Source organism: Akebia trifoliata, chromosome 8 (genome assembly GCF_017979445.1).
Source record: "Akebia trifoliata isolate Shusen 1 chromosome 8, ASM1797944v1, whole genome shotgun sequence".
Taxonomy (NCBI): Eukaryota; Viridiplantae; Streptophyta; class Magnoliopsida; order Ranunculales; family Lardizabalaceae; genus Akebia; species Akebia trifoliata.
In genome coordinates this window covers 42,648,260-42,791,570 of record NC_141382.1, presented here as the reverse complement: position 1 = coordinate 42,791,570, position 143,311 = coordinate 42,648,260, and the positions used below count along the sequence as shown (strand labels likewise).

The 143,311-nt window shown below is 34.2% G+C and overlaps 9 protein-coding genes and 2 long non-coding RNA genes across 26 annotated transcripts; 7 read left to right on the top strand and 4 right to left on the bottom strand.

Annotated features, from left to right (window-relative positions):
- Nucleotides 1-5,480: 5,480 nt before the first annotated feature.
- LOC147396954 (calmodulin binding protein PICBP-like) lies at nt 5,481-12,470 on the bottom strand. Of its 4 annotated transcripts, none has more exons than XR_015181119.1 (4): nt 12,376-12,462; nt 12,211-12,282; nt 5,911-6,838; nt 5,481-5,822 (listed from the first exon to the last, which is right to left on the bottom strand). XR_015181119.1 is itself a non-coding variant. In XM_086452295.1 (4 exons), the coding sequence occupies exon 3, from the start codon at nt 6,402-6,404 to the stop codon at nt 5,925-5,927; it is 480 nt and encodes a 159-aa protein (XP_086308421.1). In that variant the 5' UTR covers nt 6,405-6,838; nt 12,211-12,306; nt 12,376-12,470; the 3' UTR covers nt 5,481-5,822; nt 5,911-5,924. The 4 variants fall into 4 exon arrangements, 3 of the variants coding, with proteins under 3 accessions (XP_086308421.1, XP_086308422.1, XP_086308420.1); XM_086452295.1 differs by having other exon boundaries at nt 12,211-12,306; nt 12,376-12,470; XM_086452296.1 differs by having other exon boundaries at nt 12,211-12,306; nt 12,381-12,464.
- Nucleotides 12,471-12,850: 380 nt separating this feature from the next.
- On the top strand, nt 12,851-19,826 carry LOC147396953 (uncharacterized). Its single transcript, XR_015181118.1, has 3 exons — nt 12,851-13,796; nt 14,766-14,863; nt 15,043-19,826. It is a non-coding gene; the product is annotated as an uncharacterized LOC147396953 (long non-coding RNA).
- A 17,950-nt stretch (nt 19,827-37,776) lies between these two features.
- Nucleotides 37,777-41,028, top strand: LOC147396952 (uncharacterized). The gene is made up of 2 exons (XM_086452293.1): nt 37,777-38,486; nt 40,678-41,028. Exons 1-2 carry the CDS (start codon nt 37,958-37,960, stop codon nt 40,851-40,853), a joined length of 705 nt encoding a protein of 234 aa, XP_086308419.1. The 5' UTR covers nt 37,777-37,957; the 3' UTR covers nt 40,854-41,028.
- Nucleotides 41,029-50,484: 9,456 nt separating this feature from the next.
- ALB1 (ALBINA 1) lies at nt 50,485-66,980 on the top strand. 2 transcript variants are annotated; one of them, XM_086452289.1, is made up of 15 exons: nt 50,485-50,768; nt 54,864-55,042; nt 57,474-57,558; nt 57,641-57,957; nt 58,139-58,262; nt 59,511-59,603; nt 60,046-60,141; nt 62,713-62,850; nt 63,465-63,665; nt 64,358-64,513; nt 65,124-65,231; nt 65,569-65,703; nt 65,788-65,949; nt 66,520-66,640; nt 66,737-66,980. In XM_086452289.1, exons 1-15 carry the CDS (start codon nt 50,535-50,537, stop codon nt 66,820-66,822), a joined length of 2,235 nt encoding a protein of 744 aa, XP_086308415.1. In that variant the 5' UTR covers nt 50,485-50,534; the 3' UTR covers nt 66,823-66,980. The 2 variants fall into 2 exon arrangements, with proteins under 2 accessions (XP_086308415.1, XP_086308416.1); XM_086452290.1 differs by lacking the exons at nt 50,485-50,768; nt 54,864-55,042; nt 57,474-57,558 and having other exon boundaries at nt 57,818-57,957; nt 58,144-58,262.
- Nucleotides 66,981-74,793: 7,813 nt separating this feature from the next.
- Nucleotides 74,794-86,608, top strand: LOC147396950 (protein EARLY RESPONSIVE TO DEHYDRATION 15-like). Its single transcript, XM_086452288.1, has 3 exons — nt 74,794-74,950; nt 84,140-84,539; nt 84,671-86,608. Exons 2-3 carry the CDS (start codon nt 84,182-84,184, stop codon nt 84,835-84,837), a joined length of 525 nt encoding a protein of 174 aa, XP_086308414.1. The 5' UTR covers nt 74,794-74,950; nt 84,140-84,181; the 3' UTR covers nt 84,838-86,608.
- Nucleotides 86,609-87,882: 1,274 nt separating this feature from the next.
- On the bottom strand, nt 87,883-91,032 carry LOC147396949 (uncharacterized). 5 transcript variants are annotated; one of them, XR_015181105.1, is made up of 4 exons: nt 90,759-91,032; nt 89,066-89,315; nt 88,458-88,962; nt 87,883-88,342 (listed from the first exon to the last, which is right to left on the bottom strand). It is a non-coding gene; the product is annotated as an uncharacterized LOC147396949 (long non-coding RNA). The 5 variants fall into 5 exon arrangements; XR_015181106.1 differs by having other exon boundaries at nt 90,797-91,032; XR_015181103.1 differs by having other exon boundaries at nt 89,066-89,338; nt 90,759-91,031.
- Nucleotides 91,033-94,396: 3,364 nt separating this feature from the next.
- On the top strand, nt 94,397-100,760 carry LOC147396948 (ribosomal protein L7/L12 domain-containing protein). Of its 2 annotated transcripts, none has more exons than XM_086452283.1 (2): nt 94,397-95,146; nt 96,912-100,760. In XM_086452283.1, exon 1 carries the CDS (start codon nt 94,476-94,478, stop codon nt 95,127-95,129), a length of 654 nt encoding a protein of 217 aa, XP_086308409.1. In that variant the 5' UTR covers nt 94,397-94,475; the 3' UTR covers nt 95,130-95,146; nt 96,912-100,760. The 2 variants fall into 2 exon arrangements, with proteins under 2 accessions (XP_086308409.1, XP_086308410.1); XM_086452284.1 differs by lacking the exon at nt 96,912-100,760 and adding an exon at nt 95,873-96,053.
- A 3,134-nt stretch (nt 100,761-103,894) lies between these two features.
- LOC147396947 (ubiquitin-conjugating enzyme E2 20-like) lies at nt 103,895-106,260 on the top strand. The gene is made up of 6 exons (XM_086452285.1): nt 103,895-104,294; nt 105,020-105,047; nt 105,150-105,377; nt 105,724-105,787; nt 105,890-105,949; nt 106,048-106,260. Exons 1-6 carry the CDS (start codon nt 104,164-104,166, stop codon nt 106,092-106,094), a joined length of 558 nt encoding a protein of 185 aa, XP_086308411.1. The 5' UTR covers nt 103,895-104,163; the 3' UTR covers nt 106,095-106,260.
- Nucleotides 106,261-110,302: 4,042 nt separating this feature from the next.
- LOC147396946 (N-acetyltransferase) lies at nt 110,303-119,567 on the top strand. 4 transcript variants are annotated; one of them, XM_086452276.1, is made up of 14 exons: nt 110,303-110,460; nt 110,573-110,677; nt 110,776-110,847; nt 110,957-111,048; nt 112,394-112,491; nt 112,715-112,766; nt 113,802-113,894; nt 114,562-114,672; nt 115,073-115,424; nt 115,552-116,114; nt 117,235-117,344; nt 117,733-117,791; nt 117,866-118,053; nt 119,104-119,567. In XM_086452276.1, the coding sequence occupies exons 1-14, from the start codon at nt 110,415-110,417 to the stop codon at nt 119,290-119,292; spliced, it is 2,130 nt and encodes a 709-aa protein (XP_086308402.1). In that variant the 5' UTR covers nt 110,303-110,414; the 3' UTR covers nt 119,293-119,567. The 4 variants fall into 4 exon arrangements, with proteins under 4 accessions (XP_086308402.1, XP_086308403.1, XP_086308404.1 ...); XM_086452277.1 differs by having other exon boundaries at nt 115,552-116,051; nt 119,104-119,565; XM_086452278.1 differs by lacking the exon at nt 110,776-110,847.
- On the bottom strand, nt 119,158-130,297 carry LOC147396945 (hexokinase-3-like). 3 transcript variants are annotated; one of them, XM_086452280.1, is made up of 11 exons: nt 129,790-130,297; nt 127,772-127,922; nt 127,443-127,625; nt 125,254-125,328; nt 122,867-123,022; nt 122,356-122,454; nt 122,138-122,265; nt 121,032-121,113; nt 120,568-120,945; nt 120,106-120,499; nt 119,158-119,296 (listed from the first exon to the last, which is right to left on the bottom strand). In XM_086452280.1, exons 1-10 carry the CDS (start codon nt 130,059-130,061, stop codon nt 120,395-120,397), a joined length of 1,629 nt encoding a protein of 542 aa, XP_086308406.1. In that variant the 5' UTR covers nt 130,062-130,297; the 3' UTR covers nt 119,158-119,296; nt 120,106-120,394. The 3 variants fall into 3 exon arrangements, with proteins under 3 accessions (XP_086308406.1, XP_086308407.1, XP_086308408.1); XM_086452281.1 differs by having other exon boundaries at nt 120,106-120,494; XM_086452282.1 differs by having other exon boundaries at nt 120,106-120,476.
- A 7,639-nt stretch (nt 130,298-137,936) lies between these two features.
- Nucleotides 137,937-142,570, bottom strand: LOC147396944 (ubiquitin carboxyl-terminal hydrolase 24-like). 2 transcript variants are annotated; one of them, XM_086452272.1, is made up of 7 exons: nt 142,257-142,570; nt 140,513-141,220; nt 140,206-140,393; nt 139,711-139,958; nt 139,354-139,499; nt 138,948-139,124; nt 137,937-138,424 (listed from the first exon to the last, which is right to left on the bottom strand). In XM_086452272.1, the coding sequence occupies exons 1-7, from the start codon at nt 142,269-142,271 to the stop codon at nt 138,227-138,229; spliced, it is 1,680 nt and encodes a 559-aa protein (XP_086308398.1). In that variant the 5' UTR covers nt 142,272-142,570; the 3' UTR covers nt 137,937-138,226. The 2 variants fall into 2 exon arrangements, with proteins under 2 accessions (XP_086308398.1, XP_086308400.1); XM_086452274.1 differs by having other exon boundaries at nt 140,513-141,217; nt 142,257-142,569.
- Between the last annotated feature and the right edge of the window lie 741 nt (nt 142,571-143,311).

Here is a 143,311-nt window from a genome sequence, read left to right as displayed (position 1 = left end):
CTCTACCTCCTTTTCAATAATACTCCTCTAATTTCACTATCTTTCATGTTTTACCCTCTTAACTCCCAAAGATGATGTCTCTGCCATAGGCATAAGCAAACCCTAGTATGTATATTTATTGTCCCACTCAGTTATAATTTTGTGAGGTATAAACGTTTCATGCAAGTATAGTGGAATAGATTCCATTTTCTCTTCACTCCCTTCACATTTATTATCTTTTCTTTCCTCCCCCTCTCTTTCCATAGCATCCGTCCAATGTAGTTACTTTACCCCATTTTTCAATAAAACCCCTCTAATTCTAAGGAGGATGCTCGCATTGTAGGCATGGGCAAACTCTAGTTATTAAATAGAAGATGAACCTACTTTAAATGTTTCGGAGATGGGATCAGACATGTGACTTGGAAGTTTTTCCAAGTTTGTCAAACCAAGCAAACTTCATCATCAAGATTGAGAATAATTGTAACGAAAGGTAAATGACTTCTATTATTCGATCACATGTGATGAATTTTATTTTATTTTTTGACAAGAAATTGGGGGTTAAGGTAGATCCCCAGACAAGAATATATAGATAAGAAAAAAGTGAGTTACAATCTCACATAAGGGAGGTCCCATTGGCATCTTCCCTTACAATGGACATCAATTCAGTTGGAAGATCAGAAGTGAAAATAATCCTAGTGTCTTGAGTAGTTAGTACGGAAGCGAGTCTGTCTGCAAGCTTGTTGGTTTCTTTGAAAGTGAATTGAAATGAAAGTTGACATATGTAGAGCATAGGGCCCAGATTTTGTTTGCTAAAGGCTTGACTCGCCATGGACATGATTTCCTTATTAAGGATTTGAATAGCTAATAGTGAATTGACTTTCACAATGAGCAATCACCGCAGGTCCAATGACTGAGCTAATCGAATACCTTCCACATTAACCTTAACATACACATCATATCAACAATGTGTATGATGTCAGCTCTGAAATAGAAATTTTGTTCCAAACTATTCCTCCACTCACCCACAAAACAAAAATCAAAAAGGGAAAAAGATTGGAGTTTTGATCCAAAACCCTTCAAAAACGATTGTGATATTAGCATAAGATGATCAATATATTTATATGAGAGGCGATATAAACTGTCTTTTAACATATGTTCATACATGGCATGCATACAGGATGTCGAATATGCCTACACATGGCACACATGCCAGGTGTCAATGACTAGAATCGAATGAGCTCCAATTCGAAATTACACCCCAATGTTTTAAATTACTTATCACACCCAATTAAAGATTTGAACTCACAATTCAAACATTACAAAGATTGGGGTCAAGTTATTAATCAAGATTACGTAACATTATAACACCCTTTCAAACAATTTCAGTAGTTTACAATTAGGATTAAGCTCATATAAAATCCTAAACCCTAAAAACAAAAATCTTACGGAGAAATCTAATGGGTTTTTTTTATCTCATAATCAATTTTTGACGGAAATTCTACTTCCCGCATAAACAATAAGTAGAAACAGTTTTCCCCTACTTTTATTTTAAATTAATTTTTCTCACAAAAAATTTACATAAGTATTTTTTAAAATGGCCTGTAATTAAGAGACTATCTTGCCACACCAACTTTTACTAATGCCGTCCCCAATTAATATGTAAATCACTAAAGAATTAGCACAAATCAATTTAAATTTTATGAATGTGGTGCGTCACTATGAAGAAGGCGATCGAGGTATCTCCCTTGGAACCAAATGTGTTGAAAGTAAGAAATAAGAAACAATTTATTTTATTTAGTTCTATGTAAAGGGGGCCAATATTGGATCCAACTCAAAATTAGATTTGATCTAGGTCCTAGCGTAAACTAACACCATATTGGCGGAGTTACCCTAATCATATAACCTCAATCCTTAAATGAAAAAACTACCCCTAAACCTTGTAACCTATGACCTAAACCCTAAAACTTAATGTCTAAAACAAACCTCTTAATCCATAAATCCTATGACCTATAATCACAACCATTTATCTGGGTTTGGGACACAAGCAAGAAGTTACCCTAACCTAATCGTAATTATATAATGTCAATGCTTCATTAAACCCTAGAATAGGACTTGTAATTAATTACCTAAACCTTATAAACTATAGCCTCAACCCTTTAATATCATAGTTCTGACTGGCAATCACACAGATGAAGTAACCCTAATTTAAATTTAATCATGTCGCCTCAACCCTAAATTTAACTCTATAGTCTAAAATAAAATTTACCCTAACCTAACCGTGATAGTATAATCTCAGCCCTTAATAAAACCCTAAATTCTAAAATAAATCTTAATCCCTAAAGCAGTTAAGTATCGTAATATATGTAGAGATTAGAGAACGAAACAAAGGTTTTGAATATACTTACATATAATTCGATCAATCGGTGTCTTTCTTCTTATTAGCGTGAATTAGTGTAATAAACTTCGTATATTTCACAGATTTCATACTAACATTGATGAACATCTATCTATCAAATTTAAGTATGAAACCGGTGGAATAGATGAAGTATACAAACACTTTCCTCTTACCTCTCGCAGTCGCAGGAGAAAGAAACATAGAGAAAGATGGGAAGGCCTGCTTACATACATACATACATACCTTATTTATAGAAGAGAATTGATGGATTCTTGGTCAGGTTCGGGATAGGTGGTGGGCCCCGCTAACTGATTCAATACGACAAACCCTTTATTTTTGGTGCTTTAATGGCCCGGCCCCACTTAAAATTCTTTTACATATTATAAAAGTAAATAAACTTTTTTAAGTTATTTAAGTCATGTGGACATGTGGTGCCCTTAAAAAATACGACAAAAGAGAGATTTACATCTGTTACGATTTTATTACAAAAACTCCCTTACTTCATCAAGTTTGTTACTGAACAAACCTTATTTTATGGAATCAGGCTACTACGATTAACTTAGTAAGATTTCAAATCTTACTAAGGGTCTTTGAGCCCCATGGATTATAAAATTGGCAATCCAACACTACAGTCTTTTAGATTTCATGGAAAAACTCATATTCAAAAGAACAGTTGTAGTTCTGACAACTCCAAAGGAATCTTAATTTATGAAGTTTGATACCTATCAAATCTTACTTTATTAAATTTGTTAAGGATCAAACCTTGGAGTGGAGATCCATGTCATAAAATTCAAATTTGTTAATTTGAATTAACCCCTGAGGGTTGGCATAGTGGCGAGTGAGCCTTGAAAAACTCCTCAAAAAGGGTAGGTCAAGTGTTTGAAACTCCACGAAGCAATGACTTCCTTGGGGTTCAGATTGACCCTCAACTCAATTAGTTGCATGTAGAAGTTGGACTGAGTGTTTGGTTTATTGTAGGAAATCAATCAATGAATTGTTCGCATTTGACTCAGATTCGATATGACTTTTCTATTACTTGAAAATATTATCATGGTTGTGAAAATTCAACCGAGGAAATTGAGTTTTATATATTTTGATAAAATAATTAATTTATGATAATTTAAATATTTATTATTTTAAACAAATATGATTTTGTGATGAAACATATTCTAATCTAGGACTTAAAATAAGTTGGCTTCAGACTGGATATAATAATATCCATATCCAATTTTTTTATCTGAATCTTTATTCGACTCGGATCTTATTAGCTAAAATCATATCCAAATCATTGATTACACTAAATCCAGATTCAGATCCGTTCGACCGAATTAATTAATTTGGGTCGGATAATTTTGGGCTGTTCAACATTTTTTTGATTATATTTCTTTCTTATATGTTATATTCTTCTATTTTATTATTATAATTTATCTATTTTATAAGAATTCATCTTATATTAAAGTAGTCGATAAAAGATATTTAAAATAATATTTTTTTTTCAAGCACTATATCTTTTATATCTAGGCGAATATAAGGATGGATCCGTATCTGATCCCAGATCCAACTTCAGTTAAGGAACATCAACCCATATTTTTATTTGGATCTACTCCAAGAGTCCAAACTTGTTAAATTTGGATTCACATTACAAATTTCAGAGAAAATTCAACTCATTTTATACAATATTCTAATCATCTTATTTTATTAAAAAATTATAATTTTTTAAATATAAATTTAGATTATAAATAATGTAAAGTGAGTTAAATGATTTATATTGTAGATGCCTTTGGTGAGTCAACTCAATTTTTATAATTAAAAATTTGTGTGTGGAAATGTAAATTCCTGCTGCATAGGTTGGAGTTGTAACTCCTTTAAAAATGAGAGTTGACTACCTTCTTGGAATTGCAACTCCATAGAATCGATGAACTGAATAATAAAATAGAATTTTAAAAATGCAAGGGGTAATACTTGAGACCTGGGATCAGAACTTCAGCTTCACTTGCTTACCTATCCAACTTTTTCCCCCTTTAACAAAGAGACAGAACCTCTATATGCATAAACTAGTTGAAATCTAAAGGGTGAGGGACTTCAGCTTCAAATGTCATCTCAATGATTGGGAATTGAGGAACATCAAGCATTTACTAGAGGCAGTTGATATGGAGACTGTTTCTTTATAGTGCGGTCTATGTATTTGGTTTGCCTACCACTACTATCTCTGTTTTTTGCTTGAAAAACCAAGAGATGGCTGATTATCTCCTTTTACATTGTCCCATTTCCTTACTATGCATTTGGATAGAACTTCTTGACGACTTCTGCTCCTGTGGGGAGCTAGCAAACGTTTGGATAGGTTTTTGCTCTTGAGCGGAGATGTTTTTACTCTTGCGAGGAGAGATTTTTTGCTTTTTGTTAAGAAGTTCCAAGAACCTGCTCTTCCACGAATAGGTTTTTTGCTCTTGCAATGAGAGATTGAGCTTTTGCTCTTGTGCGGAGAGGTGTATCCACATAGGACCTTGGTCTCTTTGGGATGGTTGGTTGTTTTCCAAGTTCTACTGGGGACTTATTTGACTTGTGACTTTTGGGGCTTACCTCCAAGGATGTCGAAGCGAATTCTGTGGAGTCTTCTTCCTTTTGCTATCTGTTGGGGCTTATGGAAGGACGGGAATCATCAGATCTTTCAAATTAAGGAAAGAATTCCAAACTTATGATCTGATTCTCTCGGTATTGGGGCTGATGTTCATTTGGGCAAAAATGTTTAAGGGGTGTTTCTTTGAGGATTTTGTAGTAAGATGAGCTCATTTGTAACTTGGAGATTTGTCTTTTTTTTTTTTTTTTTTTTTTAATTTAAATTCTGGAGTTACCTCGAGCCTTTTTCCTTTTTATAATAAAATTTTAACTTAAAAAAAAAAAAAAATGTCTAAAGGTTAAAATCTCTTTTCATTGTTACTACTACTAACTTATTACTCCTAACAGCCATGTTAGATACCAATTTCATATTAATGTGTAGGCCAAGGGAGAACTGAAGGCATTCATGAAAAATAGCCAACCAGGCCATGATATCAGCAATTGCTATTGCCCTGAAGTATACTTTGCTCTAATGCCTACACAGAGAGAATTATAAAAGAAACAGACACTATTATAAATTACTAATATTCAGATGGATTAAGATACTAAACAACACACTCAGCCCTTTTTAGTACAAGAACCATCAAACAAATAGTCCTAATTCATTCAACCATCAAATAACTTAAGTTTAACATAATTTTGGACTGAACACATTTTACTGTACCTATATCTAGCTGCCATGTCTCCACCAGTCCTGATTGATGATGAACAACAAGTTAGTTGCTCTCCAGAGCCAGTAGTTTACTCCAAACACACAACCTTCAGGCTAACGCAACAGTCCAGTTATTTAATGATGGCGTTAATACACTTAGCTGCTTCATATGGTCATTCTCTGCATGTTGACAGTGAGAAAAGATTAGATTATACTCATATGCATAAAACCATGCAAATGTTTACCAACAAAGGTGTCGATGTCTTGCCTGGATTATCTCCATTAACTACAAGCTTGAATGGGTCTTGCATGAGCAAAAGCATTGGTGGTTTGTTGCAGATGGCTTTCATATTTGGGTATCGGCATGACCGTTTCAAAAGCTTCAACAAGCAATGCCATCTTCCTTTTATGAGCAGGAGCAAGTTTTGTCACAGCCCGTCGGAGTGCATAATCAGGCATCCACTCGTCTGCATTTTTCCTATCATCCATCATTTGATGCCTGAGATCAACCTCTTCTGCTTCTGGATTGGACTCTACAGGCAGAAATCGTGGCTTCCGTGGGTTGAACTTCAATTCTTCTGAGTCCTCAGTAGGCCTCTTGCATCTGATTGGTTTTCTCATATTGTTGCAAATCTTGGGCGGTTGTTGGTTGTCATGACTTCCTGAATCGATGATTGTGTTTTCTTCTTCAGCACTTGTAGCAGCGTTGCCTGTGAAGCATGTTTCTGTTGCATCTATTGCTGCCTCATCTTCTATTTGCATTTTCTAACATCTTCCACTGCTCTCTTCTGAAGATTTTGAATTTTTTCTTTCGGAATTATTACATGCTTCAGAATATGTGGAACCCCTCTTGATGATCCTCGTTACCTGTACCAGAGATTTGAATTCCGAGCAATTCGTTGGCATCTTCAATTTGTTCTCTCTCTTCTGCTCCATCTCCAACAATTGCACTGGGGAATACAAATTCAGATGTTTGGGCTTTGTACTGCAATCCCTCATCTTTTGGCTCATGTATTTGGCATCCAACCTCTATGTCAATATCCTCAGGAACTGCACTCAATTCATCTTCAAGGGGTTTGTTTTCATCAGCACTGCATATCTGCTTGTCATCTCCGAGTAGACCATGCCCTTGGAGGAAATCATTTTCTAGTCCAGAAACTCCGTAGTTCTCACCATTATCTGCTGTTGGAACAAGACTAACCCAAAGATACTGAAAATTGATGAGTTTTGTTAACTATAAGAGGTTAGATCAACTTGGATATTTTAAAAATGATAATATTGTATCTCTGACACTATATCTTGAGTATGTAACAATGTCATTATGGTTAGACACTTAGACAACAAAACAAAACCTACCAAGTCCACCATCCCTAGATTAATCCACCATGTAACTAAAAGCATGACCAAAAGCATAATCTAAATAGAACATCGTACCATAGGGAAAGATCAAGTGTGAAGGTTTGAGAGCCTCCCAATCTCTAATGGGATTGATCTTGACATGTTGTTCTGAAAAAGCCTGCAAGAACTCCAATAGTAACTCTAAAAACCTAAATAAAAAAAAATTTCAAGCAAAACCCAATGATTTAAACATTTAGAATCTTTAAACACACTACGTCAAATGGGTATCTCAAATATTCACCAAAACTTGGAAGGGTATACTTAAATCACCCAAAAAAAATTCTATAACACTGGCGATGGTCCACGGATGACCTCACACACTATTCAACTCTCACATAACATAGAGCTTACTGAAAGAGAGAAATGGCATTCCTTTACATTAGTTACTTGGCCATGGCTGTCCTACGGATGTTTGTGACTGAGCTCGTGCAAGGCTGTGAATGTAATATTGAGGACCTAATACGGCAATAATAGAACGTTGTTCTAAAACCCAAGCTAAAGAGTCGCACGAGGAAGGTTTATTCCAACATCATTAAGAATGCGGATGCAACTTATGAAGAAGGCGATGGACGCATCTCCCATGGAACCAAATGTGTTGAAAGTAAGAAATAAGAAACAATTTATTTTATTTGGTTCTGTGTGCGTGCGTTGGGGGGGGTGGCAATGTAGGGGATCCAACTCAAAATTAGATTTGATCTAGGTCCTAGTGTAAACTAATACTATATTGGCGGAATTACCCTAACCTAACCCTAATCATATAACCTCAATCCTTAAATGAAAAAACTACCCCAAAACTTGTAACCTATGACCTAAACCCTAAAACTTAATGTCTAAAGCAAACCTCTTAATCCCTAAATCGTATGACCTATAATCACAACCATTTATCTAGGTTTGGGACACAAGCAAAGTTACCCTAACGTAATTATATAATTTAAATTTAATCATGTCGCCTCAACCCTAAAACTCTATGGTTCAAAACCTAACCGTGATCGTATAAACTCAACCCTTAATTAAACCATAGATTTTAAAATAAATCTTAATCCCCAAATCAGTTAAGTATCGTAATTTATGTAGAGATTAGAGAACGAAACAAAGGTTTTGAATATACTTACAAATAATTCGATCAATCAATCGATGTCTTTCTTGTTGTTACCGTGAATTAGTGTAATAAACTTCGTGTATTTCACAGATTTCATACTAATATTGATAAACATCTATCTATCTATCAATTTAAGTATGAAACCGGTGGAATAGATGAAGTATACAAACACTTTCGTCTACCTCTCGCAGTCGCAGGAGAAAGAAACATAGAGAAAGATGGGAAGGCCGAAGACTTACTACGTACACACGTATTTATAGCAGAGAATTGATGGATTCTTTCTTGATCAAGTTACAGGTTTGGGATCGGTGGTGGGCCCCGCTAACTGATTCAATACGACAAACCCTTTATTTTTGGTGATTTAATGGCCCGGCCCCACTTAAAATTCTTTTATTACAAAAATAAATAAAAAATTAAGTTATTTTAGACATACGGTGCACTTCAAAAATACAAATAACCCTAATAAAAGGAAAATAAAAAATACATACCAAGAGTTGCCATTGAATTGTGAGCAAATCCAAAATTATGCAAAACAAAAAAAACAAAAACAAAAAAAGATAATGTTAAATGCATCCCAATTATGATTAAGAGCACTCCATATCATAGCTAATTTCTTTTGTATTATACAGGTTAAAAGTTTTGGAATGGACTGATTTTTGGTGAAGATGATCTCTGTGGTGAGGAGATCATCCTTGCAAAAAATCAGTCAAACTTCTAACCCCATCAACAGTGATTTATAAAAAAAAAATAGACGATGAACGATTCTTCAACTTATTTTGATAGGGTTAAAATTTTTGGAATGGACTGATTTTTTACCGTTTATAACTTCCCAATATTTTTAATTGATGGGAGTTAAACTTGTGCCATGCTGCACGAACTTGAGAAATGCAGCTCAATATCTTGGTATATGCCATATAAATTTGAGTTGTGCGCTTCAGTTGGTTGTCACATGTTAATCCTAACTCTTTCAATTTTGGGCTTCGTGATTTGATTTTTTCGATCCACATGACTTGATCTTATTGATTGATTTTTCAATGCACAACACCAAACTTAGTTGAAACCCGATCCATTGCCATCCCTAATCCTTGCTGTGTGATTTGAAGTATCTGAAATATTAGTTTGCACTAAATTTCAACTTATTTCATACCCAAGCATGGATTTGCCAAATATATAGAATAAAAATCAATTAACAAACGTTAAATTTATTGATGAAAGAAATAAAATAGTAAGTTTACTAAATAACCCTAGAAATCACCATGTCAATTAAAGGAAAGAAAATTATTGCAATTATTTAAAAATTCTAATATTTCATTCATATCTTTTCCAAGGATCCAAACCCATTTCCGATGGGCAAACTCTCTCTCTCTCTCTCTCTCTCTCTCTCTCTCTCTCTCTCTATATATATATATATATATATATATGGATTCGAATAGATGCAGCGATCACTCCATATTTTACCTTGATCCAAGACGTATCAAGGACATCAAACCATATGCAACCCCTTTTTTATTTGGATATTTTTCGAGGATCCAAATCAATTTTTATATATCAATAATATGCATGATTACACCTTTGAAATAGAATTTTTTTTTTCTTTTTTTTTCGAACTATAGCACCTCTCGCCCACAAAAAATGAAACTTAAATTAGTTTACCCAAAAATTGAAGAAAACAATTTGGATTCCCAATCCAAGGCCCTTTGAAAGTGATTGTAATAGTAGTTTAATATTAACATATTTATAACAAGGGGTGATACAAATTATGTCATTTTGGTCCGTTCAACACCAAACATTTTGGCCAACATTTTAACTAACCATTTTTGTCCTACATGAGTTAAAAGTTTTGGAATGGGCTGATTTTTGGTGAGGATGATCTCTACAGTGAGGAGATCATCCTCATCAAAAATCAACCCATTCCAAAACTTCTAGTCTCATGTTTATAAGTTGAAAAATCGTGGACCGTCCATTTTTTGTAAATCATTTTTTATGGAGTTAGAAGTTTTGGAATGAGCTGATTTTCGGTAAGGATGACCAAAAATCAGTCAATTCCAAAACTTCTAACCCATGTTTTGAAAAATGTTTTGTCAAAATGTTTGGTGCTGAACATTTCCCATGTCATTTACTCTAAAATATGTTCACAAATGGCACTCATGCAGGACATTGAATATGCTGACATGTGGCACACAATAAGCTCCAACCTGGAATTCACTAGTCAATTAATTTTTTATGGAGGTTATTTCGGTCTTTTTCAACCCATTTAAGGAGGACAATTTCATTACTTGAGCGTCACATGACTATCATGTAAGGCTGTCAATGAATTAGGCCCGGTTTGGTACAATAAATATCGGATCGAACCTTATCAAATCGAGTTTTATTGGATCTTAATATTAAGATCCATATTAAGATCCAGATCCAATTAATTAACAATGAGATTTGGATCGGTCATCACAATTTTATCTACAAAATCTAAATAAGCTTTATATATATATATATTATATATATATATATATGTATCCCGTTCGGCACCCAACCATTTACCCAATAATTTGCCCAACCATTTTTGTCCTACATGGGTTAGAAGTTTTGGAACGGACTAATTTTTTGTGAGGATGATCTCTATGGTGAGAGGATCATCCTCACTAAAAATCAGTTCATTCCAATACTTCTAACCCCATGTTTACAAGTTGAAAAATTGTGGACCGTCCATTTTTTGTAAAGCATTTGTGATGGGATTAGAAGTTTTGGAATGAACTGATTTTTGGTGAGGAAGATCTCCTCGTCATAGAGATCATCCTCACCAAAAATCAACTCATTCCAAAACTTCTAACTCATGTAAGACAAAAATGATTGGGTGCTGAACATTTCCCTATATATAGGAAAATGTTCTTTAGTAAGGATGATCTCTACGGTTAGAAGATCATCATCACCAAAAATCAGTCCATTCCAAAATTTCTTACCCCATGTTTATAAGTTGAAAAATCGTGAACCGTCCATTTTTTGTAAACCATTTGTGATGGAATTAAAAGTTTTGGAATGAGCTGATTTTTGGTGAGGATGATCTTCTCACCATAGAGATCATCCTCACCAAATCAGCCTATTCCAAAACTTATAACCTATGTAAGACAAAACATGTTGGGCAAATGGTTGGGTGCCGATCGGGACCCATATATATATATATCAACAAATTTACATTATAATTTTTATACTTTTTAACATATTATCGGCTTGGGACATGGTTGATCCATATCTGATCCAATAAGATATCAGTTCGAAACCTTATTGAAATTCAAAACATTGATTCAGAGTCAAAATTATACGGGTATGATCAGATCCATTGACAATCCTACTTGCAGTTCTTTAGCCCAAGGAAGTATGCCACATGTCATAATATTATTCTAATAAATTTTAGAAAAAATTAATCCATTGAAAAGGATCTTTTCTGATTAGATGACTTTGTATTTTGGTGAAGGATTTGAATTCTGATACGTTAACAAGTCTCAGATATCATTGATTTGAAAAGTTCTATGAAGAACAAGGTAGAGAGAAGGTACTTTGGAAGGATACCTCATGATAGCTGTGTCCATAAAAGATACATCATTGGAGTCCAGAAACAGTGGCTTCCCAGAAGCATAGAAATCCATGATTGTAGCGAAAATTTCAGTTTTGGAAAGTCCTAAGAAAGCTTATTTTTGACTTGGTAAAATTAATTCTAAAGCCCGAAACTATTATCTGATTTAGAGTGTTTTGAATATTAGTTTGTACAAAAGTAAGTTTATCAAACATAACAAACAATTATATAATCAGGTCAAGATCTAAGCTTGATTCAACTCATTCCTTACCAATTTATAAATTTTCCATTTATGTAAATAAGAATCAATTAATAAATATTCATTGTCGCTGACAATAATCCAGAGGAGGAGCATCGAGAATGTGAGAATAAAGCTATTGGTCTTGCTAGAGCCATTGATCTCTGAATTTGATGTTGTTTGCTAAAAACACCATTCAATGTGTAAACTTGTATGGATTTATATTTTCTAGATCAAGCAAACGTATTGTTCTGAAAAATAATCTTACCATTTAATATTTTGGGAGATGGGATCAGACATGTGACCTTATGCCTTTTCAATCTTGTGTCAACCAATTGAGCTTTAAGATCGAGATGGAGGATAACTGTAAGGAAAGGTGAATGTCTTCCATCATTGGATCAACTAAGAAAAACATTAGCTTTAGAATACATACCTTACCAATAATGTGCATGATTCCACCTTTGAAATAGAAATGTTATTTTGAACTATTTCACCTCTCGCCCAAAAAAAATAAGAAAATAAGTTCCCCCCCCCAAAATCCAAGACCCTTCAAAAGTGATTGTGATATATTACAAGATCAACATATTTATTACGACGGACGATATAAACTATGCTATTTAATCTGAAATATGATCACAAATGGCATACATGCAGGATGTCGAATATGAGAACACATGGCACACATACAGCTGGGTGTCGGTGCCCTTCAAAAATACAATAAACCCAAAAGGAAAATAATAAAAACAAACCATATCAAGAGTTGTAATTGAATTTGATGGCAACCCAAAAGTAGGGCTGGCAACGGATCGGTTTGATACTGGATCAGTACCACTCCAATACCAATCCAAATTATTCTTACACATGTACCCAATCTTAGAGGATCAATAAATATGTGAACCAAATCCGATTCATTCCATTTCATCCTTAATCCGAAATCAATCCAATCCAATCCAAATTTGATTTACACTTCGGATCATAGGTTTTTTTTTTTTCTAACAAAGTACAATGGATCTTCCACCACTCTTCATGTTTTTGCTCACTTTTATCTTGCCTCAATTTCCCAATGAGAATATTCAGTTGGATCACTTTCCCAAGTACAACCATTCTCCTATTTACCCAGAAAATTTAAAGTAATATGGTGGGATAACTTAAATTTTAATCATGCTGACACCAGATAAAATAGAATTTTGGTTACAGTCCCATCTTTATTTATCAAAAATCCAGTTTCCCAGTCCAACAAAATTCCCTTTAGGAATGAGTATAAACAACAGTTATTAGGAGCCCTCTCTCAAGTTTCAGGAGAAGAAGAATGCTACAATAAGATTTTTTTCTCAGATACAACAGTTCTGCTACATTGCGTACTCACTACAGTATTTTTACGATACCGTTGTCCATCCAGTCAGCAATCCAGTCGACATTATGCCAAAGACCCACGTCGGATAATCACAAGACAGACACACGCCCTCACGTGTCATATGCCAGCTCAGCAAAATAATTACAATTATTATTCATCTACAGTTAAAAGTAGATTTGATGTAATTTTTTATTTTATTTTCCTACTCAGTTAAAGCAGATCCCTTCTCTCTTTACTCTAGAGTTGATAGGACACCTATCTTCTACAGTGATCGTGGATAAACCTCTCAAACTGTGTCTCATGTGTCGGTCCAATAGCGAGATGACAGCATCTATCATTACTATTCGGATTTTAAAATTTTATTTTCAATTCTACTTCTATAAATTCAGAAACCTTTCCCTCACGAGGTCTCAGGAATTTCACTTACAAACTCCCATGTCTCTTTCTCTACCCAACCAGTATCCTACGGTCACCTTCTCCAACATCCAGCAACTATTCTGGTAATAATACTTTTTATCTTAGAATGTTAGATTTTCTTATATTTTCAAAGATTCAGTTATGTATTACTTTACTTCTTCTGACGTAAAAATGGTATCAGAGCCATGTTCCTACTTACAAAATTATTTAAATAGTTCAGTTTTTGTTGAGTTGAATTCTCTAATAGTGGTGGATTCCAAAACTTCTAACCTCATCAACAGTGATTTACAAAAAAAAATAGACGATGAACGATTCTTCAACTTATTTTGATGGAGTTAAAAGTTTTGGAATGGACTGATTTTTTACCGTTTATAACTTTCCAATATTTTTAATTGATGGGAGTTAAACTTGTGCCATGCTGCACGAATTTGAGTAACGCAGCTCAATCTCTTGGTATATGTCATACGAGTTTGAGTCGTGCGCTTCAATTGGTTGTCACATGTTAATTCTAACTCTTTCAATTCTGGTCTTCATGATTTGATTTTTTGGATCCACATGACTTGATCTTATTGGTTGAATTTTCAATGCACAACACCAAACCTAGTCAAAACCCGATCCATTGCCATACCTAACCCTTGCTGTGTGATTTGAAGTCTTTAAAATATTAGTTTGCACTAAATTCAACTTATTCCAGACTCAAGTATGGATTTGTCAAATATATAATAATAATAACTTTAAATATTCTTGTCTGATTTCATATAATCTTTGATAATTGTCCTCATATTCCTCATCTTTGGGTTTGTTTTCTCTTATATAGGACATATGGATATTGTATAATTCTTGATAATACATTCTTAGAATTTCTAACCTTTCTTTTTTGTTAAAATTATAACGAGGCATAGTAAAACTGATAAAGAGAAATAAGATAATTTATACTTAAACAAACTTGTTTACGAAACTAAATGAAAGTAAATAACAAGAAAACAGGACAGGAAATATTTGATAAAAGATTACCTAAAATAGTTTCTTCTCTGGATTGTTGTTGGTAAAAGGTTGTTGGTGAAAAGTGATTGGCTCAAAGAGAGATACTTTGAGTATTTGGTTTGGAAGGCTGGGATTTTCAAAGGTTTCTTTTCTCAGAAGCTTTCAGGTAATTTTCGGATACTTGAAACTGAAGTTTTCTTTTCTTTTTATAGACCACGGACTTGAAACAAATTATTTTAAGTTCGAATAGTCTTTGATTTGGATTTTGACACTTGGCTCCTTCTTTTGGTTTGATAAGGATTGTCTTTTTTAAAAGTAAGATAATGGGGTTTTCTTTTTTGACAGGATAAGCTTATGGGATCAACTTTCGAGGGACATAAAGTTTGATAGGATTAGGATGGATGGATAGGTTAATAGGTGTGTTTAGAATAGGTGGCTTGTTTTCCTCCAGGGAAGATACTATTTAAATATTTCTTTTTATCAAATATTGCTTCTTATCTCTAACAGCACATGGGCGGTTGCCTTTGGGCGATTTCCCACTAGAGATAATTATTTTGACAAACTTGACTTTCGACTTTCTTGAAGGTTCTTGAAGGAAACTCAATTATTGTTGATTACTTGACTTGACTTCTTGACTTTCTTGAAGGTTCTTGAAGGAAACTCAATTATTGTTGATTGCTTGACTTGACTTCTTGACTGGTCTTCTTGACTTTCTTATTTTCTTTACAATTCTGGAAAATGACATGGAGGAAGGATGCCTTCACAATCATCTTCATTGAGAGGGGTAAAGTCTTCATACGGATCTTCATCTTCATCTACCTGAGATAATACTTCAAGCAGATGTTTGCGCATCTCAGCCTTTGATGAAGCTCCTGCTAACTTGGATTGTAGCTGTGACTTGGATAGTGGGAAGTCTGATGAACTTGGTGCAGTTATTCTTGATTGTTGGGGATGACTGTGTAACCAAGCTGTCACCCCTGCTTTAGTGGCTTTGTCAAATTGTAAATTTACCCACCATTTGACTTTAAATTTTCTTGAGAATGCTGGTATTGGATGGAATTGAGATATTGAACCTATGCAGTATTCCCAGCAGCAAATCCATGCTAGGAAAAATTGAGCAAAGAAGGTTAACAGATTGGGAGTCTGGCTTAGATGATCTGGGGCCATGAAATTTTGGATGAAATATTGGAATCCTTCCTGTACTGGTGCCGGGAGGATAGCTGGAATGGGTCCATATTGGTTCCACCATTCCGCGAACCAATTTGGGAATTGGATTTTGATTTGATTGTTGAATAGGAAAAATCAGGAATGGTTATACTGATCATTTTGGAAGGTAAAGGTATTGAACCAGGCTTTTTGGTAATCCCAGTAATTGTAATATTGTGGATTGAAAGGTTGAGATAATTTTTTCATGGTATTGGGGTTCTGTCCCCAAGTGGTGAGAGTAAGGATTTTTAGAATCTGGCATTTAGAGTGGGAGATTCTATTTGGGTCATTTTTGTCTGGAGTATGGGTGATGAGAGCAGAGTCTAAGTCTACGAGGATAAACTCATAAAAATTTTGGGTCTTGGTATGGACAGAAGAAATAAAATGGTTTGGTTTAACAAAGATTGATTGAGCAAGTGTTTTTGGGCATGATTTCTTTAATTCCGGTTCTATTGTCATTATTGGGCTTAAATTGGGTTTGTAGATGTATTGAGGCCTTAGGGAAAAAGGAGATGTTGGTTCTGGTTCTTGGTTTGAAGAAGTTGTCATGGATCCTGAGTAGGATTTTATTGGACTTGTGGTACCTAAGACTTGAAACTTGTTGGACGGGTTACTTGGTGATCCAAATTGGAGGGGATTTACTGGAGTTATTTTCGCTGGAGTGGCTGTTGCCATTGCATAAGAGCTCTTGGATTTAGGTTTTAATGGATTTTCACTCATCTTGTTTGCCTTGTAAAAATTCTCTGGTAAGAAAATCTGGTATAGAATTAGCTTCTCCTTTTATGTATTCTATTTTGAAATCAAAAATAGATAATATAGTTTGCCATCTGGCAAAAATATGTTTTGAAGTAATATTTTTGACATCTTTTTCTAAAATAAATTTTGCAGATTTACAATCTATTCTTAAAACAAATTCTTGATTGAGCAAATCATCTTGAAATTTGGAAATACATAAAACGATGGATAAAATCTCCTTCTTGACCGTAGAATACTTTTGTTGTGTGGGGTTCCAAATTCCTGAGGTGTATCTTACTAATTGTTCTTGTTTTTTATCCATTTCTTGCTTTAGTATTCCTCCATATCCTATATCATTTGCATCAGTTTCCACTATCTTTAATGATTGAGGATTTGGGATATTTAAACAGGGTATTTCTTTTAATCTTAATTTTAACTGTTTGACAGCTTCTGTATGTTCTTTGGTCAATTCTGGAGTTTTCTTTCTTAATCTTTGAAATAAAGGTTTTGCTATGATGTGGAGATTGTGGTAAAAGTCTCTTATATAATTTAGACTTCCTAAAAATCTTTGTAGCTATTTTTTGTCCTTAATCTCATTAGGAAATTTGTCTGCAAACTGTAATGACCTTTCTATTGGGATTATTGTTCCATCTTTGATATTATGTCCTAAGAATTTTATTTGGGTCTGGAATAGAACTATTTTTGGAGCTGAAATGACTAATCCATTAAGTTTAATGGTATTGACAAAGGCTTCTAAGTGTTTCCAATGTTGGTCTATTGATTTTGAGTATATAAGGACATCATCAATGTATACTATGATAAATTTTGAAAATTGATTGAAAATGTCATTCATGATTTTTTGGAATTCACTGGGGGCATTTTTTAAATCAAATGGCATTACATTCCATTCATAATGTCCAAATGGTACTGTGAATGTTGTCTTATATCTATCCTTATCTATTATTTTTATCTGCCAAAACTCTGATTTCATGTCGAATTTAGAGAAAATAGTGGCTTCATATAGTCTGTTTAATAAATCCTTTTTATTGGGTATTGGGTATCTTATCCATCTAAGGGCTTCGTTTAGGAGTTTGTAATTAATTACTAATCTGGGTGCTCCTCTTTCTATTTTTGAATGTTTTCTAAGATAAAAGGCAGGGCAGCTCCAAGGGGAATTACTTGGTCGGATAAGTTTCTTGTTTAATAAATCTTGTATCTCTTTCTTGCAGTACTCTAAATCTTCTTTTTTCATTTGAATAGGTCTTGCTTTTGTCTTGATTTCCTTTTCTATGAAGTTTGGTTCATATGGTAAATGGACCTCATGTTGTTTCCTATGCCAGAAGGCATTGGGTAGATTAGAACATACTTCCTTTTCAAGATTTTGTTTAAATTTTTGTATTTTTGTTTGCAATCCGGGATCTCGTAGCTGTTCTTCAATTCTTAATGAATTTATTTCTTGCTTCAGAAACTTTATCTGCTTCTTCTTTTTGTTTATTAGGTTAATTGTCTTTGTTATGGTTCTGTTTTTTATTATATCTAGTTCATTTTCTTGGGGTTCTTGTATAAATTCAAACTGTACATCTTGTTCTAATAATTTGCATTTTATTCCTTTCGAGTCTACTATGAAGGGTTGTATTAATGCTAAAAATGGTGTGCCTAAAATTACAAACTGGGTCAAATTTTTTACTAGGATGAAATGAGTATTTATGCAAATTCCTTGGTTACAAATATGGACATTGGTAAGCTTGTATTTTATTTTTAAGCTTGAGCCATTTGCGGTTGATATTCCTTCTGTAGTTTTCTCAAAGTATTTTGTTGGTATTATCCCTTCTTGTATGCAATTTAAATCTGCTCCTGAATCTACTAAAGCAACAATTGTGATTGTGAATTCTTTGTTTATTACTAATTCTATATTAACAAACCATTTCTGGAATTGTATTTTGTTAATTATTTGGATAAAGTGTTCTTCTGTTTGTTCCTCTTCTTGTATTACTTCTTTTTGCTTTAGCTTATTAAAATTCAAGAGATCTATCTGTTCTTGTTGTCCTTTATTTATGATGTGTAATCTTTTTATTTCTTCTTTGATCTGGTTTACTTCTCTTTGCAAGTCTTGAATTGTTATTTCTTTTCCGGTGTTTTAATCCTTTTGAATATTTCTTGGAGATTATATCCTTGCAAGTTTAGAGGTTTTGTGTCTTCTTTCTTTATTGTTTCTCTTAATTGTAGTAAGTATCCCTTTTGTAATTCTGGGTCTTGTATCTTGTCTATGTAGTCGAATAATACTCTTTGTTCTCTGGTTAAAGTGTTTATTGACTTACATTTACAGGTTGTGTTACAAAATTGTAATGATTGTTGCTTTTCATTTTGTTCACTAGAGCTCGATGTTATATCTTCAATTATATTTTCTTCTTGGCTCCTGCTAGTGCTGTTGTAATCAGAATTTATCATCAGATTTTCTAATTGTTCTTTCAAATCTTCATCTAGTTCTAGATCATTTATTTTTTGTTTTACTTTACATTGGTTTTTATAGTGTCCTGTCTTTCCACATTTGAAACATATGGGTATTTTTCTTTTTTGCTTTGTTTGTTTCGAACGTTCAAAACGTTCAAAAGGTCTTTTCTTTTGTTGTTTTGGAGTACTTTTATAATAGAAGGATGATTGTTTTGGTTTATAGACTTTGTTTTTACCTCCATGTCATTTTCCAGAATTGTAAAGAAAACAAGAAAGTCAAGAAGACCAGTCAAGAAGTCAAGTCAAGCAATCAACAATAATTGAGTTTCCTTCAAGAACCTTCAAGAAAGTCAAGAAGTCAAGTCAAGTAATCAACAATAATTGAGTTTCCTTCAAGAACCTTCAAGAAAGTCGAAAGTCAAGTTTGTCAAAATAATTATCTCTAGTGGGAAACCGTCCAAAGGCAGCCGCCCATGTGCTGTTAGAGATAAGAAGCAATATTTGATAAAAAGAAATATTTAAATAGTATCTTCCCTGGAGGAAAACAAGCCACCTGTTCTAAACACACCTATTAACCTATCTATCCATCATAATCCTATCAAACTTTATGTCCCTCGAAAGTTGATCCCATAAGCTTATCCTGTCAAAAAAGAAAATCCCATTATCTTACTTTCAAAAAAGACAATCCTTATCAAACCAAAAGAAGGAGCCAAGTGTCAAAATCCAAATCAAAGACTATTCGAACTTAAAATAATTTGTTTCAAGTCCGTGGTCTATAAAAAGAAAAGAAAACTTCAGTTTCAAGTATCCGAAAATTACCTGAAAGCTTCTGAGAAAAGAAACCTTTGAAAATCCCAACCTTCCAAACCAAACACTCAAAGTATCTCTCTTTGAGCCAATCACTTTGCACCAACAACCTTTTACCAACAACAATCCAGAGAAGAAACTATTTTAGGTAATCTTTTATCAAATATTTCCTGTCCTGTTTTCTTGTTATTTACTTTCATTTAGTTTTGTAAACAAGTTTGTTTAAGTATAAATTATCTTATTTCTCTTTTATCAGTTTTACTATGCCTCGTTATAATTTTAACAAAAAAGAAAGGCTAGAAATTCTAAGAATGTATTATCAAGAATTATATAATATCCATATGTCCTATATAAGAGAAAACAAACCCAGAGATGAGGAATATGAGGACAATTATCAAAGACTATATGAAATCAGACAAGAATATTTAAAGTTATTATTATTATAAATTTGTTTCAAAAATTTGAAGTAGAACTCACTTCTAGTTAAGATCATCAAAGACTATATGAAATCAGACAAGAATATTTAAGTTATTATTATTATAAATTTGTTTCAAAAATTTGAAGTAGAACTCACTTCTAGTTAAGATCCTGTGTAGAATGGTACCAGAGCCAAGCTCTTACAGGAAGATAGTTTGACAAAGTAATTCTTAGTAAACTCATTTGAAAATTTTCGTCTGACCTAAGTCGCGTATCCCTCTTTTGGTCAGTTGACCTGTTCTCGGGAATAAATCGTTGACAGTCCGAAAAATTTATCCTTTGAAATTTACCATGAATTCCTTAGTCAAATTTATTTCTGGAAAGCATAGTTCAGATCCAGAAAACCCAGATGTCTTAAATATGGAAGAAAATTCTATTACAGATATTGAAACAAGTTTACATAATTGGAATATACCAAAGGTCCCAATTAAAAACATATATCTTCATACGGATCTTCATTTTCATATACCTGAGATAATGCTTCAAGCAGATGTTTGCGCATCTCAGCCTTTGATGAAGCTCCTACCAACTTGGATTGTAGCTGTGACTTGGATAGTGGGAAGTCTGACGAACTTGGTGCAGTTATTCTTGATTGTTGGGGATGACTGTGTAACCAAGCTGTCACCCCTACTTTAGTGGCTTTGTCAAATTGTAAATTTACCCACCATTTGACTTTAAATTTTCTTGAGAATGCTGGTATTGGGTGGAATTGAGATATTGAACCTATGCAGTATTCCCAGCAGCAAATCCATGCTAGGAAAAATTGAGCAAAGAAGGTTAACAGATTGGGAGTCTGGCTTAGATGATCTGGGGCCATGAAATTTTGGATGAAATATTGGAATCCTTCCTGTACTGGTGCCGGGAGGATAGCTGGAATGGGTCCATATTGGTTCCACCATTCCGCGAACCAATTTGGGAATTGGATTTTGATTTGATTGTTGAATAGGAAAAACCAGGAATGGTTATACTGATCATTTTGGAAGGTAAAGGTATTGAACCAGGCTTTTTGGTAATCCCAGTAATTGTAATATTGTGGATTGAAAGGTTGAGATAATTTTTTCATGGTATTGGGGTTCTGTCCCCAAGTGGTGAGAGTAAGGATTTTTAGAATCTGGCATTTAGAGTGGGAGATTCTATTTGGGTCATTTTTGTCTGGAGTATGGGTGATGAGAGCAGAGTCTAAGTCTACGAGGATAAACTCATAAAATTTTTGGGTCTTGGTATGGACAGAAGAAATAAAATGGTTTGGTTTAACAAAGATTGATTGAGCAAGTGTTTTTGGGCATGATTTCTTTAATTCCGGTTCTATTGTCATTATTGGGCTTAAATTGGGTTTGTAGATGTATTGAGGCCTTAGGGAAAAAGGAGATGTTGGTTCTGGTTCTTGGTTTGAAGAAGTTGTCATGGATCCTGAGTAGGATTTTATTGGACTTGTGGTACCTAAGACTTGAAACTTGTTGGACGGTTACTTGGTGATCCAAATTGGAGGGGATTTACTGGAGTTATTTTCGCTGGAGTGGCTGTTGCCATTGCATAAGAGCTCTTGGATTTAGGTTTTAATGGATTTTCACTCATCTTGTTTGCCTTGTAAAAATTCTCTGGTAAGAAAATCTGGTATAGAATTAGCTTCTTCATCTTCATCTACCTGAGATAATGCTTCAAGCAGATGTTTGCGCATCTCAGCCTTTGATGAAGCTCCTGCCAACTTGGATTGTAGCTGTGGCAGGTCATCATTCATTTGTGACTGGGTAGGTGAAGTATTGGGAGATTGAGTATTTAATTTTCTAGGATCATGATAATATGCTATTGGGATTGTTTCATCTTTGATTCCTTTGAACTTTAAATCTTTACTTGTTGAGGCTCTACTTAAGGATGACCTTGTTGGGATTAAATTTTCTGTTAGTGGTATTGTGGTTACAGAGCTTGTTTCATCTGTGAGTATAATTGATCTTTTGAATGAGGAAAAGTTTATTTCTATGTTTCCATTTGGATATTGGATTATTGTCTCTGGCTCTTTATTTTCTGGTATTTGTGATTGACCTTCTCCTGTCAGATTCCACGTTGATGGTAGTTGGACATCATTCCAAGAGATCTTTTTGGGGACTAATTTATTTGACTTATATATATTGCTTTGTAATAACAAAGTTTCTCCTTTTAAAGATGGTTTTGACAGGGCTCCTGGGTTTATTGTTGTAGTCATTGTTTTGTATACTATCCTAAATACTAAGGCTAATGGTTGGGATCCAGGTATCATATTATATCCTGAGGTTTGTATATTAAGGCTTAAGACTTTCATTATTCCTGGATCAGATAAGGCTACTGTAAAATTGGGAAACTGTCAAAATATATTGGTCCATCACAAAAACTTGATTCTACTAATCCTAATAGAGAATCCGTAAAATTGAGATGTCTTTTGTCTCTAAGACATAATAATACTGAGGCTTTTAGTCCTATTCTTGTTAAGGGTTTTATCCCTACTTGAATTAATCCAATATGTAAGAACTTGTGTTTTCGTTGATGTCTTAAAATTGATTCTTTGGAAAATAATTCTATTGTTTGATGATCTGTTAATAAAGGTATTGTTTGTTCACATGTCTTTATTGTATAGTCTATTTTTGTGAGAAAGTTTCCTTTCGTATATATATTTTTAATTGGGACCTTTGGTATATTCCAATTATGTAAACTTGTTTCAATATCTGTAATAGAATTTTCTTCCATATTTAAGACATCTGGATTTTCTGGATCTGAACTATGCTTTCCAGAAATAAATTTGACTAAGGAATTCATGGTAAATTTCAAAGGATAAATTTTCTGGACTGTCAACGATTTATTCCCGAGAACAGGTCAACTGACCAAAAGAGGGATACGCGACTTAGGTCAGACGAAAATTTTCAAATGAGTTTACTAGGAATTACTTTGTCAAACTATCTTCCTGTAAGAGCTTGGCTCTGGTACCATTTTACACAGGATCTTAACTAGAAGTGAGTTCTACTTCAAATTTTTGAAACAAATTTATAATAATAATAACTTTAAATATTCTTGTCTGATTTCATATAGTCTTTGATGATCTTAACTAGAAGTGAGTTCTACTTCAAATTTTTGAAACAAATTTATAATAATAATAACTTTAAATATTCTTGTCTGATTTCATATAGTCTTTGATAATTGTCCTCATATTCCTCATCTCTGGGTTTGTTTTCTCTTATATAGGACATATGGATATTGTATAATTCTTGATAATACATTCTTAGAATTTCTAGCCTTTCTTTTTTGTTAAAATTATAACGAGGCATAGTAAAACTGATAAAAGAGAAATAAGATAATTTATACTTAAACAAACTTGTTTACAAAACTAAATGAAAGTAAATAACAAGAAAACAGGACAGGAAATATTTGATAAATGGATTTGCCAAATATATAGAACAAAAATCAATTAACAAACGTTAAATTTGTTGATGAAAGAAATAAAATAGTAAGTTTGCTAAATAATCCTAGAAATCACCATGTCAATTAAAGGAAAGAAAATTATTGCAATTATTTAAAAATTCTAATATTTCATTCATATCTTTTCCAAGGATCCAAACCCATTTCCGATGGGCAAACTCTATATATATATATATATGGATTCGAATAGATGCAGCGATCACTCCATATTTTACCTTGATCCGAGATGTGTCAAGGACATCAAACCATATTCAACCCCTTTTTTATTTGGATATTTTTCGAGGATCCAAATCGATTTCAGGTCCGTCCGAAGTTGGATAAAGTTTGGCCTATTTTATGATCTATTATTCAATTAAAAAAAGAAAAAGAAAACAAGAATAAACAAATTGAAGATTTCAAGAAATGGGTATCTATGAATATATTTGTTTAAGCTCTTTCTCTATCTTGGAGTTCTACATTTTTTTTTTAAATCTCTTATGAGAAGAAAGGGAAACCTAAATTTTTACCTCATTTTTTATGCATGAAACTTTTCCTTTTAACTTCTGAATCACATTCAAGTTGTTTATATGAGAAAATAAAACTCAAGATGTTAAAAAGACTATATAAAATTGCATAGAAAATAATTATTGTAAATACCATAACAAAATAATTATAACTCGAGAATCCAATTTTAAATCCTTTAGCCATTTGCCCAAAATCAGGGGCGGAGCTACATAAGGCCGAGTGGGGGCTATAACCCCCATTGGACTTGGGAAAATAAAAATACTGGAGTTAAGCTGCGTGGAAAAACAAGCTTTATAGTGGTGGATTTTTTCGCCTCCATATGGACCTCTACACAATTCCGAAACATACATTTATCGTTGGCCTTTGCTTGTTAAATATTTTTAATTTTTTTTTTAAATAGGGCTATAGAAGTGGATTTTTCCATCAATATAGACTTTATATATTCTCATTTATTATTATTATTATTATTATTTGATAAAATCTATAAAAGTGTAGATATAACATAAATATTAAAAAAAAAAAAAAAAGTAGAATAGAATTATAGAAATTTGTATTAAACATTCATGTTTCTCCTTGAACCACCTCCATATTGGAATTTTGGTGTTTTTTAAAAGACTGATTCTTCATATTTTAAGGTTCAACTTATCATTAGAAATCTATGGTTCCTTCAAGTTGTTGAAGGCAAACTTTAGGAAAATCTAAAAGTCTTTTATTAACTTACACAATCGACATTATTATCCATTATTCAATCATTATTTACAATGACTAGATCAACATTGGCATAGAAGGAAATTCAGATTATCGGCCAACCATAATCATTACTTAGCAATCCCACTAACAGAAATCCTTGCTCCGCCCCTACATAAAATGCATGTTGAATGGGAGTTTTAGGGTCCTTTTTTGAAAAAAATTGAAAATTTGGTTCTTTCTATTTAATATTGTTAACTTTTTTTAGAAAAAAAAAACTTCCCCTCTATCCATTGTGCCAACTTTCAAGCAAGTACTTTGTATTTTTACAATAAAATTTATTTTTTGTTGGTAACTTTCAAATGAAGATTTAATAGATAAGTGAAATTAATTTGAAATCCTCCTTCCAATGTATATATTTTTAAAAGGAAATTAATATAATGTTATACTTTATTATGATTTTTATATATCAATAATGGGTCCCATTCAGCAACAAATATTTTGGCAAAACATTTTTCAAAACATGGGTTAGAGGTTTTGGAATGAGCTGATTTTTGGTGAGGATGATTTTTACGGTGAGGAGATCATCCTCACCAAAAAATCAGCTCATTCCAAAACTTCTAGTCCCATGTTTACCAGTTGAAAAATGGTGGACCATCCATTTTTTGTAAATCATTTTTGATGGGTTAGAAGTTTTGGAATGAGCTGATTTTTGGTGATGATGATCTCCTCATCATAGAGATCATCCTCACCAAAAATCAGCCCATTCCAAAACCTCTAACCTATGTTTTGAAAAATGTTTTGCTAAAATGTTTGTTGCTGAACATTTCCCATCAATAATATATATGATTCCACCTTTGAAGTAGAAATTTTTTTTTTCTTTTTTTTTTTTTCGAACTATAGCACCTCTCACCCACAAAAAATGAAACTTAAATCAATTTACCCAAAAATTGAAGAAAACAATTTGGATTCCCAATCGAAGGCCCTTTGAAAGTGATTGTAATAGTAGTTTAATATTAACATATTTATAACGAGGGGTGATATAAATTATGTCATTCGGGTGCCGTTCAACACCAACACATTTTGGCCAACATTTTAACTAATCATTTTTGTCCTATATGGGTTAGAAGTTTTGGAATGGATTGATTTTTGGTGAGGATGATCTCTACTCAGGATCTATCTCTATATGGATCTAGGTCTCCTATAAAATGTTTTGCTATGGCATGTATGAGTGTATTGACTGCGTCTCATATATCTTGATCTTGTTTATTTTTTATGAGCTGTCCATTTTTAGTAGTTTTGTTTTTTGTAAGAATGAACTTTCTTTGGTCAGATGTGACATAATGATCGCACCATCCTTTAAGTTGTCCTGTGAATCCTGAGACTAGTCTTTGGGCTATCTGGTGATTAGAGGCGTAGGGTTGTGCTGCTGTAGACACCATGGTCATTTCTTGTAATAATGCTAAAATGTTGTATTCTGTTAATCTATCTATATTCCATTCATAGAGGGATTTTTCATCATAGACTGCTTGGGTCATCATGCTTCTTTCTTCATACTGTATATCAATTGGAGTGGGTCTACTATAGTAATTATGCATAGTTGGTTTTAAGCCTTGCTTTTTGTATTGTGGTAGCCATATTAATTTCTTCTTGAAATTGGGTAGAGATTTTGTGTAGATCTTCATTGGTATAGTCTTCGTCTTCTTCTGTATAACTTGTTTCTGATTCTGTGGTATTTGGTTCGTCTATTTTGTTTACTACTATGATTTCTTTTCATTTTCCTAAGCTTAACTTGACTAATTTTTTATTTATTTCATTTAACATTTCTTGTTTATCTGGGATAGTTATTCTTAACTTTTCAGGTATTTCATAAGGAGTGAAAATTTGAGTTTTATTTTCTTGGTAGAGTTTGGTTTTTACCTTTTTCTTTTCTTCTGATCTTGAATAATGACTGTCTTCTATCCTTGTTAATTGTTCTCCGATAGAATTCAGGTATCTATTAGTGTAATTATTTTGTTTCATTATATTATTTATGTCTCTACTTGTTGGTAATTTTTCTTGTTCTGCTTCTCTTAGTTCTAATGATTTATAAGGTGATCCTATCACTGTGTTTTTGTTTACTAGTATTATTATTTCATTTATTGGTGGAGGATGGACAGATTCTATTTTGGCCAATTCTTGGTACATCCCAAAGATTTGATTTAATTACATCGATTTCTTTTTGTATAGGGATTTTAAAATACTTGTTATACCAGTTAAAGAAGGAGATTTGTTTCTTAAGTTTTTCTAGATGTTCATAATAAAACCTCCAAACTTGTTTTTGGTAATTTTCTAATTTTTCTTCAAACTCTTCTCTTTCCTTGGAAAGGACATATTTTAACTTTATCAGAGGAATGTTTGGTTTAAACTCTATCTTTTCTATTACATGTATCTGGGGTAAGTCATCCTACATTTGTGATTGGGTTGGTGAAGAGTTAGGAGATTGATGTATATTTAATTTTCTGGGGTCATGGTAATATAGAGCCGGGATTGTCTCATCTTTAATTCCTTTGAGTTTCTATTCTCTACTTGTACAAGCTCTACTTATGGATGTTCTTCCTAGGATTAAATTTTCTGTTAATGGTATAGTAGTTACAGAACTTGTTTCATCAGTAAGTATGATTGATCTTTTGAATGAGGAAAAATTTATTTCTATGTTTTTATCTGGATATTGGATTATTGATTCTGGTTCCTTATTTTCTGGTATTTGTGATTGACCTTCTCCTGTTAAATTCCATGTTGCTGGTAATTGGACATCGTTCAAGGAAATCCTCTTGGGTACTAATTTGTTTGACTTATATATATTACTTTGTAACAAAAGAGTTTCTCCTTTTAAAGATGGTTTTGACAAAGCTCCTGGGTGTATTGTAGTATTCATTGTTTTGTATACTATTCTAAATACTAGTGGTAAGGGTTGCGACCCTGGTATCATATTATATCCTGAAGTTTGTATGTTAAGACTTAAAACTTTCATTATTCCCGGATCTGTTAGAGCAACTGTGAAATTTGGAAAACTATCAAAATATATTGGTCCATCACAAAGACTTGATTTTACTAATCCTAATAAAGAATCTGTAAAATTGAGGTGTCTTTTGTCTCTTAGGCATAACAGTACTGAAGCTTTTAATCTTATTCTTGTTAGGGGTTTTACTCTTACTTGTTTTAATCTAATATGTAGAAACTTGTGTTTTTGTTGATGTCTTAATATGGATTCTTTTGAGAATAATTCTATTGTTTGATGTTCTGCTAACAAGGGTACTGTTTGTTCACATATTTTTATAGTATAATCTATTTTTGTAAGAAAATTTATTTTTGTATAAATATTTTTAATTGGGACTTTTGGTATATTCCAATTATGTAAACTGGTTTCAATATCTGTAATAGAATTTTCTTCCATATTTAAGACGTCTGTGTTTTCTGGATCTGAACTGTGTTTTCCAGAAATAAATTTGACTAAAGAATTCATAGTAATCTCAGAAGGTAAATTTTCTGGACTGTCAACGATTTATTCCCGAAAAAAGGCGGTTCAACTGGCCTATGAGAGGGATACGCGACTTAGGTCAGACGAAAATTTTCAAAAGAGTTTACTGGAAATTCTTTATTCAAACTAATTTCTCGAAAGAACATTGCTCTGATACCATTCTATTCAGGATCTAAAATGAGGAAGAGGAAGATCTTTACAATAAATTGAACTAGTTCTAAGGATAATTGTGTGGTCCAATAAATTTGAAACCTACACGGTCTTATGCTGGTATAAACCTAATCCAAGGATTTCTTTGTTCAAATCTTAATCTGGAGATATTAAAAAACACTTTTCTTATTTCTGTTAGTTTTTGGTGATTTTGTCAATATTCATCATCTCTAGGTTTATTTTCTCTTGAATAAGATAGTTATTTTAAAACTAGTTCTTCAAAATACATTCTTAATAATTCATACCTTTCTTCAACATTAAAATCATAACGAGACATAATAAAGAGGTGTAACAAAATATTGAAGCAAACTTTGATTATCTTATAGAACAGAATAAAAATATAATACACAACTTTAAAAGAAAATAGAACTTCAACTTAATCTTAAAAGGATTACCTAAATAATTTCTTTTTTGGATTTTGAGGCCTGGAAAGGGGACTAAGGTTTGGAAGGAGGACTGAGATTTTTTGGTTTTCAGAGGATGCAGTTAGGTAAAGGATTTCCGAGATGCTTCATTGTGAAGCTACTTGCTCTTTTTAAAGGAGACATACTTGAAATTGAATATTTGGAATCCGAACAGTTCTGGGACAGGTGAAAATTTTCCTTTTTGGGTTTTGAATTGAATTTTGACACTTGTCTTCAATTATTGATCTTTGGAGGATAAGCATGACTCAACTTGCTTTTCCTTTTTATAGCTTTGGTTAAGGGATAAGGATAAGTTAAATGGGCCGGTTGATGGTCAAGGATGGATAGGTGATGGACAGGTGGTCATTAGAATCCAAAATAGAAATTATTTAAATAATGAAAATAGTCTCTAACAACTCATGGACGGCTGCGTTTGCGTGGCTTCCCACTAGAGATATTTTAAAGATTTTTTCTTTTGACTCTTCTTGACTTTCTTGAACATTCTGGGCTTCTTGACTTTTCTTGACTGGACTTCTTGACTTTGCTTGACCCTTCTTGATTGCTTTTAGTTGATTAGAAAATGACAGGGAGGAAGGATTCCTTCACAGTCATCTTCGTTAAGAGGCGTAAAGTCTTCGAAAGGGTCTTCTTCCTCATCCACTTGGGACAGTGCTTCAAGTAGATGTTTGCGCATTTCTGCTTTGGATGATGCTCCTGTTAACTTGGATTGAAGTTGAGACTTTGATAGTGGAAACTCTGAGGAGCTTGGTGTGGTTATTCTTGACTGTTGAGGGTGACTATGTAACTATGAGGTAACTCCTGCCTTGGTAGCTTTTTCAAATCGTAAATTTGCCCACCACTTGACTTTAAATTTTCTTGAGAATGCTGGAATTGGATGGAATTGGGAGATTAAACCTATGCAGTATTCCCAGCAGCAGATCCATGCCAGGGAAAATTGTGGAAAAAAGGTTAAAAGGTTTGGAGTTTGACTCAGGTGATCTGGAGCTATGAAATTCTGGATGAAATATTGAAATCCTTCTTGTACTGGTTCAGGAAGGATGGCTGGTATTGGTCCATATTGGTTTCACCATTCTGCAAACCAATTTGGAAACTGGATCTTGACTTGGTTATTGAATAGGAAGAACCAAGAATGGTTATACTGATCATTTTGAAAAGTGAAAGTGTTGAACCAGGCCTTTTGGTAGTCCCAGTAATTGTAATATTGAGGATTGAAAGGTTGGGATAATCTTTTCATGGTATTGGGGTTCTGGCCCCAGGTGGTGAGGGTAAGAATTTTTAGGATTTGGCATTTAGAATAGGAGATCCTATTAAGGTCATTCTTGTCTGGGGTATGGGTGATAAGTGCAGAATCTGAATCTACGAGGATAAATTTATAGAATTTTTGGGTTTTTGTGTAGATTGATGAGATAAAATGATTTGGCTTGATAAAAATTGACTGGGCAATTATTTTTGGACAGGATTTTTCTAGTTCAGGTTTTATTGTCATGATCGGGGTTAGGTTAGACTTGTAAATGTATTGTGGTCTTAAGGAGAAAGGAGATATTGGTTCTTGATCTTGACTTGATAATGAAGAGGCCGTCACTGTTTGGGAATAAGACTTTATTGGACTTGTAGTTCCTAAGACTTGGAATTTGTTGGACAGGTTACTTGGGGAGCCAAATTGAAGGGGGTTTACTGGAACTATTTTTGGTGCTGTTGTTGCCATGGCATAGGAACTTTTGGATTTAGGTTTTAATGGATTTTCACTCATCTTTTTTCCCTATAAAAACTCTCTGGTAAGAAAATCTGGTATAGAGTTAGTTTCTCCTTTTATATATTCTATCTTGAAATCAAAAATAGATAATATAGCCTGCCATCGGGCAAAAATATGTTTTGAAGCAATATTCTTGACGTCTTTTTCCAAAAGTATTTGTTTTTTGTTACTTTGTAATCTAGTTTCAAAAAATTTCACCCCCGTAGTGGACATACTGGAAAAAACCTCAGTCCTCTTTCCAGGCCTCAAAATCCAAAAAAGAAATTATTTAGGTAATCCTTTTAAGATTAAGTTAAAGTTCTATTTTCTTTTAAAGTTGTGTATTATATTTTTGTTCTGTTCTGTAAGATAATCAAAGTTTGCTTCAATATTTTGTTACACCTTTTTATTATGCCTCGTTATGATTTTAATATTAAAGAAATGTATGAATTATTAAGAATATATTTTGAAGAATTAGTTTTAAAAGAACTATCTTATTCAAGAGAAAATAAACCTAGAGATGATAAATATTGGCAAAATCACCAAAAACTAACAGAAATAAGAAAAGAGTTTTTTAATATCTCCAGATTAAGAGTTGAACAAAGAAATCCTTGGATTATGTTTATACCAACACAAGACCGTGTAGGTTTCAAATTTATTGAACCACACAATTATCCTTAGAACTAGTTCAATTTATTGTAAAGATCTTCCTTTTCCTCTTTTTAGATCCTGAGTAGAATGGTATCAGAGCCATGTTCTTTCAAGAAATTAGTTTGAATAAAGAATTTCCAGTAAACTCTTTTGAAAATTTTCGTGTGACCTAAGTCGCGTATTCCTCTTATAAGCCAGTTGAGCCGTCTTTTTTCGGAAATAAATTGTTGACAGTCCGGAAAATTTACCTTCTGAGATTACTATGAATTCTTTAGTCAAATTTATTTCTGGAAAACACAGTTCAGATCCAGAAAATCCAAACGTCTTAAATATGGAAGAAAATTCTATTACAGATATTGAAACCAGTTTACATAATTGGAATATACCAAAAGTCCCAATTAAAAATATTTATACAAAAGGAAATTTTCTTACAAAAATAGATTATACTATAAAAATATGTGAACAAACAGTACCCTTGTTAGTAGAACATTAAACAATAGAATTATTCTCAAAAGAATCCATATTAAGACATCAACAAAAACACAAGTTTCTACATATTGGATTAATACAAGTAGGAGTAAAACCCCTAATAAGTATAGGATTAAAAGCTTTAGTACTGTCATGCCTAAGAGACAAAAGACACCTCAATTTTACAGATTCTTTCTTAGGATTTGAGGAAATCATCCTCACCAAAAATCAGCCCATTTCAAAACTTCTAACCCATGTTTTGAAAAATGTTTTGTCAAAATGTTTTGGGCTGATTTTTGGTGATGATGATCTCCTCACCGTAGAGATCATCCTCAGAAAAAATCAGCCCATTCCAAAACTTCTAACCCATGTTTTGAAAAATGTTTTGCCAAAATGTTTGATGCGGAACATTTCCCATGTCATTTACTCTAAAATATGTTTACAAATGGCACTCATGCAGGACATTGAATATGCTGACATGTAGCACACAATAAGCTCCAACTTGGAATTCACTAGTCAATTAATTTTTTATGGAGGTTATTTTGGTCTTTTTCAACCAATTTAAGGAGGACAATTTCATTACTTGAGTGTCACATGACTAGCATGTAACGTAAGGCTGTCAATGAATTAGGTCAGGTTTGGTACAGTAAATATCGGATCAGAGCCTTATCAAATCAAGTTTTATTGGATCTTAATATTAAGATCCAGATCCAATTAATTAACAATGAGATTTGGATCCGTCATCACAATTTTATCTGCAAAATCTAAATAAGCTTTATATATATATACATATATATATATATGGGGGCGTTGAATGGCCAACTTTTTAGCAAAACATTTTTCAAAACATGAGTTAGAGGTTTTGGAATGGGTTGATTTTGGTGAGGATGATCTCTACGATGAGGAGATCATCTTCACCAAAAATCATTCCATTCCAAAACTTCTAACCCCATCAAAAATAGTTTATAAAAAATGGACGGTCCACGATTTTTCAGCTTGTAAACATGGGTTAGAAGTTTTGGAATGGGCTGATTTTTGGTGAGGATGATCTCCTCACCGTAGAGATCATCCTCACCAAAAATCAGCCGATTCCAAAACCTCTAACCTATGTTTTGAAAAATGTTTTGCAAAAAAGTTTGCTAAAAAGTTTGCCCTTGAACGCTACCCATATATATATATATGGGTCCCGTTCGGCACCCAACCATTTACCCAACAATTTGCCCAATCATTTTTGTCTTACATGGGTTAGAAGTTTTGGAATGGACTGATTTTTGGTGAGGATGATCTCCTCACAATCATTTTTGTCTTACATGGGTTAGAAGTTTTGGAATGGACTGATTTTTTGTGAGGAGGATCTCTATGGTGAGGAGATCATCCTCACCAAAAATCAGTCCATTCCAATACTTCTAACCCCATATTTACAAGTTGAAAAATCGTGGACCGTCCACTTTTTATAAAGCATTTGTGATGGGGTTAGAAGTTTTGAAATGGGCTGATTTTTGGTGAGGAAGATCTCCTCACCATAGAGATCATCCTCACCAAAAATAAGCTCATTCCAAAACTTCTAACCCATGTAAGACAAAAATGGTTGGGCAAATGATTGGGTGCTGAATATTTCCCTATATATAGGAAAATGTTCTTTGGTAAGGATGATCTCTACGGTTAGAAGATCATCCTCACCAAAAATCAATCCATTCCAAAATTTCTTACCCCATGTTTATAAGTTGAAAAATCGTGAATCGTCCATTTTTTGTAAATCATTTGTGATGGGGTTAAAAGTTTTGGAATGAGCTGATTTTTGGTGATGATGATCTTCTCACCACAGAGATCATCCTCACCAAAAATCAGCCTATTCCAAAACTTCTAACCCATGTAGGACAAAATATGTTGGGCAAATGGTTGGGTGCTGAACAGGACCATAAAATATATATATATATATATTATATATATATATATATATATTATATATATATATATATATATATATATATATATATATGGGGGCGTTGAATGGCCAACTTTTTAGCAAAACATTTTTCAAAACATGAGTTAGAGGTTTTGGAATGGGTTGATTTTGGTGAGGATGATCTCTACGATGAGGAGATCATCTTCACCAAAAATCATTCCATTCCAAAACTTCTAACCCCATCAAAAATAGTTTATAAAAAATGGACGGTCCACGATTTTTCAGCTTGTAAACATGGGTTAGAAGTTTTGGAATGGGCTGATTTTTGGTGAGGATGATCTCCTCACCGTAGAGATCATCCTCACCAAAAATCAGCCGATTCCAAAACCTCTAACCTATGTTTTGAAAAATGTTTTGCAAAAAAGTTTGCTAAAAAGTTTGCCCTTGAACGCTACCCATATATATATATATGGGTCCCGTTCGGCACCCAACCATTTACCCAACAATTTGCCCAATCATTTTTGTCTTACATGGGTTAGAAGTTTTGGAATGGACTGATTTTTGGTGAGGATGATCTCCTCACAATCATTTTTGTCTTACATGGGTTAGAAGTTTTGGAATGGACTGATTTTTTGTGAGGAGGATCTCTATGGTGAGGAGATCATCCTCACCAAAAATCAGTCCATTCCAATACTTCTAACCCCATATTTACAAGTTGAAAAATCGTGGACCGTCCACTTTTTATAAAGCATTTGTGATGGGGTTAGAAGTTTTGAAATGGGCTGATTTTTGTGAGGAAGATCTCCTCACCATAGAGATCATCCTCACCAAAAATAAGCTCATTCCAAAACTTCTAACCCATGTAAGACAAAAATGGTTGGGCAAATGATTGGGTGCTGAATATTTCCCTATATATAGGAAAATGTTCTTTGGTAAGGATGATCTCTACGGTAGAAGATCATCCTCACCAAAAATCAATCCATTCCAAAATTTCTTACCCCATGTTTATAAGTTGAAAAATCGTGAATCGTCCATTTTTTGTAAATCATTTGTGATGGGGTTAAAAGTTTTGGAATGAGCTGATTTTTGGTGAGGATGATCTCCTCACCGTAGAGATCATCCTCACCAAAAATCAGCCTATTCCAAAACTTCTAACCCATGTAGGACAAAATATGTTGGGCAAATGGTTGGGTGCTGAACAGGACCATAAAATATATATATATATATATATCTATATATATATATATATATATATATATATATATATGGGTCCCGTTCGGCACCCTAAGTTTTACCACACACTTTAACAAATGCGTTTTGTCTTACATGGGTTAGAAGTTTCGGAATGAGCTGATTTTTGGTGAGGATGATCTCTATGGTGAGGAGATCATCCTCACCAAAAATCAGCCCATTCCAAAACTTCTAACCCCATAAAAATTGATTTACAAAAAATGGACGGTTCACGATTTTTCAAAGTGTAAACATGGGGCTAAACATTTCGGAATGGGCTGATTTTTGGGGAGGATGATCTTCTAATCATAGAGATCATCCTCACCAAAAATCAGCTCATTCCAAAACTTCTAACCCATGTAGGACAAAAAACGTTTGTTAAAGTGTGTGGTAAAACTTAGGGTGCTGAACATTTCCCTATATATATATATCAACAAATTTACAATATAATTTTTATACTTTTTAACATATTATAGGCTTGGGACATGGTTGATTCATATTTGATCCAATAAGATATCAGTTCGAAATCTTATTGAAATTCAAAACATTGATTCAGAGTCAAAGTTATGCGGGTATGATCGGATCCATTGACAATCCTACTTGCAGTTCTTTAGCCCAAGGAAGTATGCCACATGTCATAATATTATTCTAATAAATTTAGAAAAAATTAATCCATTGAAAAGGATCTTTTCTAAATTTAATCTTTTCTGATTAGATGACTTTGTATTTTGATGAAGGATTTGAATTCTGATACGGTAACAAGTCTCAGATATCATTGATTTGAGAAGTTCTATGAAGAACATGGTAGAGAGAAGGTACTTTGGAAGGATACCTCATGGATAGCTGTGTCCATGAAAGATACATCATTGTAGTCCAGAAACAGTGGCTGCCCAGAAGCATAGAAATCCATGATTGTAGCGAAAATTTCAGTTTTGGAAAGTCCCAGGAACCTTATTTTTGACTTGGTATAATTAATTCTTAAGCCCGAAAACTTTTATCTGATTTAGAGTGTTTTGAATATTAGTTTGTACAAAAGTAAGTTTATCAAACATAACAAACAATTATATAATCAGGTCAACTTATTCCTTACCAAATTATGAATTTTCCATATATGTAAATAAGAATCAATTAATAAATATTCATTGTAGCTGACAATAATCCACAGGAGGAGGAGCATCGAGAATGTGAGAATAAAGCTATTGGTCTTGCTAGAGCCATTGATCTCTGAATTTGATGTTGTTTGCTAAAAACACCATGCAATGCAAACTTGTATGGATTTATATTTTCTAGATCAAGCAAACCTATAGGTCTGAAAAATAATTTTACCATTTAATATTTTGGGAGATGGGATCAGACATGCGACCTTATGCCTTTTCAATCTTGTGTCAACCAATTGAGCTTTAAGATCAAGATGGAGGATAACTGTAAGGAAAGGTGAATGTCTTCCATCATTGGATCAACTAAGAAAAACATTAGCTTTAGATGACATACCTTACCAATAATGTGCATGATTCCACCTTTGAAATAGAAATGTTATTTTGAACTATTTCACCTCTCGCCCACAAAAAAATAAAACTTGAATCAGATTTCAAAAAAAAAAAAAAAAGAGGAAAAAAATTAACTCTCAATCCAAGACCCTTCGAAAGTGATTGTGATATATTATAAGATCAACATATTTATAACGACGGGCGATATAAACTATGCCATTTACTCTGAAATATGATCACAAATGGCATACATGCAGGATGTCAAATATGCGAACACATGGCACACATACTGGATGTCGGTGCCCTTCAAAAATACAATAAACCTAAAAAGGAAAAAAAAAAAACATACCAAGAGTTTTAATTGTATTTGATGCCAAACCCAAAAGTAGGCCTCGCAACGGATCGGTTTGGTACTGGATCAGTACCACTCCAATACCAATCCAAATTTTTCTTACACATGTACCCAATCTTAGAGGATCAATAAATATGTGAATCAAATCTGATTCGTTCCATTTCATCCTTAATCCGAAATCAATCCATTCCAATCCAAATTTGATTTATACTTAGTATCATAGTTTTTTTTTTTTTTTCTAATAAAGTACAATGGATCTTCCACCACTCTTCAAGTTTTTGCTCACTTTTATCTTGCCTCAATTTCCCAATGAGAATATTCAGTTGGAGCACTATCCCAAGAAGAAGAATGCTACAATAAGATTTTTTTTCTCAGATACAACAGTTCTGCTACATTGCGTACCCACTACAATATTTCTACAGTACCGTTGTCCATCCAGTCAGCAATCCAGTCGACATTCAGCCAAAGATCCACGTCAGATAATCTCAAGACAGACACACGCCCTCACGAGTCGTATGCCAGCTCAGCAAAATAATTACATTTACTATTCATCTACAGTTTAAAGTAGAGATTTGATGTAATTTTTTATTTTATTTTCCTACTCAGTTAAAAGCAGATCCCTTCTCTCTTTACTCTAGAGTTGATAGGACGCCTATCTTCTACAGTGATCGTGGATAAACCTCTCATGTGTCGGTCCAATAGCGAGATGACAGCATCTATCATTATTATTCGGATTTTAAAATTTTATTTTCAATTCTAGTTCTATAAATTCAGAAACCTTTCCCTCACGAGGCCTCAGGAATTTCACTTACAAACTCCATGTCTCTTTCTCTACCCAACCAGTATCCTCCGGTCACCTTCTCCGACCACCAGTAATCCCTCCGGTCACCTTCTCCAACATCCAGCAACTATTCTGGTAATAATACTTTTTTTTTATCTAAACTAACCAAAATCTATTGCAGGTAGGCATGTTCCAAAATAACAGAGGTCGTGGCCGAGGAAGAAGAACGAAATCTTCCCTAGCCACTACAGAGACAAGATCTTCAGGATCGATATCTGAAGAAGAAGCAGATGAGCTCAGACAACGCATGAGAGACATGATGAGTCTATCTTTTGTTACTAGAACCGAAGCAGAGACTTCTGGAATTTCTAGTCAAAAGCCTCCAATGGAGCGAAGAGGAAAGGCGGCTGTCACACCCTCTTCAGAAGAACTAGACCATTTCCTAAATACAAAAAAGAAGCCAAAGGCTGAACAAGAAAGACCTGATGTCTTTCATCTCGAAGACATTAACCAGATATTATACCCGCCAGGGTTTAATAAGCACACTAAAGACAAATACCGAGTTTTCGGACAAGTATACATTAGACAACATTATGCCAGAGAACAGTTCCCAATTCCAAAGGGCATTCGAGGCCATTTCTCTGAAGGAGAACTAGCAGCCGCAGACACCGTGTGGAATGCCGCCGCTAATGGGCTAAGTATTGAATTTAGCCAAGGTATCTTTTCAATGCTCCAAGCCATGAGACAATATAGAGGGCAAATCCAAGCCCTTAATGAACAGCTAAAAATCCAAAAAATTGGATTTTCATATGCAGACATGACAAAAGACATAAAAGAAATAATCTTTGAAAAAATCAAATTCGAAGTAGTTTATGAAGTTCCTGTATGCATACCAGACAATAAAATAGATGAGGCATATCTAGAAATTTGTCAAAACCTGAACCAAGGTAGGAGCCTACTAGAAGGGGACTTGGTGGAAGGATATATCCCACAAATTCCTAAGATAGCAAAAGACACCCTTAAAAAGAAATTGACTGAGCCAAAATTAGCCAAAGTCTTGATTAATTTAGGCTTATTAGACAGCATCAAAATTTGTGATGACAGTCTTCTAGACCTTTTTGTTCCTGAAATACGAAAAATCCTTAGGGTCGTACTAAGGGGTCGATATCCAGTTTGGATAACAGTCTTGACCGTCATGAATGAGAAACCTTTCACTCTCGTTCGAATAAGTGATGAAAAAATATTCAATTATGATGTGACAGTTAGAAAAGTCAAAATTGATCACCATGACTATCAGGCTCACCAAGCTGGTCTGGTTAGTGATCTTGTTAAAGCACTAATCAGCTCTCATGACAACTGGTGGACCGTCCACCATTCTAAGACATGTATCATTCAGACCCAGGTAATTTATGGTCAAGGTGTGACTGTAAAGAAGTACAGGCATGAAGACAAACCTAGAGAAGTTAATATTCTAGCCACCATTCCACAAATAGCAGCAATCTACCTATCCGACGGAAAACCAGCTACAGAAGCAATAAGGATGCTGACTCTTGACAACCTTACCGCCCTTGCCAAATTGATTGAGGACAACATCACATACCAGACCTTTCGTGGAGATCATGGAAGCGAAGAAGATGAAAAGGAAGTTCACTTGCAGAGTCAGAACAAGAAATGAAGACTCAATGATGATTTGAACGAGTTGTCTCAACAGTCAAAAACTACAATAGTATAAATTACTATCTATAAATAGTAATCGGAAAAAAAAAGACAAAATACTATTCATAATATAAAAAAATGAATAGTTTTGAGAGCTTTCTCGAATTAAAGACAATTGTAATGTGGGTAAAGATGTAGTCTTTATATAAGGCTTCCTTATTCACTCTTGTAAGACCCAGAATTCTCCCTTTTTAGTTTTAAGACTTGCTGTAAGAAGATCAGAGTCTCCTAAGTTCGAGATCAGAGGAGATCAAGGTATAGGTATGGTAGGTTAAGTCTAGGAATAGTTCTAAGCTGAAGTAGTAGTAATATGTTTATGTATTCCCCTTATAAATAAAAATGCAGTATATAATGTTCTATTTTGGTTCATAGTTGGCACTATTAAAGTTCCTCTATTTTATAATCATCTCTTTTGGACACCTGAGATGGCACATTCTGATTTATGGAAAATTTCCTCAGATCTGGACAAAATTCAAAGGATATACTGTAGTGAGATGAAAGGATTATTTGCCTGGACAAATGTTAACTAATAGTCGTTAAGCCGTTAAACAAGAGTGCGTTAGGCTTTAGGATTTTTTGGTTAAGTCCGAAAGTATGATCAAGTAATCGAAGACGAGATCTCCTTTAAAATTACATAAACCTAAGTTGAAGAAATGATCTAATAAAATGATGTTTAAAATTTTTCAAAAAATACAAAATATTACATCTAAAGGTAGCTCAAAGGCAGTTAGTTTCTGTCCTGACTTTAAGGGTGGTTCCTTGAGAAAGAAATTGTATCAGGAACCTAAGAATTCACCTTCATACCAGATGTAATATCCGTATTAGAAGATAATAAATAAAAAGTAATAAAGACGAAAGCAAAGTGAATCATAACCCACTGTTCAAAATATTGTGATTACATCTTAGGGATTACAAAAACTTATTATTATGAGCTGATTTAAAGGATTATCCCATTTTTTTTCTCTACTCTTAATTTTACCTTTACTATTTTCTTAATTTAGTTTTAATTGTTGTACTTGCTTTAAACAACCTGATCAGGGTTTAGAAAGTGATTTTTAGAACTTTAATTACATAGACTTTATCGGTAAATTATATACTAGACTCTCTAATTTGAAATAGTTCATTGTTAGTCGATTATAATTCTTGTTTTTAATTCAATTATGTATTTCGGAACTAATTACTATTATTCAGGTGTAACGGGAAAAAGTTGCAAATTTCTGGGAACAATTCAGAAAATCCAAATATACCACTACGATCAAGAACCTAAGAGAAGTCAATTGAACAAGACTCAAGTTATTTTGGCCCACTTGGAATGCGGCGCCTTGGTCAACATGGGCGGCATGGTTGAGTCAGTGAGTCCAACCTAGAGATTCATACCAAAGTTTTACGACTGAAGATTGTTCGCATTGAATTAAGGTTTTGTAATTTTTATGTTTAAATAATGGTCTCGAAACCCTAGAAACCATAATCTGATCTCTATACATAGGAGACCAAACTAAATGGTATCTCATATCATTTTCCTTGAGATCAACTTCTCTTCTTCTATTATTTTAGTTTTAAGTTTTTATATTTTATATTTTTTATTTCTTAGTTTGAAGTTTGTAAGAAGACTCTACTAGTTTTAGAATCAATAAGCAATAAAGAATTCATTTTCTCTCATCTCTACTATCTCTTTCTTGTTCTTTTTGTTTTATTTTTTACTTTATTGTTCTTGCGATGACTATTGGCTAAACTCTCCGTTAGATCAGTCGAGGAAACTAAAACAAATTTTATTAATCTCTTTATTGTTCTCATAATAATGACTTATTGTTTTATTATGATAATCTTAAGTAAATATTATTGGATTTAATATTACTTGTTTTTCACTTTTGATAGTTTATTATTAGATAAGTTCAAGCTAAACCATGCTTCACTGAGAACACTTAATATTTATCCTATAATCTTGTTTTTATAAATTAATCACATACTTTTAATTTTTTTTCTAAATATCACCGCTAAATATTCCAATCTACAAACATTAACTTTATTTAGTGGATCGAGATAAATAGAGGACATTCAAAGATTGTTAATAGAACTTGTGAAGGTAGATCTGACTAATCTACACTTCTTCATCGTATTCTAAAAAATTTCTTTAATAGTTTATTTTAGATAATTTCATCTTGAAAACTGTTTTTAAATCATTTGTTAAAATTGGATTGGATTTAAAGTAGAAAGATTTCTGGATTAACGTTGTCTCTGTGGTTCGACTCTTACTTGCCAAGGTTTTACTTTGTTCTTATTTTATCATCATGTACAACTCGAATACAACCTTCTTATTTGGTATCAAAGCCTGGATCGATAATCTATGACAGACAAACCTTCTAATCTAGTAATAGATCCTCCATAGAGTACAATAGACCATCATCTGTATCCAATGAGTCAAAACAGACTAGACTCGAATGAATCTATAGACCCAAAGTAGAGTTACCTACTACAAGTACTTGTATGCAATTTCATCTTGATGATACTACACTTAGACAGTACTAGTACCAACTGGTTAAAAATACCTTGACCAATTAACAAAATATAGATATTACTTAGAAACAGTAGACGAAATCCTTTTATCTCAAACACGAGGTAGGATATTAGACATAATAAAATATGGGCAACAACACTTCTTAGGAGATGAAGAAAGAAAGAGACTAAATCTGGGATGGAATAATTTTGTTATTTTTCACTTTAGAATGGCTATTCTAAATGAAAGAATGCATAAACAATTTTATAAGGAATATCATCCTTTTAGGTATCGTTTCTTATTTGATACGGACCTTGACAAAGATTATGATAAAGCATATTTGAATACAGAAAATATGTTTAATATACATATAAAGGCAATCAAGTCCTTAGTCAACAAAATCAGAGTTCAGATATGTCTGAATCTAATACATCTAAATTTGGACCTATTCCAAGAATCTACCACTAGTTCTTAGGGACAAGAAAACTAGAGACCATAAAAACCTACCTACTTTTTGTTGACCCAGACACCCGTATAGAAACAAAATTTATACCCCAAATATAAAGGTGCTTAGTCAACAGGAATACCATATCTCAAATAGACTAAGATAGATTTTTGAAATATTAATACAATCCTTCAATGACCTTAGCTATGTGCTTTACAAGGAAGAAAAAAAAATGAAGCCCTCTATCATTTGACTTTAACCCATGTTGACACCATAGGAAATAATATCGAAAGAAGACTCATAGAAACTAACTCTAAACTTGAACATGGCTTTCTTGACAACCTAATAGAGGGCATAGCTCACGTAATAGAGTTTTAGCCAGATGTCAGTAGACTAGAAAATAAGTTATTTACTAGACTTGAAGAATTAGACAATAAACATTGTGTAGAAATTATGTTTTTAGACAAATAAACTAAATACTATTGATTAGGGTCTAGAAAGTGTTCTAGAACCCTAATTACATAGACTTTATTAGTAAATCATACATTAAACATTTTAATTGCATATAATTCATTGTTAGTCCATAATAATTCTTGTTTTTAATGTAATTATATTTTCAGAACTAATTACTGTTATTTACGTGTAACAAAAAATATTCACAAAGTTTTAAGGCGAATTAGAAAAATCTAAAGTTACCACTGTGATTCAGGATGCAAAACAAAATCGTGGATCAAAATTCAAGTCAATTGAGTAAAATTATATTGCGATGCCATGGTCAACGGCGACGGCACGATCAATACAAAAAGTCAAGCCTCGAAATTCGTACTAAAACTTAGCGGCTGAAAGACATTCGTATTAAAGTAGGACTTTGATATTTTTGTAATAACGGAATGCTTTCGAAACCCTAATTATCCTAGAAATCATAATCTGGTCTCTATAAATAAAATATTAGACTAAAAGACATCTTATTTCTCATCTCCCTAGAGATCAATTTCTCTTTTTCTTATTATTTTAATTTTAGATTTTTATATTTTCTTTCTTTCTTAGTTTTACGACAGTTGTAAGGAGGTTATACTCGTTTTAGAATCGAGAAGCAATAAAGAGTACATTTCTCTCATCTCTAATATTTCTTTCCATGTTTTCTTTAATTTATTTGCACATTATTGTTATTGCGATGATTGTTGATTAAATCTTTGTTAGGTCGGTTGAGGAAGCCGAAGCAAGATTTGTTATTGTTTTTATTGTTCTTGCAATGGCTTCATAATTTTATTGTGATAGTGTTAGGTATTTATTATTAGGTTAAATATTGAATGTTTCTCAAAGTTTTGAAGGTTCATTATTTGATTAGTTCAAGAAGAACCATTTTTAAAGAGAACAATTAATGTTTATCTAATAATCTCGACTTAATTTATTGCATACTTATGATCTCGTTTCTATTATAATTGTTTGATTTCCGACCTACAAACATTAGCTTTGTTTAGTGGATTGAGATAAATAGATAACCATAATTCACTAATAAAGCTTGTAAATGTGGATCCAATTGATCTATACTTCTGTATCTGAAAGCGCCCTCGATCCGCGGGGTGCGCGGATCCGCTTTTGACCCTTGAGGTTTGGGAGTCGCCACCTAGTTATTGTGGTCTAGGAACCAAATTGACCCTACAATGGATAAAAATAACTAATCTACTATAGAAATCTGAATCCGGGGATCATGTTACGGGGTTGAAAGGTGTTAGGCACCAACCCCGCCCGGCCAATGCCGGTCTCTACTTATCCCAAATAGATCTACATTGCTAATGATAAAACCTAGATTAAAAAAATAATAAAAAAACCTTACCTTCGATCTGCAAAAGTGTTATTCCCTCAGATCTGGTTAGAATGGCTCTTTGTACCGTACTCCTTACTTTGTTCTGTCTCCGGATCTGATTTCTGATCTCCGAGGCAAGGTATCTCCTTCTTGGATCTGGATGCTTTGAATTTGTTGTGGATTTTTGGGGTATTTTTGAAAGGTTTCTAGGTGTTTTTTAGGCTAAAATCGGAGTAGGGGTGTTAGGGAAGGAGTTGGGGCTCCAAAATTAGGGTTTTGGGGAGGTTGTGGAGGCTTCTTCACCTACTTTTTCTAGGATTTTTTCTTTGATACGAAAATAGGGTGTGGAAGCTCTTATTTATAAAGTTTTTAGAAGCATTAGGGTTTGATTAGGGTTTCTTTTAGGGTTTCAATTAGGGTTTTGACTTAGTCTTTAGGGTTTTATTTAGAGTTTTGACTTTAGTCTTATGAGATTGATTTGATTAGTTTAGATTAGGGTTTTGATTTAGGTTTTTGACCTTAGTCTTATGAGATTGACTCGATTAGTTTAGATTAGGATTTTGACTTCAGTCTTGCTTGATTGACTTTAATTTTGACTTCAGTCTCACTTGATTGACCTTGACTTCAGTCTTGCTTGATTTACTTTTATTTTGACTTTGGTCTTATTTGATTGACTTTAATATCTTGACTTTAGTCTTGCTTGATTGATTTTAAATTTTTGGAGAACCCCTTTCTATTATATCTTTAATTCTTTGGACCCCCAAATGGAGGGGTCCTTAAAGAAATATCCCATGAACCCTCAACAATTTTGCCTAAGAGTCCAATTAATCGATTTTTTAGGTTCAACTTTTTAAATTAATTTCATTAATGTTTCACTTTAATTATTTAATATTTTATTTATTAATTTCGAATTTTTTAATTATGAAAATTGTGAAATTACCGTTTTGCCCTCGGAGAGGATTTTTTACGTTTTAAGTCGTTTTTCAATGTTCCAGGATGTTTTGGAATCAGTTTTTCGTAAGGAATTCAATGGGAATGTTGTTTTTGTCATTTATGAAGTTTTTTATATGAAATGATCGTGAACTTTATGAGGGGTATTTTCGTAATTTTGTCAAATTTTGTGAAAATTGGCGAAGTGGTTTACTTGGTTTCGATTTGTTGTTTTATGTGTTTGAACGGATTTTCCTAAGCGTAATGTAGGCTCTAAGGTTGTTTTGAGGTTAGGGGTAATTTAATCATTTTTTGTGATTTTTATCGTGAAGCTTCTTTTTGGTTTGCAAGATGATGATTTCTATGTTTCTGGGGTCGTATTTTCCTAGCGTAGCGTGGTTTCTAAGTTTTGTCAGTTCGAGATACCTCATCCGGATTTCTGAAACATATCTGGTAACAAAATAAAGCATTGGAATAGACATCCATCATTGGGAACCTTTGCGATCGGGTTGACGACTTGATTAATCAGGCGGATGCAAAAATGGGGTGTCTACAGTATCGTATTTTTAAGTCTTTATTTTAGTAGTTTATTTCAAATAAATCTCTCTCGAAAACTATTTTTAATTGGTTACATAAACTTGAATTGAATTAGAAGTAAAAATACTTTGGATTAACGTTGTCTCTGTAGTTTGACCATTATTTATCAATGTTTTCTTTTGTTCTTTATTTTATCATCATCTACAACTCAAACAACTATACTTAAGAGGCTTAAGAGCTCGCGAAGACATCGACAACCCTTTAAACAGTCAACTAGGTGTTAGTCATGTCTGAACACTTAATGGAAGTTTTCGGTCTATGAGCCAATCACTTCGACAAACTTAAGTTGTAGAAATGATCTAATAAAATGATGTTTAAAATTTTCCAAAGAATAGCAAGTTAAATTGGCAGATAAAATATAGAGACAAGACCATTATTGCCTATATAGCGGAAATTGTAACTCGTCTTATAAATTTGAGAAAATAGAAAAAAAAAACTCAACCAAAATAAGTTGAAAATAAGGTTTTAAAAATCCTAAAAGACAATGTAAACATGGATCCTACTACTAAGTGAGATATAGAAAAGCAAATATGTACCATGGTTTTAAAGGATCCAGAAAAGACAATAAAAGGAAAAAAGTTTTAATGCCAATCCTGATAAGAGAAAAGAATTGACTAGACTAGTTAGTAAACCCCTAGAGTTAAAATTAGTAAGATAATCAATTTCTAGACATAACTCTACAAACTTCCAAGTTAATAATTATTCTAAACAAGTCAGAGAACCCAGAATGGTAATAGACTATAGATTGTTAAATAACAATACTATAGATGAGAATTACCAACTTCCTTCAAAGGACAATCTAATCCAATTAATTATGGATAGAAAATGATTCAGTAAGTTTGATTGTAAATTACGCTTCTAACAGTTTGCTATAGCTCAAGAGTCAATACCTTGGACTACCTTTACCATACCCCAAGGTAATTAAGTATGAATGGTTAAGTCATGCCATTTGGTCAAATGAATACCCCACAAATCTTCAGGGAATTTCAAGACTTTTGTTTGGTTTCTATTGATGATATTCTAGTTGCATCTAGAACAATCGAAGAGCATCAAGAACACCTTTACAAAATAATTGGCCAAATTAACAAATACGGTTTAGTCATATCTCCTAGTAAGATATAAATAGCCAAACAAGAAATAAAATTCTTAGGGGTAAAAATCAGTCAAGGAAATATAATCTTACAGGATCATATAGCCACTAAGATCCTTGATTTCCCAGAAGAACTTAAGAATAGAAAGCAATTACAATCCTTTCTATGACTTCTTAACTGTGCTTCTTGTTATATTTAAAGGCATCTCAACCTATAGAGGAAGTTTATCTACTAAGTTGCAGAAATCTAAAATAATTATACAAATCAAATGCTACAAATCATAGGAGAACAATTAAATAGAATAGAAAATACAAAAGAAGATGTTTCCGAGTCTTCAATATTAAAAATAGAATTAAAAATAAAAGGCAACCAATTATGACAGATAAACAACCTATATTTATTCCATATGAAATACCTAATAATCTAAGAATTAAGTGTCTTGTAGAAACAGATCTATTAGAAGAGGTAAACACTAGATTAAACAAATTGAATCTACCAAAAGATAAAGAAATTACAGTTTAGATCAAAACTCTAATACAGACAGGCAGATTTACGGTGGGAGCAATGAGGGCAGTTGCCCCTACAAGACTTTATAAAATCTTAAGGAGTAATTAGTAATTTATAATGAAAAATTGGTTTCCTAGGAGTTTACCCCCAAAAAAGTTTCTAAAATCTCTTATTGCCCCACAAGAATTTTAAAAATCTTAATAGGTTAGTAATAAGAGAGTTGCTATTGCCACTTTACTAACACCACACCAACCATGTGAATTCTTTGGTCATTTATATAGGAATTGGTGTGGTATTATTAAAAGTTGGTGTGGCAATAGTAGCTCTCCATTAATAATTTAAAATAAGTTTTTCAGAGTTCGTCCACACACAAATTTCTAAAATTTAGGACTTTTGAATAATTTAAATTTTTTTTTGAAGAGAGCTTTACTGGGCAAACCTATCTGCTGCAATTTTATTACAAAAACTCCCTTATTTTATCAAGTTTGTCTGTGAACAAACCATCCTTTCTAAATTAGGCTAGCATGACTAATTTAGTAAGATTTGAAATCTTACTAAGGGTCGTTGGGCCAATATGGATTATCAAATTTTCAATCCAACATCACAATCTTCTAGATTTCATGGAAAACATTGATTCAAAAAGGAAGAAAAAAAATTAGCCTAATCAAATGTGTTAAAAATAGATGATTACCGAACTCCCAAGTATAAACTAAAATTCAGCAATAAAAATTAACATTTTTTCTCAAAGTTTTAGAATTTTTTCCTTTATAACCCGTGGCACCAAATCATGTTTTTGGATGCCACAAATTGATGTGGTTAGGATCCACTCCACGGTATGTTATTAACACGTAGCATTTATACAAAATGTTAACATTGTTTCCACAAAAAAATCAATCACTAATCTATATGCATAAGTTTTCACAATTGTTTCTGACGAATTCTCATATTTTGATCACAAGCTAGTGGTAACCAAACCTTGGAGTGGGGATCTATGTCATAAAATTATTGCAGATACATATAGTACAAGTTGATTTTAGTAGATTTTATCAAATAAAATTTAATATTATTAATAAGTTCTTAGTTGCTCCCATGTAGACAAAATCTTGGTTCCGCTCCTGGATACAGAAAACAATAGATGACAATCAATTAGATCAAATGAATTAAATCAAGTCATTTTATAATAAACTTTATATAATTACTATCACAGACCAAGTCCAGTCGGTGTAGGATATGAAGAAAGACAAATGTAGATATCTGTTAATTATAGTGGTGGAGGTATTCAGGAATGGAACATAGATGGTTGTATAGAATATAATATTCTCACAACTTTACAAAGAAATGACCATGGTCTCTACTGCTATGCAAGACCATGCTAGTGATCATCAACTAGCCCAAAGATTATTTGCAGGATTTATAGGTCAATTAAAAGGATGGTGGGATCATTATTTAACAACTACCCAACAACAAATTATTTTAATTAATATTAAAAGAGATGCAAATAATTGTCCAATAATAACAGAAACTAATCAACAAATATGAGATGCTGTATCAACTCAATTATATGCGTTAATCAAACATTTCATAGGAGATCCAAGTCAATACAGACATAAAACTTCTGAAATTCTAACAAATCTCAAATGCCCCAAGTTACACAATTTCAGATGGTATAAAGATACATTTTTAACTAGTTTAGTAGTATATAATTATTCGTGTTAGATTTTACGCATTCAAATTCCTAAAACATAACTTTAATACACTTTGATTTTACCCAATAGGATTTAATCTATCACATACCTCAAGCATACTATTCATTCAATGTAAATTGAGTTAATGGTAGTACCTTGTGCCATTATAAAGTCATTGATTCAAAACGTTGGAGATGTACATTTCGATCCACATGTTCCTCGAAGCTTTCAAAACTCCAATCAAACTGATCATTTCTTCTAGACTCAGATTCTCTTTTCTCTCTATGTGGATCAACTATGTATTAGTGATTGATGGATATCACTTTATTAGAACTCTTTTCTATGTTCGTTTTTCACAATTAGTTTGTTCTATATTCCTTGTCAATATGGGGTTGCTGATCTTCTTTTATAGATGAAGGTTGAGGGTCTAGAGTTATTCTGTAAGTTTCCTATCCATCAAGGTCTCTTACTAACCTTAAAGAATATTAACTATTCTAAAGATGTTAAGATTCTTAAATATTGATATCTTTTATATATAGAATCCTCATGTAATTAAACCATAAAATAGTGAGGTCAATGGGCCACACAAAATGGAGTTCTAACAATTCTAAATTGACTCCTTACAATATTACGCTCAACACTCAGTTGACATGGCAGTGTACAAAATCATAGATTTATTTTCTCAAGATACAAGGAAAAAAAAAATCAATGTTTATGTGCACACTGCCAAGTCATCTAAGTGTCGAGCACAGTGTCGTAAGGAGTCAATTCAACATTTTGCATATAAAGTCATGCTAGAGTAACATTGAAATTGTCATCGTTTCACACATTGGTGTGCACAGAACCATAGATGCTTATCACTTGTATCTCGATGAAAAGCATCTATGATTCTATATATACATCCATGTCAGCAACGGGTGAAATGATTTCAATTTCAACGTTACTTCAACATTTTCCTTTCATATATGTAGCATGTGTAATGATTTTCTAATGCCCTCCTCTAACACACACCTCCTTTCATATTACGCATAATTATAAATCTTTTGTTGTGTATCCCAAGGCGAATGATCTACCATTCTATGATGGAGGCGTGTGTCAAAGGAGGGCATCATATTATCACAACTCATATAACATTTTCGATAACTTTCACTATTTATATCAGTAATAAATGTGACCGCAATTTTATTTTTAAATTTCTAACAAATCACCTCGCATTCTGATCATTTTTTCAAAATCCATTGATTGTGATCTATATTTTATCAAACAATAATTTTTCATTCACAGCTTCTCCCATTGCAAAAGCCTTGTTTTTTCAGTTGCAAAAGCTCTCAGTAGATGTTCGATTCCACCTACCGAGTTGACTCAAACGAGTCGACTCGACCCACTTGTCTCAGACGAATTCTAAATCCATGCCCCTAACACTATATAAAGGGGTTATGAAAGAGAGAGTATCTAAGAGATAAGGCAACCGTTATCAGTTACAGTCTCTCTAATGGCTCTCTCTCACCTCCAATTCTCCATCTCGCCTTCCTTCAAATCAAACCCTTTTCTTCCCTCCTCAAGACCTAATTTCTTCCATCATCGCCTGCAAGTGCGAACCCCTCTCTTTCGTCCTCGTGCCACCGCCATTGTCGAATCTACGAATGGCGCTGTTGTTGCGCCAAAGAAACCAGAGGGCACTAGTTATGGAAGGCATTATTTCCCATTAGCTGCTGTAGTTGGTCAGGTGAGAAATTCTACTTTATTCCTGATGAATTTGTACCTAATTTTGCGTTTATAGCTGTTTGTATGGTTTGATTTTAGAGATTTAATGGTAGAATTTTTTTGGTTGTGGGTTGTTTGTTATGGTTTAATTGAAATGGGTTCTGATGGAGAAAAGAATGGGGTTAAATAATTTTGAGGAAGTATCAATTTTGTCAGATCTTTTGATATAGCTTTCAATGCAAATTCTTATTCAATTTAATTCTAAAGCATTGCAAGCGACTTACTTGAGAGAGACAATGAGTATAGAATGATCGTCGAAGAACTCAATGAATCTGCTTCTATGAACAACCCTTTCATGGTTTTTCTTTAGAATGGATTTTGTACCCCTCAAAATCTCTAGTCCGTCCTTGTTACATATGCTCCAAAAATATCTAGGCGTCAATGGAGTAGAAAACTTAAGTTTTAACTTAAAGATCGTAACAGCATACCTGAGAGAGATGATGAGTATAGAATGATCGTTGAAGAACTCAATGAATCTGCTTCTCATTGATGAACAACCCTTTCATGGTTTTTCTCTAGAATGGATTTTGTACCCCTCAAAATCTTTAGTCCATCCTTGTTACATGCCTAAGTGGATCAGAGCTTAAATTGGATGCATTCCAACATATCTAGACCTTTTGGTGTATTGGTTTAGGTTCTTGACATTTGGTATAAGAGCCAAACCCATGTCTCGAGTTTGAGTCACGGAAAAGGCTACTTGGGAGGGCTTCAGAAAAACCTTGAGAAATGTCCCAACAAGTGCTTGTGGGCTATGGGCTACAGGAAGAAAAGCCCCGAAAAGTGGCCTGCCTAGAGTGAAAGCCACCGTGGACATCGGCTGCAGAGTGTGGTGCTTTGTTATGTGCCTAAGTGGATAAGGGCTTAAATTTGATGCATTCCAACAGGTCTAGGACATTTGGTGAATTGGTCTAGGTTATTAACAGTCCTCTCCATTGTGTATACTTTTGGAGGGCAAAAAATTTATTTGCTCTTTTGAAAACGTTGAAGCCATCCCTCTCTGTTGAGGCCTTTATATATCTTAATATATCTTAAGATTTGAAATCCTAAATGACAAATCAGGATCCTTAGAGATCTTGCTTTCCTATCTTGAAACATTTTTTTTCTTCTTCTTCTATACCAATCCTTGAACCCCTGACCTTGGGTATGCCTATAAAGTATATCAAGATAGGATCCTATCTTGAAAGATATCTCTTAGATTTAGTCGGGTTCTCATATCAAATTCAAATTACCATCTAAATACAGATGGGATGATCCATATGAATCCTATCTAATAAGATTTTATTCTTATTTAGTGAAGAGGAGTCCTTTTTTATAAATTTCCTAAGCTTTTAAAACCTAATTTTTAGGTTTTAAACTTATCCAAATAAAATACCATTAAAGGCCAAAGTACCCTTTTGCTTATGGGCTTAAAAAACCTTACTTTGAAATTGGGCTTTGGGCCTTTCAAGTTTATACACATAATTGGGATGAATGATAATTCATATTGATATGAGCACATACTCAAATTGCTCAGGGATACCTTACTCTAGGCTACCTTGGACCAATTAATTGACCATGAAATCCATTGGTTCAAGAATTTCAAGTGACACGGGATATGTATATTTCAATTTGATCCAAAAAATAGATATTTAACACCTACAAACCTATTTATTAAATAACTCCTACGTTAATCAATATCCCATACAGAAACCCAGGAGAATTTTATCTATTATCTAATCCTTTGTCTCTGTGAATGTCATTGGAACTCCTGGATGGTTAAATAGATGATGAGAAAAACATCTTTCTATGAAAAACTCTTTTTCTATATATCTTTTCAATTCATCAACAATAAAAATACACTTAATTGGGATTTGGAATCTTATAATCATCATTTTTCTAGTTTGGATATCCCCTAAATTAATGGTTGTTGATTTTTTGTTGAATACTTATCATTACCCAAGGAGTTTAGTAGTTACCCGGTTAATGTCATAAGTAATCCGTCATTGTGAACTAATACTAACAAAATCAAAGCAGACAGATTCCTACTCAATGATCAATAAGATCATTAGGTCTAGGGTATACTAATCTCGGTTTGTGTTATGAAGTTAGTTTCTCTCTAATAGTAGGTTTCAACAGAAGCTAACCCATGTGTAAGTTGAAAACTACGATAAAAGGAGATTATATTGATTAAAGTCAAGGGGAAGAAGTGTAGAAAAGTAGAGAAGAAGAATAGGAAGAATGGAGATCATTGAGAGAGTTCTCATGAGTCATGACTCCAGAAACTTTTATTTATAATATAATTATTCAAAGGGACAAAACTACCCCTAAACAATTAATAAAAGTACTTGCATATAGATTAGAATAGTAAAATGACTATTCTATCCTCTCAACACTCCCCCTCAAGTTGGTGCATAAATGTTTACCATGCCTAACTTGCCTAAACAGTTATGAAGTTGAATACCACTAACTCCTTTGATGAGAATATCTGCAAGTTGATCTTTTGTCTTCATGAAAGGCGTGCATATGATCTTAGATAAAATTTTATCCCTAATAAAATGTTGATCAACCTCTATATGTTTGGTTTTATCATGTTGGATTGGGTTATGAGCAATATTGATAGCTGTTTTGTTATCACAATGTAATCTCATTGGGTCTTCCATAGGAAAGCCAAGCTCTTGAAGAAGTGTCCTTAACCATAACATTTCACATACTCCATGAGCCATAGACCTGAATTCTGCTTCTGCACTTGACCTGTTTACTACATGTTTCTTGTTTCTCCATGTTACTAGGTTTTTACCTACAAATGTACAATATCCTGACATAGACCTCCTATCATCTAGAGATCCTACCCAATCGGCATCAATGAAAGATTGTACTCTCATGTGCCCATTCTTCTTAAATAATAGACCCCTACTAGGAGAAGATTTGAGATATCTCAGTATGCGATATGCAGCTTCTAGATGTTGAGTGTGTGGAGAGTGCATGTACCGACTTATAACACTTAACTGCATATGCAATATCTGGGCGAGTGAGGGAAAGATATATCAAATGCCCAACTAGGCGTTAAAACATACCAATATCCTGTAGAGGCTCACCACTTTGATTACTAAGCTTGTGGTTGAGCTTGATAGGAGTATCTACTAGTTTAGCCCCCAACTTCCCTGTCTCATGAAGAAGATCTAACACATTTTCTCTGAGAAATGAATATTCCCTCACAAGATCTAGCCACTTCCATGCCCAAAATGTACTTCAATTGTCTCAGGTCCTTGATTTCAAACTCACTAGCCAAGTGCTTCTTCAGCCGTTCAATTTCTTCTTCATTATTCCCTGTCACAACAATATTATCTACATAAACAATAAGAACAATAGTGATGTCCCCTTTGTGTCTAATAAATAAAGTATGGTCTGCTTGACTTTGAGATTGAATTTTTAACATATTTATTAAATGTTTATTATTCTAGGTATAGGGATGTTATATATATCACCAGTAGCTCAGCTTGGTATTTCCCTTTGTTGGGGAACCTTTTTAGTTTCTCTGGAAAAATATAAGTGCTTATGAGTTTAGTTTATAAGTTAATTGTTTACTTCTTTTAGTAACAAATATTTCCTGAAATAGATCTTAGTTTTTACTGGTACTGTCTCACAAGGGTCTCAAAATAAAATTTAACCTGAACTCCAGAAAGTCCCCAACACATGGAGTGCTCTAATAGACATGACAGAAAGTGTTTGGCCTATTTGGACAATGTTTTAATATAAAGTGTTGTTCATATGATCAGCTGAGGCTTGGATAAAAAATTTCTATTAGAATTCTAAGGTTCTAACTACCCATTATTGAGGGGTTCAGCTCTCTTAATGGAGCTTAGTATATTTTTCAATCTTCAGATTGGAATTCTTAAACTTCGTACTTTTTTTTTCTCTCTATTTGGGGATTTGCATTCATTGCACTAACACATGTACAGATGTTGTTCTAAGGTTTAACTCTCAGAACATTTCTACCAAAAAGACATACTGCTGATCAGCACATGCTTGTAAATAGTTGCATTAATTACCTTTTATTATGGAAACCAACTTGTTGTAGGATGCAATTAAAACAGCCTTATTGCTTGGGGCTGTTGATCGTGAGATTGGAGGTATTGCTATCTCTGGAAAGCGAGGAACAGCCAAGACAGTCATGGCACGTGGGTTACATGCGGTTCTTCCACCAATTGAAGTGGTTGTAGGTTCCATAGCAAATGCTGATCCATCATGCCCTGAAGAGTAAGATTAACAGATGATTTCTAGTTATTTTCCAGTATAGTTTTCTTCTTGATGTTTCTGGTTTACATTAACGGCATTCTGGTATCGTGAATCGATTGCTCACCCATGACTGGATATGCATTGCTTATTAGTATCACTGTGATGGACATTGTAAATAGGCTGATTCATGTAGCTAACAGATACACTTTTGTTATGTTCAAGACAAAATTCATCAATTCCAAGAGTTCATACTAGAATACTTAAAAAAGATGTCCTGAATAGAGTAACCTCCAAGAAAGTACCAGAACTGACGGCTTAAAGTAACATCTCAGTGACCTCATAAAATCTGTCTTCCACTTTAAAAACGGAACCCTTTAAGCAGAATGTAATGACACCTTTCATTTCCTTTACTTTTGGTAGCCCCCAAATAGCAAATGAACTGCTTATACACAGAGGCTTCAATTAAAAACACCATCACCATTAACAGTAATAGAGCCTTATCCCAAATACATGGAGGTGGCTAAGCAGATCTCCTTCTACATTCCAGTCTATCTAGAGCCGTAAGCTGACTCAATCAATCAAACTTGAATTTGTAAATTTTCATATGGTATTTCAAATATTATGCGAACTTATTTTTATTTTTATTTCTGATCAAGGCAAAAGTGGAGGTCCTTTAAAAAGATGTAACATCCAAAGATGAAGTATAATCTTTGAAATGTGCAAACAAAGAATGATGTTTAATAGAAAAATGACAAGAAATTTACATATAAGACAAGGAGAAATTGTGGAATGCAATATTTCAACACTCATTGTGGGATGAAAGTCATCCATGGATAGATTCCCATGAATGATTTCTGCTATCTCAATCCATGACCTCCTATTCTTTTTCCTAAAAAGGTCCATGTGTATAAATCAATACAATATACAAAAAAATAAATAATATTATATTGCTCTAAGATTTGCTATCTTAGCAACTTGAGAATTAACTTCCCTTTGAATAAAAGTAGCATGAAAAATTACAAGATTGGAAAGATGATCGCTCCATTTCATGGAGAAATGGAAGGAAATGCGATGTCACCATCACTTTCTTCACATGGTCAGATGAGAGTCTTTTTTGTTCACATTATAAAACAAGATTATGTGGATTTTAATTAGTGTTGAGTGAAACTAGTTCTCAAGGTTGAAAAACTAAGGAATACTTTGCCCAATCATCGAAGATAATTAAGCTAACCAAGGAGTCTCTAGTACATAATGGGACCAATCAACGGATCACAATGTGCATCAATAGGGTGATTCCACTTTAGGGAATGCACTTGTCTCTAAACAACCAATCTCAAGCGAGATTTGAAACATACTTCTCTTGTGTGACGAATTTTCTAGTTGCCCACTCCTTGAGATACTTTTCACCAGAAGATGCCCTATTTTCCCGCAAAACCTTCAAGCTTTGCACTCCATTTTGACCAATATTCCTCTCCAATAAAGTTGCTATGTTGGGATATCGGTATGGTGCCTGTCAAGGACTCTCCGACGATCAAGTTAGTTGAGGAAGATGGAACGACAGGTTGAGGAAGTGAGTTGGGTAGTTTACTCGGTCTCATAGTGGAAACCCGAATGAGCCAAAAGGATACTTAGGTCCTTGTTTTCTTCCTTATAGGGAGAGAAGAGGAACAAGGATTGGGAAAAGCGGACTGTCAGTTGACTAAAAAGCGACCAACAACTTGTTAGAAGTGGTTTGTTTTGTTTTTGTTTTTTATTATTGAATGTGATACCCTTGGGGATTATTTGGTTCATTTGTGAACTTTTGGGTTTGCCTAGATAAGCTCCTTGCAAGTTGCAGGAGATTTTTCTTCTTGGCTTCACTGGTAGCAAAGCTTTACCTCATACTTTAGTCTTACCATTCTTTTGGCTATCTACCTCACATAGAATTTGAATATGTGAGGATTTGAGATGAAGTGAAATTCCTAGATTATATCGATCTCCGGTGAGATTCATTTAAATAGAGAATGTGGTTACAAGTTAGTTAGATAACTATCATAACTACATCAACTCGATTCGGTGCATCTTGATACATCTTAAGAAAATACAACCTAACTACCCTAACTACATTATTCTATACACTTGATACATGTAGAAAAATGAATATAGACAGAATATAAGCCGGATAATGCCTATAAGATACAAATTGTCTAATTGGGTGTAGACTTACGCATCCCATGGTCAATGAGTAAATCATCATTAGGAAGTGTTGAGAATTAACTTTTGCCAATAGGAATGGAGGAGCTGCTCAACGTTTCTGAAACAGTAGCAGTGACTAATGGAAGAATTGTGAGCTTAGCATACTTGCTTTTCCTCTATGCTAGATATAATTAAACAACTATGGCTCACTCTGAAAATCAATATGATCAACTCCTAGTTTCCAGATATTTATGGGCTTTTTGTTTAATTCTTGAAGGTGGGAATATGGACTAGCTGATCGAGTGGCATATGATGCTGCTGGAAATGTTAAAATTGAGATTGTGCGGTCCCCTTTTGTTCAGGTACAGTTCATGAAATTGGCCTTTGATATTGAATCTAGTTTCATGGGTTTTCTTACTTATCATAGTTACATTTTTGCTGCAGATTCCGCTTGGTGTCACAGAAGATAGACTAATTGGATCTGTTGATGTTGAAGAATCAGTTAAGACAGGAACAACTGTGTTCCAACCAGGACTTCTCGCAGAAGCTCATAGAGGCGTCTTATATGTTGATGAGATAAACCTTTTAGATGAGGGTATCAGCAATTTGCTTCTTAATGTTTTGACCGAGGGAGTTAATACTGTAGAAAGAGAGGGAATCAGCTTTCGCCACCCTTGCAAGCCCCTTCTCATTGCCACGTATAACCCAGAGGAAGGTTCGGTACGAGAACATCTGTTGGATCGTATAGCAATCAATTTAAGGTAAAGAAGATGCTGTAATTAGAATTTATTTACACATTTAGTAAGTTGCCTTTGAAACGAAAACATTATTTGCTCTTAAAGAGACAAGCTTAAAGGTGTGATGATGAATTGGTCTACTTTCAGATAGTATGGAAGTTTGACTTTTCTTAATCTTACTGCTAAGGACAAAACTCTTCTACAGCGCAGATCTTCCAATGAGTTTTGACGACCGTGTTGCAGCAGTTGGCATTGCAACACAGTTTCAGGAGCGTAGCAATGAAGTCTTTAAAATGGTTGAGGAGGAAACAGATTTGGCAAAGACTCAGGTAATTTTGCAGCAAGTTTTTATTTTTTTGATCGGTAATTTTGCAGCAAGTTGAGTGGTGTTTCTTAGTATTTTGGATTTTAATGCTTACAGTTTCCATTGGATGTGATTATATCTTTAGGTTTAATCATTTGTTCACCTCCAACCCAATTTTTTTTTGGTAATTTTAAATATTATTTGAACAAGAAAAGGAGTTCGAGATGGCACAACCAGAGTACAAGATAAAGAAACCAACTCAGTTTCTTGGACTTGGTTATCATATTAGGATCCAATTGTAATAAGATGATTTTCAGAATCATAATAATTTTCATTAAATATAATTGTAGTGTTCAAGTTATTAGATTGATTGGATGTGACATATTTATAATAAGATGCTTGCAAGGTTAAAATCTACTTAAGAAACAAAGTGGAAAAAAAAAAAAAACTCAATAACAAGACTGTAGTATGCTCCATAAAATACTTTTTTTCTTTAATTAATGCTCCATAAAATACTAGTTTGAAAAATAAGACAAAAAGGGAAAAATCTTTAATGCCTCTACTTCAAAATTCAGATATATGTTCCAACAGTCCCCAGCAAGCTGGAGCATCAACCTTGAGCATGTCCAACTTGGTACTTAGCCCACTGATTGTCTCTAAAACAATGACAATCCATGTTGGCAAACTTACACATTCAAATCAGTTTACGTCGACATAAAAACTTCTTAGAACAGGGAAAGTATAAATTTACCCTGAGATTCTTTGAAGCCCATTATATATGAAAAACTAACTAACTAAATAAAAGACACATTAAAACCATAATAGTGTATTTTTCATGTCTTGGTTTTGATGAGTTACCCATTTCGATAGACTGTCCAGGCCGAGGTAGGTTTAAATAGTAATAAGCATGGAAATAAAGAATCTCTGATAATAATGCATACAAATTACAGATCAAATAGTAATAATAATAATAATAATCCCACAAATATCCCAAAATGACAACTGTAACCAGAATTTTAGGTGAATATGCTAATTGAGTTTTACCCTCTAATAGACAAACAATTTGATACTAGTATAACTAGGTTCAAATGCACAAGTAGTCTTGGACATAAAGTAGTCCATGACTTTGATTGATGGAATTGCCCAAGCTTTCCTTTTGCACTGTTTAATGTAATTATTCTCCTCCTAGGTGTTCCATACAGTTCGAGATGAAGATTTCTTGATTCTTTGTGTATATAACAGCTGAATTTTTGTAAAACTTTTAGCGGTGCAGATCATTTTGGCAAGGGAGTATTTGAAAGATGTCAGTATTAGCAGGGAGCAATTGAAATACTTGGTTATGGAAGCCCTACGAGGTGGTTGCGAGGTTCATATTGCGAAACTTTTCATTATCTCTGTTTTAGATTTCTAAATCATTTTTTCAACTATCATATGATTTCTTGACTGTTATTTAAGTCTAATAGTAAAATATTTCCAACTGTGTTATTGATATAGTAGAAATACCCTCGACTGCATCGTTGACAAGTGAAAACTTTGTCAGCACTCATGTGGCAATCTAGACTGTGGGATGAGAATACAACTAAAAGAATGGACAGCAAATGGGATATGGGATATACTTATTGAATTTTTTTATATTTATTATTGCATGATGTACTTTACAATAATAAATTTATTGCATTCTTGTAGTGTAACTGTATGTGTAAGATAAGATATGGGATACACTTAGCCAAACAGTATCTGCTAAAGTTCTTGTAAGTAGTATCTGTGCTGCAAGTAAAAATCTATTAAGTATTTATTGTGATTTACAGGGACACAGAGCCGAGCTTTATGCTGCTCGTGTTGCGAAATGCTTAGCTGCTTTGGATGGACGTGAAAAAGCAAATGTGGATGACCTCAAGAAAGCTGTTAAGTATCTGATACATGAAGATCACATATCTAAATGCTTTGCTTTCAAGAACTATCAATCCAACCATGATAGATGGTAGATGAAAATTCATGTGCATTGCCTTTTCCATAAAATGTTAATGCTTATCCTATTCAAGGTTTAAAATGTTGTTCCGGTGCATTGTTTTGGTTAGGAGAAAACAGAAACAGTCTCGACTGAACATTCATTCCGAAGCATTCCGGAAATATTCAATGTTTCATTCCGGTTTTGACCGGAATGTTCTTCAGAAATATTCTAAAAAGGCACGAAACTTTGGACCATGAAGCAATAATCACATATTATTCCAGCTGCAGCCACTGATTTTGAAATTATTACAGACTTTAAGTTTGAAGTAATTCTATTACTGAGAAAGATGAGACCCCCCTTTGAATTCCTCCAAACAATCTAAAGAGGCACCTGTTTTTTATTCCCCCTAGCACCCGTCATGGAAACAAAGCTATTACTGTGGATTGGTGGTCAATAGACATTTTTTTCTGCGCCAATTGCTCATCTTCTTCTAAGATGATAAGTACAAAGTGCAAGGGGATTTTGAAAAGAATTTATAAACTCTTTCCATGGTAGAAAAATATAGGTGTTAGTTAAATTTCTATACTCGTAGTCAGATTCTGTTTTTAATTTTGGACCATTGAAAAGTATGAAGATACTATTTGGTGCTGTGTTGCCAAAATGATGCCGTTTTATACCAGCTTACGCCAAGGGAACGGAAAAATTAAGAATATACTAGGGAATTAATTAGCAGTTGTACTTGTGAGTAATTTTGTCCTGGCTTGGGGATTGTCTTTGTTTGAATGAAGAATTTGCCTTTTGGTTGTTAGTTTCATCATAACTATTGAAATTTTTTGGAATATCATTCTGCGAGAATGGATTATTTGTGTTTAATAACTGTGTTTGGCAACTAACAAAAGAAATAATCAACTCTGTTGAAATTGACTCAAGCTGATACATGTATATATATATATATATATTGTGTATAGAAAGAAAATAGAAAAGCGAGTTGTGTTGTTTGGTAGCATTTCTTGAAGAAATGTTTTTGCCAGAATGGTTTTTTGCAGAATCAGTTCTGGAACGAAAAATTGATTTTGACGGAACTTAGCAGAATCCATTTTTAATTTCTCTAACTTCATTGCCACCAAAATTTAAACCGATGCAATTGTTTATCTCAGCTTCCCCGAGTTACTGACTATGTACCATCATCATCGTCGTCGTTGTGTACTATCCCAATTACTGGGGTTGGCTATGAATCCTATTTCACCATTCAACTCTATTTTAAGCAATATCTTTTTTTTTTAGGGAACTGAGGTATCCAGGCCTCTTAGAGCACCTGACTAATCCTCTAGGGAGCCCCCCCCCCCCCCCTTCTGGGATAAATCCCTGAGGGTGGCCGCTAAGGGGGGATTTGAACTGAAGACCTCCACTTCCTGAGGCATGGTCTAGGCTATCTCACCAACCCTTGGGGGTTTGAGCCATATCTTCAGTCAAGGCATGCGCTCAATATATTTTTCTTTCGGCCTACATCCACATAACCCATTTCCTTTTAGAGTCATCAACTTCCACCGAAGTTTTCTTTTTCACTATTATTGTTATTGGCCTTCTTTGTACATGCCCAAATCATTTCAAATGGCATTCTTAGTTTTATCTTCTTTTGGAGCTATTCTTAAATTTCCTTAAATGTACTCAATTCTAATCTAATTCTGTCTTGTCTAGTATCACGACTCATATATCTCAACATCCTTATCTCTGCTATGCTCCAGACTTAATACTCTTTTAATAATGTTTTAACGGAATTTTCCATATATTTCTCATAAGGAACACATTTCTAATAGAAGCGCATTACCTTGTACACCTACTTTAGCCTGCAATTGTTGCTCATGTTGATTCTTGAATTGAGATGTCATTCTAATTTGTTTGTTGTATTTAGTTTATTCACTAGGAGATTCTCTCTGCCTTAGTTTCTTTGCTATAGAAAGCTGGATTTGTTAATTAAAACCGATGTTTCTGCATATGCTTCTGTGTTTAGGACTAATAATGACAAGGCAGTTCTAGGATTTTTTTTTTTTCCATGTTGGACACACATGGCACCCAAACACACCCCAACATGCATCCTAACAAGGTAGCCTCGTCCTGTATGTTAGAGATTTTCTGTATGAAAAAGGTTCACTTCTGGAATGGTTGGTATTAATCCATCCTCCATATACTTATTTTTATTAGGTTATTAAACACAATTATTGTTTGATGATTACAAATCTACTTATCGAAAAACAAATTTAGAAATTTACTTTTTTTTCTAAGTTATGCTGTACAACAATGTTTTCTTTTACTTTTCATATATTTGTTTTCTTCTGTGCTTATTTAAAAAATTCTCTGAGTGTCTCTAGATATTATATCATACATGTGTTCTTACGTATCAGCTTTTCAAGCTTCTCAAAGGCACCTTGTCAGATCATACTGATTTCAGACACAATTTACACAAATGAATTTGTTTTTGAGATCCACACACTTCATTTCTTTTCTGATATATTTTTTTATGCAGGTAGAGCTGGTCATTCTTCCTCGTTCAATCATCAATGAGAACCCACAGGAACCGCAAAACCAACCACCTCCACCTCCTCCACCACCCCCTCAGAATCAAGATTCTGCAGAGGAACAAAAGGAGGAGGAAGATCAAGAGGTTTACTGCAGTTTATCAAGCTCCAATTTCCATGTTGTGTTCTTTTAGTGATCATTAGTTGAAATCAACGTTTAAGTTGGACCGTAATAATGATGAATCAGATGAGAAATATATCATTATAAAATAACGGAATGATATTACATAACAGTAATATGGAAAAGAATGTTTCAAAATGAAAAAAAATTGGGAAAAAAAAAGTTTGAAATTTGAGTTTTGAACTTAAATAATGGTAAATAGTGGGTCACTGTTTTTGGAAGAAGGCTAATAATGAAATTTAATTTTCAAATGTGCTTTTCTTTTTCGTTTAAAAAAAATGCCCAAAATAATGCTGTAACAGGTTGGTCACTGTTATTTCTATAAATAATGGCCATTATAAATAGCAGTACTTTCTTGGAACGATATATCTCTCTTTTCCCAAAATGAAACCTGTTCGAGGTATCCCTTTCCTGACGGCCATTTTTTCGTTCTATTGATATTATTTTAGACCATGGTTGGAATTATTTGGTTTTTGCCATGATCCTTGGTTGGCGTCTTAGCTGTCGTCTTTCTCGTGGATAAAGTTTTGAATTCAAATATGAGTTTTCTTAAAATATGAAGGTTATTTTTATTACCAGGAGGAGAACGACGAAGAGAATGAACAACAAGAAGAACAAATACCTGAGGAGTTCATCTTCGATGCTGAAGGTGGTTTAGTTGATGAAAAGCTTCTCTTCTTTGCACAACAAGCACAGAGACGCCGAGGAAAAGCTGGGCGAGCCAAGAATGTTATATTTTCAGAAGATAGGGGCCGATACATTAAGCCAATGCTTCCAAAGGTCAGATTTTATTTCCTACCCTCCTCCCTTCTTTTTGGGTAATGCATTTTTCACCACTTGTAGAGCTCATGCTCTCTCCTGACACACTGAGATTTTCATAACCAGAAACATGTGTAATGGTTAAATTTTTTCCTACATGTTATCCAAATCCTTATAAATCCTCGAGCGACTGAGTCATAACTATGCACTTATTCTTATGGGTTCCATGCCAGATATGGCTTAGTCATGTATAAATATCACTGTTAGGCTTTATACAAAATTATAAATTTTTAGAAAGTAAATGAAAATGAGAAGAATATAATTATAACATTAGATATATAGTCGTGCCCCATTATCCTGACAAGGTTGGAGCAAGCCTGGCACATGGACCTGAACCCAGACCCAATGCACATACTATATCATGGAAATTTAATAATGCATTAGGTTCTTAATTGGTTATTATTGGAATAGTGAAAAAAACTGTACTTGGTTAAGATAGCTTCAATCACTATATCAGAAAACATTTTTTTAATTGGTTGCATGTACCGACTCAATGTTTCTGAACCTTCCGCGGTTCAGAAAACTAAGTTTTATTTTATTTTGATAGATTCAGGAAACTGAATTTGTTGAAAACGTTTTGTTTATTTTTTCTATGGAAACTTTCTTTTTCTTTCATTGGTTTTTTAAATAACATGGTTCATGCTCTTATGCAGGGACCTGTAAAGAGACTAGCCGTTGATGCAACACTCAGAGCAGCTGCACCATACCAAAAGTTGAGGAGGGAGAAGGATACTCAGAAGACTAAGAAAGTGTTTGTTGAGAAAACGGATATGAGAGCTAAAAGAATGGCACGGAAAGCGGGAGCTTTGGTAATGTTGATATTCTTTGCTTCAGTTGTTCTTAGGCAGCAGTTCTAGTTTGATGCTAATGGATTCTAATTCCAAGACTCACCTTGTTTGTGGATGCTTATTTGGTTCTAACTCGCATACCCCAATATTGTGGAATTTGTGATGGAGTTGGATCAACCATGGAAGTAAATTCCTATGCTTTAGTATTATAATCCCACTTTTTGAATCAATCTTAACCGAAAAAGTTGAATCTTTTGCCTGAATCATTCAGGTAAAAATCATATGATTTCCAGTGTAAAACTAGTGCATTTCATGATTCAAATTGTGTGATTTTCTCAAATACGACATATTGGTTAAAACATGGGTTATATAGAAAAATCATTATTTTTTAGATATTTGTTCAAAATCTTGTTACTCTCAATTGGATGGAGCTTTTTGACCCAACCCTGGGATGCAGTTCAATCACATCATTCCTACAAAAGAGAAAGGGCAATAATTTTATTTTTTTTAACACTCCAGACGCAACCGAAAAGCCTATCTCAGGAAAGAGCTGCCATAACCTCCAATTCCTTTCTATACAGGTCCAAACGGTATAATCCATATAGTTATCTAATTGTATGGTTCATGGCAGGTAATATTTGTGGTTGATGCTAGTGGGAGCATGGCATTGAATCGAATGCAGAACGCTAAAGGTGCAGCACTTCAGCTACTGTCCGAGAGTTATACAAGCAGAGATCAGGTGATTTTAAGGCATGGATCTTCCAAAAAAATGCATGTTTTTTATTTCTAGCCAACCCAGCTTGTTGCAATTAAAATTTCTTCCACAATAGTAGCATTATACCCTTTCACTGCTACTTATTCATTAAATTTTCTCAACTTCTATTCATGGGAAACTTTTGAAAAAGATAACTATTGTTCATGTTATTTGGCAAATCTGAAATTGTTCTGCACTGGGTACTGTCTATCAACCACAGTTCTAAGTAAAATAACTTAGTTTATATCTCATTTATTTGTGTATTTTGCACTTTCACTTACCTTTCAAACTCGTGAATCGCGATATTGGTAATAATGTACAGGTTTCTATTATCCCCTTCCGTGGAGATTCTGCAGAGGTTCTCCTGCCTCCTTCTAGGTCAATTGCAATGGCAAGAAAACGTCTTGAAAGACTCCCATGTGGTGGAGGTTCTCCCTTAGCGCACGGTCTTACCACGGTATCTGATTCAAGGAAAAACTTTCTTTTTCATTATAATATTTCGAGAATGTACTTTGTTTAATCTTACCTTAAAACTGTTTAGGCTGTTCGGGTTGGACTAAATGCAGAGAAGAGTGGTGATGTTGGACGTGTAATGATAGTTGCAATAACCGATGGAAGAGCCAACATATCATTGAAACGATCTACGGACCCTGAAGCCGCTGCTGCTAAAGATGCTCCCAGACCTGCTGCACAAGAGTTAAAGGTAAACCCCTTCATCTCTCAACTTCAAATTATTAAGGTTGCATTTGCTGCAACCTTTGGGGTGTGCTTTTAGCTTCCTGTGCCCATCAAAATCACTTTTTCAGATTTAAAAGAATACTTGGTTGATGCTCAACATAGGGATTACCTCAAAAGCAAGAAGCGGCCAAAAGTCAAAGCTGCCCAAACTTGCTATTAGCTTCGCACTTTTGCAGGAAGCTAGGCAAGGCAAAAAAAATAATGGAATTTTGTGACAAAAATGTCCCAATTTTTAGTAAATGATAAAAGTGCCCCAAAGAATTTCTGGGGTTCTCTTTCTTCATGCATGCAGAAGCTGCTGCTTGGTTTATTTCACAAGCGCTTTTAGACTAGATCCCTAGAAACACTTGCCAAACCTTGTCACTAAACAATCTATGTAACAGTCGCAATTCTTATATAAGTTATTCAAAGAGAAGCGATTCCATAGAAGCACTTGGGTTGAAATCAAATCTGCACTGAAGTCTACATTTTCCTTGCTAGGCAATAATTAAATTGACTTATTTGGAAACTTATATTTATTTTTTGCTCATTGAAGGATGAGATTTTAGAAGTAGCTGGAAAAATATACAAGTCAGGGATGTCTCTTCTTGTTATAGACACAGAAAATAAATTTGTTTCGACGGGGTTCGCTAAGGAGATTGCTAGAGTTGCACAAGGTTTGTTGAATTGGTTAAGCATCCATTTATTTATTATCCAATCTATGAGATGTCTTTTTTATTAAGCCATCTCCTTTCAACAATTTAATTTTGCAGGAAAATATTATTATTTGCCAAATGCTTCAGATGCTGTTATCTCAGCCACGACGAAGGAAGCCCTATCAGTCTTAAAAAGCTCATGATTTTAAGTTTCAATTGACAAAAATCTTGGAAGAGTGGGGGCTCTCTCTGTATCAGAAACCCAGTTGTTGCCTCAAAATCATTTTGATGTATAAACAACTGTTTTGATCTTTAAAATATATACTATCTATTATGAAAGGGCTTAAGCCAGCTTTTCTCATTCATTGTGATGTAAGCATTCATGTTTTCTAGAGATGTTATAGTGCCACACCAATGTTTTATATCATTGATTCATTAAATTATAACACACCAAAAGGAAGAAGCTCAAAGCTGCTATGGCAATCCAACAGCAACCAATGTTCGATTTATTCCTCTCTTGCTCTCATAATCAGACTCCTTAGAGTTTGAAATTTTGAAAACTTTTTTTTAAAATGAGGCATAAATCCAAATCGAGGAACGAAGAAATGGAATGCAATGTGGTGAGCTCATTAAAAAATAATATTGATATCCACACCCCAATCACCGTATAATTTCATTATCAGTCAAATTGAAGCCCGGTTATGTTAATTATGATGTCTAGTGGAGTAAGAGATGGATTTTAATAAAAGATATAGCTCTAAATGGAGTTGAATCTTGAATGGTTGTTCTTAATTTGTTGGGAAAAAACATTTTTTATGACACTGATGACTCAAGGCGCTGTGCCATTTAATATGATCTTCAAGTCAAAAACCAACACAATTGGGTGTTCCAAACCATCCAATTTGTGTGTGTGCATGGGGAAGTTGTTACATCGTTCTTTGATGATATTGATATGTTTGGGTCCCCATATTCCCCTTCATAAGTGGGGTGGTCAATGGGTAAAATTTTACCCAATTACCCGACCCATATGAATCGGATTATTCAGGTTTAGATTCACTTCGTACTCATAGAAAATGATTTCTTACCATCAAAATAATTATTTATCTTTCTACCCAACCAACCGTTAAATTCGGCTTAGCTCCATAACTCAATTGGAAGATATGAGCATTTGACCCACCACTTGATGGGCATATACACCAAAAAGCAGCTTGATTGTCAATTTGTATCCATTCGATCCTATTACCTTGAAAGAGGCATATCCAACAACTAAATATCTCCCCCATAAAAATAAAAAAACATTTTAAAAAAGGCTTAATAGTTTCTATGGATTTCATCATCACCAGTTTGAAATTTTGAATCTTATCACAAACATTGGGTTAAATGATATAAATAATATTTGAGTCCAACTAACATTTCTAAGCTAGTAAGAATTTTCACACTTACTTGTGACATCAAAAAACATGATCCGATGCTTCAGGGTTATAAAGGACAAAATTCTATCAACTTCAACAAGAAAAAAAAAAAAAGTTATTTTTCACCGTTGAATTTTAATTATTAATTTTGGGGTTAGGTGGAAACTCGGTAACCATCCATTTTCAAAACCTTGAATCAAGTTCAAAAAAAAAAAAAAAAAAATTGAATATATATATTATCTACCTTTTTCGATTAAATTTTGAGGATTGTGATGTTGAATTGCTAATGAAGTAATCCATTTGAGCAAAATGTCCCTTAGGAAGGCTTATAATCTTACTAAGGAAATTGTTTTTCATAATATTTCTCTGAATCCTATTGTCAATTAGGATATTTTTACCCATCGGGGGTTAGTTGAGATGGTAAGACGCGAATGAGTTTGCTCCTTAGGTCATGTCTTCGAATCTCTACACGCCCCTCCACAAAAATGTGAATATTTAAATGCCGTAACATGAGACAAGGTGTTGGATGGTGCCTGTGGCCCTAGGTAAATTAGTCTTATCAAAGGTGGGGATACTCCTTGGACTATCAAAAAATAATAATTTGACTTTTTCCATATCTTTATTGGGACATGTTGATTGTACTAAAGATCATAGGTTCGATCTGTAATTGTTATTTGTCTTATTGAAGAGAGATGAGGATCACTCGCCTATCTCCTTGGTTTTGAACATTGTTAAGTGCCACCTCTGTATTGCGAATTGATCTCCATCAAACAGGTGGAGATTAAGAATCACAATACCTAGTGGATTGTGGATGGGAAGGCCAGCATTTCATGTGTCCTTCCTCACCCAAGTAAAGCATGATAAAGAGATATAGCCTTCACTTGAGAACTTTGTTGTTAGAGTTTTTGGTTCTCTTTGTGATCTGCTCAAATCAGTCTAAGTAAAATATTTGTCCTAGTTATTGTATATCAATCAAATTTGCATAGATAACTATGATTCTTGGGGTTAGAATCTTAACAAATCCTACTGGGACAATTCAGGAAAGACTTATCTCGATCTCTCTATTCAAGTATCTTGAGATGTCATGTGTTAGTTGTTAGTAAATAAACACTCGCACAGATACTTCTACCGTAAAATTAGTGACAGGAGTTTGCGTTTTATGTGATCAAAACGGACGACTTCTCTTAACTTATTTTATTATATGTTGTAAAACTGAGACATGAGATGTAAGGACTTGTCCTCTTACAATGTGTGTGGGATACATGTGATATCAAAAGAGTCATGTTGGAGTGACCTCAAGATTGACTTCATATCACACATCTTAATGTGAAATCGGATGGGAATCATAATGCTTTTTTACTCATATCTCGAGTGAAGTATTTATGATTTCTATCCACTTTCACATTTTGCTTGAGATGTGAGGTCCAATCTTAAGGTCACTACAGCATTATTCATATAAAAAAAATATAAATAAATAAATAAAGAATCATTTTTTATTCTTATAATATTATTTACTAATCATAATTGATCTAATTACTATCAATTAATTTTTTTCAGTTTAATTAGGTGTGCATATTGGATGGTTTGGCAGTTACCCAACTTCATTATTATGGTTTTTTCAGAAATTTTGAAAAGTGGACGAAGAAGAGACAGCGAGTTGTGTAATTAACAAACTACGTGGAGTACAGAATATTGTCACTTTCGAGTAGACCGTAATAGACGGCGAAAAACGACACTTTAAAGCAGGACCTACAAATTACTGGCTACCAAACCACGTGAGGTTGTCTCCCGAAGCTGAGGCTAGGACTCATAACGGAACGTGTCGAACGTGGACAGATGACGACATTGTCATTACGGACAACAAAACTTAGTGGAGAATTATTAGAGAAAACATGCTGTTCTCCTGAGGATGATGTTCTCCTCAGGTTCCTAATTGTTGGATGGTCCTCGAGTTCAAAAATGGGTTCGGGTATGGGTCAGTCAAAAATCCATATTTAGATTCTTAAAGTATTAAAGTATTTATATCATGAAATAGTAAGAACTATTTTATATCTATGGAATTTTTTACATGTTTAAGAGAATATTTTTCAGAATTCCCACTTGTTTTTTAGCCAAATTGTGTGGGTGATCATTATTAGGTTTAATTTATTTCACAAGTGATATGTGGATCATTTGGGGATCCATTTCAATACCCATAAGCTCCAATCCAATACCTCCATTCTTTAGGATATTATTATTATCATTTTATCTATTTTATTGATTAATTATTTTTAAAATTTCTCATTTTTATAATAAATAAAAAAAATCTAATCTTCCTACTCATCCATCTCAACATAAAGGAAGTATAAAGTGAATCTATTATTTTGAACTCAAATCATGTATCCAGGGGAATGAGTGCTTTCCCATGAAGAATCTTGGAACGAACCTATTAGGACTCATATCTCCTAGATACATTGAAATTAGAAGATATAGAGATACGTTGAGATTAAAAGATATGTTGAGATTCTCCTAAAATCCTCCACTCTCTTACAAATTCTCGATTACATTGAAAACTCCAACAAATCCTCCTTTAGTTGAAGTAACACATTTTTTAATTATTATTTCTTTATTGTAAATCTTTATTTTTAATTAAAAATATAGGATTAGTTATTTAATATTTTTATTTTATGTATCTAGAATATTTATTCAAATCTTGTTAAATTTGTAATCTATATATACAATATACGATTCATTCATCTTTCACAAGAGAAAATAAACAAAACGTGTGTATTCCAATTTTACAGAGCCTTACTGGCTGTTGAATATTCATGATCAATCTACCATGAATCAAAATCACTCACCAATAGGTATAAGTGTAGTCACCTAAGAGTCATGCTTGTAGCCACAAGATCTATTTTTGTGCAAGTAACACATTCTAGCCAATTGAAAGGATCTTCTGGTTATTCCAGAGATCATTTCGATTACATTATTAATAAAGATTCAGAATATCACACATTAATAAATCAAAGAAATGTTCAAAAACAAATTTTAAAATAAAATAATATCTCTATTTCTTTTGCTTCCAAATTAGTTATACAATAATCCAACTATCTCAAGGAAAGAAATAATTAAATGAAGGAAGGATGAGGAAAAACAAGACAATGAAGGTTTAAATTTCCTTTCTCGTTCGATTTCCTCATTGAAAATGGAGTTTGATGAGTTGTGAGAAATAGATAGAATAGAGAATGGGGACCATCATTCAGTTAATTAGACATAGATGTCTCAAAAATGAAGTGCTCATTATGGAGCAAACGAGCGACACTTCAAAAGTTGAAAAGGTAGTCCAAAAGGTTAAAGTTTTGCGAAGGAACATGTGCATTGAGAGATTTCAAGATCCCACGATAATTGACCTAAGAACCATATATGAAAATGTCCAAGGAGATGTGAACAACATGTTGATGCCATAATAGAGTTGAGGTGAATACAAAAAAAAATCGTCGCAAGGTATGTCACCAAACCACAAATCCATAAGCAAATGTAGAAAAAAGTCTAGTTAAACTCATATTAGTCTAAATAAAGAAAGATTGTCAATTTAAAACTCAAAGAAAACAAAAATAACGAAAAATGAAGCATAATCAATAAAATTCTATCTCAATGATGACTTTTCATAAAGATCAACAACAAAGAGTTTATAATAAATAAATAAAAAAGATGAATGCATGATGTTAAGCATTCAATTCTTATTCAAAATAATTTGTTATACATTTTTCCTAACATAAGGGTTGAAGTGCCTTTAATAGAAAGCCATGGACTAAGAAATTGAGGGCACAAAAGAGGATAAAAATATAGACAACTCATGGCATGGATCTCGAAACCTGTGTATTCCCAGAGAATAAAACAAAGCAAAAGGGCAAAAATCCACATCAAGGTAACTAAGGCACACCATTGTTAATTTTTAATGCAGCACCAAGAAATAAAATAATATATATAGGGTCTTGTTAACGTGTGCCCCTAGGGTACACGTTAAAGTGCAATAAGTACACTTTGAAATTTGGATTTTGTACAGAAAATATTCTTTGTAGACACCCCAATTTGAACGGGTCCCCATTCAAAAGGACAAAAAAAATCGTTTTTCTAACAAAATTCGTCAATGGGCCTAAAAGCTCAAATTCCTGAAAATCGACATTTTGATCAAACATAAAGGTCTCATGGACTCACAATAAGGCCTTAATAAGCCCACCACCTTCTCAATCGTTCACCCCTCTAACCTCAAACTCGGACATGTTCTAAGCCCATATAAAGGCCTACCAATCTTCAATCCACTAAATCTCATTTTAGCCTCATCCTAAAACAAGCCTAACCCTAACCAATATCATAACCTAACCCAAGTTAATGCAACCCAACTTTAACCACAACCCTAAACTCAAGCCAATCCTAAAATCTAAGCCCTCACCAAGTCAAAAGTCTATTCAAATCAAATCTAATCAAGCCCAAACTCAAATCCATATCCTTATCCATACCCATACCCATGAGCATAGTCAATCAAGGTTCATGCAACCTTTGATTATCAAAGGGAACACTTATCATCACCACCACTTACCTCTCAAATTCTTATATTCAATCTCATCCTCATTCTCAAATAGCTAACTAACCCTTACTCATGTCATAACCTACCCCCATATTTCTTTCAAAAATAATCCAACCCACATCCTTTCTCCTTAATCAACTCACCTAATACACACCCCATACCCCTTTGGACATTTGCCATCATCTTCTCCACCATCACAAAATATTCACAACTACCTCTCTTACACAACTATTCTTTTAACTAAAACTCACACCCATTAACCCCACCTAACACTCAATCTATATAGGTTAAAAGATATAACCCACTTGGGTCAAGAATGATCCATTTACACTACCTTCCACATATACCCTTCCCTAATATTAAAATAACAAACCCTCAATGCCTACACTTTAGGTCATTATCATTTAATCCTCCACCTTTGACATTTCTAACCCTAAAAGTAACCCAAGAAACCTATAAAAATCTTCCATCCTTCTCAAAAAAGTCCCATGCTCTCAAGTCCTAATAAACTCAAAAATCTCACAATTTCACTCTACTCAACCCTCCTTATCTCTTGTTAACTTCGTCTTCTCTAAAAAGAAACTCATATAACCCTACTAAGGACCTAAGAATAAAAAAGAAGAAAAAGAAAGGATCAAGTCTCAAAGTGGGTTAGAGACACACATATTGCACCCCCTCTCCATTTTCCTCTTCTACCCCCTCTCTCATTTTTTTAATTTTGTTTAGAAAACCCTGGGATGTAATGTTCATTCTCCTCTACCTTTAGTAGATTGAACTTCGATTTGATTGAAAGTGTAAGGGTTGTAATCATTTTCAAAAGAAAATCGTCTTAAACCTTCAAACATAATTAACATATAACACAAAACTTGTTTTGAGGCTAAAAGTGATTGGACCCCTCCTCATTCAATGAGAATGGGCCCATGACCACAAAGCTAGCACTTTTTTCAACTCAGTGATCTAAGGCATGGCATTGTTGTGATCACCTCCCTCAATGAGATGATCCCCATAAGACAAACTTGACATTAAAATCCCTCGCATCCGAAGGTTAATCGAATTTCTTATTATCTTTTATTTCTCTAAAAATGATCACGTTTATTAAGGTTACCACTTTTTGGTGGAAAGAAATGGTGCCTAACACCTTCCCTTATCTCTGACAGAACTATTATTTAGATCTTAGGTAATCCCGTACTTTATCTGTACGAGAGTTATTATGATACCAAAACAATCATTTTTTTTTCAAAAAAATACTTTTCGGATGACCATTTACACATTTTTATAATAAAAAATGGTAATGACTCCAAATCCCCGTAGAGGTGATCTTCAGATTCGAAAATCATGTATCTACAACCTTAAAAATATTATTATTTTTATATCAAAATACCCTCATATTCCGATTTTCAAAATTTATTTATTGTACTTAAATTATGTCCTTTGAACACGCATCAACAAAACCTAACATCCAAGATCTCATAGGGACGTTAGTATTCTCCAACACATTTTTTTTTAAATAATATCTCTAGTTATTTTTACCTTTTAGTGAAAAAGATAAGGGTATATTAATCTTTTTATATAATAAATACTTATTTACATAAATAATTCATGTCTTTTACATAATAAATATTACTAAAGGCGTTTAGTATTTAGATTTTTTTTTTAAATGCAATAAATATTTTGATGATCAATGCAAACAAGTATTTATTGTATAAAAGTCCAACATACCCTTTTTATTTATTTATTAAGAAACAAAATGGATAGAGGTATTATTAGAAAAAAATTATTTGAGAATGTTAACGTCCCCATTATATATTGGATGTTAGCATTCCCCATATATGATAAGTGTTCGAAGGTCCGAAAGAGAGTCAAACATTATGCTAAACATTTTTCAATATGTAGACTAAAATTTTTACTAAAGATCATACTCACAAAAAATCAGATCATTTCGAAATTTCTAACCTTAGCCATTCAATATCTCTCATCAAGATCATTTAGTAAGATTGCTAATTAACTAAAGATATTAGATGTATGAAGGAAGTCCTCAAGAGTGTCGTCATTTCAAATTTCAACCTAAATTTGAACAGAATTTCTATGTTGTTTCCAAGAACCAAGTATAATGCAACACACTCACACTGTAGGGGCCCACACGGTATTATAGTCGTTGACGACTGGCTGTAGCCAGTCCAACCGAACCAAACGTTAAGTGATCCCATAGCTCTGGTTCGGATGACGAAGCAAAACGAGGTTCATTCGCCTATAAATACGCTTTTAGGAGTTTGGACCCGAGAACGCATCAAGAGTTTGTTTAGTGTCTGAAATCTCCAAGATATAGTTCTTTGTCGCGGTGATCTTCAAAAGGTAAAATTAAAATCTTCATCTTCTAGAAGGATTTTTTTATTTGTTTGGGTCGATTTTACAGTTCTGATCAGCATTAATTCAATCTTCTCTCTTTTATATTTTTAATTTTTCATGATCGCTTTAGATCCGTGATCTTGGATTGGAAAGAAGTTTTTCGCTGATCTGATCTTTTGATCTTCTGGTCCTGAAGATCAGCGAAGAACTTAAATAGTTTCTTTTATGAAATTACTTTCGATCTTGTAAGGAATTTAACGTTAGTTGTAAATTCGTGGATTGAAACTAGATCCGTTTAAGAATTTTGGTGGGGAAAAGCTTTGATTTGGTGATTTTAGATCTTAGAAGCTATGATTTTCAGTTGAATTTTTGTGATAATTGATGATGAAATTGCTGGTTTTGATTATTTTATCATAAATAAATTTAATATTAAGATCTACAGTTTAAATGGTTATTTGGTATCTGTTTGATAAAATTGATAAAGCGTTGATTTTTAAAAGAAATCCGCAATCTAATTGTTCGTTGATTATTAATGATAAAGTTGCTTCTTTTAAATTTCTAAAATTTATGATCCATGTGAGAGTTAGATCATGTGGAACTTCAATTTCAAGTATTACTTTTAGATCTAATGGTTATTTGATATCGGTTGATGAAATTGTTTGTATTGGAAGTTGCAAATCTGTAATTCTTTTCTTATGCTTAGGTTTCTATTTGGTATCAAAAGCCATCATCCTTGTGTGGTTTTGTGTTCTCCTTGTATCTTATATTATCAGAGATTATTTATATGATAAGGACTTAGAAAATTACGCTCCAGAAGGTACCCCAGATCAAATATGTGTATTCATTTGTGTACATATCATACGATATTCCATAATATACTGCATTAGTATTTATTACTGTTCAAATAGATGATTTAGTTTTATATATATTTTACTTATTATTTAATATACTAGGACATGGCATGTGCAAATGCACATGTATTATAATGGATCTTTTTGTAATTATTGATATTAATTGAAGATATAGATAAGAAAATGGATGTTTTTATAATTTAAAAAAATTACTAACGTGATTTTTGGGATATTAAAATAATGAGATTGCAATTTTATTAATTATTGATAAAAATTTCCCTGATAGTGTTAGGTTCAAATGTAAAGCTGGGGTTTTTTTTTGGGATTCCAAATTATGGTGTCAAATCACTTCCATCAGCTTTCTCAAATGAGTCGCGATTTAGAGTGGTGTTTCGTTCATTTAAACCACATAAGGTTTCTATGTGGCACATTTTGGTTGGAGATAAAAATATCGGGTTGCATGTAAGGAAGAAAACAACTTAGTTTGGTGTCCGATGTGTTTTATAATCCTATTAAAATGTGTCGTTCCTATAGGACTCATTTATCCTAATTGTTCTCATTATAGTGGTAAAGACATAGATGATGTGGAATCAAGTATATGATGTGGCAACACTAATAACAAAAATGCAGACGAAAGCAATTTGCTTTTTACATAAGTAGAGGATTACAGGGCAAGGGTATTTTAGCAATTTAAAATATTAATTAAGGCGTAAATCAGATCCTTTTCTTATTATAATAATAAAATGATGTTTTTTGTAGTTTTATAAAGTTAACTAGCATGATTATAGGTATGGTGGGATTGTAATTTTATTTGTTTTGACAAAAAAGACCTTGATAATTAATAAGTTTAAATGTAATATGAATTACTTTTGGAATTCAAAGTTTTGGTGTCAACAATTCCCTATTATGCTTTCTCTCATCTTTGTTATTAGAATGATAGAAGGCCAAGTAAGAATGATTCGACATCAAATTTTTTCTCTAAAAACTGCCCCCATATTTACATTTGACCTTATTATCAAGGTTATTTTCGTCAAAAACAAATAAAATTACAATCCCACGATCCGTATAACCATGTTTGTTAGTGTTCTAAAATTACAAAAATATCTTTTATTATGTTCTCTTTAATTATCACAAGAAGTGAAAGGGTTACAACTTGTGAGCAACCCAAGAGAAGGTCCATTCTCAATTGTTCATTTTTATTACTTTTATTAGAATTTCTTATTAAAAAAATTACTTTTATTAGAATTATTTTTAGAGTTGTGTTGGAGTGACCTCAGCGGGGGACACCTTGATGTGGTGGCGCGCGCATGTCCGTAGATGCGTTTTACTCGTATCTTGGAGAAAACGCATCTATGGGCATGCGTGCACTACCACGTCAAGATGTCCCCCGTGTGTCCCCCACTGAGGTCACTCCAACATTAATCTTTTTAAACTAAGTTAATGACATCAGCTTATTTCACTGGTTAACTTGGCTGGTTTGGCCACTCACCCATCTTCTTCACTGGTCCAACAAAATGTGGATACAGGGAAATTTCAAGTACCAATTGTTTCAAAATCCAACATATGGACAAAATTTTGGTGTGGGGGGGGGGGGGGATGATGAAGAATGTAATGTTGATATGGGAGTTGAAATGAAGGGGAATGGGTCATTTTGAGCCTGAGGAGATTAGAGTTATTCTGACTTTTAGACTACCTTTCAACCATACTATACACACATTCATACAAAACATGTATATGGATTTCATTTTTTTTTCTCCACAAGCTTTACTATAGAGGATTTGGAGTGGAATATTGTAATATTAGGTGTTTTGTGGACATTGTGGTCATTTCTTATATCGCTCAACGAAATAGTTATTGGTTAGTGAATAAATTCAATCACAAAGGGAAATCTTTATGGGCATAAATCCCTTTCATGTTTTTTTGGGTGGTTTGGAAGGAAATGAACAATGGGACTATTGAAGGCAATGAGGATGATGTGGTACAAATGTCTTATTGGATGTAAAAGCTTCACTTCTTCCATATTTGAAAATCTTGTATTTAGATGGAGGGAAATTAATATATTATCGTTGAATGTGCCACCACCACCTTGCTAAGGTGGTAAAGTCTGAGTGGAGTAATACCACACAACTAGTATCAAAACCCTGTCTTCATGCTTACATAAAATGCTTTCAATCATAAAGGAAAGTCTTTATGGGCATTAATCCACTTCATGTTTTGTTGGGTGGTTTGGATGGAAATGGGCAATGGAACAATTGAAGGCAAGGAGAATGATGTGGTATAAATATCACTGATTTGAATTAGGGCTGTAAACGGATGTTTATCGAATCAAATATAGGTATATTCGAATTCGAATCTAAAATATTTTTTCAACATCCGAATTCAGATCCGAAATCAGACGGATGTTGGGAACACACATCCGAATTCAAATCCGATTGACTTATCGGATAAAATTCGATTCGATTATGATATCTTCGTCTTCCACAATTCTGTTTGTAAAAAAAAAAAACTAATTTTTTTCCTTCAACATCACACATCTTCAACCCCTAATTTTCACATTCAAAACCAATCAGCTTCAACCTTAAAGTTAATCAAGGGTTGGTCAAGGTGAAGTTGAAGATGAAAGGATTTTTTGGGTTTTCTTGCAAAAGGATCAAGGTGAGGTTGAAAATGAGAGGGTTTCTAGGTTTTCTTGCAAAGGATCAAGATGAGGTTGAAGATGAGAGGGTTTGGATCAAGGTGAGGTTGAAGACGAGAGGGTGCTCTCTACGCCGTTCCTCCTCGGGAAGCTTCCCCTTAAGGGAAATTCTAAGAGATGGGATCTTGATTTCAATAGGGAGGACAGCCTCCATTCCATAAACGAATTCAAAAGGTGTTGCATTGTTAGGAAGATGAGAGGGTGCTCTCTATGCCGTTCCTCCTCGGGAAGCTGCCCCTCAAGGGAAATCCTAAGAGATGGGATCTCGATTTCAATGGGGAGGACAGCCTCCATTCCATAAACGAATTCAAAGGGCGTTGCATTGGTAGGAATAGACGTTCGATAGGCCCAGAGCGCGAACGGGAGCTTCTCATGCCAGTCACGCCCAGAATCAATCGTCTTCCGACTTTCTTAATGTTTTCTTCGTGGCTTCTGCTTGGCCGGGGGATAATAAGGTGCGGAAAATCGATGATTTATCTTGAACTTCTTGCATAGGTACGCCACTTTCTTGCTCTTGAAATTAGGACCGTCATCAGGGAAGCCGACAAGTGACATTTTTTTTTTCGTGCGAGCCCTTGTTTTTTGATTTTCTTGCAAAAGTTCAAAGTGAGGTTGAAAATGAGGGATTTTTGACTTGGGTTGAAGGTAAGAGAGATGAAATCTTTGTGTGTGTGTGTGTGTGTGTGTGTTTGAGAGAGAGAGAGAAAGAGAGAAAACCTGAAATATTGCCGGAGAAGATGATCGAAATCATCAAATTTGTTGGCTTTGTCGTCCTCACAAACCTTAGCTAACAGCCAAGCTCCATGGTCCATGGTCCTCTTCCCCTTCCCCTTCCCCTTCCCAGGTTGTGGTATAGAGTAGAGAAATTATAAAAGAAAATAATAATAATAATATTTTTATAAATAATTAATAACGAATTATTAATAATATATAATATATTAAATCGAATTTGATTTTATCGAATTCGAATTTACCAACATCCGAATCCGTATTCAAAATGTATTCGAATCCTAACATGTTATCCGGATTCAAATCCGATATCCGAAATATTCGGATAATATCTGAAATTTCGAATACGAATTCGAATCAAATTTAGATTTTCGAACATCCATTGACTGGCCTAATTTGAATGTGCCACCTTGCTGAGATGGTAAAATCTAATTGTAGTAATACCACACATCTAGGATTAGAACCTTGCCTTCATGCTTACGTAAAATGCTTTCAATCATAGAGGTTGGGTGGTATGGAAGGAAATGGGCAATGGGACTATTGAAGACAAAGAGGATGATTATGGTATAAATGTCTTATCGGATATGAAATCTTCCATATTTGAAAATCTTGTATTTAGATGGAAGGAAATTAATATACTATCACTAATTTGAATGTGCCACCTTGCTGAGGTGGTAAAATCTGAGTGGAGCAATATCACACAACTTGGATCAAAACCTTGCCATCATATTTACTAATCCTCTACCTATATAAAAAGCATATTGGTTTCATCTGCCTTTTCTGTCGTTTAGTGTTGTTATATCATATATTATATAGTGATGTCATATCACCATGCCTTTACTACTATAATGAGAATAATCATGATAAGTAAGGTATCACGTTCCTATAAAATAGGAACGGTGTCTACGTGACACATTTTGGTTGGAGATTAAACACATCGAGTGTGCAATGAAGAAAACGGGGCACCAAAATTACAATCTCATATCCCTAAAGTCACGTTAGTAAGTAGATCCCAAAAATTTGGAATCCAAAAAATGCCCCCACCTTTACATTTAAACTTTATATTATCAGGGTCATTTTTATCAATAATCAATAAATTACAATCTCATTATTCCCATATCCTTAAAATCACGTTAGTAAGTTTTTAAATTATAAAACACCTCTTTTTCTATTTATCTTAAAATTCCTTTAATTAATATTATTAATTACAAACGACCCTTATAATGCATATGCATTTGCATTAAAGAGTCAAAACACTATTATTTCAGTAGTATAATAAATTGACTCAATTTATTTTATTTTATTAAATGCTAAAGGTATTATAAGGGTCTTTTTGTTAATTATTAATAATAATGTTAATGGAAAGAGTTTCAAGATAAAAAGAAAAAAATGATGTATTTGGAATTTAAAAAACTTACTAACATGATTTTAGAGATATGAAATTGTAATTTTATTGATTATTATTGAAAAATGGATGTTTTTGTAATTTAAAAAATTGTTAACGTGATTTTAGGGATATGGGATTGTAATTTTATTGATTATTATTGAAAAAAAGGCATGTTTTTGTAATTTAAAAAATTGCTAACTTAATTTTTGGGATATGGGATTGTAATTTTATTGATTATTGACAAAATGACCTTAATAGTATTAAGTTTAAATGTAAAGGTGGGAGCATTTTTGGGATTCTAAATTTTGGTGTTGGACCACTTCTCCAACCTTCTCTCGTGAGTCACGATCAAGAGTGATTTGTCCCTCTAAGAACATTAGGGGGTTACTTGGCACATTTTGGTTGGAGAATAAACACATCGGGTCGCGTGCAATGAAGAAAACGGCTTGGTTAGAAGTCCGATGTGTTTTAAACTCCTACTAAAATGTGGCACGTAGTCATAGGAATGAGACATCTTACTTATCCAGATTCTTCTCAATTATAATAGTAAAAACATAAGTGATTTGGCGTCACTATATAGTATATGATGGGTAGCACCAAACAACAAAAAGGTGGACGAAACCAATTTTCTTTTTATATAGGTTTAAAGCCTTCATTTATAAATTCAAATAACCCTCGTGTGGCGTCACTTTATAAAACCCTCGTTTAAATGCGATGGCTTTAAATGAAAGCCACATTTTTTGTTGGTTGCTCAATTTTTAGAATTTGAGGATTGAAATTGAGGTGAAGAAACAGGCTGCATCTATTGAAGATGCATCATGGGTTCGATATGTCCCATGTTTTTTTGGCTCCTTAGAAGTGGTTGACCAAGTAGAATTTGAATTTTCAGATTGGGATTTGGGGAGATTTCAAATGGATGTTGAGTTTTATAAGTTTTGGGATTAGGGATGTCTTATTACATGAATTGGACGTGAAAGGAGTTCGAAATTGTGTTTTCCTGATTTTAATTAGAAGGGACTGTTGGGAGAATTTTCTTATGGTTGAATTGGGTTTTTGTGATAGGGTTTCATCCAGTGAATTTGGATCCAAAAAACTTGTAGATGGCAGTTTGAAACTTCAGTTTTGGGATTTGAATTTAAATTTAACTTCTGCAGCTAGATTTATAGGTTGTGCTGTAGTTACCCTTTTTATTGCTCAAATCATTGCATGCTGAGCTTTTGAACCAAGGTTCATCGAGATTTGAATTGTGGCAGTAACAAGTATTGTTACTAAGAGTTTTTGGGGTCTCAATTGTGTTTTTTGGCTAGGATTTGGATTCTTATTGTGAGAGTTGTACCTATTGAGCTTGGGGTAAACATTGGGTTCAACACCCAGTCCTGTGATTGAGATATTTTTGGATTTGATTTCAGCTTTGCCCTCAGTGGTAATTAGTGATTTAGTTTTTATAGTGACCGATGAGCAATTCATAATGAGTTGGACCAGTAAATCATACCTTGATCTAGGAAGTTTGTGTGACCCACAACTCAGTGTGAACCCTGACAACATCATTTCTTCATAAAATCTATTAGCAAATATCAAATTCTTTTGATCTGATTGAGCCTGCAATTAGGGATTCATAGGCTTGAACGTTGGGAGAAAACCCAACTTTCTTAGTCACTGATTACCAAGAGTGCATAGCTTTACCATCTCCTAATTTCGAGTACATGGGTATGAAGGCATTATAAGTTACTGAATTTGGTGTACAATCCTCAGATCTTTCCGTTATCTCGAACAAGCTAAGGGCTGTTGTGACATAACCTGAAGACATGCAAGTAGAGATCAAAGAGTTGAAAATAGTATAAGTGGGTCTGATACCATGCGCCTCCATCGAAGTAAATATGTGTATCGCAAATGCAACGTGTTGAACCTTCCCATAAAAATCTAATGAACACAGAAGTGAAGCTAACTTAGAATTTGTCCCTAGAAACCATATCAAAATAGCGTAAATTTTCGGAGTCTGTATTTATATTTTTGGACAAAAAGAGGTAGTCTAGGGAAACCCTACTTTTAACAAGTCCATGCCTGGGTTTGTTTGTTGACTAAAGTTTAGACACCCTGTTGCTCTTACCTGTACCTTCCATTGTCCACATATTTTACTCACGATAAAAAAACCCAATCAATACAAGTTTTTTTGGTGCAATAGCACCTTACGGTAATGCTCTGGCTGCAGCCTGCAGCTTATTAAGAACGTACATCACTACATCTTCTCTTTGATAAACATTTGGTTAGCTATTACTACTTGTTTTCATATTAATTTATCTATTTTCAGTCTCTTAGGATTTAATAATCATATTAATATTCACTCATTCTTTTCTGAAAATTTTTTTTATATTAAAAATACAGGAAGGTGGCATGTGCAAACGCACATGTTTTAGAAGGGCTTATTTGTAATTTATTAAAGGTTTTTTGAAGAGTACATAGAAAAAAGAAGGATATTTGTGTAATTTTGAAAACTAAGCATATCGTCGTAGGTTGCAGTTTTCTTAGTTGTTTCTACCAAAATGACCCTGATTATATTAATTTTAAATATAAAAGTAGGGGCATTTATGGCCACTCAAATTTTGGTGTCGAACCACTTCTACTCCGTCTTCTTTCATATAATAATAGTAAAGCTTATTTGTATTTTTTATATTAAATACATCCACATGCATGTTACTAGTATAATAAAGGAATGTTGACGTCCAAAACTTTGTGTGGATGATAGCACCCACCAGTGGCTCCACAACTTGTATTTTTCAAAATCGCTCCCAAAAAGTATTTATAATTGTCTTTTAGTACAAAAAAAGTAATGGTTTCTTTGACATTATGCAATGGAATTCTCGTAACTTTTTTTAGGTTTTTTGATACTGGCAAAAATGTCATTGCACCAACTAATGACAATGACACCCTTACTTTTTTTTACACTAAAAGAGAACAAGAAATGTTTTTTAAGGTGCTTTTTTTGGAAAACCTTAGGTAGTGGAAGTTGCTAACGTCCCAATGAAACCTGTGCATCAGCATTATATATATATATATAGCCAACGATAGGGAGCCAAGGCACTTGTCATAGAGATCATCCTCACAAAAACTCAGCTCAATCTGAAACTTTTAACCCATATAGGAAAATTTTTGGCTGTTGATCGCCACCCTATATATATTATTTCTTATATTGTTTTGTGGGAAGAGTGAGAGATCCTTTCTCGGTCTTTATCTAAAAAAATATGTTTCCTATATGTGAATTAATCACATACTTAGCAAGTAGGATCATGATTTGGACATAAAATAAATGGAAATGGTGCTATAGCATTGTAGCTGCATATTTTCTTGTGAAGCTAGACTGGTTGAGTTCTCTACTCATGATTCAAAAAGTCTGCTAGGGTGCACATTTTCTCCTGACCTTTAATAGACGATTTTGATTCCATATACTTTGTATCCTTCTCACTAGCATGTTGTGTAGGTATTAGATTTTTTTTCCTGAGTTGTATCGATCTTGTTTAACATCTGAGTATGTGTAGGGATTTTTCACTTCATTGACGACGGATATCAATAACAAGGAAATGGCAGTAGTGTCAGGAGGAAGATCTACGCTAAATCCAGATGCACCTCTTTTCGTTCCTGCAGTTTTTCGTCAGGTGGAGGATTTCTCACCAGAATGGTGGGAATTGGTGAAGACCTCGACATGGTTCCGTGACTATTGGCTCAACCAGCATCAGGAAGAGGAAGAACTTTTTTATGGCTTCAGCGAAGATGATTATAATAATAATGACGTTGCAAATTTGCTTCCTGAGTCATTTGAGTTTGACTTTGACGAAGAGTTCCCCAATCTGGAATTCCAGTTAGAGGAATTGGTCCAGTCTTCTAAAGTAGAAGAAAATGAATCAACCTTCTTAGATATTGAGGAGAAACATCGAAATGGTAAAAAAAAAAATACTTGCTTTTCCTTATTATCGAATATGTTCATTTCTCTCATTTGGATTTAGTTGTAGACAGTAGAAGATGACATCTTTTATGGGTTGCCTGTGTTTATGTTTCTTGAAAAAAAAAAGGATTGGAGACGGATCCTGCGGCACTGATGCAGAACTTGAGCTTATCGAAAACCTCGAAAGAAAGAGGGTTCAAAGTTCAGGGACAGGAGCATGTCAAGCACCGTGAGAAGCCGGTCAAGTGTGGGAGCCCCAAGTGCAGCCCCCGCCGCATCAACCAGCCCCGTTAAAAGTTCTTGCAGGAGCTTAGGTTGCAACAGCTTCACCAAGACCACCAACACCACCATAAAATAGTACTCTTATCTCTTTTGTATAGAAAAGGAAGGTTTACTACTCTTTTGATCATCATGTACTTACCAGTCATGTTTACCTGTACTTTATGTTGGTGGGAATTAATCCTAGAAAAAAACAATGTAAAAATATATATATATATATATGAAAAAGAAAAGAAGAATATTGATATCTTATATCAATTAAGGAGCTGTCCTAATTTGTAGAGATTATACTTCTCTGTATATTGTCTGCTTATCGGCTTATGAAAACCTCTGTTAGAGTCTTGAGCACTTTTACAAATAATGACCAACAGATTAGAAAAGCGGTGAATCAACTAAGTAAAAAAAAAAAAAATGTAAGTTGTTACGTATTTGCAGAATGTACTTGCCATGGTGATGGCGATTGTAACAACGACTAGGTAAAAGTAGTGGTCATTGTGGTGCTTGGTGGTTGTAATGTAATGGTTATGTGTGTGATTGGCGAGGGGAGAGGGGTTGATTAAAATAAATCTGAAGTCCGGTTTAAATTGACATTCTTGAAATTTGATAGATGCCGGTCGAGGGGAGGGGTGGATTGGGTTGTGATGGATATATGAAATGAGTCTTGAGGGAAATGAAGAATATCATGGAGAGAGGGATACGAGCAAAAGATTTTTTTTTTTTTTTTTTCAAAGGAGAAATTTATTTGAAAATGTGTGCATTGTTGGATCTCAATTGGATGATATAGATACTTCCAAGTTTAATGATTTTTTTAAAATTTAGATGTAAGGGGTGGAAGCCCCCATCAAAAGTGGTTTATACTTCAACTTGTAAACATGGGATTAGAAGTTTCAGAATGGGCTGATTTTTTATAAAGATGATCTCCTTATCATAAAGATCATTCTTGCAAAAAATCAGCCCATTTCGAACCTTTTTGCCCATATAAGAAAAACACATTGTAGCTTTATGTGTATACGGATATATTTATATATGGGAGCGGTTCAGCGGCCCTAAAGTTTAACAAGTTTAGTGTCAAGTTTTTACGGCCGTTCGATCGAGGCGCATCCGACGGTTCAGCGGGATTTTTACGGTTTTAAAATAAAATACAACGTAATTTGTTACGGCCCCCTCTGTAAAAATTGTTTATTTTATTTTAAATCCCTCTCTACACTTTTCTCTCACTCTCCCTCTCTTTCTCTCACTCTCAAGTTATAGAATGGAGATCACGTTCGAACGACCCCTCGTCTTCTTTACGCACTCTCGCTGTCGCCGTCGCCTTCGCCGTCACCGTCGCCATCGTCGTCTCTCTCTTTCAGTTGGAACGAACCCTCCCATCTCTCTCTCTCTCTCAAGTTACATTTCGAACGACCGAACGATGTCGCCGTCTTCGAACGACCGAATGATTCTCGCCATCGCTGCCTTCAGACACTCTCGAAACCATTTTGTCTCCACCCTGATCTTACCGTTCAATGAAGCAGTAAACGAACGGTTATAGATTACAATCCTCGTCATAAATTAAGTTTTAGGTTATTTTTAGGGTTTGTTCTGTTTTTTTGTTCTTCAATGTAGATTGGGATGGTGGATGAAATAGAATGATTTCTGTGAATTAGAAAAAATTTGAATTTGGGGTTTTTTTTTTTATCATTTGTTGTTGCAAATTGTTCATTCGCATTTACTTTATAATTTGTTTGATTTAAGTTTGAATTTGGGAATCTCAGCAAAGGAGACTTTTGGTTTGGATTTTGTTGAATCTGGTTTTTGCCCATACTCTGATTTTATAGTTTTTAGTTTGTATTACAGATAATACACGCAATTCTCTAAAATTGGTTTAAAGTAGAATGAGGTTTGAGTTGAAACAGTGATACTGTTTTAGTAGGATTTTTTATTCTATCGAATCAGAATAGAAATAAAATGAGTTTGTGAGGTCGATTCTAGAAATTGTTTGGCCAAATGTGAATTTAGATTTTGGAGATTAGCTTCATCAATTTAAAATCAAAGTTTGGAATAAGTATCTACCAGGCCAAAGTTCATCCAAATTAATTGAAAAAATCAAACCTGTATTTTAGAGCAACTCCAATGCACTTGGGCTTTGCTTCCTCTTTCAATTTCTACTTTGCAGCATATTAGTGGGGGCATCTTTGTTAGGCATTTTATTGTGGAGTTTCTTTTTGCCTATTTAAGAGATCTTCACTTCAACTTATTAGCAAGACCATTTCACAAATTCAATTACAGTAAGATGTGTTACAATTGCCATCATTTTTTACTGTTAACAAGTAGAGAGAGAAATATATTCTCTTCTTTTGCCTCTCATGCTCTCTCTAGAAAATTGTGAAGTAAAGAGTCAGGGCTCGAGTATGTTGTTGAAGTGTTTTTGGAGGGTTTTGATGTGGTATAACAGTTGTTAGGAGAGAATATAAAGCGAGAACTCGAATATAAAGCGAGAACTCAAGTGCGTTGCAGTTGCACTTAGTATGACTATTTATGTTGGAGTCACTCTTAGTATTAGTTGTTATGCAAGCTAGACTTTGTGGCACTTGAAAGTGATGATTTATAAGTTTGAAAAAAAAATCTAGATGCAGCGCATGTAACACATGAGAGGTAAAATAATTTGGTCAAATATCTTATAAAATATAATTTTTATTGAGATATTGAATATTTGAATGAGGTTGATAATAACTTCTTTTAAAATTGATTATTTTAACTTGTTAGGGGTGGTGAATACGGCCTAAGTAATAAATTCCTAAGTGTGGTTCTAATTTCAAATTGATCTCCATGCCTCATCTGCTCATATTGCTCTAGAAAAAATATTTATGGTTAAAATTATAAATACTTGACCAATGACACGAAAGCTCCAACAATCTAATTGTTGCATTATTCGAATTTCAAAAACAATAGAATCCCTTTACCTAGACTTGGATTCATATTTTTGAAAGATTATATTGGCTAATGGCTACATATACCATATAGCCCAGGAAAAATTGTAGGAATTCCACATATATAATCCTAGATATTGAGAAACTTGGAGCTTTAGAACATGTCTAATTGTTACCCCAAAGATTGGGAAGCATACATGTTTGAGACTTTTGAGCTCGTACTACCAAAAAAACAACAGGGCCATGCATCTAAATGCACATAGAAAATCTACAACAGATGAGAAAATGAGTACAAAATGGCAGACACGATGCCAAAAGAATTTGAACCCAAAAACACAAGAACAAGAAGAGAATGAAATACATGTTATCCAGTAAGTAGCTACATGCACAAAGAAAGTCTACAACGAGTCTTAAGAGGAATTAGCCATCTCTGCTTCCTTTGTCTCTTTGGTCATTCTCTTCCAATTCTCACTGCTGTCAATTATTTCCCCAGTTTTCATTAGGTAACGTACCCAACTTCCATCTTCAAGGATTTTATGATCCACTCGGCTTGCTACTTCCTTTTCTTTTGAGTAGAGCATCACATTCGAGCTGTGAATCAGTGCTTCAACCTATAAAGCCGAATTGAAAAAAAGTTTAGATATATCATTACGAAAATTCGTTAAATAAAGAATATGTAATGAATGATGTGCATACTATGACGAAAAAAAAAAACAAAAAACTAACCTTAACAATCTGCTCTTCATGTGCTTCGTCTTTAAGCTCATTTCTTTCACAATTTCTTTGCTGTTGTGCTTGAAAATCCTGATGATTTCTCCAATTTCACCCTTTTCGTGACCAGAGATAATTTTCACTGTATCACCTACCTTCACATGCATTTTTTGTAGCCCGGGAAGGCTGTTTGGTTTACATTCCTTCCACTCCTCCTCCAATCCCACCCGAACTCCTCTTTTCCACACTTAGCCCTGATCACACAATTCGACAAACTTTCCCGTTCAATCCAAACCTCTACAGCCATTTCCCTAGCAATCCAATGTTCATATTCCTAATTATGTGAACACCTAACCCTCCCCATCATTCTACAAGACGACTTGTAATTTCTAAATGGTGGAACCCCACTGCCAACATCATTACTTGGTTGACTACAAGAACTGATCCCACTCGTTGTCGTTTGTTGTAGAAGCTGGACTAGGGAAAGAAATATATACATTCTGGTTATATCCATGTTTGCCTGTATCATAAGTAAAATTAGTTTTCTGATTAAGAAACAAAGATACAACAACAAGTCGTCGTCATAAATTCAGCATTCTTTAGGGGTTTCCCTTGATTCTTACCTCAACGATAAAATGAGCCCATATCTTATCCCCTCGAATTTCCATAGTCTCAAAAGTTTGAATTTTGTGAGGATGATCTCCATTAAAAGTCTCATCCCTAGACTCATCTTGATATGGGCTCCACAGACCCAAGGACATAACTACCAACAAAAAAGACAGAAATTTGCCTAGATACCAAGCAAGATAGGCAGCCCACTAACAAAAGAAGTAAAACACAACAGGAACTTTTGCAACTGCACTTTGAGAGTCCCTGCATTTAGGTGATACTCAAATCTTTCACCCAGACCTTAGTAGAAGCAATAATCCATGAATGTTATATGCTTTGGACAGGAAACCTCAAAGTTCTAATGATCATTCATACTTCAAAGATTCAAATTTTCTATCAAACTCAGAGCATGTCAAATAAATAAGTGGGTTATGTTATTTTCTGAAATCTACTTAATAGGTTAGAAATTTTGATTTGGTAGACTATAAAATCCAGAAAATTAATGTTAATCATACTCGACCAAATTTCATAAGCTCCATTGAAATTTGTTAATTATATAGTTTCATCTATATAACAGAAAACAAACACCTATGCAATCCATATATTATTCTATATTATTTAACCTCCCATGGTTTAAAAAAAATCTAATAGAACCACTGAAACAACCCCACAACAAAGAAAGAAGAAGAAACTAAAAGAAAAAAAACCCATCCACAATTACACAATATATCTAACATCCAAAATCAAGTATAATCACTTTTAGCATCTCACGTATTCATATATTTAGAGTATTAAATTCATATTGTGGCAAACCAGACGAAGGATCTACACTAGCCTCACTAGAAAGAAGATGGTCTCAATATGATACCTGCAAATGCATTCCCATTGCCATCTAAACCATTCGAGTAATACTATTAACCATAAGAATCATGAATCTTACACTGAAGAAGGTAAATTGTGAATTTTGTTATGTGGGCTTCAAATAAAATTCAAGAAATCCTAGGCAACAATTCCCTTTGAAACCAAGCAATGTTCCATAGCAGTATTTTCTTTCTTTTTCAATCCACTAATGTGTACAAGTTGTTATTCCCTCTTTTCCACTCTTCAAAAGCTCTAGAGATTCTCAAAACAGAATCAGTTTGAACCACTCAAGATTGATGACTAGAATTTGTTATAATATCGAATTCCTAATTATTTTGCTAAGAATCGAGCACTCAATACCTATCTTAAGATCAACAGAAAAAAAAAAAAAAAAAAAAAAACCAGAAAAATAATAAACCAATCCACATTATCTTTCAAGTTCTACAATCAACAAACAAAAAACAAAACAAAACAAAAAAAAATCAATTTTCCTTCAATGTGCATATATAATATCAACAGGTTAATGGTGGTGAAAGTGGTTGCTTCAATACAAGTTGATAAGAATTTCAAGTTCTACAATCAACAAACAAACATAAATAAATAAAAAAACCCAATTAATTTTTGTAAGACTTGATTTGGGATTAAACATCATCTTCAAAACCCATCATATTTAACCTTCTTAAAAAACCCTATCTTGTTCTTGAGATCAACAGAAGAAAAAAAAAAAAAAAAACGATAACAAGCGGGATTCTGTAACAAATCGTTTAAGTTTAAAAAAAAAAAAAAAAACCCAAATCATTTAAGTTTCAAGTTCAACAACTACAAAAAAATAGAAGAAAAAAATACCAATCGATTTTCGTAAGACTCGAGAGTGAAAGAATTACTCTTTCGATCGAACTTGAGAGAGATTGATGGCAACGGCGATGGTGAGAGAGGGTTGAGAGAGATTGATGGCAACGGTGAGAGAACTGTTCGGTCGTTCTCTCTGACGAAGGTTTCGAAAATTTTGAATAAACGGTCGTTCGAACCAGATCTTGAGAGAGAGAGATGGGAGTGGTCTTTCGAGTTGTAACGAGAGAGAGAGAGAGAGAGAGTCTGTCTGTTTAGGTTACAGGGAGAGGAGAGACCTTCGAAGAAGAGAGGGCTTTGTTTTACATTGAGGGATTTAAAACAAAAACTTAAAACTTTACAGGGAGCCGGTTGTAATTAAATACTCTTTTCTTTTAAAACCGTAAAAATCCTGCTAAACCGTTGGATGCGTTTTGATCGAACGGCCATAAAAACTTGGCACAAAACTTGTTAAACTTTATATATATATATATATCCAGGCCTACTTCAACATTCAGTAATTTGATGTCATTAATGTAAAGAAATATATATATATATATATATATATATATATGGGTCCCGTTCGGCACCCTAAGTTTTACCACACACTTTAACAAACGCGTTTTGTTTTACATGGGTTAAAAGTTTCGGAATGAGCTGATTTTTGGTGAGGATGATCTCTATGGTGAGGAGATCATCCTCACCAAAAATCAGCTCATTCCAAAACTTCTAACCCCATCAAAATTGATTTACAAAAAATGGACGGTCCACGATTTTTCAACGTGTAAACATGGGGCTAAACATTTCGGAATGGGCTGATTTTTGGGGAGGATGATCTTCTAATCATAGAGATCATCCTCACCAAAAATCAGCTCATTCCAAAACTTCTAACCCATGTAGGACAAAAAACGTTTGTTAAAGTGTGTGGTAAAACTTAGGGTGCTGAACATTTCCCATATATATATATATATATATATATATATATATATATATATATATATATATATATATATATATATATATAGGGGACGGTTCAACAGCCCTAAAGTTTGCCAAGTTTGGTGCCAAACATTTTTCAAAATATGGGTTAGAAGCTTTGGAATGAGCTGATTTTTTGTGAGGATGATCTCTATGACGAGGAGATCATCCTCACCAAAAATCAGCTTATTCTAAAACTTCTAACCCCATCAAAAGTGATTTACAAAATTGGACGGTCCACGATTCTTCAATTTGTAAATTAGGCTTAGAAGTTTCAAAATGAGCTGATTTTTTGTGAGGATGATCTATTCACCATAGAGATCATCCTCACAAAAAATCAGCCTATTCCAAAACTTCTAACCCCATAAAAAGTGATTTACAAAAAATGTTTGGCACCAAACTTGGCAAACTTTAGGGCTGCCGAACCGCTCCCATATATATATATATATATATAGGGTCCCGTTCAGCACCCTAAGCTTTACCACACATTTTAACAAACGTGTTTTGTCTTACATGGGTTAGAAGTTTTGGAATGGGCTGATTTTTGGTGAGGATGATCTCTATGGTGAGGAGATCATCCTCACCAAAAATCAGCTCATTCCAAAACTTCTAACCCCATCAAAAATGGTTTACAAAAAATGGACGGTCCACGATTTTTCAACGTGTAAATATGGGGCTAAACATTTCAGAATGGGCTGATTTTTGGGGAGGATGATCTTCTAATCATAGAGATCATCCTCACCAAAAATCAGCCCATTCCAAAACTTCTAACCCATGTAGGACAAAAAACGTTTGTTAAAGTGTGTGGTAAAACTTAGGGTGCTGAACATTTCCCATATATATATATAGATATATATGCCTTCTTTGAAAAAAGAAAAAAAACCCATGCTCTAGGTCCTTTCTCTACTCAAATAAGCCCCTCTCCCATTTATACTCTCTCTCATCTCTCTTACTTAACGTTTATCTCAAAATATTTCCTCACGACCTAAGAAGAAGGAAAATAAGAGAACAAGCTTCTTATGTGGGTTTAGGATAGTTTGTTTTTAAAGTTTTTGTATTTTCCTCTTCTACCTCTTTCAATATCTGTCTTTTATTTTTTTTAAAAATCCTAATATGGTTTGAAATGCCATCTCTCATTACCAGTAAGTTGGACCTCAACCTTGGGCATGTAATGGTCAAGACGGTGTGATAAAAAAGATAGAGGTTGAAGTCCTTTAAAACTCACTTCATCTCATTCATCATAATGTACACACTATGCACATACACATACCATACATGACGATGATGAAGAAAGGTGTCTTTCTCTTTTGGGGTTGAACCACTAAGTTTTTAACCATGTCACGCATGCTTTTTGAGACCATGGTATTAAGGGGGCTCCAACCATGGAGTATCCCAAAAATACCTAGAGCAACATTACCCTAATCTCATGTTTGTATTTTGATAATATCGACTTACTTGGGGTTGTCCTTCTCTATAAGATGACCCCCTATGTCTCACACTAACATCAACATCCCCAGAGAGGGTGGGTACATTGCTCACTCATGTGTACATTCTCACATCCAACATGCATCTCATTCATAAATTTTTATTTCAATAATAATTTAAAAAAAAATGAAAAAGTTTAATAAAGTAATCACCTTAATGTAGAGATAATGGGGTGTCTAACACCTTCTCATTTTCTAAGCAGATCTCTTTACTAAGACTTTAGGTTGACCAATCATTTGTCCAATACGAGAGTTACTACAAGTCTAAAAAAGATATTTTTCTCAAAATTACTTTTTGGCGAACATTCACACTCTTTTTAAAAAAATGATCACGACAATTACAAACTTAAGTGCTAACGAGATTTTTCATAATTGAAAATCATGTCGTTACAAACACTCTAATGAAATTTTTTGTAAGCAAAAAATATCTCAACAAAACCTAAATACACACATTAAAAACAAAATATCAGTCTCCAAGGTTGTATAAATTGCTTAGGATTGTGTCGCTTAAGTCAATTGATATCCTTCTTGAACATAAGTGATCATCAGTGTGAATCATCCTTCAAATTGACTCCCATAAAATTTGATACAACTCATCTTATACTTAAAAACATCAGGAGATTCTATAAAATTCATTTGAATCAACTGAGTTTTGTATCTTTGATAAGAAATTAATAAATACCATCTTCTGACTGAGTATATTCTAATCAACCAAATTTTATTAAAAATCTATAATTTTTTGAATGTGAACATTCCTTAACAAATAATTATAACCGAGTTAAATGGTTTAAAAACATTGCACTTATTAAAATTTAAGATTTTAAAATCTTAGTAAGAGTCATTAAGCTTAAATGATTTACAAAATTGGCAATCCAAAGCCACAAACCTCTAGATTGGTCTAAGGTTTTAAATATGGATCATCACTGAGCTCTCCAATTTAAAATTAAAATATAATGGTGAAAGAAATATTTTTTTTTTAAAACATTCTTAAAATTTTAATCTCTACATCCCTATGACATAGGATCATGTTTTTGGACGCGACAGCGACACTAAGATTTGAAATCTTACTAAGTTAGTAAGGCTGGACTTTGTCGATGATTTGTATCGTTTGTGTGACGAGATGACTCGAGAGAGTAAACTCGGTAAGGTGCCGAGACGAAACGGGAAACCGAGGTTTAAAACCATCTTCCTCTCTCTCTCTCTCTCTCTCACACTGTCACACACACAAAATTTTAGCCTACTCCATTACAGTCTCATTCTCAGAAACCTGAGAATGAGTTTGATTTCAAGATTAGGGTTTCTCCTCTCAAAGGAGTACTCCAAAAGATCAAATTTTCTTACCCCAATCGCATCGAGACCCATTAATTTAAATTGGATTTCTAGATTCTCTAGTCTACCTGCAAAACAAGATCCTGAAGAAGAAGAAGAACTTGAAATGATCGATCAAAGAAGGCTCCCAGCCGATTACGATCCAGAAAATTTCGATCCAACTGAGCATCGAAGCCCTCCAACGGCTCGAGTCTTTCGACTCGTTGATGAAATTTCGGGACTCACACTAATCGAAATCGCCGAGCTCTCATCGATCTTGATGAAGAAATTAGGTATGAAGGAAGCACCTTTAGTTGGGGTCATGAAACCAGGTGCTGCTGCTGGACTGGCTGGAATGGTGGCCAAAGGTCCGACAGCAGCGAAGGAAGAGAAGAAGCCTGAGAAAACGGTGTTTGAGTTGAAATTGGAGTCATTCGAGGCAGCTTCGAAGATCAAGATTATTAAGGAGGTTAGAAGTTTTACTGATTTGGGTCTTAAGGAAGCAAAAGATTTAGTGGAGAAGTCACCTTGTGTGATTAAGACTGGTGTTTCGAAGGAGGAAGGCGAGCAGATCATCGAAAAGATGAAGGCTCTTGGTGCAAAAGTCTCCATGGATTAAAGAGCGAACTCTATCAGGTTTGGGGTCTGAGAGTATGATTTAATACTTAATTAGATAGAAATTAGTGTTTAAAAGCTTTTGTTTTTGTTGTATTTTTTTTCCTTTTTCCCTTCATTTGTTCTTTAGCTTTTCTGAAATTAAGAACTTTCTAACTTAAGATTTAGGAACCTGAGATTTTGATTGAAGTAAGAATATGACTTAATATTCTTATTTTGGATAGAATTGCTCCTTTAGTACATAGTAATGTTTCTTGCACTAGAGGGGGTGAAATGAAGTTACAACTATGTTTCTTTTTTAATCTTCTTTTCTCTTTTATAAATCTCTTAACTTCTCAAAGGGAAAAGAAGTAAAAAGAAATGAAGGAATAAAGAATATGGTATTCATATGTGACATGCAAACACTTATTTGTTGTTATAGATTTTGGGTTATGTTACTTGGGTACAGTTTACGGGTGTGGATTACGACTTGGGTACATTTTTTTAATAGGCAATGAGTTTAGTGGTGTTAGTAATCAGCGGGTGAGGGCAGGTTTTGAACCTAGGTCATGGTATCAACACGACAACACCCACAGACCTTGCCAACTTATTAAGCTGGCACCTTTGAAAGACTAGGATACATTCATTTTGTAGTTGAAGTTTAGTCTCAGCTGATGAATTATGTATAGTAAATGGAGAGTAATAAGAGTAATTTAAAAGTAAACCCATTTGGATTTTAATTTGAATAGTCGTGATAATCTGATTTAGGCACGTGGCATACTCATCGACACCCCTGACGTGGTGAGAAGAAAGTTTGAATGCTCGATTTCACTGCTATCACATCAGACCATTCAATTGAACAAAATAAAAAGAGGGAAAACCCCATTGTATTTCAGATTTGTTCAGATCTGAAAAACCCTTCAGCCCAGTTCTCTTCTTTCTATCGTAATAATAATAAATAATAAAAAAAAGGAACCCTTCAAACAAAACACAGATTTGAATACTTTTTCTCTTTTTCCCCATTTTTTCGCTCGTTCAGATCTAAATAACTCTTCAGAACACTCAATCAAACAAAACCCATATCTGAATATTTCGTCTCTTCTTCCCCATTTCTCCACTCGTCCAAATCTGAATATCTCGATGGATTTCTCTACACCAAATGACACACAATGAAAGGTATTGTGTTCTTATAGGTTTTTTTTTTTTTGTGATTCTACCATATTTTATTTTTCTTTTAACTACTTGTGACTTTTGTTTGTTCTGTTTTAGCTTAGAAATGAAGTGGAGTTCCTTACATTGTTGATCCAAAAAAAAAAAAAAATTATTTGATACTTTTTTGTATATCAATGTTATAATGGAAGATCATGTTCCATGTTGGGTTTCTGTTGTATTCTCTTAGGTAGTTTGATTGTTTGATTGTTTTTCTTAATTCTATATAATTCGAACTTGTAATTTTTTTCAATAAAACTGAAATAGATGGGAATTATAGTGAAATTCAAGAAAATAAGAATCATTTTGAACAATTTAATATGCAAAATTCCATCTAATTTGAGATAAATCTTATTGATAGTCACTTATCAAAAAAAAAAAAAAAAAAAACTTATTGATAGTGATTATTTAGTTGAGAGCGAACGAGAGATTGGAGAAAATTGATCAATAATAAAATATTGGAGATGATTTGTAGTTGAAGAAAAATAGACAAATTGTAAGAATGAAGTCTACATTTCATTTCAATTCTGAAATCATGTGCCTTGAAATTGTTTATTATTCGATTTTGAAATCATCACAACTTACCTTAATGTTTCAGAGGGTAGAAGAAATTCTACACAATTTGGATGAAGATGATATAAAGCCGAAAAAAGGAATGACATTCAATTCGGATGACGCCTTTGATTATAATAAAACCTATGCCACAAGTACTGGATTTGGTATTAAACATAGAAGCATGTATCGTGGTGAAGACAAAAAAGAAGTGATAAGATGCACGATAAGTTACGTTAGGAAGGGTAAATGTGATTCCCCAAAAGATTATACAAATTCAACACAAGTTTCATCCAAAAAAGTATGACATGCTAGTGTTAATGTGAGACAACAACAAGATGGTGTATGGCGTTTTACAACAGTTAATCTTGAACATAATGATTTGGTTAGTCCAAGGAAGTCGAGATTTTTTAACTGCAATAAAATATTGGATGAGCGGGTGAAAAAACAATAATACTTGGCTTGGTGAATAGTCTCGTGTCATATTTGTGTTTGTTGACCACGCAAGATTCAGATCTGGACGAGCGGGGAAATGGGGAAGAAGAGACGAAATGTTCAGATATGGGTTTTGTTCAATTGAGTGTTCTAAAGAGTTTTTCAAATCTAGACGGGTGTAGAAATGGGGAAGAAGAAACAAAATATTCAGATCTGTGTTTTATTCGAAGGGTTCCCTCTTTTTTTTTATGATGGGAAATAAAAGAACTGTGCTGAAGGGTTTTTCAGATCTGAAATTTACGATGGGTTTTTCCCTTCCTTTTTTTTTTTTTTTTCTGGTTCGGTTGAATGGTTTGACGTGGTAGCAGTGAAGTCAAGCAGTCAAACTTTCTTCTCACCACGTCAGTCGTGTCGATTGAGTATGTCACGTGCCTATCATGACTCTAAATGTGAATTTTAATTAAAATTGGAAATGATGCTCTATCTAGATTGGGCAGAGAATGTGCATGATGTCATACAAATACCAATTTATCTTAGGACATAATACGCCATATGAAATGGCATCTCCTACTTAGTGATAAAATTTGGTTTCAACAATTATCCGAAGGGGTCAATGTGATTTAATTTCGATAAATCTAGGAAAGTTTAGGAAAAATTCTGGGATTATACTAATTAATTTGTCAATTCACAGATTTAACTGATCGGTCCCTTAGTTGAAGAGTTTTTTCCAAATTTTTTAGAAAAATCATTGAATGTTTTTCAGTGATGTTCAATCATCCAGATTATTGGGGATATAATAGAGGAGATTCCTTAGCAATTTTTCAGGAAAGATTTCATTTTTGTAGCATTTACTAATAATTACTGACAATGGAAGAAAGGTTGCAACATTGAACGTTTCTTGTAGAAATTTGAATCCTCATTCCTCATGTAAAAGAATATGAATACTTTGCACCCATCTTACAATACAAATCCTTGTAAGCTTTTAAAACCTACACTTCCTTTATCTGTATGACCATTCATTAACTTTCAATATTTCCTTTCGTCTCTTTGAGAGCATCTTCGTTAGTAACTGTACCACAACCATGACCTAGGGTTATGTGCAAGGAGATATTATTTTTTGTGTCCTTTGCTTATCTCATCGCCTATGTGCTACAATGATGGATTAGAATTTGGGATTAGGATTTGTGGTGTGGGAATCTAGGCTCCATGTTCCTAGGGGTTTTATTTGTGAGTTTGAAGTCGTTAGGTCGGATCCCTCTTTGCTATCTCTTTCTTCCTTGGCTTGATCTTTTTGACTACTAAGGAGAAAGATCTGTTGTAATCCTTTATTTTCTACTATTACTTAAATCCTTAAAATAAAAAATAAAAACCTTGACAATGAAGAACTATTTTTACTCTTGCCCACAACTTTTTATCTATGTCCAAGGATTTAAAGAACATCGATTCAAGACAAGCTAGCCACTTATCAATTGTCCACTCATCAGGACTCTCATCAAGACTCCTCCTGAAGTCCAACTCCTCAGAAATATTGTCGTCAAACCTAGATCCTTAACAAGGTAATTTTTTTTTACTTTAGGGAATTTCCCTTCACACCACCTTACCTCCAAAAAAAAGTGCATCATATTGCCTTTACTCCCACCTTGAGCCTAAGACCATTAGCAAACTCCTTAAAGCCTTTTTAGATTTCCCTCTAAACACTATTTATGTGGATCAAACCCTTTCACTATTCCACCCAAGGTTCTTACAATCGTACTTGGCACTATGAACTTATGTGGACTAAACCTCTTCACTATTCCAACCAAAGTTCTTACAATCGCACCTAGCTAAGATGATTTTCTCTAAAGGTAGTTTGTTCTTCCCCGTACCTCCTAAGCAACTTTCCCATTAGGTTTGCATTTATAATCTTGTTGTTCCTTACACCAAATCCACCCATTGCATTTTACTAGATGGTATATGTGCTTGTCCTTCTTATCATTCCAAAGTTCCTAATTAGCTTTCAATTTTCTTGATTTTGTTGTCTACTTCATAGAAATGATTTATTCAAATAAAATTTCAATATTAGAGAGAATGATTAAAGAATATAAATTTAAACTGAGTTAACTAGTTTTTGTTAGATTTTACGCATTCAAAATCCTAAAGCATAACTTTAATATACTTTGATTTTTTCCAATAGGTTATAATCTAGCATACTATTCATTCAATGTAAATCAAGTTGAAGGTACTTACCTTGTGCCATTATAAAGTTGTTGATTCAAAACGTTGGAGGTGTGCCTTTCGATCCTCATGTTCCTCGAAGCTTTCAAAACTCCAATCAAATTGATGATTTCTTTTAGACTCACCTTCTCCCTTCTCTCTATGTGGATCGGCTAGGTACTAGTGATTGATGGATATCACTCTACTAAAACTCTCTTCTATGTGCGTTTTCCACAATTAGTTCGTTCTATATTCCTTGTCAGTATGGGATCAACGATCCTCTTTTATAGATGAAGGTTGAGGGCCTAGAGTTATTCTTTTAGTAAGTTTCCTATCCATCAAGGTCTCTTACTAATCCTAAAGAATATTAACTATTCTAATGATATAGGGATTCTTTAATATTGATATCTTTTATATATAGAATCCTTGTGTAATTAAACCATAAAATCATGAGGTCAATGGGCCACATGATATAGAGTTCTAACAGTTTTGGGGTTTTTTTTTCCTCTCTCCCTTTAAAACTCCAACTTTGAAACAAGTGTTAAACCACCATTCATGAAATGTGAGCAATGGGAAATTCAGGAATCGCATGTGACATCCCCAAGGGAGGATAAATGATTAATTTGGGCAAACTCGAGGGATAATGCATTTTTGGCTAAATCCTTCTATAAATCAATAATTCAAGTTCCAAGCCATTCGAAACATCATGTCTACTATATGGTGCAAAAAAAATCTTCCAAGGTAGCTTTCTTTATTGGGTATGTAGTTCTTCATATGCAAATTGTTAATCACATCCTAATTCATTGTGACATTGCATATGTGGTGTGGTCCAATTTTATGTTGTTATTTCAATTATTTGGTTGTTTTTCTCACTATGTTCTTTCACTTTTCACTTTTTGAGAGTTATTAATGTCGGGCCTTCCAAGGAAGAGTAAGGATTCTATGAAATTTGTTTGGGTCTTTGGAAGGAGAGGATTGGTCCCATGTTTGAGAGGAAGGAGAAGTTGATTTAGGAGCTTGTAATTAGCATTTTGGGTATTTTATTCTTTTTGGGCAAGTTGTTTGAGGAGTTTAAGGGTTTCTTCTTTGAAAACCTTCTATTTAGATGGCATTCAGTTTGTAAGCCAGAGGGAACCTAATGTTGTGTTTCTCATCAATGGTAATCTCTCACTCATTGTTTTTTTTTTAAAATATAAATCTATCTGACATCTTTCATATAAATCTATGTTACACCGTATTCTACAATAAAACATTTATTTTGTGGCCAGTATGCAGGCTCTTAGTTTTTGTGAAATATGTTTTATGGATTGCATTTTCGATTAATTGCCATTTCGGGAAACTAATTGACCAGGCATTTAGTTTCTCCAAGAAGGGATTCCATGATTTGTGAAGCTATAGAGCAGTTCTGGAATCTTTCAGATGCCTTGAGCAGCTATCTTACCCATTTTCTAATCCACTTCAGTATCATTTAATGAATGATGTATGAAGTTGAGTGATGAAGAGTAAAGAGTACATCTGCTTTTGGACATCAAAGGTGGAACTTGGAAGTGCCATCGAAATTGGAAACAGTAAGAATTCTAGTCCAACACAATTAAGCCATCTGTCATGGATCATGTAGGTTTAGGAAATTGAATTCCATTTAGAGTGAAATAGCAATATAGCATAACGGGGTTCATGTAGGCTGTGGCCGACTCCTTATGTATGGACAAGGCTTGGATGATGGACTTCGGCAACACAGTTGCTGTATTCTTGATTGGCTTGAAGTTGTGTTATAGGGTATGAATTACGTCCTCCAAGTTTCTCCTTTTGTTGGAAGTGTTGCTTGCAGCTTTTGCCATCATCCTGTTTGTTTTTTTTTTTCTTTAGAAGTGCTTCAAGCTTGTGGTTTGTATTGGAGCATATTCACTAGCTTTGGATTTACTACATGTGGCTTCATCCTTCCAGTTGTGTTCCTTGACAATTGACATGATCGTTAGAGGGGACAAGTTGAGTTGGTAGGTTCAAGGAGACAAAGATTGCAGCTATCACAAAAGCTGTAAATTAAACCAAGTTCTTATCAAGAGGTGTTATTACCTCATACAGTGTCAAACCTACTGGATAGTAGTAAGGGGGGCATTAGTTCATCATGCTTTGTTCAAAAAGGAAATATACACTTTCAATTAATGCAGTGCTAAGGTTGGAATTTGACACAAGTTTACTCCCAAAAACTCGCAATTCTTTCTATCATTTTTTGATTGACAGGACTGGTTGGCTTAAGACCAGAATGAAGAAGCAACTAAGCTCTAATAGCAGCCCTTTTCTTGCTCCCTAGGAAAGAAGTACTCTCATTAGCGAAGGAGACGTAATACAGATTGAGCACTGATTGAATAAGCAAGAGATGAGAGGGAAGGGTCAATGTAATATGAGCTGAAACCCCGGGCGTGACCCCACTTTCTTAAAGGGTTCAGAAATGAAACTAGTCTAGAAGGAAAGAGGTTCCTTATCGGCTGAGGTCGACAGATTGTCTGGCTTATAACCGGACGCTATCCTTTGGCCACCTTCTGGTCATCTAGGCGAGTTGGGCGAGAGCGCAGTCCACAGACTTGGATATGTTTGAGTCTAGGATTGAGGGTGCTCGTAGATCAGATTGAGCTTTTGGCTTTCAATCATACATAGCTAACCGAGCAAAGATGCATTCTCTCCTTGGTCGAATAACTGATGATCTTGTCGCAGGAAAAGAAAATACACGAGGCCCTTGGAGCAGAAACCTGGTGTGATTGCATCTGTGAAGGAATGGGTTTGCAACCCTACTCCCAGGAGAGTATGGGATCTGGTCTGATGCTATAGAATGTAATAAAGTAATTTAGAATAAAGATAATGTGATATTAATATAACCAATCCTCTTATCATGGTGCAATTGCTCAAATATAACTAAATTAGGATGATAGGTCCATCAAAAGATATTATAGGGTCATTGGGCCTACAAAAGTATGTTATGTGATAATTAAGGGCCTTAAAACCTAATATCTGTGTTTGTTGGAAAAATCAAGTTTTTGGGTGGTGAGTGCAGTTTTCTGTGATGAATTTTCTCAACAAATAGTTGTGAGTGGCAAACAATTTTTATTCGAGCAAACATTTATTATCATCAATCTGATTACTCTATCCGTATTATAATGAAATTTATACCAGAATCTTTTGTGTCCTAAGTCCAGTGTTTGTGGCTTGAAATTTGAGGGCTCAGAGGGAAGAAAACAGCATGCCACATGGTATTTTGAGAGGTTCCCATCTTCAGTCACAAAATTTTCCGAATTTTTTAGAAACTTGTGAAAATTCTCTGAACATTGATTAATCATCCAATGTGATAATATGTTTTTAAGTCACTCTTAATTCTTTTTTTTCTTTTCTTCTTTTCTGGACATTCAAATGTCAAGAACAGGATCCAGTTTCAGGGTGGTTGAAGATAATGATGTTTTGGTAAGAAATCAAAAGCATCAATTGAATGTTCCCTGAAAATTTTCCCTTTTTTTTTGTTTTTTTATGGATCTTTCCCAAATTTATTTGATTGATCCTACTGAATATTTAACCAATCTGAACTTGGGGATAGGGTATCCGCAATCTTGAAGGAATGTGATATTCGTAAGAAAAATATATACAGAAAAGCAACTTAATTGGTGATTGGAGGCTAGTAGCTTATTTGGTAAAGTATACAAGTGATTATATCATTGATCGAAGTTCAATTCTTGCTAATATTGGGTTACTGTTCTCATTTTAAGTGCTTACCGATCTAAAATTAAAAGTTAATTGGTAATTTTTAACCATAAGATTCACTTAAAATTTTCTACTTGACGAAATTCACCCATAAAACTTTGAGATAAAATCTGTAATAGCTATAATCAGTTAACAAGCTGATCGAGGCATATTAATGATGGATCAATTTTAAGTATCACCAAGCCATGAAAATTACAACATATAGATACTAACTCAATTAGGGCATGTTTGGTAATATTTCAAATGTCCAGAAAATAGTTTTTATTTTCTATTTTTTGTTTTCTAGTTCAAAATTTCTGGATTCATCTGTGTCCTCTCATCATCAGTTCAAAATTTCTGAATTTCGATTCTGAAGTCTAGAATTTAAAATGAAATAAATTAGATTAAAGTTTCTAAGTCTGAATGTAATTTTATTTCATACGTTTTCGTATTATTATGAAAAATAGAAAAATCCAGTGGATAGAAATCACCAAGCAGATTGCCTTTTGGTGTGGTTGGCCATTCGTTCATGGAAGCGCCATAAATTCCTCGAGATCCGTGGGACAAATTTTATAATGATAACATTGCAAACCCAAAGATGTGGGACCCACTATTTGATCGTTTTTCAACAAGTTGGAAAACTTTCCTTTTTAAATGTGAAGAACTAGCCGTTAGGCCAAAACCAATTTTCAAATTAAGAAGAAATCATGTATTTGTCGCTTTCTTTACTCCAGTGACCGTTTTAAAAGCGTCACATGCTCACCTCGCATCTCCTCATTCTCTCTCTCTCTCTCTCTCTCGATCTTATCGTTCCATTCTTCCTCTCTGAGGAGGAAGGAGTTATATCTCTGCTTCTTCTTCTTCTTCTTCTCATATTAATCTCTCTGTCAAGCTTTCTTTATTCTTCTTCTTTCTACTCTTAGATCTTTCTCTTTGAATCAGAGATGACAACCATTAATGGGTTCTCTGAAACTCAAGACAATACCCCTCCAGCTGTGATCACAGGATCGATCACAACCTCAAAGCAGCCTCCCCCCGCGGCCAAAACCGTCGATACCCAATCTGTTCTCAAAAGGTATTAAGCACTCTATACATCTCCCCCATTAATCTCTGTACATTTGAGGTTTGGGTTTCTCTCTACCGTGTTTTAAAAGTTTTCTGAACATTTTATATTTTAAGCCTTCTTGATCTCAATTATACCGTTTTTCTTTCTTTTAGGGTTTGTTTTATTTTCTCTCTCTTGTATCTAAAATGGTTTTATTAGTGTCTATTTGTTTGATTCTTTAACTTGGTTTTGTTAAATTGATTCTAAAATTTCATTATTGGGTATTTCAAGATCCTAATCAATTACCTTTTTGGTCTGCTACTAGGGATTGGGATTGATTTTTTTTTTTTTTTTAGGCCCAATGTATTATTTACCTTCCAAGAGGTTTTGAAGATTTTTAATAATTTGGGTCTTCTTCCCATTTAAAATTCTTCCTTTTTATTAATTGATTCTAAAATTTTCAAACTGGGTTTTGTTAACTCGATTCTAAAGGTTCATTATTGGATGTTTCAAGATCCTATTAAATTAGCTTTATGGTCTGCTACTTGGGATTTCTTGATCTTTCTCAAGTAAAAAAGTTTTCACACTGCTTTTGATGCCCAATGTATTATATACCTTCCAAGAGGTTTTGAAGATTTTTAATGAATTGGGTCTTCTTGCAATTTAAAATTCTTTCCTTTTTATTGGATTTGTCTTCATGTTTTGGGATTTTTGATACTGATTTCCTGTTTCCTCTAATTGATTCATTAAAACAGGTTGCAGTCAGAACTGATGTCCCTAATGGTGAGAAGGGACCAACCCTACAATTTTTTTTAATTCTTGATAATTAAAAAAAATAAAGAAAAATCTTATATTTCGTCCTTCTTGTTTTCGATTAACTTTCAGATGAGTGGGGGTCCTGGCATCTCTGCCTTTCCTGAAGAAGACAACATATTATGTTGGAAAGGAACCATCTGTGGAAGCAAAGATACCGTTTTCGAAGGAACTGAGTACAAGCTCTCACTCTCCTTTCCTACAGATTACCCTTTCAAGCCTCCCAAAGTGAAATTCGAGACCACTTGTTTCCATCCCAATGTGGATGTCTATGGAAACATTTGCTTAGATATCCTTCAGGTAATAGAAGTTTTTCAAAAATTTATGTAATCCAATACAATTTTAAAATATAAGTATCCAGATAAATTTATTTGTTTGTGTAAAAATTATTAATATTTTATAATCTAAGAGGCCTTTGGTGTAAATGTAAATTCACTACAAGACTTTTTACACAGAGGGATAAATTTATCTAGATGCAAATATTTTAAAATTGTATCTGATTATGTAATTTCATAAAAAAGTTTTATCTGATTCCATATTTTTGGGGTAAAAATAAACAATTATTTCTCTTTCTCAATCTTCTTTTAATATTAATTAGAACTATTTCTAATCCTAAAGAAAACTGTGGACTGATTTGATTCTATAGGATAAATGGTCATCAGCTTATGATGTGAGAACCATCCTGCTTTCTATCCAAAGTCTGCTTGGAGGTAAGCTCCCTGTATTTTTCTTTTTTTTACATTTTAGAGTAATAATTAAAATACCCATTTGAGTAATTTAGCTTTTTTGGTTGATTCGTGATGTGGATTCAGAACCAAACATAAGTTCACCTCTCAACACTCAAGCAGCAGCACTTTGGAGCAATCAAGAAGGTATGTGTGATTTATTTGAAAGATAAAAAATGGGTTTCTTCTTAGCTTGTTTTTGTTTCATGACTTGGCATTTTTCTTTTCTTTCTTGATTTTTGCAGAATACAGGAAGATGGTTGAGAAGTTATACAAACCACCTGCTGCTTAGGTTTTCAATTTCAATTTGCAAAGGAATGAAGTTGGACTCCTCTTGTTTTGAGTGTTCTAATGTTTTTCAGTTTTTTTTTCCATTTTTTTATTGAGATTGTCTGTTTAAGATATAGATAGATGTAAGGAAGTCCTATTTTCATGGGACAAATGTTGCATTTGAAAAATTGAACTCTCTCCTCCTCCCAACAAGTTGAAAGAAACTTGCACAAGTCCGAAGTCCAAAATCCAAAGAGGCCTTTCAATCTAGTCGCGATCCAGTATGGTGTCCCGTTCCCTATACATAGGAACAGTGTCTACATGTACATGGCATGTTTTAAACTCCAACTGGAGCATGCTACATAAACACTATTCCTATTTTATAGGAACGGGACACCGTATTAAATCCTAAGTCTAGTTGGTAAAGTCCATGGATAATGATAACGTAGACCTGAGTTCAATTCATGTCCACAACGTTATGGATCTCATTAAAAACAGGTTTTTTATAATAAAAAAAAATTATGTAGGATTCCCGCATGTATAAGCTGACATACTTGACTAACAACATATTTTTCATCCTGTGCCGGGGACCAGGGTAAAGAACAAAACAAACCAAATACAAGTTCTTCATATGCCGGAGAACAAAACAAACCAAATACTTAATGTAATCTCAGAACCAGATAGAAACATAAAGTCCAAAGTCCAAAGGAGCCCTTTCAAATCATGCGGGGGTTCAACATGTATGGCATACTTTATTAGCACAACATATATTCATGTTGTGCCTGGGTAAAGAAAAAAAACAACCCAACTAGTTTGCATTGTGACATGTCACATTGGCTTTCATCTTTTATTTGAGTTCTGAACCAGACAATGGAAAAGGATGGAAGCTTGGCACCATCCATTCTTTACCCAGGCACAACATGAATATATGTTGTGCTAATAAAGTATGCCATACATGTTGAAAGGGCAGTCAATGGAAAAGGAAGGAAGCTTGGCACCATCCATTCTTGCTGGAGAAAATAAGTACATTTTGCAAGTCCAAATTAAGCAATTAGTTGTGTGCGCGAAGAACTTCCATAGCCAAAACATAGAGAAAAACACATGTTTTTTCATGTCAAGGAACAAGTGCCCAATTCGAATAGCAAACATGAAAGTGTCAGGCTCTAGAAAATAAGAATTGTAGTGATGAAACCATACACGAGGTGTCTATTCAAATCCATAGACAGCTTGGCTGTGAACCTAGACTCTGGCACAAGCAAACTTTTTTGCAAAATTGTGATTGTAGACCCAATTGAAGTCAACTAGGTTCACATCCACACGGCAATGAACCCAATACCATGTCATGCACGATGGATCTACATAGGCAAAAAATCTGAAAGATATGAAATTAAATGTACTGGAAATGGTTATAGCATTATGCTATAATCAAATGATAAAAATATGTGTATCCAAAATGTATGTAACAGTAGCCCCATTTTGTTGATAGGTGGGTGACAAGAAAATAGATGAATAATCTATTTATATATATATATATATAATATAATAAAATAAAAAGAGGTGCTTCATGATATAATAGTCCATTATTCACAATTAAAGATGATGACTTTCGACCTAAAGTTGTATTTTTATTTTATTATCTACATATATTGTGGGGGTGGAGAAGTAGAGATGTCCATTTGAAGATTATTCTTAAGTTAAAAACATATAAAATTCTCTGAAAATATAACTAAATACTCTTCCATGGTTGGTTGCCATGAGGGTCAGCAAGGTGTCCCAGTCCTAGGAGAAAGATGTGCCAAATTCAAGTCTTGAAGAAAAATTGGATATATATTCCCTCTATTGAGGAATCAATCTTTGAAGGCAAATGGAAGGTGTGATGGAAACATAGATCCTCAATAGGAAGGAGAAAACCTAAGCAAAAAAATTCTTATTTATCTGCTTCCAAATAAGGGAGATTTACCTCTAAAAGTAATTATAGACATGAGATTTTTGAATCCGAATATCTCTAGTACTTGGATTTTGGAATCGCCACCATTTTTTTTTAAGAAAAGGGTGTAAATGACCACCCAGAAAGTAGTTTTCAAAAAATTATTTTTTTGTTAGTGACTCTCATACGGGTAAAGGCTATTAGTTCACCCTAGATCTGAGTAAAGTAGTCCATATTAGATAATAGGGAATGTGTTAGGCACCCTACTCTTTTCACAATTGGTAGTAACCTCGAATTCAGTTCGATCTAAAACAAAAATGACTTCTTTATTTAGAAAGGGACCCTATCATGATCCATATCTTTGAATACATTTGAAAAATGTAGACTCATTGGTTAAGGGCCCATTTCATAAGAAAAGGCTCAAATGCCTTAGTCTTGAAAATGTTTTATGGTGGGTGCAAGGATCTTTAGAAAATATTTTTTTAAAGGGTTTTTCAACTCCTACCCTTTCGACCGAGCCGGAGCCCAATCTATCAAAAGTAAATGAAGGTTTGCATCACATCTTAAGGTTAATCTAGAAGAATAATAAAAATGAAAAGAAGGAGAGGGGAGAAGTAGAAGGAGGAAATTGGAGGGAAGATTATTTTTTTCCTTCTTAGTCCTTACTCTATCTTTCTTGACTTGATTTTCTTTAGGTTTTCTTCTTAATCTTTAAAGTGAGCTTCTTGATCTTAGTCTTGATATGCCTATAGAGTAGAGGTTTTATGGTTGATAGATACGAGTGAAAAGATTATGAAAAAGGGTGGAGAGAGAATGAGAGAATTGATAGAGTATAGAGACTTAGTGGGAGGTTCAAGTCTTAAGGGTGGATTGTGGTAAGAATGAGGGGGTTTTATAAGATTTTTTAGGGAACTTTTAAGGGTAAAATGATATGAAATTGATAAAATGGTGTGAGATTTGTGAATATGGTGTGTGTAAATTATGGGTAATGGAAGGAGAGTGTAAATGGGTTGCTTATGATCCAAATGGGTTGGATTTTTCAACTCATTTGGGTAAAGTGTTAGGTGAATTGAATGAAGTAGGTTTTAGTTTGAAGAATGAGAGTGTAAAATGGTAGTTGTTGATTTTTTGGAAGAGTGGAGGATATGGTGACATATGTTAAAGAAGTGTGGGTGTGTGTTAAGTGAGTTGATTAGAGAGAAGGGGTGTAGGAGTGGCTTGTGATGAGAGATTTGAAGATAATGATGGGGGTAGATTATGACATGGGTGTGAGTTGAGATGTGGGTAGGTTAACTTTTTAAAGAAAGGTGATGTGGTTGGTAGATGGGTTGAATTGATGACATGCATCACATTGTGATGATCATGGTGATTGATTATGATCATTGGACTTAAGTTGAAACTTAGGATAAGGGTTTTGGGTTGGGTTGAGAGGTAAGATGGTTTAAGGCTAATTGGCTTAGGGGTTAAATTTGGTTAGGTTAAGGTATATGTAGGATTGGGTTAGGTTGAGAGGTGATGTGGTGATGGCAGAAAGGTATTTGAGTATTTTTGGACACTTTGCATTGAGGGTTCGTTCAAATTTGAGTGTCTACAATAATTATAGAGGCGAATTTGTTGAGTTATCTTATAAAAGTCAAATCACTTCAATGATGGGCTTTCTCTCTCCACGAACATGTTAGGGCATCGGTGTGGTATTTGCCAAACACCCTTAAGTTAGAACTCGAGATGCAAAAAATAATAACTAATAACTTTGACCACAATCCGAAATTCCTTTCTCTCAAGGCCTCCCTTCATGTTTATAGGTCAATCTCCTTCCTTAATTGTATTTTTTTACCACATCACCCCCATTCCTTATTCATGGGGATTCGAGTTTATTATGGACTTATCCTCTTTCTTAATTCTTGGACTTGTTAACGAAGAGTTACTCTATAATAAAAAGTGATTCCCTACGAAATAACGTGTCAATCACTCTAAGATTCTTGGGATACCTCCCCAATTTGACTCAAAGACAACATGAAAACTTATCCCATCACTCTGCCTTGGTCTTAGGGTTTAAAACGAGTTGGGTTCAAGTCCGATATGAGAGGTTTTTATTTTTAGTTTTTGACGGGTAAGGTAGGTCTTGGCCCGACCTTCGACTATTTAGCGTATGTGTATATATATACATATACATATATGTACATATCATTGAGTCGGATTCTATTATTTTAAGAGATATATCAATATTCAAATTTTTTAGTTGTTCCCCCACCCCTTTTTTTTCCGAGTTGTTTCCTCTGTGTTCGGGAAAACTGTATTAATAGATAGACTAAAACACCCCTATAGATTTCTTCAAATAACGGATGTACCCTCTGGCGCATCATTTAAAATTCTCAAGCTTTATTTACTTTTCATTTTTCAAGCAATCACAGAGCCATGGCGGGAAAAATGAGCTCTTCGTCTCCTTCGCTCTTCTCAATCGGTATCAAGAAACAGAAAACCCTAGATTTCAAACAGAGAAGAAACCAACCATTTCTTTTTTCCTTTCTAAATCACGTACTTATCATCTCAATCGTGTCTTTATTCTTTCGTAGGGAATTGTAAGGTCGAGATCGAAGGAAACAAATTCATCTACGAATCATCGAATACGAATAATCTTCAAATTTCAGTTTCAGACGTCGCAAAGATCAAAATTTCAGGTATAATTTTCCCTTAATTTTGATTCAGTATAGTTGCCATCATTTTTATTAAGGATCTAACGGTCTGATTAGTGCATTTATATGTGTTTTGGGGATAGTGGACACTTCAAGAAAATATGTTACTAGAAAATACAACAAAGATCTTTTGAATTCGAAACTTGGTGAAAACGGTACAAAACTTATTTTTGCGCTTCAAGTTTTGATTATTGTAGGGTTTTTTTTTTCCCTTCTAAACGCATTTGAGTTTGTTTAATTTAATGAGTTACTTTTCATTTCCAGATGAAGGAGAGGGAAATTCCTCTTTGAGGGATCACTTGTTCTTGCTTGTTAATCCGAAAGATATCGATAGCCGTAGCAAGTCTTTGCTTCAGGTACACTTTGTCTCAAAGTGCCTTTTATAAATAAATAAATAAATAACCATGAAAGATATTATGAGGATGGAAGTCATTTGGGAGTTTATGTTTTACAGTTTTCCCACTCGCAGTGACATAGTAGATGATATTAACTAGTATAGTTCAATTATCTCGGATGTCTGAGTAGAGTGAGGTCCCACCGTATAAGTCTAGTAATTACCAATCAAACACCCAAACCAAAAACAAATTAACTATGGTAATCTAAAGAAAGTACTAGAGGATTGTGTGAAATAATATATATATGGAGAAAATAAAGTTAAAAAAAAAAATTAGCTGGGTTCTTTTCTTCCCTCTTTCTTTAACCAGTATTCTTTTTCCTCAAGTCTCCCAAATGTAATAAACCCTCATGTTACATGTTATGAGAGCAATAAATCTATGTTTTTTCATTTTTTTTCCTCTTTCTTTTTTCACTTTGAAAAACTTGTGTTTTGTTTCCATTTTCTCCTCAAGTGATCAATCTTCCCCTTTTAAATATAGTTCTTCATGTTTTTCGTGCAACAAGGAACCTTGTGGTTGTTTGCATATCCGAGTGCCTTGTTGGTATATAATGTCCTTCCCACAAGACACAGAGAAGGGCTGATTGAAAGTGTGTTGGTGTACAATTAGTTGATTCTTCCTCTGTGAAATCAATTTGTGTGTTGTGTAAATATATATTGTGACAATTTGCCACCCTTAGAGGGTGCTACTCTTATTTCAGCTTGCCATTCCCTTTTATGATCATAAAGTATAATAGAGCAAACCAAGTCTATGGGATTTTGTCCAACTATGATGTTGTGGGTGGCCCAATAATTTTCGGGGAGTTAAATTGCACACATTACCTATAATGGGCTAAAACTGTCCTTGTTTTCCTTTGGGCCAAAGAATATCATTGTCTTTCTTCACAAATGATCCCTCTATAAATGCTAGTAAATTATAGAAATGAGTATGTGATGATGCTCAAAATTGAAACATGGAATTTTAATTATTCTAAAGTTCTATAGCTCTTCCTTTAAGATCAATGCTCTTTGTACCAACTTGGTATTTTTGTAAAGTCTTTTGAGTAGTAGTACCACATACTTGGGTTCAAGCGTTACCCCACCCTCTTAGGAAAAAAAAAAAAAAGAGAGAAAAGAATAGATCAATGTTCCTGGTGCTCTTTTACTGCCAAATGTTTCTGATTTTTTTACTTGTTAAAGAGTTTTCTTGGATAAGATGACATATTTTTCCTGGACTGTATATTTTTGTTGTTGTTGACAAACTGCATATATACCCTTCTCTTTTTATTTTCTGTTTATGGTTCTAAGATTTTGCATTGAGCTTGCAGGAAGTACTAAGGATTTATATGAGTGAACTCCCTTCAATGAATTTTGCTGCAAATACTGGAAAGGAATCACTCTTCCTTGAACGATGTGTATCAAATGGGTGAGAAGCATTGTTTCTTCCCACGTCCCTTAAAACCACCTGCACTAGTATGTCAAATGTAACAAATGTTCATTTTTCAACTTTTGTGTGATCTGTGATGTGAAGGTAACAGTGGTTCAATAGGCAATTCTAAAGTTCCATCAGCATGATTGCACTGATTTTTTAGAAAAGTTTCTTTTTCTTTGGTAGGACCTGATAATTGTAAAATCAATTAATTTTGCAGGAAATATTACTCGTTGCTTTTGAAATCTAATGCTATAGAAGGATCTGGAGAGGTAGGTTCCACTTTGCATTATTGTTGGTGTGGGTTGGTATGAGCATGGTTTATCCAGTCATACCGTTTCAGAATGTGTTGGCCGATACATACCATTATTTGAACATTTCAATACAAAACATGCCTATAATCAAAGTTTTGATGAATGTTTCAGTCTTCTCTGATTTGTCTCAAATGTTTTCTTTTGTCCTGATTTATCTCAAAATGTTTTGGATGAAACAGTCCACAATGAACCAGAACTTAATGAAAGCAAATTGAAATCAGAAAGAGAGGTAAAGTTAGAAACAATGACTATTTCCAGGGATATATGGTTCCCCTCCACTTTTGATATTAAATTCCCCTTGACCTTGGTCTTTTGTAAGACACTAATTAAATCCGCTTAAATGTCCTCATCTATGACCTCTAGTAAAAAGCCCTTAATTTTCTCCCCAGAACCCATCCTATGCAACGTCTAATTTTACCCTCCTATTTAACCTTGAGATTCTATCTCCTTTAATCTTCAGACCTTAAGAACAAGATAGAATTTGGGTGAAAATTCCCCTTGACCTCGATTTTTTCTTTCTATATATGTTTTTCCAATAGTTGAAGAATAGCTAGGCTGCGGAAATCACATGGTTACTGAGGCAGGCAACTTGATACAGAAGCTCGACATTGTCAATGTTCATAATGTTTAAGCTTCTAGTTTTCACTGGTTTATTGCAGATGCTTCTATTCATTTCTCTACTTTAGGGTGTGTTTGGCTGCATGGACAATGGGGAGAGATTGGCTTGGTCCACCTCCTTGTCTTGTTTAGTGAAGAAAAGGGTTTGAGGACTGATCTTTCTATGAAATAGGTGCCACAAAGCACAATTTCCTAGATTGTGCATCCCTCCATACACTGGACCACAATGTCCCTTCCTTGTTCTTGACCAGGGGCAGTTTACCTGAAGCCAAATGTGCCCTAAAATTTTCTGGTATAATTGTTTTTTCCCACCTATTTCATAACTCTTCCTTGCTTCTAACTTGATTCATGGTTCATCCTCATTGCTATATGTAGGTGATAGCTGCAGTGACTTATCAAATAATCCCTGCAGACACGCAGTATGCAGAGATTCCCCTTGCTGCTGTCAGTTCAAACTACCAACACAAGGTTTAGTGATGTTTCCAATTAAGTTCTTTCTCAAATATTTTCAATGAATGCCTCGAGGCAACATTTCTTTCATTGTGATTAGCGCAAACAAGAACCTTCTGTTCTTTAAACTCAATGACAATATTTGGTTTAAGAGATAAAACAGTTCTATAAAGCAAAACTTTTCTACAAGGTAGAGGACTACATAGCATAAAATACCCATTGAAGCTGCAAAAAACTCACATGCTTGTTGTCTCAGGTAACTCATGAGTCAACCTACTTGGCCATCTAAGTTGTCTACCTCAAAAGTATTTAGAAGTTTGAGACAAGTTAATTGATGTTTGTACATCTCACCACTGGAAATTCTCTAAACTAACAACCTGTCAATCAAATCTCAAAATATGTTCTGTTACATCAACAATAATCCTTATTTATAGATATTACTAGCCCAATCTCCTAATTCCAATTGACCCAACCAAATGTAAGAAGCTTCCCTAAGCTTAACAACAGGATTTACTGAAAGTAATTCTTCTTCTTTCTCTTCTTGTTGGCGCACCTCTTTTGAGAGGTTTCTTGTGGTGTAGCACAAGTGCATTGAAGAGTAGATCCTCCTGCATCACTGTTCTTAGAAAAAAAATACTGACATATTCTCCCTGAAGTTTTATTGATGGATCTTGGCAATTTTCAGGGATTTGGTTGCCTCTTATACTTGGAGTTGAGAAAAAGACTTCAGAGTGTTGGTATCCGTACCATATTTTGTTGGGGAGACAAGGAATCTGAAGGTTTTTGGCTTAAACAGGTAAGTTGAAAGGACCCTGACAAGAGCTTGAAGCATTTATACAATAATGGATTCATATCCTTTTGTTGATATGCTTGATCATGCTGGGTTTCATCTAGTTGCATTTATATTTACATATTTTACAAAGCATCTATATTCTCTAGTACAAATTTCCAAACATGGCTTCCACTTTCTCCTTGCCCCAGAAAGAAAGTACCCCACAAATTTTTTTTTTATATCAAAGTTATACAGTAATTAGTTTCTTGGGGAAGGTTTTGGAACTCAAAGTGAACTAATCTGGTTGACATAACTAGGATTTTTTCTCCCTGTTGAGAAACCAACTTTGCTAGCATCTTTTGTAAAATCAAGTCAATTTCTATATTTTCTCAAGTAGAATTTTTATTGAAAATCTGCAATCCAGGGTTTTGTGCCAATAGCAGAAGTAGATAGCAAGGGTAAAGCTCGCAGACTACCGATCAAAGCTGGCATTCGGAGGGCTTTATGCTTTCCTGGTGGTTCCACCCTCATGGTAGCTCATCTTAACAAGGAAATCAGCATTCCAGCAAACCCTTCACATCACTCAAAATCATTCTTCTCATTAAAGCCTCATACCAAGTCATCTTCATCTGTTCCTGTTAAAAGTCAAGAACTTGGGAAGAGTAGTTTTATCAAGGAAGGAGCAGTGCTGAATGAGAATGATCCTCAAATTGGAAATTCTCAATCCCAATTATCAGTGAAAGATGGGTCTTCAACAGATGTCAGAAAGTTTAATGGTAGGTTGAATAATTATTTCCAATTTGTTTTCTTTCAAGTCTTTTAGTTCTTACATTTCATGTTCACTATCATGACACGCGATCATTCACACTTATGAATTTATGTCATCTACTCTACCTTTGCCAGGCTCTTCTCCTAGACATGATTCAATACAAGATTGCAAAGAACGGGCTCCTTTGAGTATAGTGGAATGCAACAACGTAACCACCGGTTTGGAAATAAAAGATAGTAGAAATGATGCTGATGGAAAGCATTGTTCCTGTTCTGGACTAGGTGTAAAGAGGGGGGCATGGGAGGCCTCCTTGTCCTCGTTGAAATCAAAAAAAGTAAAGGGTGGTCATCATATTGACTGTCACCTTGATGTTTGTTGGGAACATGATCGAGGAAACATTTCTTGTTTTGATGCTTCCTTGGTGGGAACTTCTAAGGGTAAATCCTCTGTGGAAGTTGTTTGTAAAGATTCATTAAATAGCAGTTGTTCTGCACTCCACACTGAAGAAAGCAGACCAGTTCATAACATATCGAATGAAAATCTTGTCCGAGAAAAAATTGTGCCAGATGGAGAATGCCATAGAATCATGTTAATGAATATTGCCGATGATGCCAAGAAAACATTTCTTACAAAGGTGAATCCTTTTGTTGTTTATGCTACGTCAGACATGTTGATGCTGCTGCTGTGCAAATCCATGGTTTGATACTATATCATTGTTTAAGAAATCTCAATTTATTTGTTTCATGCCTGATTGAAGAACATAAGAATTTGATCTATAGAGTGCAACTCACATAAGGAAAACCTTGGAAAAATAAAAAAATTGAGTTATTTGTGTATTTATGTTTGAACGTAGAATGATATGCATTAAACTTTCAGTGTTTCTTGATTTGAGTTATGTGAGCTCTTACTAATAAAAAGAAGTTTCATGAAATATTCTCAGACAATCTAGAGCATATAAACCAAAACTTCACTGCCATGTTGTTGTTTGGGAGGACATAGTTCCCTAATGTGTTCAGTATACATCGTAGGGATAGTAGTCCTTTTGTAGATCAAAAGTAATACTGAAGAAGGTTATAATAAGTCTCCATTTAAAGGCATGACAAAAAATGTTGAACTGATTATAACTCTCAACATATTCCTCTGAACAACTTACTAGGACTTGTCTAACAGAAATGTGAACCAAAACCTGTTTAGAAAGAAATAGCCAAATCTATGTCAGTTAATTAAAGCAGGTGAGATAGCCACTCTATACTATCTTAATTATTAGCATTTAGCAGTATAATGTTTAATCTGTTCGAGTGTGCTATGTATTCTACCATCCCATATCAATATAAACTCGATGTTTTAAAAGTTCTGCATGGATAATTGTGAGACTACAAAGCTTAAGTAGAAGCTGGTTGCTAAACTACTATGGAGAAATCTCTGCATTTTCTTAGATGGAAATTCTTTTCCACAGGGTTTGTCTTTTGGAAGGTGAAGGTCAATAATTTAAAAAAGAAGTAAAATATAAAACTTATATGGGCAACTCAATTACCAGGAATTCTCATATATTAAGAAAAAATTTGGTAAGGGAATAGGAAAAGAGATTATGATGTGTTATCAAGTAGTTGGAGTGGGTCATTCAGGTTCCCTGCAATACATATTGGGTTGATTTGTTTGATTCTTGCTTGCAGTTTATAATTCATCTATCTTAACGTCTACTAGTTCTTTGGTGTTCCATTTTTATTTATTATTATTTTTTTACAGTTACATTATTTCTCTTCTGGCACTTCTCCTTTTTAATGACCCGTTTGATTATGTATTGTTGTTTGTGATAGATAATTGAAGAACTTGGTGGTGCTGTTACCTCAGATGGAAGCGTCAGCACACATGTTGTCACAGGGAAAGCTAGGAAAACTCTGAACTTCTGCACTGCTCTATGTTCTGGGTTAGTCTGATATTTACTGCCTATATGATTGCAAAGTGATGCCACATGTGGCTTTGGATAGAATTGAATGAACATGGTTCATTTAGCCAACCCTAAATCTGGTGGATGAGGCTTTGATGATGATGATGATGAGAGGATTAAATTGACCGTGGTTCTCTTTTTGTCTTATTCTTTTTGTTTCCTCATTGCATTTCAAATTTGATTTGATCATCTTTTAAATCCAGTTACAGGTATTAGCTATTTATTCATGTGTGATTCAGAAGTTATGGAGTTTTTGTTTTGCATATAATTTTTTATTCAATCTATTTTCTCCAAGCTTCAGTCATAATAACACTCTTCATCACTCGATTTGTAATCTTAATGTGGAAAGTTGTTACTGATCATGCAGTTCTTGGATAATCTCAACCAATTGGTTAAAAGAAAGCTTCAGGGAACGCAAATTTGTGGGTGAGTCAAAACACTTCTGTGCCTTAATATTTAACGAGGATAATACCCATCTAATCCTTGCTTATATCTTACAGATGAGTTTCCATTTATTTTACAAGACAGAGATTATGTGTTGAAATACAGATCAGAATTGAAAGATGCCGTTCTTAGAGCAAATGCTCATCCACGAGCTTTGTTTAAAGGTTATGATATCTGCCTTGCTAAACATGTCCAGCCTCCAGTTGACGTCCTTTCAGCCATTGTCAGGTCTGCCGGAGGAAACGTAAGTGATCAGAATCTCACCAAGTTCTAAGTATTTTGATCCGATCATTTCTTTGGGTCTACAGCCTTTGGGATTGGTTAAACATGTCCATTTTCATAGAAAATATTATATATATATATATATATATATATATATATATATCCCTGTAGAGGCAATAACAAGTAAAGATGCGTAGATGGTACAAAATGAATTGGTCCACGTGCACACCACATGGACTGGTAGTGAGTAAGGTGACAAAAGAACAATCTATATAGGGACAAAGGATCATGTAGATTTGGAGATAAAGAGATTACTGACTTGCAAGATTGCTGATTTGGACCTTTCGTTGAAACAATTGTTAAATTGTGTGTCACTGGATGAGACGAGCATTTCAGTCATATTACACCCATTTGGCTTATTTATTAGGGAAACAAAGGAGGGGACTCATCTTTAATCCTAACACATCCTGACATGGAGCCTCTCTTCCCTCTCATCCTCTTCAATCTTCACTCTCCTCATGAAACTCATCCTCATTGTTTTTACACCTTCTTCCTCTGCCCTCTTGTCCTCTTCACTCTCTCATCTTTAATCCTAACACACATCCTCACATGGAGCCTCTGAACTCATCTTTAATCCTAACATGCACATCCTCTTCACTCTCTCAATTACTTGACTATAAAACACCATTTGATGTATTTACAGTATACAAGAGTTTTTTTTTTTTTCTTGCATCCCCATTGTTTTCCTTCAATCGGAGATCCTTTTTCTTCTTTCAACAAAAGAGAACATCCATTTTGTGGCCACTTTCTTTTCATGTGACTCTCCAAGTATAAATAGAATCTTTATATTTTTTTCTTATTATTAGGGACAAAATGGAAGTTTACTTGTTCCAAATGCCGAATATATTGAAAATGCTGAGAATCAGTCTCATTTGTACTCTCAATACATGTTACCATTCACATTATTGTGTGTATGATTAAAACCGATCCTTAGAAGAATGGTTTGTAATTAGTATTGCCAGAACACCTATAACAGTGATTGTAAGTGACATTAGTGCTTTTGTATTTGTAGGTCCTTCGTGTACTGGGCAAAGTTCGTGAGCCATCAAGGACAATATTTATTGCATGTGAAGAAGACATGGAGGAGGCGTTGTTAGCATCAAAGAGAGGCTTATGGACTTACAGTAGTGACTGGTTTATGAACTGTGTCATGAGACAAGAGCTTGATCTGCAGGCTCCTCAATTTGCAGAGTCCCTCTAAGGCACTGAAACATATATTCATTTGTGTAAATGAATGATTCATTTTGTTAGCCAAAAGAAACAAAGCTCCTATATATAAGCATTATGTCAACTAAATCTTATGTCTCGGAAGTACATTCATCGTTGTCATAATTATCATCTCCAGTGTTTTGGTATCACCATAAACAGAGTATAACTTTCATTTTACATTTGTGGATCAGAATGTAACAACAGATCTTTACGTTCTGATATAAGAATTTTGAAGTTCACCGAACAGGTCTATCACTAAAATTTTGATTTTTTTTTTAAAGAATTGCTTGTTTGACTACTTTATTTACGGTAACTTGATCTTGTCAGTGTGATGGATGGAGATATTATGTGGGTCTCATTATGCATCACCATGCTAAAATGACAACGGAAACTACCACTAATTCCATAAGCTACTAGGTTGGTTAAGGTTCAAATAATATCAATTTGATGATTAAGTCATTTGGTTCTTTTTTCAAAGAGATTTGAATGCTGGTAGTGAAATCTGCTATTGTAATGAAAAGTCTAATCTTATAATATCTGGATGTTTACATGGTCCGATTAGATTCAATTATCAAACTTATCTCATTTGGACCAATATGTTACAATCTGCTAAAAGATGGATCTCAAGTCCCATTTCCCTAGCACTTTCAAGACAATTGAATGGTCCATGTTCCATGTTGATTAAAAAACATGTACACATCAAGTATAAAAAATGGTTAGTGTACAAAGAGATATCCTCATGCAATGGCATATGGACAACTGTCCATCTACTAGAATAAGCAATGAAACGTGAAAACATTAGTACCCAGAAACTGTTTCAGGTAGCATTCCTCACCAACCGCCAATCCGACGACAAAAATACTGTTGCGATAAAACAAGTGCATCAATGTGGAGTGTACTGTTATCCGCCTCTGCTCTCGGGTGTCACATGCTCACATATCATGCCCCAGTTCGACAGACCCTCTCATATTCATAGTTGCACCTTCCCCGTCAGATCGGTCTTTTGGGGTAAATGGTTTGTCAAAAATCAATGCTCAACAGTAAACCTGAGAAATGGTTTTATGATTGAGGATTCCAAAAGTTGTTCATTGAGGTCAATCAGATTCAATGGCGAATGTGATAAAGATTATAGAGAAAAATAGAGACCATGTTGCCCACGGTGCAAGTTTTAGTTTACTGCACAACACCAGAGAGCTTTTCTATTAAATATGATAAATGAATTCTACAATTTACATGGGATTTATATTTGTATTTACTGAAACCTTACATGAGACTCGCTGTGGGCTGAATGGGAGGCAGCAAGAAGAGCAGCTCCAATGCCCGACCCATCTTCTGACACCCTAAGAATAACATGTGGGGCAATCCCTTCCCCCAAGATCTCGGCAAGAGCTTCAGTCAGGTACTCCCTGAACATGGTATAATTAGAAAATAGACTCCCCTCGATTGCCACAACTGTTCGCCTCATGTTGCTACTTGATTCACTTGAACTCTTGGTTCTTCCACTCGCAATGCCATCACTCCCATCCCTCCCTATCTTCTTTAAGATACCCACAATGCCCGCAGCTGCCAATCGAGCAGCCCTTCGTGTCACCACATTGCATATTCTCACAATGAGCTTCCGCACCTTCAAAGGAGTGTCTGAGATCTGAAAACCCAAATCCCACAGAAGAACAATGATTAGAGTAGTTCCCTTAACAAACAAATAGACTGATCATAGTGCAACTTGTATACCTGAAGCGTGTCTTCCAAGATTCTGCCTACTTCTCTCAAGTCGGGAGAATCATCTTCATGCATGGCAGCCATCAGCGGTGTCCTAGATTTGTTTGGGAAAGGGTGAAAATTTTGTTGCAAACAATTGAGAAAGTTTTAGCTGAATGATTAAGTTAATGAGGATGCCTTCTGAGAAGTGAAGAGATTTAAATATGTTATACGTAGGTTTAATACAAGAGCCCAAATTTAAATGCACAGTTACTAAGTTTTCTAGTCATCTGAGATAGCATTCATTTAACTGCCAAGAGTTTCTATTAAGATTACACACAATCATATACACATGGATTTGATATATGATGCAACGTGTGTGCAAGTGTATAAAATCAGTTTTTCATGCTGCCCCCCCCCCCCCCCCCGCGCACAAACCCCAATGCATCAGATAAATTCCATTGTTGCAAGAAGAAAATAGGCCTCATCACGGGACAGATGTGATAGCACCAACCATCTACATCAATCCATCCAACTATAAGACTAAGAGCAAAAAGACCAGTAACTAATAATAAGCATCATCGAAGAAAAACTATGCTGTGCCTATTATGAAACAAAATAGGGAAGTTCAGGATATCTAAGGTCTCAATAACTGCTGCTTAGACCATGTCATTGCACCTTAACGAACGACTTTGACACAGGTTATACAACTTCAGGAAGGAAAAGTGGGCAAGGGGATCCTAAGCAGATAGCTGCATCCACAGCACCATAAAGAGTCAAATCAAGGGGCTAGATATAGGCTAGTAATGGAAGGAATTGAACCTTAGTCATGAACTGTCAGAAGGCAAGAAACATAATCTGATATTTGGTGATTGAGATACCCACTAATGTCAGACATGGGCAGCTGTTGTATTAGAGATTTGGAATAGCATCAATGGAAAAGATATTTAAATATTAAGTAAAATACTTAACAAATTGGGGTCCATGAATCACATGCTTATCGCGGTCTTGTTATTTACTAAGTAAATAACAGAAATCAATTAAATATGTCAGGAGACTATCAAATTAGAATCTTTTCCAGGGATCAACAAGAGAGGTAAAGTAATGAGCAGCATACGAATACAAAACATGAGACAGACCTTAGGATAAAGGGTACCGAAAGGCTTGAAGCAGCATCCCCAAAAATATCTGCCTCTTGTGTCATCCTAAGAATTACCCTTCTTACAATGTCGCCGAGATACATTCCTGAAATCATCTTCTCAAAACCCTGAAGCAAGAAGTACAATTTTATTGTATTCCCTAGGCTTTCCATAAAAAAAATATCAAAAAAAAAAAAAAAAAAACAGTTGATTCTTGCCTGATCATTGGGATTAGGGCTCTCAGCATCCAGATCAATATCATAAGAAGTTCGTGGCAGATGAGATGACCAGAAGTTTCCCCATTCCATATTGACAACCTAATCGACAAAATATGACTAATGCAAACATACAAATATGTATAGTTCAACGTGCATCAGCTTGTAAGATTCCAGACAACAAACTATCCATAGAAAAGTTAGAGAGCTGCTATTGGTAACCCAACTTTACTTATTACACCACAATTAAAAATAAAGAAAATAATTAAATGGTGTGGAATAAATAAAAGTTGGAGTGTCAATAGAAGCTCTCATTTTTTTAATCTTAATTATAAGCAACTACTGAAATTGTTTGAACAAGTGGTATAATGTTGATTAATAACTTGAGCCAAATCTTTGTAATGTTTGAATGGTGTGTTTTAATCTTTAATTAGGGTGTGATAAATAATTTAAAAAATTGGGGTGTGTAATAAGTAAAAGTTGGGGGGTGCCAATAGCAGCTCTCAAAAGTTACCATGCTTCCAGATTTCATATGAAGGCCTTGACACTTGATAATTGCATCTGCCCGCTCCATGTAGCAAGCATTTGTGCCAGTTCCAATAATCACTGCAGCAACAGTGTCCTCATCATGATAATGTGCAAGAGCTAATGTTCCCACACTATCATTCACCTGCTTACATAAACCACCAACTTATACTCACAAAACCTGGCTACCATAGTAGCACCCTTAGTAACAATAGATACTCGTACAAATGTACATACATATACGTCAAGAGAACACATAACTATATAAGTTACTCATAATAGTGATACACAAAACCGTAAATCACGTATAAGATGGACAATTTTGTTAATACTTAAGAAAGATCAATTGAAGAATTTTAGATTGTTGGGTCTCTTTCATACAATTTTTCCTCTAATTTAACACTATAGTTGCATTCGAACTCAAATATTTTCTTTAAAATAAATATAAAAGAAATAAAGAAGACATTTCCACAAAGCATAGGGTTACCTAATTAGTTAATAAACATCAAGTAGATGTACAAGACGTGATTTCTTTTTGTATATTTATATAATTTATTAAAACTGCATAAAAGCTGCAAAGACAACCAAGGAAATCAAGAGGACCTACCAGGGAGATCCACACTACTATCCCGTTAATAATAGTCTCCCCTCTATATGGGAAGTCCTTGGGAACAAGGCCCACACACTCAATATAAACTAAGACCACTAAAACAAAAGGAACTCATACTCAGATTGATGCCATGAAGCTCCCTTCCATGCCAAAAAAAAAACTCTTCAGTTCTTATTCTTTTTTGGTGGGTAAGCTGGACTTGAACCCATGACCTCAAAGTTGCTTTGCAATTTGTCAAACCAACTAAGCTATGGGTCTAAGCCTAAACTCTTCAGTTCTTCTCGGTTCAAGCACCCCAAAAAACTGCAAAGAGAAGAGAACTCCATAGCAACCAAACCCTAAAGGAGAAATATTATCTATGCCAGGTAAAGAACTCTGAAATTAACCTAGGAAGAGTCCACTAAATCCTGAATTGGGAATCTCATACTCTTCTAGCAAAGATTATTTAGAACAAAATTTAGTAAGATTATTTTCCAAAAGACCAAATGATTAATGAAAAAGAGTTTATTTCAAGGCAAGCATTACAAGCAAAGAAAGTAATTTGGAAACGATTTTTAGATCCCTTCACAAAGGCTGCCAAGAAAGAAAACTCCCCCCCGCAAAAAAAAGTGGTCTAATTGTGAAGGAATCTTCTCGAGTTTACATCCAAATCTGCTCATCATCCATCCAGATGAGAAAAGAAATTAATTAGGTCCACTTTCCCATCACTCAAATTCCTACTAGCCAATGTCCCAAGAGAAGTTTTCATCCATACGGATCATAAAGTTTTGGACCTGTTGGCTTAACCTATCTAACAAGGAATAAAGAAAGGAAACTCATCTTTGAGCAGGGAACTTCCACCCCAGTGATCCTCCCAAAAACGAACTATCACCATTGGCCACTCTATATCCAATGCCTCTGATATAAACTTCTCTTAGACATAAACATGCATTTCCAAATTATAGAACCATAGGAAGAACGAACCACCCACTCCAAACATATTTTATATTTTTATTATTATTCTTAATTTCATATAAACATATAGAGATAAAATGTTTTAGTCTTTTTGGTTTCCCCCTATGTTTGTAGTTTGAAAGTAGATTTTTTTTTTTTCAATTGAACATTGATAATTTGAAAATAAGGCATGTGTTCTGATCGGATTGGTTTAGGATGAAATGGACGGATCGGATTCGGTTCACATATTCATTGGTCCGATCAGATCGGGTACATGTTTAAAAAAAATTGGATCAGTATTGGAGTGGTACTGATTTGGTACCGAACCAATCCATAGCTAGCCCTCCATGGAACTATTGTCTCTTCTCCAAGAATCAATAACACCACATTTGCACCAAGAGAAGTCCCCATAACAAGCAATATCCTCCAATTTCTCCCCAAATTGATCATCACTTACTGGTTGTGGGTCCGTACAGATCCACCAAGATGGGTGCCCATCCCTTTACGCTGTAAAGATATTGAAAAGGGCTCTACCAACGAAATTAACACCAAAATGGTCTTATCACTCATGATTAAAATGTTCCCTCCTAAACCTAAAGTTGCAGGATCACACCACCTGATAAACAGACCAGCTCTCTCTTAGAAACCATTAAAACAAGGACAACACTACTGAGTTAGGATGTGTGCAGACATGTTGACATCTAAAAGTGCCAATAAGTTGTCACTTAGAATAATGGACTAGAACTTTCAGAACAAACCTTTGAAGAGGTCCATGAAGCACAAAGAACTATCAGAACAGCATTGTTAGTTATAGCTTGACAGTAAGTGCTTACCAGTGCTGCTACTCGCATATCCAGCCCTCTCCCGATCATGGCTTGTTGTAAACATTCTGCCACATCGTTTCCAACCTGACAATCAAAATAAATATCAGGCCTCTGATTATGGACTATATACAGTTGTTAAAATAAATATAAACAATTAACTACGAGGCCCAAAATTTTAACAAGTATCCATTTAAACATTTGACAAGAATTGTTGAACAAGAGTGACAAGAATATTTAAGTTTACTAGACATGCTTGTTCATATATTTATCCAAAATATTCAAATCATTCAACACATTGACCATCCTTGTGGTAAGCTTCATTCAGTAGCAATGCTGGATCTAGTTACAATGTTAGTAGAAGTTCTTCAGAAGACTTAAGCCCTTAAAAAAAATTGATAAATAATTTTTTTATTGATAAAGTGGAAAAGGTATCCTCAAGATAATAATCCCTTGAAAAAATAATGTGGACACTATTTTGAACAACCAGTGACACAAGCAACAAGTTTTTTATTATTATACATAAGTAAAGTAAATTTTATTAGAACCAAAAAGGGGAAATCGAGATGACCACCCCATAAAAATGCAAGGGAGCAACAAGTTTATTTAGCAATATCATGCAGGCAATACGATGGAATGTGTATTATTGGCACCATTGTTCAAGCACTTCTTATACTTGGCACAAATATGATGAAAATAGTGATTTTTCAGCCTCCACATACGGTCTTTGGAGGAGTGCATGAGACAGTAACCATCCATCATATTCCAATAAGACTAAAGTTTGGAAAGAGATCTCTAAAACCAAAAGTATTATTAGGGCAGGTAATTCTTATCAAGTAGGAAGAAGAGAAAAAGTTGGATTTTCGAAAGGTTCTTGGTGTGGTGATGATTCATTGGACAAGATGTTTCATTCTTTTGATGCCATTTCATAGACCAAAGAATCCCTAGTTGAAGACTGTAGGATTTCATTCTTGGGACTTAGTCTTTAGGAGCAATATCAACAATGGGAAATGAATGGTTTGGGCACTCTTCAGGAAAAAGGGGTGATGTAAATGGGAAGAGTATATGCGGGTCCGGAAGTGGAATCTCAGTAAAGTCTTCTCTATCAAATCGAAAGTAGGTTTTTCCTTGACAAGTTGATCTTAGGGCAGGTTTTTCCCTTACAAGTTGGTTTGAGGAGCATTGATCCCTTTGAAGGCCGATTTCTTCATGTAGACATAAGGTGCAACACATAGTTTGATAAGCAAGAAGAACGTCATTGTGAATATGAGTTTCTTATGCAGAAAGACAAGGAATTCGTGGACTAGCTTTCTTTCACTGCAATTATACCGGGGGCGGGGGGTGGTACGGTAGAAGTAAACAAGGTTTTTTTAAGCAAACATAATAACATCGATGACAACAGGTGATAATTTTGCACACCTCAAGGCTTAAGCTTTGATAGGGTGAGGTGTAAGCCTCTTCTAGAGAAAAAGAGACCTAAACCTTACGTGCCTCAAGGTAGGATTTTTCAAAGAATAAGTTCCCATGTGTGAGGATTCTATCAGTAGTGTCAATGCCACAACCTATCTTGCTTATCTAAAGAAGTCTTAAGAAAGACACTCGGCAATAGTGAACATGTTGTGGCTGAAATCATCAGAGGATTTTTCATGATGTTGTCAACAAACAGAAGTAAAAGAGACACCAGGTTATGTGGAATAAAACCTTCAATCAGTACAAACTGTTTGAGAGAATTTTTGCAAAGAAGGTGACACTATTGATGAGTTTGACTTGTGCATTACAGAGCTATTTTTCAAGTTCCCTAAGCTTGGCCAATACAACTGATTCCACTACCCAAATCATGATCATGTTGCTTCATATATGATTGTTACTGAACAATGATGATCACTTTGTTACCAATGTAATGTATTCTACAAGTCCTATGACGTCAGTTAATTGTTGAAACGTGATAGTCAGCTTTTCTCCTCATGGGAAAACTTCAAATCGTGAGTTTAATCCAATAGAGTGTGCACAAAAGGATTGCCAGACAATCATGACAATTTTCTTGTAGTGGCCCTTCAAGAATCAACAGATTTTTCTCTCAAGAATACAAATTTCAAATTGTAAAATCAAGCAAAAGAAATGTTACCATCTAATGTTAACATCAGCAGCAAAGAAAATCTTATCTGCTAAGATGCATTGATCATAAACACCAACCCACTTACCATATCTTCTATGGAAAATCCTTTAGTCCACTTGATAAGAATGCCTGAAGAAACAGATGTTTGTTTCACAGGAAATGAGAAGGTAAATCCAAGTTCCCTCCTTTTGTCCAATGGAATATCAGAACCACTGCCTTCTCTTTCAACAAACTGCTTTAGTTTCATTGCGATGAAATCGAAGAGTCCCTGCATGCAAGAAACCACTGCTTCCACCTCCATTATCGCACATAGTAAAATTGCCAAGGCAAGGAAACATAAAAAATAGAACCCAATTGTGCCAAAACAAGACATGCAAAAACAAGACAAAACAAAACAAAACAAAAAATGGCTACCTCGCTTGTACTGGACATCAAATGTTGGGGAATGGGTTGTTGTTCCACTTTGTGTCCCGAGATCACGGAACTTTTACTGTCTAAATGAACCCTCAACACTCTAAAATTTGTGCCTCCGAGATCTAGGGCATAATAAGTACCCTTTTCATTCCTAAAGAAAAGTATAAATAACCAATTCAGTATAGAGCAAGCAAAAGGTGATGACAAGAAGGTCTCAACAGATATAGGATTCAACTATGAGCATCAAGGAGAAAGTTTCAATAGCTCAGTTGCATTCAACAACCAGAACAGCTGAAATGATAGGAAGAAAATTGATTAAAATTACGTATCTAGGAGTCCAAACTATCCCTCCTTTGCCATAAAAACAATCCAAGCCAACATTGTTAAGAAACCCAAATAAAGCAAAAACTTCTGCAGTTTCAATGAGACTTTTTTCTTCTGTAGGAGATAAAAACAGACCCTTTGAACCAGTTAAAGGAACCTAATTTTTTGGACCAAAAGATCAAAGATGGGACGAATTGTTCGGGTAAGGGGTTAGCCTAATTGTTTTGTTTCCCACTTGGGTGGGTTCATGTATATGCTATTGGTTGACGAAAGCGTTAGTTGGTAGGTCTCCTGGACCTCTGAGTGAGTCTTGTAATCCTTCTATGGCGATCGACTTGTCAGCAAACCATACCGCAAATCCCGATATGCAGGGACCCAACAAAAAGGGAATGCCGGGAAGAATCTCCCCCTACATGATGGTTGGCAGCATAGAGCATAAACACCCCCACTCTGAAAATTGCAGAGGGTAGAAGATCCTCAAGAAATATTTTCAACACCTCTGGCGTCACAGTAACAAAAGGCCATTGTGCACGGGTTAGAGGGTCATCGGAGTCACTATAGAATCATGAAACCCACCACTTGGGCAAGTCATTATCCGCATTGTATTGTTTGCAAATAACTTCAGTTGTACCTTGGACACTTTTTCTTCAATGATATCTTTGCATTTATCAAAAACATAAATGTGTAGTAATACCAGTTTAGAAACCCAAACAATCAAGAAAATAAATTAAACTACCTATCGAGAGGATTTCAAACTCAGTCCTCCTTTGCCATCAATATCAGTCTAAACTCTGAACCAATACTGTTAAGAAATCATATAAAGGAAAAAACTTATGCAGATTCAATTAATCACTCTTTTTTCTAGTGTAGAAAAATAAAAAGAGTCCTTTGAACTGACACATGGGGTAAAAAGATCAAATTTGTCATATTTATTCAACCCAATTTACAACAGTTCCTGAATGAAACCCAAACAGTAAAAGCAACCATAAAGAAACAAAAAGTACATGTCTTCCCTTATCTGAAAAGACATAGAAGAAGAATTTGAAGATCCAAATTCTGAAACAGCAGGAAACTAAAAGAGGGAGAATGAAATTTCAAATTCAAACAATTACAGATAAAACCCAATAGAAAAATTCAACAGTTCAACTTATAAAAGAGAACAAAAGGAAACAAGAAAAGAACCCAATGTACATTATCAGCCCCATAAATCCTTAAAACATAAAAGCATCCCAAAATAAACAAGAATCATTTTATAACTATTAACAACAGCTACCCATTTTCAATATCAACAAGAAGAACCAAAACACATTTTTTTTTAAAAACTAATATTTCAACAAAAACTCGATTAAACAAAACTCCAAAAAAAAAAAAAAAAGGAGAGATTATCTCGAGTTCTAAACTATCAAAACCCAATAACCCATAGAAAATTTCAACAGTTCAACTTATAAGAGAACAAAAGGAAATAAGAAAAGAACCCAATGTACATTACCAGTCAATGAGATGCTGAAACACAAAAGCATCCCGAAAAAAAAATCATTTTAAAACCATTAACAACAACAACCAATTTCAACATCAACAAGAAGAACCAAAATACTTGAAGAAAAAAAAAATCAACATTTTCAATAAAACCCATAGATCCTTAAACCACAAAAATCCAAAAGAAATAGAGACTATCTTAAGTTCTAAACTATTACCCATTTGGGAGATTGTCGACATGAGTGAGAATCATCTTGAGCTTGCTCCCACCTTCTGAAGCTAACCCTGCGTGCATCTCAACAGCCATGGCATCAACCACCTGTCTCAATCTCCCTATCGAAGTCGAACATTCTTCCTCAAATTCCCTCAACACACCCACAACTTGGTTCCACTTTCTCCGATTTTTAACTCGTCGATTCACCAGAAACGCTGCAATCGCACATGAAGCCACCGATAAACTCGCAACCAACCCAAAACCCGTCTTCCCCATCTCTTCTTTCTTCCTCTCTACTTCTCTGATCACTTAAGCCATCGAATGAAGAAACTTGGATCAAAGTCGAACCCTCTCTTCAATCGATTCTCTCTCTTCTAATTGTTCTTACTTCTCCGGATATACGACTGGAATCTGCGAGAATACGGTTAGTTTTCGCCGGAAGATTGGAGAAGACGAACTGTTCGACAAAATGAGAATTTCGTTTTGTAGAGAGAGAGCGAACGAGACGCGAAGTGTAGCCTTTCTCTACTTATTATTCTAACTCTAAGAAGTAAAATGACGGATTTAGCCTTTCTTTTGAAATTCCGGATTTGCTTACTTTTCGCCTTTATGAAAATTGACTTGTGTCGTTCAAGAATTTGCGCGGCTTCGTTAGTTTATTGTATGGTTGTATTTTTGACACTGATACTGGTAGATATTACAATTTAACCATTGGTCAACTTTGGCGATGAAAGTGAATAGGTTAATTGACATTTGATTAAGACATCCTTTCTCACGTTTTGCAAAGTTAACTACTTATGAGAAAGGGAGAGTAATTAATTATAATCGCCAAATCTACCCTTTCAACATCCCAGTTAATACTGTTGGAGTGCCTATAACCATTTTATATGTTTGATGATCCCCGCCACCCCCCAAGAGACTCTTTGAGCTTTGGGAACTAATGTACTCGATTGATCATTTTTCCTCGTATTTAGGACTATCGATCTCTTAACCTTAATAATCCGTTCTTTGGAGAGATCTTTACACTGGAGTTTAAATCCTTTAAGTACTGCAAAAGAAAAAAAAAAAAAAAAAAAACTATCGAAATTTAATTTCATAAATTATTTCTCCTTGTACCCTAGTTGGATTTGCAAAGAGATGCATCATAGAGTATATTAAATGGTGTTTAATTATTTTTATTTGGTATGATGGATATAATTTCATTAACTGGAAGTTTATTAAAAAAAATAGGTATGGCCATATAAGCTCTCAATAATGAAATACTTTGTTTTGTCGGAGTTTTTTTATGTTTAAATTTTAAAAATAAATAAGAAGAAGAAGAAGAAAAAAAAAATGTCACATTAGAACAGATGAATTAACTATTGAAAATAAATAAGAAGAAAAGAATGTTACATTGGATGGAACACTAGTGTTAATTTAGGCATATTTGAAAATATATCGTTGTTTTTGAATTTCCTCAAATATATTGGCATTATTAGAGTGTCAATATATATATTTTCTTAATGATGGGGGTTCTGGGCCCGTAAGCCTCTTAGAGCATTACATCTCGTCCAAATCTCCTGGGTAAAAGATTCTTTTTCTAAATAAATCCCTTGGGTACATGTAATACCCCCACGAACCACACATACCAAACATGGATAAACCTTTGTGGGTAGCCAACGAGGGAGCTTTAACACAAGATCTCTCCCTTTACAGAGGGATGTCTTGGCTACTACACCCAATACTAATTAGTTAGAGTATCAATGGGCATTGATTACACAACTATAAACTTAAAAATTGGTCAATCTTAATAATTGGGGAATAAGATGAGATTCCCTCAAGATGCATGAACTTAACTTATTGTTGGGATCTACCTAATAGACTTTATTGATTTGACCCAAATAGATATCTATATTTCAATCTCAACATTAATTAGGTCTAGGAACAAGGTATTTTGATACTTAATCACGGATTTCAATCCATTTATACTCTTAGTACAATATTCTTAATTAATAATTCACTAGTGGGACCCACTCATGGGTTGTCCAAGTGGTAAGGGCGAGCACATGAAGTGTGGGTTAGGCGTACGTCACGGGTTTGATTCCCCTCTTAGGTTTTCTTATGATTTAATTGGGGGACCATGGCGATGGGTTGCTGTGGTAGTCCTCCCCGAGATTAGTTGTGGTGCGCGCAAGCTTGCCCGGACACTCGGTTAGCAAAATAAAAAATAATAATAATAATTCACTAGTGAGTAGTTCATGCGTTCGCACCCACAACATTCTCATCAAATCCTTGTCCCATAAAACTAAGGGTTGGTTGAACAAATAATATTAGTCCATTTAATTATAATTATGGCCGTCTATTTTTTTCTAATACATTCATATTTATGTCAATTCTAACTACCTCAATAAGTGTTATTTTTTTATCTACCCCAATTTATACATCCCTTCTTATTAAGATAAGGTCTTTCTATATGAGACTTAAAAAAATTCACATGGGTAAAGGCATAATTGTCTTTATAATTAACACAGGCAATTATTTAGCAAATTATGTTATTTCATCTAACTTAAATGATAAGTTTTAACAGTAGAGAAGTAAAAATTGTTTAGGAAAGTTCATTTTAAAATAATAATAGATATAGATAAAACAACGACGGATAACCATATTGTTCACAATTCAAAGTTCCATGGTTTTTCCAAATATTTCAGTAGAATATTCTAATTTTTATCGAGATTAAAATAAAAGATTGAACTTGAAGTACAATAAAAGTTTCCAACCCAACAATCCAATCCCCTAAGTTTATACATCGTCCATTTTTTTTTTCCAATTTTATTCAAATTTCAAGAATATTATTTCAAATTGTCTCAAAATTTTGTACAATATTTGTTCAATTACGTTTTTATTTTTCTCCTCACCAAGACATTGTTTCGAAATGAGATTTGAATCCTCGTTATTGATGATTATCATCATTATAATTCTCAAAAAAAAATTAAACAAATCATATATTCCTCCACTGATTGGATTCTTCATCATTTAAAAGGTTTATCCTCATCATCTAAAAGAACAAATGTTGTAGTAAATTAATCTCTCTTTATAATGTCGGCAGTTCATAATATTGCACCTTGTGACACACATTAATTATTGCAACTGTAGAGGACTCATTAGTCATTAAGTTAAAAAGAGAAGGGTATTTTATGGTACACGATTTCCATGGGCGACAATATTATTTGGAGACAGCGCGGCCACAGGTTTCGACAGTCGAACGACGACGTCGGTTCCTGCAAATCCACCACCTTACTTGCCAACTGTCCTCCGCTGGTTCCAGCTAAGCAAAAAAAGTCCCATTTGTACGACCTAAATATTACCAATAAAAGAACGAGGGAGCATCGACGTCCTTATCAAAACATGATAAAGATATTACCACGTTTTTTTTTTTTTTCTTTTACCATCTAACAAGGTGGATGTTTGCTGTCCCTCAATGCGAGATTGGTTGGCTGTTTTCAAGACATAGATTAAGAAAAAAAAAAAACACGAATCAAATTGGTTAGAAGTCATTAGTGATGCCAACTCACAAATTTTGAAGGAACCTCTCTTCGTTATAAGACACGTAGCGTTTTGAATTTATTTTACATCCTTATATTTTGACTAAAATTTAAAACACCTCCTTGAAAATGACACATGTAATCCAACAAAAAAAAGGTTCTTTTAAAATTTTGAAGTATGCCACCTACAACTTCAAAGTTTATTTTTTTCTACAAATTTTTTGGTAGGTAGTGGTTGGTGGCCCTAAAAATGTTCCGCTTGCCTCAAGTTTGACTCAAAGTTTCGTGTAATTACGATTTTTTTTTTTTGGTGAAACACCTTGTTGTGACAGAATCAAGATTAACAATCGATTAAGAGTATTTTAGGAATGTCTTTAAATATTTGAAACGATATAATTTTTATTTTTCTCATGATTGAAAAATTGTCTCGAAATGTGATTTTAAACCTTTGTCTCGAATGACTATTTCTTTGATTAAAAACAAATAAATTTTGAGATTTTAAAATTCTTATCAGAATTGCATTCACTAAATTGGGTGTGTCAAAAGATTGTTCCAACCAAACAAATTCATGAATTTGATATAATCTAAATGGGAAATGAATTATTTGGAATTTTTTAAAATTGAACGATGACAATTACTTTTATAAGTGTGTTTAAAGGAAGCGTTTTGGGGATTAGACTCATGGCTCTGTTGGTTTGACACATTGCAAAGCAATTTTAAATTAATCATAGGTTCGACTCCAACTAACCTATGAAAAGAGAAAGTTGCTATTGTCAGACCAACTCTGTGGTGATTTACATAGGAATTGGTGTGGCATTAATATGATGTCTTATTATAGTGAAATGTGTTGTAATGAACTAATGGTCCACTATATGCCCAAATTAAATAAATTTGTGTATTACTTAAGATTATTTGTATTTATGATGTCAGTATTAATTAACGATATATGTCGGCACCACTTAACTAAAATCCAACGTGGTCTCTTTTTAACATTTTCATAGGCTTCAATAAAACAGCAAAATTCAGTTTTCACGATCATTTTTCCATGGGGATTATATTCCATTGAAAGCAAATTCCCTACGACTATCATATAGACAAGAGAAGTCAATAAGAAATTCTCTAAATAACCATTCAACAAGGATTTGTTTTACAGAATATTTTATCTTAGTTTATCAAATCCCTATTCTCTTAATTCACTTCAAATCGTAGTTTTAAATCTTAGACTCCAATTATTGATCCTCTAATCTCATCGACTTTACCAACTCACCAAGTTGGCCCCGTCACTACCCCATGCCCTCTCTTTACCAGGTCAACTCAAATGTTATTCTTGATGAATCCAAATCACATAGAGTTTTTGTTGCAAACTCGAATAATATTGAATTGGCTCGGACAAAAAAACCCTAAAGTCAAATCCAAATCACAACCCTCAAGGTATGTTTGATTGCACATAAAAAATAGAGTGAAAAATCAATTTTCGTGGTATTGTTTAATTGCATTTTTTCATGGAAATTGATTTTTCACTCCAATAAAAAAGTTCACCAAAACATGAATTTCACATTTCTATCTATGTGGGTGAAAAAGTAAAATCAACCTATATTTTCTATTATCAAAATATCATTTTTTTCTTCCCCACTCATATCTTCTTCTTCCCTACCACCACCACCACCATAGTCACCATCTCACTAACCTCGTTGTCATCGCCATCTCCGACTACCTTCTCTTTCTCTTCTCTTTCTCTTCGTCTTTTTCTTCTCCTTCTCCTTCTCTCACCTCCATCGTCATTACCAATACCATCACCACCACTTCTCCCTTACTTACCTCCGTTGCCACCACCACGTTCTCCCTCCTTTTTCTTCTCCGCCTCAAGCCTCTCCCTCTCCTCTCATTTTCTTTCTCCTTCTCCTCTTCTTCTTCTTCTCCAAATATTTTTTTTCATAATTTTATCCAAGTAAAATCAAACAATGGAATTTGATTTTCCAATCCTACTTATTTTTCACTATTAATTTTTTATGAATTTCAAATTTCATAAAAAGTTATTTTCCATGCAATCAAACATACCTTTAATTCATGAACAAATCCATTAATCAAATCACCCTCTAATAATTATAGTCTTTTGGACAGGCCATATGAACATTTATTTGCCCTCCACCAGCCATATGTGGTGTTAATCAAGAGTATCAAACTGATAATTATCAAATACAAAGTAACCAATCTGTCGGTTAAGAAAGCTCTAGAAGAATTATAGTGGTCCCACACTCCCATCAAACCCTTCCCAATCAAGATGTCTCTGTCAGTTTCCACTCACAATCGCGAAAAGAACGAAACGTATGCACAAAGCGAATTCCATATGTGGCGACCAGTCATCCAATACGGAGATGACACGTGTTAAATCTGCTATTTTTGACAGCTCACGCTCAATGATTTTGACTTTTGTGGACGAGGTACATATTTCTGCACGTGACACGTCAGATCACTATCTGGGGACCATTATGCCAGCTAACATCAACCGTTGCTGGTGGGTCCCATTGTAGAGAAGTTCTGTAGTAGAAAGATTTGTAGAAGTTCACCTAACTATCTATCTGTCTATAAACCTTTTTATGATTAGTGGGCCTACGATAATATTGACCGTCCAAAATAAGTGATTGATCAATAGGTTTCTTACTTACCCACGATAAGGCTTAAAAGAGGCACGACAGTACTTAAGGTTAATAGATAAATAAAATAAAAAATAAATGCATGAAAGTGAAAAATTGGCGAAAAAAAATACATAGGTTAGAACTCAAATCTAATAAATAATATAGGAAAATATATATATATATTTAAAATTAAGAGCTTTTTTTTTTTGTCTGTGATTATCCGATTTAGGCATGTGACATACTCGATCGACAACCTTGACATGACAGACTCGAGATTGTAGATGTGTATTCCTCGAAGAATGTAGATCTGTGGTCCTCGAGTATGTCATGTCAGGGTGTCGATTGAGTATGTCACGTGCCTAAGTCAAATTATCACGATTTTTTTTTTCAAAGAAATAATTGCTTTATTTCAAATCCATGCAACAAATTGAATAATAAATAAATAAATAAATATTATATAGGATTAAGATTTTAAACCTATATCTTAAGGAGATAAAAGAAGGAATATGGATAAAGGAGGGAAAGAGTTTTATAAGAAATGAAAAAAAAAAAAAAGTGTAGAGAGAGGTGAGGCGGGCTTTGAGCAACTTTGAGAATGGAGAGTCTAAGAGACATAAGAGTTTAAAAAATTAGCATAAATAATATTCAATATTCTTATTCTTAGGAATAAAAGAGTTTAAAATTACTTAATGTAAAAATAATATCCGTCCTCTACTTTAGGAGAAAGCAAGGGAACATCCTTGGAAAAATCTTCTAAGATTGGAGTATCTAAGGATACTTTTTATAATCTAAATTATTATTTAAGGATTTGGAGCTCAATAACATTCATTCTTTTTTATTATAATAGTAAAGTCTAGTCGATGTGTGTTGGATGTGGATTATTATATAATAAATTAATTTTTTTTAAAATTAATTATATTTTTAAAAATATTTTAATTACAAACAAGAAAGCTAAATTTTGTTGATAGTTCCAATGTTTTCAAAACCGTTGTAATATCACCTTTTCTTTCGGCCATAAACCATTTCAAAACATCATCTTACGACTTCATCAAAATAATTTATAATATAAAAATATTTAAAATATTTCATATATTGAGAGCTTCAATTGCCATGCCAACCTTTTATTTTAGCACACCAGCTGATGAATCATATGGACCTCTGTAGGTGCCAACTTAGTTAAGTTACGTGGAGTGTTGATCCCAGGTTTATAACCTCATGAACCCACTCACTTTCACACTGTCCACTGAGCCCTTTCAACATATTTTAATAAAAAAAATTATTAATCTTAATTTCATGTAAATACATATAGATAAAATGTTATAATCTTTTCGATTTTCCTTTATATTTGTAATTGAAAAGTAGATTTTTTTAAATTTTATATTTTTTTTTAACATTGATCATTTGAAAATAAGAAATGTGTTCGGATTGGATCAATTTCAGATTAAGGATGAAATGAACTGGATCGAGTTCAATTAACATAATTATTAAACCGTTCGGATATGGTACATGTTTAAAAAAAATTGGATCAATATTGAAGTGATATTAATCCGATACCGATCCGATCCATTGCCAATCCTACTTTTTTGCCTAGCAATACAAATAAACAAAATGGACACTTCATCATCAATCGAATAAGCATTTGTAGATTATGATTCCTACCTTTCATGTCTCACTCAGCTTCTGAGACCAGACCATGAGACATCTCGTTCCCAGAGACAAACCCCGGAGAATGAACAGTACCACAAAATTTACACTATATTATAGTTATGGACGAAATGATTTGCAAACCCTAATTACAATTTCATAGGACAAAATAAAGTTATTCGTGCATGCATAAAGAACCATAACATCATCATTGGGGAACTTAACTTAGACGTAATCGAAGTAATTAGAAAAGATTAAAGATAAGGCTCAAGAGAGATTAGAATGGTAAATTATAACATAAGAGAATGTAAAAGCCAATCAATGATGCTGGATTTCTAGACAAGGAGATCTATGACAAGATATAAAAACAAAATTTTATAAATTTTCAGTTACTTCAAAACAAACAGCCTTAAATGGTTACATTTTCTTAATCTTAATGAAAAGCTGAAAGAACAATTACAACCCACTCCAGGTTTCAGCTCAATCTTCTCTCACAAAGGGTATAATATATATAACCATAAAAATCACTCTCCCGACTAACCAACAAGTGGCAGTCACAAGTCCATCAGATACATGACCTTTTTAATATTAGACTTTCTTCTTTACATGACGAGTGGCAAGTTAGGGAAAATTCCCTACTCTACCTAGAAGATACTTGTTTGTAGAATAGAACATAAGCCTGGTCATGCAATACTGTGTTCATACCAATGGCAGTGACAGATGCATCGTCATAACGTAGCCAGTGACCATTAGAGCACCGAGTATCAGCAGTGTAATGCCCCTTTGAAGGCTCCCTCCCATGGTGGGTAATCGTCGCAACAAGTTCATATCTACGACCCTGTAAGAACCAAGGCATGAGAAACAATGATGAGAAGAAGTTCATGCAAAATTACAATTGTTAATAGGCACAGCTACCTCTACTCACCACCCCTGGACGTTTAAAACCCTAGAAATAATTCGAGGATTTTTTTAGCCCTGTATTTAAAAGAGAGTTACTTTTGCCACACCAACTTTTACTAACACCACACCAACTGTGTGCAATTCTTTGGTGATTTGCATAGGAATTAGTAAGAGTTGGTGTGCAATAGCACCTCTTTAAAAATTATGAACATTTTCATCCAAAAAAGTTTAATTCTTATGTACCCCCAACAAAAACCAAATGCAAAAAATAGGTGCCCATTTTTGGATTCCGGTTTTTGCGGGAGACTAAAGTGGGAAGCTAAAAGCCGCCCACCAGAAGAAATGGCAAACAAGGCCTAAATCTAATCACCAAACGTAAGAATGAATAGTAATATCTAACAGACATTGAAGATAAATGGAAAACAATGGAAGGTAAAGAGGAATATGCAGTGTAAACTTACCTCAGAAGTAGGAGAAACGAGCAACTCACGGCCCAGAACTAGCTCAAGAGGAAAGCGCACAGGCTTAAGCAATTTGGTGCTCCCTTGGCTTCCATAGCCAAACCGCATCAGATGCAATATCATTATCTGGGAAGGCGTTTGTATCTTTAGAGATTTGCTAGCACTCACCACTCCAACCTGAAGAGACAAAGTTCTCAGTTAATCAGTAAAGGAGGCATTCTTCTACACTAATGTTTTAGTGTTTTAAACCCAACCCAAATGTTCCACCAGGCAAAGGGACCAAGTCAAATCAATTGGATTGTCCTAGTGATGTCAATGGCCAACTCAGTGTTGGTTTTTATTTTTTATTTTTATTTATTTTTTTAAAGTATAAAAACTAAGGGATTGCAGCTCTATGAAAATGTACCTTCCCCGCTTCAGATGTTCGGTACCCTTCAAGTGTTTCCGAGGCAGAAAATAGATGAAGTGCATCCTCAATAGTATGCACAGCTTCTGAAAAAATGTCAAGGTGGAGTAAAAGGAAAGGCTGAACTGTAGCAGAGGCCTTGTTTCCTGCACATCACACAAAAAGAAGCACAAATACTTTATTAGTAATTCCAACAATCAAAATATTATTCTGAAATAATAAATCAAGATAAAGGATGTATGATATTTAACCTAATCAAAACTTATTTAGATGGAGCACTCAAGAACTATTAGAAGCAGAATGATAAAATAGAATCCTCATAACTGTGGACAGAATTAAGTTGTAAAATTAGCCTACCTTTTGCCTTCACAACACTTTTCAATTGTCCTCCAAAAATTGCACTTAATTCTGATGGAACAAAGCTTTGCGTTCTTGTCACTGCAGATTTGTTCTTCGGCCCCACGGTCTCCCAACCATCATCTTCTGAAGATGAAATCAAAGATAATTTACTCTCATTTAAGCTTGAAAAGTGACCTTTGAGTTTGAGTAATTCATCATGCATTTGATCCATGGCAAAACTTAGAAACTCTTGAGCATCTTCTTGTCTGCAAGTAAGACATCCAGATGTCAATTTTAACTATCACATTAAAAGCACACAAGGAAATAATAGCAATAGGCATCTCTGACTTTCCAATTAACACAAATGAAAAAATGTTACTTTTTTCATCACAGCAAAATTGGGAAATGAGGAAAGAAACTATTTAAAAGGTATCATTTCAGATAACTAATTTAAATGATGAAAATAAATGGAGAAAAAGCTAACAATGATGCAAATTGCAAAGAAACACAAACCTTGGCCTGCCTGATATGCTATTTGGCACGTCTGGAGTGAATTTTTTCAGAACCGATTCAAACATGGCAGGGCGGAAAGGCCTCCCAGTCTCAAGGATAGCCATGTCATTCTTCTTCAAGCTTGGCCCAGTAGGAATCTCAAAGTCAGAGATTAACTCAACAAATGCACATAATGTCGGATAGCCAATCTGAAAAGAAAATCAAACTTTATAATTAAAATCGCATTGATGAAAATGCTAATTATAAAGATTGTTATGCAGGTAGCAACTAATACTACGAACTAATGTAAAACATCTAAGAGGATAACCTTTGGAATGTTACGAGTTTTCAGTTCCTGCAAAAGCTGTACAAATGAAGAACAGGAGAGAAGAGCTTGCAGGGTTGCATTGAGAAAGCATAAATTCCCTGAGTTGATTAAGCCTCGTGGCAGTAGATTTCTAACAGCTGCACTTGAGCCATTCGGTGCCCTTTGGATGGTCTCTTTGGAAGCCACGGCAGGTGATGTATCAACAGCTGTCATATTTGCAAAGGAGTTACATGTGATATTAAAATTTCCTCCGTTTGATCTGCCATTCTCAATGCCATTAGGTTTTGGGCTCCCAGACTGCTTTGGAGAACCAACTTTATTTTGAGATGAATGTAATGAAGTTACATCTACACTTGTTCCTTCAGATTCTTTAACCCCGTTACTAAGGTGAAAGGAATGGGGAGAAGCATGACTACTTCCATTCTCTTTAACACTCAACGCACTCTGCAAAACATTATTTGTTGTCTTCACAGCCTGGAGTGCATTTTCCTTCATGACCTTCTTTGGTGGTGAGACATTTTTTGCACCTTCCACACAACTACTCTGTCCAGGTCCAATACTGAGACTGCCTAAGGATCCTATACTTGCAAAATCCAAAGAACCAAATTGCAAGGGTTGCTTTTCCAAATGTTCTTTGGTTTTCTCAGATGATTGCCTTTGGAATGACTTGATTTCATCTTCAGTGAATGACCCAAATATCAATACCTGCTGGAATCAGAGGAAACCAATAAGAATGGGCAAAGGATTGAATTGAAGCGAAATTTTCCAACCAACAATGCATTCTTTACAGCCAACAGACTTTCCCAAGAATAAGAACAATTCATTAACTTCTTCCATCCATGACTAGTACAAAACACACAGACATACGTGCGACCCCTAGAGTAACGCCATTGTATTTGGAACCTTATACACATCAATTCTAATTTACTAGTAGTAATCATTTTGTTCTTAAAGATTATGTTTCTAATTCAAAACTCAAGTGAAAACAGAATTACACATGATGTTTCCACACTAAAAACTATTAATCATAATCCAAACCAACTCCAAGAGATGTAAAATTTGATCAAAAGATTTGACATACAATACATGTCACAAACAATAAAGTACGACGTCACAATCCTCCACTATAACGTAAAATCAATAAATTAAAAATTGTGACATCAGACACATCGAACTGATAGTGCTTATATGCCATTTGTGAAATATTGTTATTTGTTAGTAAATGGGGATCCAAAAAGTCCACCATATGTACAAAACATCCTTGGCAGGGACCCAAAAATCCTGCAAGAAATCTCTGGCAATAATACAACTTATAAAAAATATATAGAGTTAAGGTCTAAAGTTTCATGCCATTTCGAAATGTTTTGGCGAAACATTCCAGTTTTGACCACGATAGGAACAAAACATTGACCTCGAAACATAACATCCAAAACTGAAACCCCTTTTTTTTTGTCTACAATTTTTACCGTTCAAAGGAAACCAAACTGAAATCTTTTTTTTTTTTTTTTGTCTACAAATTTTACAATTTATGTTAGGTTTCAAACAATGATCTGGCTAGGGTTACAATTTCAACATCCCAAAATCCAAGTTTAAAAACTATATAAGGTAGAACCTTTCCAACAACTTTCAATCGCAATTGATGACAAAAACAAAAAACCCTAGATCCAAAGTCTTATACTAGAGAAACCCCACGAATCAACGAACATAAAAACAATCAATCCAACCAAAAAGGAACGAAATATACCTTAGAACCAGTCATATTTTGCGGGAAAATTGAAAGTACGAAGTGGAAAAACTGGTTATTTGGTGATCAGAGACGAAGAAAATCTGTTTTGAGGAGGAATTGAAAACTAGGGTTTGTAACAATCTGACTCCAAGGAGAGGAGAAGAGATCGAGAAGTCGATAGGAGACATGAAATAAGGAGAAACAGAGAAATTAATAAATAGATGAGCAGGAAAGCTGCTCCGCACCGATGGAGTTTGGATTCGAGAAGGAGAAGAATAAGAGTAGAGGAAGAAGGAGAAGATACACGTACGGAGAGAAACCCTTATTTGGGTAGAACTAGGACTATTTTTAGAACGTTATTTATTTATTTTTTTCCAAAAAAATCAAAATTGACGTATTGTATGTTGGGTGTATTTTAATATTGAGAGTTGCTACTGAGAGTTTATACCCCTAAGTATTTTAGAGAGCTGCTATTGCCACACCAACTGCTGCAATTCTTTGATGAATTACTTGGAATTGGTGTGGTATTAGTAAAAGTTGGTGTGGCAATATCAGCTCTCTAAATTTTGTATATGTCGGATTTGGGTGGATTGATTTTGGATCAACCTTGTCCCGAATCCGGATCCAATAGGTATCGAAGAAATGTGAGAAAATAGAAAAATTATACTATGGGTTTTATTTAAATATATGAAATTCATTTTAATTTTGTATATTAGATTAGATAGGGTTTGATCCAATCTAGTTGTCTTTGGATTGGGTTTGGATCTTGAGATTGGGATTCAGTAAAACCCCGATCCAACAATAGTCTGATCCGATATTTACCTAATGGATCAGATTGGATCCTTTTCCGTTGACCACAATCTTATCTGAATCATATTAATCTAGCCAAGATTTGTTCCAACTATTGGATCGGATTTGATCCAGACCCTGAGATCCAATAAGGATCAAACCCTAATACACTCTTCGGTTGGCCCAAATTTGGATCCAAATCAACTTATCGAATAGGTTCCAAATTGATCCTTATCATATCTGTACCATATGTTGATTTATATGGGATTCCTCTCCCTTTCTAC

Coding starts and splice junctions, on each gene's coding strand:
- LOC147396954 (XM_086452295.1), bottom strand. CDS start 6,404: ATGCAAATAGAAGATGAGGCAGCAATAGATGCAACAGAAACATGCTTC.
- LOC147396952 (XM_086452293.1), top strand. CDS start 37,958: ATGTTCCAAAATAACAGAGGTCGTGGCCGAGGAAGAAGAACGAAATCT. Junction 38,487..40,677: donor AAGTATTGAATTTAGCCAAG/GTATCTTTTCAA, acceptor ACTATTATTCAG/GTGTAACGGGAAAAAGTTGC.
- ALB1 (XM_086452289.1), top strand. CDS start 50,535: ATGGCTCTCTCTCACCTCCAATTCTCCATCTCGCCTTCCTTCAAATCA. Junction 57,559..57,640: donor TGCGGTCCCCTTTTGTTCAG/GTACAGTTCATG, acceptor TTTTTGCTGCAG/ATTCCGCTTGGTGTCACAGA. Junction 65,232..65,568: donor GTTATACAAGCAGAGATCAG/GTGATTTTAAGG, acceptor AATAATGTACAG/GTTTCTATTATCCCCTTCCG.
- LOC147396950 (XM_086452288.1), top strand. CDS start 84,182: ATGGCAGTAGTGTCAGGAGGAAGATCTACGCTAAATCCAGATGCACCT. Junction 84,540..84,670: donor TGAGGAGAAACATCGAAATG/GTAAAAAAAAAA, acceptor GAAAAAAAAAAG/GATTGGAGACGGATCCTGCG.
- LOC147396948 (XM_086452283.1), top strand. CDS start 94,476: ATGAGTTTGATTTCAAGATTAGGGTTTCTCCTCTCAAAGGAGTACTCC.
- LOC147396947 (XM_086452285.1), top strand. CDS start 104,164: ATGACAACCATTAATGGGTTCTCTGAAACTCAAGACAATACCCCTCCA. Junction 105,048..105,149: donor CAGAACTGATGTCCCTAATG/GTGAGAAGGGAC, acceptor ATTAACTTTCAG/ATGAGTGGGGGTCCTGGCAT. Junction 105,788..105,889: donor TATCCAAAGTCTGCTTGGAG/GTAAGCTCCCTG, acceptor ATGTGGATTCAG/AACCAAACATAAGTTCACCT.
- LOC147396946 (XM_086452276.1), top strand. CDS start 110,415: ATGGCGGGAAAAATGAGCTCTTCGTCTCCTTCGCTCTTCTCAATCG. Junction 110,848..110,956: donor TTCGAAACTTGGTGAAAACG/GTACAAAACTTA, acceptor TTTCATTTCCAG/ATGAAGGAGAGGGAAATTCC. Junction 115,425..115,551: donor AGATGTCAGAAAGTTTAATG/GTAGGTTGAATA, acceptor TACCTTTGCCAG/GCTCTTCTCCTAGACATGAT.
- LOC147396945 (XM_086452280.1), bottom strand. CDS start 130,061: ATGGGGAAGACGGGTTTTGGGTTGGTTGCGAGTTTATCGGTGGCTTCA. Junction 122,455..122,866: donor ATATGAAATCTGGAAGCATG/GTAACTTTTGAG, acceptor TTTGTCGATTAG/GTTGTCAATATGGAATGGGG. Junction 121,114..122,137: donor TCGGTACCCTTTATCCTAAG/GTCTGTCTCATG, acceptor AAACAAATCTAG/GACACCGCTGATGGCTGCCA.
- LOC147396944 (XM_086452272.1), bottom strand. Junction 140,394..140,512: donor AAACTCGTAACATTCCAAAG/GTTATCCTCTTA, acceptor TTTTCTTTTCAG/ATTGGCTATCCGACATTATG. Junction 138,425..138,947: donor TCGTTTCTCCTACTTCTGAG/GTAAGTTTACAC, acceptor TGGTTCTTACAG/GGTCGTAGATATGAACTTGT.